General features: G+C 43.5%; 2 protein-coding genes across 2 annotated transcripts; both read left to right on the top strand.

Moving 5' to 3' along the window:
• Positions 1 to 40,152: 40,152 nt before the first annotated feature.
• Positions 40,153 to 58,266, top strand: LOC143923405 (serine protease 27-like). The gene is made up of 5 exons (XM_077447063.1): positions 40,153 to 40,307; positions 44,290 to 44,485; positions 47,784 to 48,055; positions 54,092 to 54,249; positions 57,277 to 58,266. The coding sequence occupies exons 1-5, from the start codon at positions 40,271 to 40,273 to the stop codon at positions 57,850 to 57,852; spliced, it is 1,239 nt and encodes a 412-aa protein (XP_077303189.1). The 5' UTR covers positions 40,153 to 40,270; the 3' UTR covers positions 57,853 to 58,266.
• Positions 58,267 to 63,804: 5,538 nt separating this feature from the next.
• Positions 63,805 to 129,051, top strand: LOC143925627 (transmembrane protease serine 9-like). The gene is made up of 10 exons (XM_077450094.1): positions 63,805 to 63,911; positions 69,337 to 69,532; positions 71,586 to 71,857; positions 75,796 to 75,953; positions 83,400 to 83,755; positions 96,889 to 96,944; positions 102,948 to 103,158; positions 105,409 to 105,680; positions 119,558 to 119,727; positions 126,788 to 129,051. The coding sequence occupies exons 1-10, from the start codon at positions 63,875 to 63,877 to the stop codon at positions 127,013 to 127,015; spliced, it is 1,956 nt and encodes a 651-aa protein (XP_077306220.1). The 5' UTR covers positions 63,805 to 63,874; the 3' UTR covers positions 127,016 to 129,051.
• The last annotated feature ends 15,128 nt before the right edge of the window (positions 129,052 to 144,179 follow it).

The following is a 144,179-nucleotide window of genomic DNA, read 5'->3' as shown; positions in this document are numbered from 1 at the left end:
GAAGACTGAGAACATCTTGGGATGGAAAATAATTACTGTAGGTGACAGCACCAGACTGGAGGTATTGCAGCATGAGATCTTTTTTTATTCGAAACTTGTTAAAAAAGAGGTACTAAATTATAAATTCAAACTAATTTTTTTCAGCCCACAATGCTGTCAGTGTTTCAGTGTGCGGTTCCCCCAGAGCGTCCAGTCGGATAGTTGGTGGTACAGATGCGACCGAAGCATGGCCCTGGCAGGTTAGTCTGCAATATTCAGAATCGCATAGATGTGGGGGCTCCCTGATCTCATCAGAGTGGGTTCTGACCGCAGCATATTGCTTCACACGGTGAGTTTAAAGCGTGAGTCCGCCGTTTTTTTTTTTAAGAGCCAGCAGCTACAAATACTGCAGCTGCTGACTTTTAAAGTAATGACACTTACCCGCCCAGTGCGCCCGCGATGTCGGCACCCGAAGCCGATCTCTCGATCGTCTCTCGGGTGCTGCCACTGCCATCTTGGGTATGGGAATCAGGAAGTAGAGCCTTGCGGCTTCATTTCCCGGTTCCCTACTGCGCATGCGCGAGTCGCGCTGCGCAATAAGGACGGTCTCCGCTGCCTCTGGGATCTGTGTGTTTCCCAGCAGGCAGCGGGGGACCTTCGGAAAGGGGTGTAGATTCTGCGGAAAGGGGCGTACCCTCTGCAGATATCTATGCCGGAAGTGGGTGCAGATACCTGTACTGTACAGGTACCTGCACCCCCCTCCCCCCTGAAAGGTGCCAATTGTGGCGCCGGAGGGGGGGAGGGTTCCAATGAGCGGAAGCTCCACTTTAGGGTTGAGCTCCGCTTTAATATATCACTTTCATTGACCAATTCATCCAGCAAGCTCCAGTAATTCTTCTTCTGAATACACCAATACAATATTTATCTTTTATAAAGTGTCCAATTGGTAAGTTTGTATCATTGATGTATTGATATATATATATATATATATATATATATATATATATATATATATATATATATGTTGGGGGGATATATATATATATATATATATATATATATATATATATATATATATATATATATATGTTGGGGGGCATACAGTGTAATGGGGGTGCTTCATGCAATACTGCTGGACTGCAAAGTGTATTAGTGTAGAAGTACAGATCTCCTTCCTATATATGAGTGTGGGGGGGGACACTTTATCAGTTTATATATACATACAGTTAGTATAGAAACAACACACACACACACACTTTAAAATAAACACATTTTGTTTATTTGCATCTTGAAATGAAGACAGACACCATTTTTGTTTTATCCAGCTGTATTTACATCCAAGTAAAAAGATATAACCAACATGCCATAAAAAAAAAAGAAAAAAAAAATGTCAATAAATGGAATAGAAGTGCCCCATGCCCAGTATTCCTTTGTCTGTCATCAATGTAGTTTATTGTTACTCAAGGTGTTTTAGGGGCAATAGAAAGGTGTGGAAATAACACAATAATGTAAAAATACAGCAGATTTTTTTTTTTTTACTGTCAATTTAAATGTCTTCACATATAACCGTAAAATACAGAAAAATAACTAAAAAAGCAAAAAAAAAAAAAAAAATTTTTAAATTGCTACTTATACTCCCGTTGTGTAAAATTGCTAGTAAAAGGGGGTTTCTTTTTTTAATACCGGATGTATGCATTTGATACTGTCTCTTAGCATTTTCAAAGTTGCTATTAAAGTACAAAATATACTAAAAACATGCAATACATACAGACGCAAAAAATAAAGTAAATGCATAAATAATTGGAAATTAAACATTTATTAAACAGAACTCTAATAAAAAAAAAAAACGAATCTCCCAGCAGACAACATCAATAGACCCCCCTCAGCAACAACAGACCTCCCCCCCCCAGCAACATTGGCCCCCCCAGCAACAACAGACCCCCCCAGCAACAATAGACCCCCCCCCAGCAACAATAGACCCCCCCAGCAAAAACAGATCTCCCAGAAGCCAACATCAATAGACCATCCAGCAGCCAGCAACAATAGACCTCTCCCTCAACAGTAGATCTCTCCCAGCAACATAAGACCCCCAAAGCAACATAAGACCCCCAGCCAACAACAATAGACCTACCCAGCAACAGTAGATCCTGAGGCAGCTGGTGATCCATTGGGGGAGGGGCAAACAAACCACCCACCACCGCTCCGGTCGATTGGCTCCCTCATCAAGCCCTCCCCGTTGCTAGCTTGTCCGTCTGCCTCACCATCCTCACACTTACCCCTGCGGGAAGCGGGACTATATGGAGTGCAAGGGAGCCGAGCCGAAGAGTCAGGCGTGCCTGGATGATGTGCAGAACAAAAATATTACAGCGCACACATGCAAAACTAACATTTATCTCCAGCAAGGCTTTTTAAAAAACGCCATTAGACATTTTCAAAAAAAGATTATCAAAAAATATGGGGATTTGGTCACATCATATTGCTATATGGTGCTTAAGCCCACTTACTGTGACAAAATAACCCATGATTGGTGGGTCCTACACTATCCATAGACTAGGAGATCCTGCTTCTCTGAACCATGGGAGCTACACTCCTCTATATGGGAGAACATGAGGTCTCCACCATGACACAGGTGGTCACTAATGAGAGGTACTTACTGAGGGAGTGGGGTGCTTCACCCAAAGAGGATGATGAAGATGGATGATGTGCAGCACACCAAGCCAGGTGGGTGGAAGGAGAACGGAAGCCCGTGCTTCTCCCTTCGACCAATTGGGTCTCAGGACCTGCCTCCTGATTGGCTGGATAAGAAGTAGGAAGACAATATTAATTTGCTATTGTCACACAAGTGGGTGGGCTCGGGGTGCAATGCTCTTTGCCCCATCCCTGCATGTAGATTAGGGGCCACACACATGGATTTGGGAGGCGGCGCCCCTGCGTCCCATATGAGTAGATCCCCACCAGCGACAATAGATCCCCTAACAGCCAGCATCAATAGACCCTCCAGTACACCTTGCCATTAAATACATTGAGTGTTGGAGGTGCCGGAACTGCATTCCCCGTCATTGCCGCTGAAAAAAAAGCCCCAACACTACATACATTTATAACACTGGGCTTGTGTACATGCAGACCATTCATAAAAAACAAATTCTGAATTGATTGCTACTCATTTGTTAGGAACTGAAGTCCATTGAAAGTGCAAATACTTCATTGCAGTGCAGCAGATGGTTCCTCAGTGATACATTTCCTTTACTGTTCTGTTCTTTCTGCAGTCCTGTCATCCTATGGAATTATAAAGTGTATTTGGGCATGGGCAAGCTGGGTGTGATCGGCCCTCAAACAGTTGTTGCCGACGTAAGAAATATCATCACCAATTCTAATTATAAAGGCACTGGAGACATCGGGGACATCGCCCTGGTACAGCTGGCCTCCCCTGTCACCTATACCGGGTACATCAGATCAATCTGTCTGCTATCTAACACCACCACCTTCCCCTGTGGCACAGAGTGCTGGGTGACCGGCTGGGGCACAACATTAGGGATGAGCTTCGAGTTCGAGTCGGACTCATGTTCTACTCGAACATTGCCTGTTTGCAGAGGCGGCTCTAGACTTTCTGAGGCCTTAGGCAAAACTTAGACATGAGGCCCCACTCACGCCCATAATGGGAAAAATATTATAAAAATGATAAAAATTAACTGTATGAATGCATATATTAACTTAATTCCTATGAACTATGAATTCACCGTTTCTATAAATTTCTCTAGCCAATTATTCTTTAATCAAATATCATTAAACATAGGGTGGGTGGGTATATATGTTACACGCACACAGATATAGATCAAATTGTGCAGCTGCCTACTCATTATCCTTTGTGCTGTCTCATAAATGTGAAATTAATTTGTCAACAAAGTATAAAACAAAAAAAAAAGTAATTTTACAACATATTCTAAAACATAACCTGTTTAATGCAACAAGTCCAATCCAGCTAAGGAGCAGTCCCAGCTGAGGGATATAGTCATAGTCCAACCCAGCTGATAGACATAGTCCGACCCATCCAATCCAGCTAAGGGACAGTCCCAGATAAGAGACAGCCCAGCTAAGAGACAGTCCAATCCAGCTAAAGGACAGTCACCGACCTCACATCCATGATACAAGAGATGGTCAGAGACTGTGTACGGGCAATAATACAGGAGATGGTCAGAGACTGTGTGTGGACAATGATACAGGAGATGGTCAGAGACTGTGTGTGGACAATGATACAGGAGATGGTCAGAGTCTATGCAGACAATTATACAGGAGACGGTCAGAGACTGTGCAGACAATGATACAGGCAAGGGTCAGAGACTGTGGACAATGATACAGGAGATGGTTTTATTATGGTAATGACAAGCAAACTCTTACCTGGCTAACATGGTATCAAACGTTGGAGCCACTGACAGGGTGCTGACAGACAATCATGCAGGAGATGGTCATAGACTGCGGAAAATTATACAGGAGATGGTCAGAGACTGTGTGTGGACAATGAATCAGGAGATGGTCAGAGACTGTGTGTGGACAATGAATAAGGAGATGGCCAGAGACTGTGTGTGGACAATGATACAGGAGACGGTCAGAGACTGTGTGTGGACAATGATACAGGAGACGGTCAGAGACTGTGTGTGGACAATGATACAGGAGACGGTCAGAGACTGTGTGTGGACAATGATACAGGAGACGGTCAGAGACTGTGTGTGGACAATGATACAGGAGACGGTCAGAGACTGTGTGTGGACAAGGATACAGGAGACGGTCAGAGACTGTGTGTGGACAAGGATACAGGAGACGGTCAGAGACTTGCAGAGACAATGATACAGGAGACGGTTTTATTATGGTAATAACAAGCAAACTCTTACCTGGCTAACACGGTATGAAAAGTTGGAGCCACTGACAGGGTGCTGACAGACAATCATGCCACAAAGATGCAGGAGATGGTCAGATACTGTGCGCAGATAATGATACAGGAAATGGTCAGAGACTGTGGGCGGACAATGATACAGGAGCCACTGTGCCATCAAAAGCAGCCACCGTGCCAGTAATCGCAGCCACTGTGTCATCAAACACAGCCACTGTGTCATCAAACGCAGCCACTGTGCCCTCAAACGCAGCCACTGTGCCAAAACGCAGCCACTGTGCCCATCAATTGCAGCCACTGTGCCCATCAAACTCAGCCACTGTGCCCATCAAATGCAGCCACTGCGCCATCAAACGCAGCCACTGTGCCATCAAACGCAACCACTGTGCCATCAAACGCAGCCACTGTGCCCTCAAACGCAGCCACTGTGCCCTCAAACGCAGCGACTGTGCCCTCAAACGCAGCCACTGTGCTCATCAATTGCAGCCACTGTGCCCATCAAATGCAGCCACTGCGCCATCAAACACAGCCACTGTGCCATCAAACGCATCCACTGTGCCATCAAACGCAGCCACTGTGCCCATCAAACGCAGCCACTGCGACATCAAACGCAGCCACCGTGCCAACAAAAGCAGCCACCGTGCCATCAAACACAGCCACTGTGCCCATCAATTGCAGCCACTGTGCCATCAAACTCAGCCACTGTGCCCATCAAATGCAGCCACCGTGCCCATCAAATGCAGCCACTGCGCCATCAATTGCAGCCACCGTGCCATCAAACTCAGCCACTGTGCCCATCAAATGCAGTCACTGCGCCATCAAACGTAGCCACTGTGCCCATCAAACGCAGCCACTGTGCCATCAAATGCAGCCACTGTGCCATCAAACGCAGCCACTGTGCCATCAAACACAGCCACCGTGCCCATCAAATGCAGCCACTGTGCCCATCAATTGCAGCCACCGTGCCCATCAATTGCAGCCACCGTGCCATCAAACTCAGCCACTGTGCCCATCAATTGCAGCCACCGTGCCATCAAACTCAGCCACTGTGCCCATCAATTGCAGCCACCGTGCCATCAAACTCAGCCACTGTACCCATCAAATGCAGTCATTGCGCCATCAAACGCAGCCACTGTGCCATCAAACGCCGCCACTGTGCCATCAAACGCAGCCACTGTGCCCATCAATTGCAGCCACTGTGCCATCAAACACAGCCACCGTGCCCATCAAATGCAGCCACCGTGTCATCAAACTCAGCCACTGTGCCCATCAAATGCAGCCACTGTGCCATCAATTGCAGCCACCGTGCCATCAAACTCAGCCACTGTGCCCATCAAATGCAGTCACTGCGCCATCAAATGCAGCCACTGTGCCAGCAAACGCAGCCACTGTGCCCATCAAACGCAGCCACTGTGCCATCAAACGCAGCCACTGTGCCCATCAAACTCAGCCACTGTGCCATCAAACGCAGCCACTGTGCCATCAAACACAGCCACCGTGCCCATCAAATGCAGCCACTGTGCCATCAAACGCAGCCACTGTGCTCAATAATTGCAGCCACTGTGCCATTAAACCCAGCCACTGTGCCATCAATTGCAGCCACCATGCCATCAAACACAGCCACTGTAAAGCATCCTCAGTAAAGCAGATGAAAAGTTATTTTTAGAATGTGTGAAAATAAAACTGTCTTGTCAATGCAGAGTTAATATGGCCTTTGGACTCTTAGATTTGGTGGGGGTGCATTGTTGTTAGGTTTTTCATATATATATATATATATATATATATATATATATATATATATATATATATATATATATATATATATATATATATATATATATATATATGAAAAACCTATATATAAACTGTACCTGATGATCCTGCTCCTCGCCTTGGTGACAAATTGGTAAAGGCAGCAGGACTCAGTTGGAGAAGCAACACATGATGTTCTAGCTCTGCCCTGCAGTGCAATCTGGGAGTTGTAGTCTCTGCAGAGCACAGGCACCAGACGGCCATGTTAAAGTCTATGTGCCTGTGCTCTGTGGGAGAACTACAATTCCCGGCATGCAATGGGGCCGCCGTTAGGGGAAGGAAGGGCTAGGACTCGGAGGACAGCGCTGCTGCTATTGGACACACAGGCAGCCTAAGCCATGCATATTAGACAGTCGGACATACTCTTATCACCCCCCTCATCCACCGCCGCGGAGCTCACTCTGTCTGCAGCTGTGTGCAGCGCGCCCGCCGCTCGCTCACCCCGCCGTTTGAGAGACACTCCACACAGCAGCAGACAGTGCAGCACAACACCTCAGAGACAAATTAGGCAATCGCTCGATGGCGAGGCCCTTCCTGTGGGCGAGGCCTAAGGCAATCGCCTAATTTGCCTAATTAAAGAGCCGCCTCTGCCTGTTTGCCTGTTCAGCGAACAGTGAACAATTTGGGCTGTTCGCAGCAAATTCAAAAAGCCGGAACACCCTATACAAGTCTATGGGAGAAATCTAAAGTGCTCATTTTAAAGGGTAATATGCAGGTTACTGTCCTAAAAAGTGTTTGGGGACCCGGGTCCTGCCCCAGGGGACATGTATCAATGCAAAAAAAAGTTTTAAAAACGGCTGTTTTTTCAGGAGCAGTGATTTTAATAATGATTAAAGTGAAACAATAAAAGTATAATATTCCTTTAAATTTCGTAGCTGGGGGGTATCTATAGTATATAGGGGGTATAGGGGGGGGTATCTATAGTATGCCTGTGAAGGGGCGCATGTTTCTGCTGCTTAGAACTGTCCCTGCACAAAGTGTCATTTGTGCAGGAAAAAAAGTCTTTTAAAATCACTTGCGGCTATTGTCGGGTCCCGTAATACAGAGAACACTCAATGAGTGTTCTCTGCATTAGCCGACAATTCATTCATTCATTGATAAAAAAAAAAAAAAAAAGCGTGGGGGTTCCCCTAAATTCAATTACCAGGCCCTTCAGGTCTGACATGGATATTAAGGGGAACCCCGTGTCAAATTAAAAAAATAAATTGACGTGGGGGTCCCCCTAAATATCCATAACCAGACCCTTCAGGTCTGATATGGATTTTAAGGGGAGCCCCGCATCAAATTAAAAAAAAAATGACGTGGGGGTCCCCCTAAAAATCCATATCAGACCCTTTATCCGAGCACGCAACCTGACAGGCCGCAGGAAAAGAGGGGGGGCGAGAGAGCGGCCCACCCTCCCTCCTGAACCGTACCAGGCCACATACCCTCAACATTGGGAGGATGCTTTGGGGGTCTGTGACCCCTCAAAGCACCTTGTCCCCATGTTGATGAAGACAAGGGCCTCATCCTCACAACCCTGGCCGTTGGTTGTGAGGGTCTGCGGGCGGGGGCTTATCAGAATCTGGAATCCCCCTTTAACAAGGGGACCCCCAGATCCCGACCCCCCCCCTGTTTGAAATGGTAAGGGGGTACAAAAGTACCCCTACCATTTCACAAAGAAAGTGTCAAAATGGTTAAATAAGACAAACACACTTTTGAAAAATTCCTTTATTAAAAATAAAAAAGATAAAAAAAAGATTCCAGCGGTGCTAATCCACTCTTGCTATCCAGCGACGGGTCTCCGGGGTCCAGCGATGGATGATCATATCCAGCGACGGGGGATCTCTCAGTCCAGCGCTGTCCATACGTCCTTCTTCTGTCTCCACTCCGGAGACACTGCAGAGATCCCAGCGCTGACGTTTCTTATATTAGAAGGGCGGGGCCACCCGTCACCTGACCCCACCCCTCTGACACTGGAGAGGGAAGCCAGGGGTTCCCCAGTGACGTGTGGGTGACCCCGCCCCCCTCTGATGTAACGATTACATCAGAGGGGGGCGGGGTCACCCACACGTCACTGGGGAACCCCTGGCTTCCCTCTCCAGTGTCAGAGGGGTGGGGTCAGGTGACGGGTGGCCCCGCCCTTCTAATATAAGAAACGTCAGCGCTGGGATCTCTGCAGTGTCTCCGGAGTGGAGACAGAAGAAGGACGTATGGACAGCGCTGGACTGAGAGATCCCCCGTCGCTGGATATGATCATCCATCGCTGGACCCCGGAGACCCGTCGCTGGATAGCAAGAGTGGATTAGCACCGCTGGAATCTTTTTTTTCTTTTTTTTATTTTTAATAAAGAAATTTTTCAAAAGTGTGTTTGTCTTATTTAACCATTTTGACACTTTCTTTGTGAAATGGTAGGGGTACTTTTGTACCCCCTTACCATTTCAAACGGGAGGGGCCGGGATCTGGGGGTCCCCTTGTTAAAGGGGGCTTCCAGATTCTGATAAGCCCCCCGCCCGCAGACCCTCACAACCAACGGCCAGGGTTGTGAGGATGAGGCCCTTGTCCTCATCAACATGGGGACAAGGTGCTTTGAGGGGTCACAGACCCCCAAAGCATCCTCCCAACGTTGAGGGTATGTGGCCTGGTACGGTTCAGGAGGGAGGGGGGCCGCTCTCTCGTCCCCCCTCTTTTCCTGCGGCCTGCCAGGTTGCGTGCTCGGATAAAGGGTCTGATATGGATTTTTAGGGGGACCCCCACGTCAATTTTTTTTAAATTTGATGCGGGGTTCCCCTTAATATCCATATCAGACCTGAAGGGTCTGGTTATGGATATTTAGGGGGACCCCCACGTCAATTTTTTTTTTTAAATTTGACACGGGGTTCCCCTTAATATCCATGTCAGACCTGAAGGGCCTGGTAATTGAATTTAGGGGAACCCCCACGCTTTTTTTTTTTTTTTTTTATCAATGAATGAATGAATTGTCGGCTAATGCAGAGAACACTCATTGAATGTTGTCTGTATTACGGAGCCGACAATAGCCGCAAGTGATTTTAAAAGACTTTTTTTCCTGCACAAATGACACTTTGTGCAGGGACAGTTCTAAGCGCCAGAAACATGCGCCCCTTCACAGGCATACTATAGACACCCCCCAGCTACGAAATTTAAAGGAATATTACACTTTTATTGTTTCACTTTAATCATTATTAAAATCACTGCTCCTGAAAAAACGGCCGTTTTTAAAACTTTTTTTTGCATTGATCCATGTCCCCTGGGGCAGGACCCGGGTCCCCAAACACTTTTTAGGACAGTAACTTGCATATTACCCTTTAAAATGAGCACTTTAGATTGTGAACGTTCGAGTCCCATAGACTTTAATAGGGCTCTAAAGTTCACACGAAGTTTAGGTCTGTTCGCAGGTTCTGGTGCGAACCGAACAGGGGGGTGTTCGGCTCATCCCTACACAACATCTTCTGGAGGTGAGTCTATGAAATGATAAACAAAGTGATTCAACTCATTATCCATGCTAAGAATCTAAACCGGTAACTTACACCCAATATATCAGGGATATGCAATTAGCCGACCTCCAGCTGTTGCAGAACTACAAGTCCCATGAGGCATAGCAAGACTCTGACAGCCACAAGCATGGCACCCAGAGGCAGAGGCATGCTGGGAGTTGTAGTTTTGCAACAGCTGGAGGTCCACTAATTGCATATCCCTGGAATATATCATACCATTAGTGATGGGCAGATCTGCCCCAGGTTGAATGGCAGGGAGTTTGTCGAATACTGCATGAAATTCACAAAACCTTATACTTAGAGCCTAATCCCATTGAGGTCCACGAGGGGAAGGCAGGGGACAAATCTTATTAATACATTTTCGGACTTATGCCTCGTAAACACGATCGGATTGTTGGTCAACAAAACTGTGGACTTTTGTCCGAAGGGTGTTGGCTCAAACTCGTCTTGCATACACACGGCCACACAAATGTTGGCCAACAATTACGAACATAGTGACGTACAAGACATACTCCATGGTTTTTCAGCTCTTCAGCGCCACCCTTTGGGCTCCTTCTGCTAATTTTGTGTTAGTAGACGTTTGGTGAGTGTTGAGGAGTGCGAGGAGAAAAAAAAAGAGCTGATCACCGGCGGCCGTGTTTGGGACATCAGTCCCGATCATGGCCAGGCCTGCTAGTGCCCACCTTCCTCCTGCCAGTGCCCACCTGCCCCACCTGCCCACCAACTTTAATAAAATGTTAGTGCCACCCAGCAGTGCCCATAGTGCCACCCAGCAGTGCCCACAGTGCCACCCAGCAGTGCCCACAGTGCCACCCAGCAGTGCCCACAATCTGCCTCAACAAAGGTGCTGCACCCCAGTGCCACATATCCGTGCCCAGTGTCATCTACCAGTGCCCATCAGTGCCCAGCAGTGCCACCTATCAGAGCCAGCTATCATTGCCCATCAGTCCCATCTATCCGTGCCACCCATCCGTGCCACCCATCCGTGCCACCCATCCGTGCCATCTTATCTGTGCCCATCTTTGCCCATCAGTGCCACCTTATCTGTGCCTATTAGTGCTGCCTTAACTATGCCTATCAGTGCCCACCAGTGCAGCCTATCAGTGCCCACCAATTCAGCCTATCAGTGCCCACCAGTGCAGCCTATCAGTGCCCACCAGTGCAGCCTATCAGTGCCGCCTCATCAGCGCACTTCAATGAAGGAGAAAAATGACCTGTTTGCAAAATTTTATAACAAACTATTAAAACATGATTTTTTTTTTTTTTTGCATCTTTTTTTGTTTGTTTAGCAAAAAATAAAACTCTGAGCTGTAATTAAATACCACCAAAATAAAGCTCTATTTGTGGGAAAAAAATGATAAAAATTTCATTTGGGTACAGTGTTGTATGCCCGCGCAATTGTCATTCAAAGTGCGACAGCGCTGAAAGCTGAAACTTGGTCTGGGACTGAGGGGGGTTTAAGTGCCCAGTAAGCAAGTGGTTAAAGAAGAAGAGAATTGTGCGCTGCATTTGGAGATTCCATAATTTGCTGCGTCACGAATATTAATTCTCCATTACAAACGCTAGTTTACAAGACCGACTGCTTCCGGCTCGTCCTTGCTTCCCAGCATGCGTGTTTGTACTTTGGACTTTTGTCCGACGGACTTGTGTACACACGCTCGGAAAATCCGACAACACACACATTTGCTGGCGGTAAATTTTAAAACCCGCTAGCCGAAACAACACTTGTCCGATGGAGCGTACACACAGTCGGACTTACCGCCAACAACCTCACTTCCAACATTTCCCGTCGGAAAGTTCAATCGTGTGTACGGGGCTGAACAGGAAGATTATTGTCATAAAAGGGGGCATGGAGAGCAGAGTACATACATAAAGCAAAGCAAAAAAATAAATAAACATATTTATAAAATAAAAAAATAAAAATACCATACAGTAGGGAGAGGATCCTGTTTTTTTTTTTGTTTGTTTGTTTTTTTTAGAATCATTTTTATTGTCATTTTGTATTTTTTTTTACAAAACAAACAATAAAAAAGGAAGAGAAAAAAAAAACACAACCGCATAAAAACATTCACATGTAGTCACAATATAAAAATAGGTTTCAAACAAACTACGTGACATAAGCCATCGATAAGCAGTGTATACTCTAATCCAGAGAAACAGTATAGACCAGGGGGGCTCAAACTGGCGACCCTCCAGCTGTTACAAAACTACAAGTCCCATGAGGCATTGTAAGGTTGACAGTTACAAGCATGACTCCTACAGACAGAGGCATGATGGGACTTGTAGTTTCGCAACAGCAGGAGGGCCACCAGTTTGAGATCCCTGGTATAGAAGGTCTTACACTATCATATAATAACCCTCATATAATAACCCTTCATATTTATACATAGTCACATAGTTAGTCAGGTTGAAAAAAGACACAAGTCCATCTAGTTCAACCATAAAAAGAAAAACAAAAAACAACCAAACAATCCCTTATACACAATCCTTCACCTACAGTTGATCCAGAGGAAGGCAAAAAAAAACAGCAGAGCATGCTCCAATGTGCTCCAGCAAGGGAATAAATTCCTTCCTGATCCCCTGTAAGGCAATCGGATTTTCCCCCGGATCAACTTTATCTATACATGTCAGTACCCAGTTATATTATGTACATTTAGGAAATAATCCAGGCCTTTTTGAAAGCAATCTACCGAGCTGGCCATAACCACCTCTGGAGGGAGTCTATTCCACATTTTCACAGCTCTTACTGTGAGGCTGCGTACACACGCGGGGACTGTTCGCCCAACTTTGTCCGTCAAACAGTTTCAGCGAACAGTCCGCTCAAAATTAGCATGGACGGACTTGCCTACACACGACGAACGAACAGTCCGCTGAAACTTGGGCGATGACGTGAACGGCACGTACGATGGGACGAAAAATTCGACGTCCTATACACTGCAATGCAACCTTCGCCGTGAAAATCCTTTCTGAGCATGCGCGCAACTTAGAAACACTGTTCAGCGGACAAAGTTGGGCGAACAGTCCGCCCGTGTGTACGCGGCCTAAGTTTGACGAACAAGCCCACACACGAGGGGACTGTCCGCCGAAACACTGTTCAGCGGACAAGGTTGGGCGAACAGTCCCCGCGTGTGTACGCGGCCTGAAGAAACCTTTCCGTATTTTTCCAATTTTTGTTCCTCCAGATGTAAAGAGTGCCCCCTTTGTCCTCTGTGATGGCCTTAAAGTGAAAAACGCAACACCAAGTTCACTATATGGATCCCTTATGTATTTATACATGGTGATCCTATCCCCCCGTTAATCTCCTCTACTCAAGAGGGAATAAATTTAGTTCCTCTAATCTGGACGAAACAACATTATGTAACGTCGCTTCGCTCTGTGGCCACTAGGGGTGCGGGCGTGCGCCTGCTGTTCGCCCTCCGGAGCCAATGCGAGTTTCCCCTGCGGGCGAGATGACTGCCGGGCTCCCGCGATCGCTTGTGACACACTGAGAACCAGGATATGTGTGAGTAAACACAAAAATCCCGGTTCTCCGAGGGGAGAAGAGAAGAAGAGAAGAGACTGATCGTGTATTCATATAAAGTATGAACAGCGATCTATCATCTCCCCTAGACAGTCCCATCCCCCTTTCAGTTAGAACATAGAGAGGCAACACAGTTAACCCCTTGATCCCCCCCCTAGTGTTAACCCCTTCCCTGCCAGTGACATTTTTACAGTAATCAGTGCATTTTTATAGCTCTGATCGCTGTATAAATGCCAATCCTCTTCTCAAGAAGTAATACAGTTCCTCTTATCTTTCCCCATAGCTGAGTTCCTCCATGCCTCTTATCAGTTTGGTTGCCCTTCTCTACACTTTCTCCAGTTCCCTGATATCCTTATCTACCACTGGGGATTGTATGTAGTTTACACAGTGGCTTTACAAGTACTTTAAATGATCCCTGTAACTGCCAATTACAATCACAATTACACAGTACAATTCAGTGTTACTTTTTAAGCATTTTATGTTAAACAGTGGAAACAACTTTACTCCCAATTATCACAGGTTTTCCTAGGCTTGAACTTTAAAGGTGACCCATCGATGCATAGCCTTCAACATCAACATCAAGTATGATCAGATTTGTGCCGGATACAAGGATGGGCAAAAGGACTCCTGTGAGGTGGGTGACAACAAGAGTGCTCTAGCATGGCTCACTTTTAGGTCTGGACCTCTTCACAGAAGGGGAAGCAACGCATGGCATCAGGCTTAGTGGTTAGAGCAATGGGGATGATGGGGTTGGAGTTGAGAGGGTTGGGGTGCGTTTTGTGAGAGGGGGTATTATTTTTTTTTATTATACGCGATTTATATAGAGCCAACAGTTTACGCAGCACTTTACAATGTATAGGAGGGGGAGACAACACAATTACAGTGCAGTTCAGTACAAAAAGTACAGAGGGCCCAGCTCGTAAAGCTTACATTCTAAAGGGAGGGGGTGGTGGTACAATAGGTAATAGCTGCAGAGAATGACTTGATGGGGGGGGGCTCGGGGACAGTTAGGTGGGTGTGGGATAGGCTTCCCTGAATAAATGAGTTTTCAGGGAACTCCTAAAGGTGAACAGGGTAGGGGCTGATCAGACAGACTGGGACAGGGAGTTCCAGAGGATGGGAGAGGCTCTAGAGAAGTCTTGAAGTAGAGCATGAGAGGAGGTAACAAGGGAGCTAGAAAGCAGGAGGTCCTGGGAGGAGCGGAGGGGACGATTTGGGTGATATCTGCAGATGAGGTTGGTGATGTAGATGGAGGCGATGATGTGAATGGCCTTGTATGTTATGGTTAGCATTTTGAATTTTACACGGTGGGGGAGGGGAAGCCAGTGAAGGGATTGGCAGAGAGGGGTGGCAGTCACGGATCGATTAGTGAGGTGTATTAGTCTAGCAGCAGCATTTATAATAGACTGAAGGGGGGAGGAGCCTGTGTAAGGGTTGGCCATTAAGGAGAGATTTGCAGTAGTCAAGGTGGGAAATAATCAAGGAGTGAAGAAGTTGCTTTGTGGTGTCATTAGTCAGGAAGGGTGGAATTCTGGAGATGTTGCGGAGGTGAAGGCGGCAGGATTTAGCCAGTGATTGGGCTGAAGGAGAGGTCAGAGTCAAGGATTACACCCAGCACTCTGGCATGAGTGGAGGGATCAATGATTGTGTTGTTATTAATGGTGAAGTCACAAAGGGGGGGGGGGGGGACCGTGAAGGAGGAAATATAACAAGCTCAGTTTTAGAAAGATTGACTTTGAAGAAGTGGTGTGACATCCATACTGATATGTCATTCAGTAAGTTTGAGATCTGTGAGGAGATTGAGGGGGTGAGTTGAGAAGTGGAGGGATAGATCTGGGTGTCGTCGGAATAGAGGTGTTATTGGAAACCATAGGAGGTTATCAACTGGCCCAGGGAAGAGGTATAGAGCGAGAATAGGAGAGGCCCAAGGACATGGACATGCAGTGATAAGGGGGCTGGGGGCCATACTTCCTGCAGGTAGGAACTAAGAGAAATACAAAGTATGTAGCAGTGCAGTAAAGTATCCAAGAGTATCCAATGCATTACAAAATGATGTGTGTGTAGGTGAGGCGTGGTGCTGAAAATAGAAAACACTCAGAGTTTAGGTGCATAAACAAGAATACATTGTAACAGAAATTGAGCAATGCACAACAAGCCCAGTGGGAAGGCAACCTGACCGGGAACACTTACAGGATGTAACATCAAAGTATCCGTAGATGTACATTAAAGTATCCATAGATGTACATCAAAGTATCAGTAGATGTACATCAAAGTATCCATAGATGTACATCAAAGTATCCATAGATGTACATCAAAGTATCAGTAGATGTACATCAAAGTATCCATAGATGTACATCAAAGTATCAGTAGATGTACATCAAAGTATCCATAGATGTACATCAAAGTATCAGTAGATGTACATCAAAGTATCCGTAGATGTACATCAAAGTATCCATAGATGTACATCAAAGTATCAGTAGATGTACATCAAAGTATCAGTAAGTCTCAGGGAAGCCTACAGCGTCTGTTTCGAGGAGCGGAATGCAGCCTGGCTGGTATGGGAAGGTTTCTAGGAAAAATGAAGTGTCCCTGCACTTTCGCTACTCTTTTGCCACCTTTCCCTGATGTTAGACACTTGTGTTGGAGACTGTGCTGGACTGACTTGATTGTCACTGGTACTGAGTGGGTATTCGTGTGGACAAAAGAGGAAGGAATGTCTTTCGGTGGATAGTGCCCACTGATGGATGGTGGCAATGGATCCTTTCATGGATTGGACTGCTGCCTTTTCTGTGCAACCTTAAGGTAATTTCAGCTTGTAGACTTTAAAAAAAAAAAAAAAAAGGAATGAGCTCTTAGTGTCCAGAGAAATGTGACTTCTAAAATATGGTTCTTAGAGCTTTATTAAAAATTTGGAACATTAACATTATTCCAACTTGAGTTCTAGCAAACAAAGCAAAGGATGGATAACAAATACATATACACTCTATTACCAAAAGTATTGGGGCACCTGCCTTTACACACACAAGAACTTTAATGGCATCCCAGTCTTCACTTTGCAGCTATAACAGCTTTAACTCCTCTGGGAAGGCTGTCCACAAGGTTTAGGAGTGTGTCTGTTTGACCATTCTTCCAGAAGGGCATGTGTGAAGTCAGGCACTGATGATGGGCAAGAAGGCCTAGCTCACAGTCTCCAATCTAATTCACCCCAAAGGTGAAGGTCAGTACTCTGTTCAGGCCAGTCAAGTTCCTCCACCCCAAACTTGCCTTGTCTTTATGGACCTTGCTTTGTGCACTGGTCAAAATCATTTAGTGGAGGGAGGATTATGGTGTGGGGGGTTGTTTTTCAGGGAATGGGCTTGGCTCCTTAATTTCAGTGAAGGGAACTCTTAAGGTGTCAGCATAACAAGACATTTTGGACAATTTTATGCTCCCAATTTTATGGGAACATTTTGGGGGATGGCCCCTTCCTGTTCCAACATGACTGCGCACCAGTGCACAAAGCAAGGTCCATAAAGACATGGGTGAGCGAGTTTGGGGTGGAGGAACTTGACTGGTCTGTACAGAGTCCTGACCTCAACCCGATAGAACACTTTTGGGATGAATTAGAGCAGAGAATGTGAGCCAGGCCTTCTCATTCACATCAGTGCCTGACCTCACAAATGTACTTCTTGAAGAATGGTCAAACATTCCCATAGACGCACTTCTAAACCTTGTGGACAGTCTTCCTAGAAGAGTTGAAGCTGTTATAGCTGCAAAGAGTTGGTCAACTCAATATTGAACCCTACGGACTAAGACTGGGATTCCATTAAAGTGCATGTGTATGTAAAAGCAGATGTCCCAATACATTTGGTAATATAGTGTAGAAATATATAGAGCTCGTTACTGCATTTGGTGAATGAGAAATTGGATACAGATCAAAAAATAAAAAAACAAAAAACATGTATACAGAATTGAAATATGAGCAAGGGATAATAATGAGTGTGTACTGTATATACGTTAGTAATTGTTTGTGCTAAAAACCTTCTAAATGGCATTAACCTATATGGAGATGATTGGAACATTATAATTAATGTTATTGTATATATGAATAAGTGAGGCGGTACTGATTAGAAACTAACCAATGGCTGTGTACTATTCGGAGGTGATGATTCCCATGAGTGGTTATGTTGAATTGACATTTCTGTGGGGAGACAAAAATTCAGGGGAAGAAAGAGCTAAAGAAAAGGGATAACACACCACTTGGGTGTCTTGAATTATGAATTTATTATTTTAGTTGTGAACAGGACTGTGCAGGGAGTAGTGGGGGAAGGTTGTGTACTTAAAATGGAGGAATTGGGAAAACGGGAAGTGCGGGGTGCAGGGGCTGGAGTTGTGAGGGGCTGAGTGTTGGAGGAACGGGGCTCTAAAGTTGTGTGTTAGTGGTGGCAGAAAAGTGGGAATTAGGCACTGTCCCTGACAGACAGGTATCCTGTCCCTATACTGGCCACTCGCAAAATACACGCCAAATCTGAGAGACAGAGTCTTAAATAGACTCTGCCTGATCAAACATGGCTGCCAAAGTCACATGGGTGCCCAGCATCCAATTGGATAGTAGCCTCCCTGAGACCGAGGAAACCATAGAGGAGATAGGTTCTTCTCTACTTCCTCCTTCACCTTCATTGCCTCTGCTGATGAACACCACTTGCAGTAGAGAGAATAGAGAATAGAGTGCACCTGCTCATATGTATGTATGCATATGACTTACAAAAAGAGTCGGAAACTCTCACATTTTAATTCCCCATTCACAGGCCACTATCCCACTCTCCAGGGCCAGACTTACCATTGGGCTTGACTGGGCTCAAGCCCATGCGTCCCTGCCCAATAGGAGGCCCTGCCCCGCAGAGTGTACTCAGCTCGGCTCCGCTCACAGTCACGCCCAGTCCTGCCCTATGATGGACATAACATAGGGACTGGGCGTGACTGTGAGCCGAGCCGAGTACACTCGGCTCCGCTCGGGACTGTGAGAGGACCCGAGAGCCACCGAGATACACAGGACTCTGTATCTCGGCGGCACCATTTTTAAACTTCAAGACTGCAATGACAAGGCTGCAAATGACACTGGGGCAAGGCTGCAGATGGATGAACAAGGCTGCAGATGGATGGACAAGGCTGCAGATGGACATTGATAAGGCTGCATTGATGGGCATTTAAATGTAAGTTTTTCCCTTAAACTTCCCTCCTAAAAGTTTTTTTCCTTAAAATTCCCTCCTAAACTTGGGGCGCGTTATACGCTGATAAATCCTGTAGTGTATAGAAGGTAGGACCCGAAAGTGACTCAAGCCCAGGGGTCCCCACCACCCTAAGTCCTACCCTGCCACTCTCCATTCCCACCCTGCCCCACCTCATCCCTTTGCATATTCTTTGCTCAGCTCAGGAGCTACAGCCACCAGAGGAACCTTCACATTTACCATCTATGTCCCCCCATCGAGCACTTTGTTTGAAACTGAAAAGATGACACCTGACACTGTGAGACTTAGACCATTCATTCAACATGAACGATGGAGATTTGACAAAGCAACGAAAAACACACACGTTTATAATAATATTCGACAGAGCATCGAAACTGTACGACGCTGCAATCGTACATTTCCGGACTCAAATGCTCCGCCTATAGGCTATATAGAGTTTAGCAGCGACGTTGAAGGCTTTGAAAGCCTTCAAAAACAGATTTGACCGTAATTCATGTGGATTTTCAGACAAATGCAATTTTTAAACAAAAAACTAAATAAATAAAAACGAATTTCGGGAGTAACTAAATAAATTTATTTTTCGGACGGAAATGAAATTCCGAAACGAAATATTTCACTCTGCACATGTCTACTGTCTTCTATTGCCGACATAAAGAAAATAGTTTCATGAAAATATGAGGTGTTTGTTTAAACTGAGGAGCTCCTTAAATTCAATCTGCCAGTAACACACTTTCCATCCAAGCATGACAACGCAACACAGGAATAGCTTAGTCACCCTAGGCCAGTGATGGCAAATCTTGGCACTACAGAGGTTTTGGAACTACATTCCCTCCCATGATGTTCTGGCACTCTGCAGTGTAGTTGAGCATCATGGTAAATGTAGTTCCAAAACATCTGGGGTGCCAAGGTTCGCCATCACCGCTCTAGGACCAGGTGTATTAGAACTACGGTAGACCCTCTTACTCTACTCATCTTCATAACGTGGCAGATTCTGTATTCCAAAGAGTGCACAGGATTTTAGGAGCTCCCTGAATTTCTAGCAGATTAAAGGGTATTGCTGATCAATAAATATTTCTGATTATTATCCTATCAGCTATCCTAACTACAAATCATTAGGCCCTATAGCAAAATTTGGTGGGCCTGGTAGATAATTATTTGTGTAACAGCTGGTAGTATCAACTCTGACAGTACATTTGAAAGTGTTGGATGCAGTTTAGTTCCTCAAAAATGTGGTATCAACATCCCAATTTTTTGAAAAAACATGAAAGGGACATGGAGATATGGGACTTTAAAGATACCAAGATAGAAAAAGCACATAATACAAAAAATAAATAAAATAACAATGAGATATTTATTGACACAAATTTAAAAAAGAGCATATATAGTGCCTGAAATCATATCTGTTATCATAGGCCTATACACAGGCATGTACTGGCCATTAGGACTACAGGGAGTTTCCTGGTGGGCCAATGGCTCAGTGGGCCGGTTTCAGTGACAAAGTAATGGCTGTGCGGCTCGTCCTCAACTTCACGCAGTGATGTGAGAAAGATGAGAAAAATACAGAGGAGAATAAGTGAAATAATAAAAGGGGTTAGTGAGGACTCCTTATGTTGTGCTACTTATGTTTTTTTTTTTTTTTTGCACAATTGCATATAGTTTTATATACTGTTTTTATGCTTGTTTGAAAAATTAAAGTGGGCTGGTCTGGGTTAAGTCCAGGGCCAAATTTTTGTCCCAGTCCAGCCCTGCCTGTACATATAACCCATTACAGAAATGACAGGGATTACAGTACTCAAATAACTAGATCATTCTGTTCCCATTTTTCGACATGTTTCACCCATAGGGCTTCCTCAGGAAAAGGACACAAAATGCTTTATCTGGGTATATAAAAGAGTAAATCCTCAAGATGTATATAACTAGAAAAGAACACAAAAATTAGTGCATCCAGATATTTAAACATATATTAACACAAACACAATTTTTGCAGATGCCCCATATTCCCAACAAAATTACTGAAAGTATATGTTCCAATGCAAAACATGATATCACATGTTCCCCCTACCTCCAAAATAGGGGGGCATAGGGATCAGGTCCAGCGCAGAAATGGTTCCCAAAAATCCTGTTATGCACGTACACCAGAGAAATGGTCCATGGAGTGCCAGGTGACCCGTAAAGAGGGGTAAATTTGCTACAACCTTGCTTCTATATCATACAAATACATTGCCTGTAAAAACATCAAATCATAAAAGAAAACAAAAATGATATGATATAGAAGCAAGGTTGTAGAAAATTTACTATATACGCTCTTTTTTAAATTTGTGTCAATAAATAAATATCTCATTGTTATTTTATTTATTTTTTTGTATTATGTGCTTTTTCTATCTTGGTATCTTTAAAGTCCCGTCTCCAAGTCTCTTTCATGTTCTGACAGTACATGTCATTGATCTTAACCTTTACTGATCTCATAACTCATAAATGCATTTGCAAGAAAGGAAGGCTTAGATGCCCAGCTGCCAAACATAGGCATCCATGGCGGAAACAAAGTTGTGTGCTGAGAGCTTTCTCGCTTCTATAGGAAATCTGTGGGGTATTGTCAAGAGGAAGACGAGGGACACCAGATCCAACAATGCAGACGAGCTGAAGGCCGCTATCAAAGCAACCTGGACTTCCATACAGGGGCGGACTGACCATTGGCGGTACTCGGGCACTGCCCGAGGGCCCCATGCCACTAGGGGGCCCCATCAGGGTTGCCAGCCTTAATAAAAACCAGGGACAGTAAAATCTGTGTTTTTAAAAAAATCACAAGATTATAGCTGCCCCACCTCTCCCATACCTTTTCAGTGTGTGTATGTGTATTCTGTGTGTATACTGTATGTGTGTGTATACTGTGTGGCCCCATAATCTCCTATTGCCCGGGGGCCCCATAATCTTCTATTGCCCGGGGGCCCCATGAGTTGTCAGTCCGCCCCTGCTTCCATAACACCTAAGCGGTGCCACAGGCTGATCACCTCCATGCCACGCCGCATTGATGCAGTCATTCCTGCAAAAGAAGTCCCGACCAAGTATTGAGAGCATACTATACTGTACATGGACAGATCTTTCACTAACTAAACTAAAATCCTTTTTGCTATTTGTCTAATGTAATATTCTTTTTTTCTGAGATATAACATTTTGTGTTTTCACTAGATGTAAGCCATAATCATCAACATTAAAAGAAAGACATGCTTGAAATATGTCACCCTGTGTGTAAGGCGTTTATATAAAATATATGAGTTTCAATTTTTAAATATTGAAAAAAATTAACTTGACAATTTTCCAAAACATTTTTTTTTTTCACACAACTTTAATGCTATCAGATAGGAGATTGCATTGTTCTCCATGTGATACCATATAGGTTATGACAGGTTCACTTCATTTAGACATAAGGGGCCTATTAGACCACTGATTTCCTCCATGCATTCCACTGAAGCTGATGGAGCTCAGATATACCCCGGATCTACCTGCTAGCTACATTGCAGTAAGCAATACACCCCCCCCAATCCAAGATGTGCTACTGCCTATAAATGGGCACCTAGGTACATCGCTACAGATGCAACTTGAATGTTAAAATACATCAACTCATCAAATGATTTATGTCAAATGATATTTCTTTGTATGAAATTGTTCTAATAAACATCGTAAAATCTGCCATCTTTACATCTCTGTTGTCTTTGCCCACCCCATCCATCAAATTGTTTTACAATATAGAGCAATGAAAATTAGAGATGAGCAAACTCCAAAAAACTTGTTTGTCATGTCTCGGCTGAACTTTTTGAAAATCAGTACTTGTATGCAATGTCGGTACAAGGTCATCCAGCGCCCAGGGCAAAGATGCCAAACTGCGCCCCCCCCCCTTCCCTTAGGGTTAGGGTCAGGGTGCCCCCTACCCCTGCAATAAACCATTGCGCCAGGGGCAGCCACCCCTCCTGCCTACCCCTTGTCCCGGCCCTGCTTGTATGACCTGAGCAGGAACGGGACAAGGGGTGGGCAGGAGGGGAGGACAATGTGGGAATGACGTTCCCACTGACTAAAGTCATTCTGTGAGTTATGTATTTAGATGCAAAAAATATGTTTAAAGAATGGAGTAAAGAAGAAGAAAGAGAAGAGAAGAAACAAACAAATAAAAGGGGGGGGAAGGGGGGAGAAGGTACGGGGGGGAGGGGGAGATAAGAGAGGAACCATGGAGGCTGCTACAAAAATCCATAAGGAGATGTCAATATGGAGACACCAACCTTTATTAGCAGAGCAGAAGGTATGGGGTAGGTATGTCGAGAAAGAGGGGAGTAATCAAGCCATGGTTTCCAAATTGAAATTAATTTGTCATGGGTATCCTCCAGGATAGCAATCCGTTTTTTCATTGACAAATGTCTAGCAAATACTTGATTTAACCTCTTCAAAGTTAAGCCCTTGGCGCGACGTGACACAAATATGTGGCCCTACTGGACTGGGCTTTTTTCTGCGGGGTTCCCTTTGTGTTGGGAGCATGTCCACATGTCATGCATTCAGTAAGATACATTGTATATTTCTCTATCCTTGCAGAGAGAGAAGAAAAAAGTGTATGCAAAAAAAATAAATAAATAATAATAATAATAATAATAAAAATATATATAAAAAAAAAAAACTAGATCAAGGTTTGATCAAAGTCAATTCCAGGGTTAATGTATGGGTTAAGGTCAGGGGCAAAAGTCAGGGTCAGTATGTTTTTTATTTTTTTTTAAAGGATTTTTTTTTATTATTAGTATTAGTTTATTAAATGAAATGTCAGCTTATGTCGGTGTGTTTTAGGTAGGATTAAAAAAAGCAAAATGCGCACTATTGTTTCTGGGCTTTACTACAGGTACAAGCAACAAATAACATACACATATGTGGCATCACTGTAATCGGCAGGAGCAGGAGCGTTTGGTTTGTTCTTTGGTGGTAGGTTATGGTAATAGCAAGAAATATACAGGTACATTTAAAAAAAAATATATATATTTTTTTACTGTTTTTGGCCAGTTTTCATTTGATAATAAAAAAAAAATCAGAAGATACTTAGGCACAAAAGGGGTTAAGGCATGGAGATTTCCATGCATGAGTGATAGTTTATTTGGTAGCTACAAAGATATGTGTGATTAGAATTTGGGCACAGTTTTGTACCAGTTTATGGAGAAGAGCTTCCCATGAATCTTTACAAAAGTTAACCTGCAAGACCGTGCTGATCATGGTCCGCCGGGCACCCGCGATCGCTCCTGACAGAGATGGAACGTGGTAAATAGGAAGTATTTCTGGACAGCCGCACATTCCGAAAAAATTGCCTTTTATTCAAAAAAACACAGGATCAAAAATACATGCCACAGCAAAGCGGACAGAAAATCTGACGCGTTTCTCACTACATACAGTGCTTACTCAAAATAAAAATGCCATAAATCAATAACCTATTTTGTAGGTGCTATAACTTTTGCACAAACCAATCAAGATACGCTTATTGCAAATGTTTTTACCAATAATATGTAGAAGAATACATATTGGCCTAAACTGAGGAAAAAATTTGTTTAAAAAAAAAAAATTGGCTTATATATTATAGCAAAAAGTAAGAAATATTGTGTTTTTTTTCAAAATTGATGGTTTTTTTCTGTTTATAGCGCAAAAAATAAAAACTGTAGAGGTGATCAAATACCGCCAAAAGAAAGCTCTAAAAAATCTGTCAAAATTTAATTTGGGTACAGTATTGCATGACCGCACAATTGTCATTCAAAATGTTACAGCTCTGAAAATTGGCCTGGGCAGGAAGGGGATAAAAGTGCCCGGTATTGAAGTGATTTAAAAAAATCCTCTAATGTCTGCATGTTGCACAAAAACATAACTTGCTAAACTTTAGATCAATTTGCAGTGAGAAGAGAAATCTTAAAGAGGAGCTTCAGTCAAATCTTGAAAAAATGAAAAGTTAGCATCTGTAGAAACTGTAGCTGCTGACCTTTCTCTTTCAGTAAATTGTTATTGAAAAGTTTTTCGAGGATATAGTTTGTGATTGCAATCAGATATACAGATAAGAGCGTAGCTGCTGATTTTTAATAAACAGGCACTCCCCTGAGCAAGGATTCAGAGCCATCCTCACCTGAGCCAGTTCTTCACTGGTTCTTCACTGGTTCTTCACTGGTTGCTCACTGTTCTTCGGGTACCAAGTACCAGCATGCTAACTGTGGGCAACCAGCTGTGGCACAGCACTTTTTGAATGGGAGGATGGTGAATAGTGATGGACGAACTTCCGACGGGACGTTTCGCGAACGCGGCCAATAGTTCGCGAAACGGAAAGTTCGCGGCGGGCCCCATTGACTTCAATGGGAGGCGAACTTCGCAAACCTTTAGGTCAAATTTGCAGCCACAAAATAATTATTAGCTGGGCAAACATAGTCCCACCACATGGCCAATGACATAACACATGTATGAGGTGAATTTGGGATCGATAACTACAAGCATTCTTTTTTTATATGGGAAATTGTTCTGACAATTCAGGACTGTGGAGCGCATGAAGGCAATGGAGGAGACGGAAGGTCAGGGACCAGGGTAGGCAAAGAAGAGGGTGCAGGAGATGATCACCAGCAGCGTGACATACAGCAATGACACCTGCACCGTGATAGAGTCATCTGACAGCAGCACCGTTATACAGAGCACTGACATCAGCAGCGTGACATACAGCAATGACACCTGCACCGTGATAGAGTCATGTGACAACAGCACCGTGATAGAGAGCACTGACATCAGCAGCGTGACATAAAGCACTGACATCAGCACCGTGATATACAGCACTGACAGCAGCACCGTGATATACAGCACTGACAGCAGCAGCATGACATTAAGCACTCACACCAGCACCGTGATATACAGCACTGACAGCAGCACCGTGATAGAGAGCACTGACATCAGAAGCGTGACATTAAGCACTGACATCAGCACCATGATATACAGCACTGACAGCAGCACCGTGATAGAGAGCACTGACATCAGAAGCGTGACATTAAGCACTGACATCAGCACCATGATATACAGCACTGACAGCAGCCCCGTGATAGAGAGCACTGACATCAGAAGCGTGACATTAAGCACTGACATCAGCAGCGTGATATACAGCACTGACAGAGCAGCACCGTGATAGAGAGCACTGACATCAGAAGCGTGACATTAAGCACTGACATCAGCACCATGATATACAGCACTGACAGCAGCACCGTGATAGAGAGCACTGACATCAGAAGCGTGACATTAAGCACTGACATCAGCAGCGTGATATACAGCACTGACAGCAGCACCGTGATAGAGAGCACTGACATCAGAAGCGTGACATTAAGCACTGACATCAGCACCGTGATATACAGCACTGACAGCAGCACCGTGATAGAGAGCACTGACATCAGAAGCGTGACATTAAGCACTGACATCAGCACCGTGATATACAGCACTGACAGCAGCAGCATGACATTAAGCACTCACACCAGCACCGTGATATACAGCACTGACAGCAGCACCGTAAGCAGCCCCAGGAGGAAGTCAGCACAGCACAGGGATGGCGTGATCCCCTCATAATAAGCAGGCCCAGGAGAAAATCAGCACAGCACAGGGATGGTGTGATCCCCTCATAATAAGAACCCCCAGGAGGAAGTCAGCACAGCACAGGGATGGTGTGATCCCCTCATAATAAGAACCCCCAGGAGGAAGTCAGCACAGCACAGGGATGGTGTGATCCCCTCATAATAAGAACCCCCAGGAGTAAGTCAGTACAGGACAGGGATGGTGTGATCCCCCTCATAATAAGCAGGCCCAGGAGTAAATCAGCACAGGACAGGGATGGTGTGATCCCCTCATAATAAGAACCCCCAGGAGGAAGTCAGTACAGCACAGGGTTGGTGTGATCCCCTCATAATAAAAACCCTCAGGAGAAAGTCAGCACAGCACAGGGATGGTGTGATCCCCTCATAAGCAGCCCCAGTAGAAATATGACACCGCTCAACCTCTTCAAAGAGGAGGGTAGGGGCATACAGTACGGTGTGCTTTTTTGGGACAAGGAAGTGAGCCAAATGAAGAAAGGTCTGTGTGCTTGATTAAAAAAATAGTTTATAGACATATACATGGTCTACTGATCACATGTGTTGAATTCCTCCGAGATCCATGCCTCATTCATTTTTAGAAATGGGAGGTAGTTAACACTGTCGTGAGCTAGGCGAGTACGCTTATCGGTCACGATCCCCCCTGCTGCACTGAACGTCCTTTTCGGACAGGGCACTGGATGAGGGGCAAGCCAACAGTTCGATTGCAAATTGGGCAAGCTCTGGCCAGAGGTCAAGCCTGCCCACCCAGTAGTCCAGGGGTTCATCACTCCTCAGAGTGTCCACATTGGCTGTTAACCCGATGTAGTCGGACACCTGACAGTCTAGGCGTTCCCTGATGCTGGATCCGGATGACACCTGTCGATGGGTCGGCTGAAAGAATGACCTCATATCCGAAGTCACCAACACATCTTCAAACCGGCCTTTTCTTGCAGGCGCTGTTGGATTGGTACCCGCAACTCCTTCTCTGGGAGTGGGAATTGCTCCTCTGCCAGCGCTCGCAAAAGCAGAATGCAGCATTTCTCGAAGCAAGGCCTGGAAGTGCTGCATTCTGACAGCCCTCTGCGACGGCGGTAACATTTCCACCATTTTGTGTTTGTACCGGGGGTCTAAGTACGTTGCCACCCAGTACTGGTCCTTGACCCTTATGCTTTTTATACGGGGGTCCCTATTAAAACACTGGAGCATGAAGGCCCCCATTTGCACTAAAGTGGAAGCGGTGTGGTGGCCTGGCTCCTGCTCATTATCCAGGATAATATCGTCCTCTTCATTCTCCTCTCCCCATCCACGCACAACAGGGATCCCAGAAAGGTTTAAAGCACGCTCTTCTTGCTCCTTCTCATCCGCCCCGCCACCATCCTCCTCTGACTCCTCTTCAGACTCCTGTTGTTGACTTGTCTCAGATAGAGTAGCCCCCCCTGGGAATTCATCCAGCATTGCGACTTCCTCATCTCCCCGCTCCTGCTCCTCCACAGCTTGATCAATGACACGACGCAATGCACGCTCCATAAAGAAGGCATAAGGTACCATGTCACTGATGGCGCCATGGCTGCGACTGACCAGTTTGGTGATCTCCTCAAATGGCCGCAGAAGTCTGCATGCTTCGTGCATGAGCAGCCACTGGCGCGGTGAAAAAAAACCCAGCTCCCCAGAACCGTTTCTTTCGCAGAGTTCATACAGGTAGACGTTACCTGCACGTTTCTGCTGGAGCAGCCTATCAAGCATATAGAAGGTTGAGTTCCATCGCGTCGGGCAATCGCAAATAAGACGTCTGACCGGCAGATGGTGTCGCCGCTGAATGTCAGCAAGGCGAGCCATGGCCGTGTAAGATCTTCTGAAATGGGCCGAGATTTTCCTTGCCTGCCGCAAGATGTCCTGGACCCCAGGGTATTTGACAAGGAATCGCTGCACGACCAAGTTTAAGACATGTGCCATGCATGGCACGTGCGTGATTTTGCCCTGTTTCAATGCGCTAAGCAGATTGGCACCGTTGTCACACACCACTTTACCAACTGTCAAATTGAGCGGTGTTAGCCACTGATCTGCCTGTGAACGCAAAGCTGAAAGGAGTGCCGGGCCAGTGTGGCTCTTGGCTTCCAGGCACAACAGACGCAGCACGACATGGCAACGTCTCACCTGGCATGTGGAATAGGTTCTGGGGAGCTTGGGCGGTGCAGCGGAAGAGACGCCAGCAGCGGAAAAGGAGGAGTAAGCCGAGGAGGAGAGGGAGGAGGATGGAGTAGGAGGAGGAGGAGAAGAAGAGTCAGGCCTGCATGCAATCCGTGGCGGTAAAACCAAATCTACGCGGGTGCCACGGGTTACATGCTTGACGGCCGTCAGAAGGTTCACCCAGTGGGCAGTAAAAGTGATATACCTTCCCTGTCCGTGTTTGCTAGACCACGTGTCTGTGGTCAGATGTATCTTGGCACCGACACTGTGTGCCAGAGATACATTCACTTGCCGCTGAACATGGCCATATAGCTCTGGGATGCCCTTCTCTGAGAAATACTTCCTTCCTGGGACCTTCCATTGTGGAGTTCCAATGGCCACAAATTTGTGAAAGGCCTCCGAGTCCACCAGTTTATATGGCAGTAGTTGGCGGGCTATGAGTTCTGACAAGCCAGCCGTCAATCGTTGGGCAAGAGGGTTATCCGGCGTCATCATTTTTTTACGCTCGAACATTAGGCCCACGGAAGCCTGCCCTTTTGCAGAAAAATGTGAGCTTGGCGTGATGGAAGGTGGAGTGGAGGACAATTGTGAGGAGAGAGGAGAAGGAGAAGTAGAAGACAAGGCTGGACGGTGAGAGCCTGCAGTGTGGCTTTGTGTGTTCCGTTGCTCCCACTCGGCTCGGTGATGGCTGCCCATGTGCCTTCTTAAGGGAGTCGTCCCTAGGTGAGTGTTGGGCTTACCGCGACTAATGCGTTGACTGCAAAGATTGCAGATGGCAACGCTATTGTCAGCAGTGGACACGTTAAAAAAAGCCCACACTGCGGAGCCATGTGCCGGTGTCCTGGGAGCGCCAGATGTGACCGTACATGGTCGATGACTCGCTCCTGATACATTTGCAGTCTGATTTGTCCCTCCTGTGCAATGTAAGTTAGTCCTGCTTCTCCTCCCTATCTGCTGGTCCATATCTCCCTCTGAACTCCCCTCCTCTTCCTCTCTTGTGGGCACCCACGTGACATCACTAGACACGTCATCATCAACGTCACCTTCCCCACCGCTATAAGTAGAGATCTCGGAGTAGGCAGCAACCCTGGGGACCAACCTCCTCCTTGGGCTGATCTGGGTACTGTCGTCAGACTGCTGCTTGTTGCTACCTCCTCTTCCTGATCCAATACCAAGAGTGGCTGCGCATCAGAAATGTCCTCTTGATATGGATCGGAAAATAATTCCTGTGACTCAAGCGGAAGGTATGTGGTGGTGGTGGTGGTGTTGTTGGTGGTAGTGTCTTTGGGGGTGCACATAGCAGAGAGTGAAGAAGAGGGTGCAGATCGAGAGGATGAGGAGGGTGCAGAAGAGTAAGGCTGAGTGAGCCACTCAACCAAGTCTGGTGCGTCCTTTAAAGTAATTGAACGCACCTTCTGCAACTTCCCACTTTGGCTCAAGGCTGTTGCTCCTGCCCTACCCCTACCACCCCTGCGGAAGGGCCTGCCTCTTCCTCTGCCTGTCATTTTTTAAATGACCCTGTGACAAAACTCTTAGTCCCTATACCGATGAAGGACTGCTGCAGTATAGGGCAGCGGTCAGCAGTGGTGCACGTCAACCCTATCTATTGTGGACCGATACCGGTCCTTACAGAACGGCAGACTGTACCTCACTCAACCTTATGTACTGTAGCACCCTTCACCAAGTTACCAGTCCTTATAAGGACCTTTGTGGACCAAGTAGGTTGTGTGTGACTGATTAGCAGACTGTACGTCAGTCCCTATACCAATGAAGGACTGCTGCAGTATAGGGCAGCGGTCAACAGTGGTGCACGTCAACCCTATCTATTGTGGACCGATACCAGTCCTTACAGAACGGCAGACTGTACCTCACTCAACCCTATATACTGTAGCACCCTTCACCAAGTTACCAGTCCCTATAAGGACCTTTGTGGACCAAGTAGGTTGTGTGTGACTGATTAGCAGACTGTACGTCAGTCCCTATAGCAATGAAGGACTGCTGCAGTATAGGGCAGCAGTCAGCAGTGGTGCACCTCAACCCTATCTATTGTGGACCGATAGCGGTCCTTACAGAACAGCAGACTGTACCTCACTCAACCCTATGTACTGTAGCATCCTTCACCAAGTTACCAGTCCTTATAAGGACCTTTGTGGACCAAGTAGGTTGTGTGTGACTGATTAGCAGACTGTACGTCAGTCCCTATACCAATGAAGGACTGCTGCAGTATAGGGCAGCGGTCAGCAGTGGTGCACCTCAACCCTATCTATTGTGGACCGATAGCGGTCCTTACAGAACAGCAGACTGTACCTCACTCAACCCTATGTACTGTAGCACCCTTCACCAAGTTACCAGTCCTTATAAGGACCTTTGTGGACCAAGTAGGTTGTGTGCGACTGATTAGCAGACTGTACGTCAGTCCCTATACCAATGAAGGACTGCTGCATTATAGGGCAGCGGTCAGCAGTGGTGCACCTCAACCCTATCTATTGTGGACCGATAGCGGTCCTTACAGAACAGCAGACTGTACCTCACTCAACCCTATGTACTGTAGCACCCTTCACCAAGTTACCAGTCCTTATAAGGACCTTTGTGGACCAAGTAGGTTGTGTGTGACTGATTAGCAGACTGTACGTCAGTCCCTATACCAATGAAGGACTGCTGCAGTATAGGGCAGCCGTCAGCAGTGGTGCACCTCAACCCTATTTATTGTGGACCGATACCAGTCCTTACAGAACGGCAGACTGTACCTCACTCAACACTATGTACTGTAGCACCCTACACAGACCAAGTTACCAGTCCTGATAAAGAGCTTTGTGGAACAAGTGAGTTGTGAATGATTAGCAGACTGCAGCAGAAGGGCAGCAGTCAAGTATAATATTCTTTCTACATTTGGAAGAAAGAATATTATACGTGTACAAGCATATTACCGTACCACTGATACCAGTCCTGAAAAGAACCTTTGTGGAAATAATAGTAACAGCAACTGTTTAAACTGACCCTCACTGCCTGACACACTGCTTCCTTCCTGTCCCTATACAAACTGGCAAAACAGAGGAGACTGGAACAATTACTGGTCACTCGAATAGCACTTTTGTGGACCTGATAGTAACAGCTAATGATGATGATGATGATGATGATGACTAATCTGGCTGTCCCTAAAATAGCAGCAGACACAGCGCTCTGTCCCTTTCTCTAAACTGACAAAAGACACTCAGGCTGCTGCAACAATCAGTTGCACAGCAAACCTATATACACCTAACACCTATACCAGTCCTGAAAAGAACTTTTGTGTACCAAATAGCTAGTAGTTTATCTGTCCCTGCTCCAAACAGCAACCTTTCCCTATAGTGACAGAAGAAAGAATGTAAAATGGCCGCCGGATCAGGTGTATTTATAAGTTAGGGGGAATGTCCAAGTGTCCATGTGCTGTCATGTCTCAATTGGCTGTCCTGTACCCCATGATGGATGTGTCATCAGGTCAAAGTTCCTTTACACAGTAAAAACACGGAAGTCCGCCGGGTGAACATCGCCAATAGTCCGCCGAATTGGCGGACTGTGAACAGCCGAAATTCGCCGCGAAACGACCGCCGGGCGAACTGTTCGGCCATCACTAATGGTGAACAACTTCTGGTGGATGTGCCGCAGTGATCTATCTGGAAGTGGGAGAGGGTACCTGTCAAAACCACGTTCCTGTTCCTCCCCCCTCCAAATATATCAGGGAGAAGGAGGAGGAGGAGTGAAACTTTTCCCTTTGAGTAAAGTTCAAGTTTTATAACTTGTTCCTATCAAACACAGAAAAATGGGGCAATATTGAAGACATTACCTGAGGTAGGTGAGTAAATGAGTGACAATACCTCCTTGATTGTTGGGTTATTTTTACAAAGTGATTCAACGGCTATAACAGTTTTGGGTGAGTCATGATTCTTCAATAAAGACTCCACTAAATGTTTCCTGGCATTCACTCTTTCCTCCTTCGATAAAGGGAAAGGTTTGTTATAGTAGATTAGGCCAATTGAGGAACTCACACATTTTTACAAGGAAACATATGATATAATATAAAATCTGGGTTGGCTGGTCCTTCTTCAAACAAATAGAGGTATATCTTTCTCACTTTCCAAACGGCTGAACCCTTCACTATTCCACAATGATTCCTAGAACAGACAGATGCCCCACAACACAGGGTTTTTTGCCCATTTCATAGATAAATGCAACGTATTCACCAACACACCAAGGATCTTCAATTGTAGTCCAAAGCCTTGTATTGCAGAAAGATTACATCACAAGAATAAGTGCAACGTTTCGGGAGCCTTGCAGGACCCCTTAATCTGGCATTTGATGATCTTTCTGTAATAAAAGCCTTTGGACTACATTTGAAGGTCTTTGGCGTGCTGCTGAATATATACATTTATCTATGGCTTTTCCAGTAACCACCTGGTAGTCACTACAATACCCACCACCAACGAACCCTGTTTTCAGGAACATGTGCAATGGAAATATAGACAGGACATTTCATACAGGTGTCACCTGCTTAAGGACACCTTAAAGAGGAGTTTATTTAATGCCTTTCCAGACTCTGGTAGGTTACAGTCATGGAAAAGCACGTTTTGAGGTTTCTGTTGGTCAAAGTAGAAGTGGTGGAGAGTGATGCATTTCAAAATGTTTTTAGTCCTCTGTGCCCAGGCTTGTCAGTTTACACATACTATCAGCAGCGTCTGCATCATATGGGGGGAGATTATCTAGGGGCGAATAGAGACACAAAGAGCTTTCCAGCCGATGATCCACTGGGTTACTGGGTCATAAGAATAGACCACTGACCAGAACTTGCCCAGTATGCAATTGAGCTGTTGGGTTGCTGTTGTTTTGCCCTGCATCCAGCATGCTTTCCAAGCTGTCATTCAGTGCTGCTGGAGGTTTTGTGACAGATAAAACAGCGTGACTGTCCACAGAGCCCCTTGACCGGCTGACATTCATCAAAATTAATCATTCCTGGATTAGTAGCAACTATCGAGCCCCTGATGCCGATGTCACTGATTAAGTGTTTTCGAAAAAGTGGAATCTCTACATGACTGTCTAGGCTGCCTAGCTTTGTGGGTGTTTATTTTATCTGGAAGAAATTTTTTGGTATAGGTTTCATAGGTACAATTAACACCCAAGACAATTTTTTCCGCACCTGTTTGACAGGTGCATATAATTTCAGTTTTTTTTACAGCAAGCCCAATTACTTCCACCAACACCCAAAGTCAATTTTTTCTGAAACTGTTACTTCTATTCAAAGTCTGCCAAACAGACCCCAGAATTTAACCAAAAAAACCTCTAATCTTCTTCCGAGTGCACTCAATTCTGACCTCATCAAACAGACTGGGTCCCCAAGCCATTGTTTACAAAATAAAAGAAGATTGCAGGGAAATTACAATTTTTTTATTTTATAAATGTTATTTTTGCTGCAGCAGGTTCTATACAGATGCACCATTTTACGTGAAGACTAAGGGGATCCCCCAGGCACTATATTTAAAGGAGTTTTTTAAAAGAATTTTTCATTTTTATTATTTCACTTTAAGCATCATTAAATCACTGCTCTTTTAAAAATTGACTTTTTTGCATTGGTACATGTCCCCCAGGGCAGTAGCCAATCCCCCATACCCTTTGCATGCCCAATAACTTGCTTATAAGTCTTCTAAATGGGCACTTTTGGTTTTTCCAGTTCGAGTCCCATAGACTTTAATGGGGTTAGTGGTTCAACTCCAACCTTTTGCAATATTCCAAAGTTCTGCCGTGAACCGAACCGGGGGGGTGTTCGGCCCATCTATATTCAAGAGAGATGATCATTAAATTGACTTCTCTCTAGCGGGAACAGCTAGAGATGGATTAAAATTAAGCTGGTCTCTGCTGAACCAGCTACATTTCAATCCATCTATAGGCAGCTTAAATCTTGAGCTAATAACATGGTAAAAAGGAACCCCAACCTGTGACTCCTGTGGAATCTGGCTGTGACTCTTATTGCTGTGCCACCAGTGATGCTGGACAGCTCCTTGCCTGATTCCTTGGAAACCTTGGCTTATTTCTGGTAAACTTTAACTTTAACCTCTTGTGAACTTCCTGATTTAGGCCAGGTCTCTGCACTTTCTGTTTTCCATATTATAGTGCTCTTTCTAGCCAAAATCTTGCTCCTTGCATACATGCTTCTCTCCTTATCTTCAACACCATTCATTATTGATCCTTGGCATGTTTGTCAGCTAAGCTTCCATTCCAGCTGCCACTCGTTACTAACCTTTTGGCTTGTTCATTGACTACTCTTCTGCTTTTTCCTTATCTGCTTCCCCGTTACCAGACCCCTGTTTGCTTTCTTCCCAATGGAACAGACCAAAGGGCCACAACCTGACATTAGCATGCAGCAAATCCCATCTCTAGCTCTGGTGAAGACTGGCTAGTGCTTAGCGCTGTACCTCAGAGGAGCCTGTGTGATCAACTAAGGGGATCTGCTTGCACATTTCCAAATGACTTCTTGTAAACTTCTCTATTGTTACAGCCACTGGCATCCAAGCCTGATCCCAGATCATGACACCCAGCTCACCAGAGCCTGTCCTTGTACCACACTCACGCATGTTCTCATTAATGGCCCACTGCTGCAAGTATAGCCTCTGCAGTATGGCCAACATTGATTTAAAGTGCTTAGGGGCGTCTAGCTAAAAGACAGCTTAAAAAACAAGCTGCTGACAATGCTTGTGCTTGTAATCACACTGGAAGAAATACATCACATCTGATGAAGGGGGCATTTTGTACCCCAAAATGCACTGGGTACTCTTCAGATTGTCCCCTGACTTTTATTGGAATAAAGTTGTATCTGGACCACTGAGCAGTGGTGTGGCACTTCAGTTTCTATGTTTGTTACATTACAAGCCAAGGAGAACATGGTGATGCTCTGTAACTCCCAAACCAGAATGGGCTGGGTTCTCCTTCAACCCATGTTAGTCCCAAATCCAAATTTCAACCCTATTTATTACTGTATACATCCTCATAACCTCTACATTGCACACCTGTGCTTTATAAAGCTCTCTTGAGCCTAGACTCACTTAGCCCTCTTGAGCCAAAGATTACCCAGCTTTTTTGGAAAAATGGGAATTTTTCTCTGACTAGCAAGAAAGTCAACATCATATTACTGTAACAGAGCTCTTTTTCAAACTCCACAGAAAAAGAAAAAAGTTTAAACTTTAAAGAAAGGTCAGACCTCCAGCTTATAGGATGTCAATTTGGCAGAGATGAATCAAGGATCAGCAAAAACAGCTGATCCTTGATTCATCTGTGCTGTTGCTGATCCTTGATTTATCTGTGCCAGATCGACCTCCTATAGGTCTGACCTTTCTGGTAAGGAGCTTTGTAGATAGACGGTGGCAGAGCACTTCACAAGATTTTCCTTGGTTGGATCTTTGCACGACACCAATCTTGGGACAATTTATGAGCTTTGAACTTTGTATATGTATGTATTTGTCTACTTGCTTTTTTCTATTGCACTTTGCATTTTATTTATTGCACATATGGTGTAATGAATTGCACTTTAGGAGGTTTCATTGATGGAATTAGATCATATAATTCATTAATACATGAATTTTATTTCTTTGTTTTTATTATATGTATTGATTACATTTTTTTTTCAGGTATAGCATGATAGATATGATGTTTGGACTAAACACATTAAGGATTTAATGAGAAAGTGCATCCATTTTAAATCCTCCTAGTTGGTTGTCCAAAAAATACATACGGAAAATTAGTAGACTCCATTTGCCATTTGACCCACAAATATACCGTATATACTCGAGTATATATGGTAGCTCCTACATAATTAAATCGAATCTCCTTGTTCATAAAAAATAATCATACTATATAAATTCCAACCGAAGCATTGGTGTTCGCCCTTTCCACCATTGATGAAGAATATGTTTGCCGTAGTAGATCAGGCTAATGCAGGAACTCTCTAATTTCTATAAAGATCCATACAATGAATATTATAAAACCTGTGATTTCTCTACCTTTCTCACCTTTGAAAAGAGTGAACCCCACACTATTCCATGATGGTTCCTGGAACAGACAGATGCACCATAACAAGACATTGTTTGCCCACCTTATACAGGTTTCATGTCCTTAACACTGGAAACCCATAAAGAGAACTGTATTAGTGGCTTTTTATTTCAAGTTGTAATTTGTATCTTTCCCTTTCTCCCTCCCTTAAAGCCTCGTACACACTATTGGATTGTTTGCCAACAAACCATGGAATTTTGTTTATAGGACATTGGCCCAAACTTGTCTTACATACACACGGCCACACAATTGTTGCCCAAAAATTACGAACGTAATGATGTACTACGTTGTTTTTCAGCTCTTTAGCGTCGCCCTTGGGTCTCCTTCTGCTAATTTTGTGTTAGTAGACATTTGGTGAGTGTTGATTTGCGCTTTACATTTTGCGCTTTTCAATTCACACTTTTTATTTCGCACTTTTTATTTTGCGCTTTTCATTTCATTTCTGACCGGCCGTTCATCAACCAGCCATGTTACGGAATCGGAGGAGATAACGTGTTAGCCCTTGTACACGCGGTCGGACATTCCGACAACCAAATCCAACGGATTTTGTCCGACGGATTTTGTCCGAAACTGTTGCATACACACAGTCGGACAAAGTTGTCTGAAAATCCGATCGTTCAGAACGTGGTGACGTTATTTCGTTACGACGGGACTACGTTCAGGCTAGTAGCCAATATCAGCTTTGGTGTAGGAATTTGATCTGAGCATGTGTGTCACTTTGTCCGATCAGAATTCTCTACATATGATCGGACAAGGTCCGATCGGATCATGTTGTCGGAAAATTTTATAGCCAAGCTGGAAAACTTGGTCCGTCGGATATTCCGACGGAAACAGTCCGATGGACCCCACACACTGTCCGATTATCCGACAACACTGTCTGATCGGACATTTTCCGTCGGAATGTCCGACCGTGTGTACAAGGGCTTACAGGCATACCCCACTTTTAAGTACACAATGGGGTTTATTTACTAAAGCTGGAAAGTGCAAAATCAGGCTCACTTCTGCATAGAAACCAATGAGCTTCTAATCCCAGCTTGTTCAATTAAGCTTTGGTAATAAAACCTGGAAGCTGATTGGTTTCTATGCAGAAGTGAGTCTGATTTTGCACTTTCCAGCTTTATGTACTTTGTGTACTTAAAAGTGGGGTATGCCTGTATTTATTATTGGTCTTGCCGTTATTACTTTGACATTATTTTTTTGGTTGAATAATGATTTGATTTGTTATATTTTCTATATTTTTGGATGCGTAGAATGCGTTTTTTGGTTAAGTTCTATTGGCAGATAGCATGTTTAATTTTATTTGTTTTCTTTTTTTAATGCACGATAAAAAAAATTGTGTAGAATAATACTTGGCTGTGTGTTTTACTTCAAATGACAGTTTGGGAGTAGGCAGTTACATTTTATAAACTACAATGTAAAATTAACAAGGGACACCAACATAGTTGTATCTTTGATATAAAAAAAACTATGAGATAATGGCGTTGTGGTAACTTGACCAAAAAAAATAAAAAAAATAATAATATTATTCTTGATATCACTAGAAAAAAAAAAGCCTTTTTAAATACGTTTGGCAGAACTCCATCAGTATCACCAGCAAAGCAGCTTCATTATTATCCCATTAAAGAAGAAGAGAACGTGCGCTGCATTTCGAGATTTCATAATTTGTCACGTCACTAATGTTAATTCTCCATTACGAACGCTCGTTTACAAGACCGACCGCTTCTGGCTCATCCTTGCTTCCTAGAATGCATGATTTTACTTTGGACTTTTGTCCGACGGACTTGTGTACACATGATCGGAAAATCCGACAACAGACATTTGTCCACGGAAAATTGAAAAATCTGCTAGGCAACATTTGTCCGACAATAATTGTCCGATGGAGCGTACACATGGTCAGATTTACCGACAACAGCCTGCCATCACACAATTCCCGTCACAGAAAGTCAGATCGTGTGTACGAGGCTTAACGCTACATGTGTATTTTCTTGTCTATCAACTCAAAACTTTTGTAGAAACTGTATGTTAATGTAGCACTAACCCCCGAAGGAGCTGCTGGCCTGAATTGGGCTCACCGTTACCCTCTCCTCCTCGATCTGTGTCTAGGGGTTTCCCGTGGTAGATGGCCCAGTAACTTGAAAGACTGACGACAGAGTCCGCATAAAGGGATTTTTATTTGCAAAACGTAGACAACGAACAGTCTCTTAAACTGGGATCAGAGGGTCAGGAAGAAAGTTCAGGTACTCTTATTGTCAAAGTAAAAAAAAAAAATGAAGAACTTGCTTACTTTGACTGCATCCAGAGAATAGACATTCACGACTGGATGTTCGCTCAGGTTGGACAGTCCCTCTCTCACAAGGTCTAGCAGCCAACAAGGTGTTTTACTCAGGAACAAGTCTCTGCCACAGACCTTGTTGTAGAACACATAGGAAACTAATCTTGTAGAACACTCGTGTGATACTTGGATCTTTCAGCCAGCTTGGCGATATCCACAAGACCGGAATCAATTTGGTACTTCAGCCCTTCCAGGCCCGTGCTAAGAAACCAACACGTACGTGGTCTTCTTCTGAAAAGTCCTCCCCTGGAATGCAATGAAGCTACTGGGTCTCTCCCAAACCGGAGACAGCACCCAACCACCTCAGAATACTCCTTTAGTTTCCTTGCCTCGGGCTAGCCAGCCCCGAGACAACAAGTCAGGTGGATCCACACCCCAGGCCATAGCCTTCCTGGGGGCTGGTCAGGAGGACCAGGACCATGAAGTCAGCACATCCTTCTGGACGGGAACCCCGAATCACGTGACATGCGCATCTTAAGTACAGCAAGAGCGCCACTCCTACTGGGCGGGCTCCAAGAGAGAGTAAAACTTAAAGCACCCAACTAGACTGTAGTTCCATGCCTGCCAGAAGGGACAGTGCCCCCTGTGGCCAGGCTGAACATCCCATAGTCCAGTCAGACTGATGCCGAGGTCCAAATTTAAACAATTTTACCCAAACCAAACTGCAGTTCAGGTGTAACCTTTACTTGAGAAAAAAAAATAGCGCATGCTCTTCAAGAGCCAGCGCTACATTAAAAATAAAAAAAAAAGGAATAGAATAATGTATATATGGCACATTCTTCTGTTCTTGTAAAACTATTAAAAAACTTTAATAAGCAAAAAAAAAAAAGATTAAGGAACCTATAAAAACATAAAGAGAACTGCTGCTAGTGGCTTTTCTTCGAAGTTGTACTTTGCACCATCGGCTTCATCCTCTCCTAACCCTACCCATGTCTAATTTTGACTATCCACTCATAACCGGCGCAGAAACTATAAATTATCAAATAAAAAAAAAAAAGAGAGGGGAGAGGGATTGGAATGTCATATATGGCATGTGTTCTGCCTTTGTTAAACAATTCAAAACAAAAAAGAATGATTACATTTGTGAAGATATAATTGTGTTCTTCTCAGAACAGAGAGAGAGAGAAAGAGACTGCTCAATATCTTCCACTGTTCCAAAATGGGAGTGCTTGCTGTACTCATCCTTATCACCACAGGTAAGTAGCTCACTGAAAAATATCTACAGATCTAAAGTCTCACGTGAGGCTGACAAACAAAAAAAAAAAATCTCATTTTGCACTCAGTAAAATGTAGTTGTGGCTAAATTTTGCCCATTGAGCTGCGTAGACAAAATTGGCTAAAAACCTAGTAAGTAAATCTACTCTCTTATTTATCACTGCATCTTTTGGTGCCCATTTAAAGTAGTTTCAATTATTTTATTGTTCTTTTTTTGTTTTGTTTTTTCCCTTTTTTTTTTCATGTGTCTACATACTGTTTTTGGCACAAGTACGACCACAATTTTTTGGGGCAACAAACTCTCTTAATTTTGCTTGTTCCTAATTATAACACCCTCAAGGCCTTCATGGGGAAATGCAATAATACAAAAAGAGGAAAGCTTTATTAGTAAGGAGTTTGTATAGAGCATTTAAATATTTTTTTTCTGGATTTCTTGGACTAAACCTTTCTAAGAAGAGAAATACATATTTACATCCTATCCCAGCGTGCGGGGTATAGTTTTAGACATTCCAGTGTAAAATGTCTACAAGAGGTAAAGGGATTGGCAACTAAATTAAAGGGATATAAAATCTTAGCAGAGCAAAGATAGGATAAGCTTTCATTTTTTTTTTTCCAAGACAATTATTAAAATAATTTCAGCATAATTAATAAAGGAGAGGAGAGTAATATCTTTATTGATGAAACGGAATGGACTGTCCTTGGGAGTTAAGTTTCTTTCTTTCTGTCTGGCAAGGTTACAACAAGGCAGAAAGATGGTGTTGGCTTCTTGTGGACTAAAACTAGTGAGATTAGAGGTTAAAAATGATTTGCATCTGTCTTTTGCAAGCCTTAGTAAATATGTAACTATATAGCCTCAGAGTCCGTAGAATTGGTTATAATGCCCCGTACGCAGGATGGGACTTTCCGACAACAAAACCGTGGAATTTTGTTCGAAGGCTGTTGGCTCCAACCTCTCTTGCATACACACGGTCACACAAAAGTTGACCAACAATTACATTCGTAGTGATGTACTAGACGTACTACGTGTTTTTTCAGCTATTTAGCGCCACCCTTTGGGCTCCTTCTGCTAATTTCGTGTTAGTAGAAGTTTGGTGAGTGTTGATTTGTGCTTTTCTTTTTGCATTTTTCATTTAGCGCTATTATTATTATTATTATTATTATTATTATTCTTGATATCACTTGAAAATGAAAGCTTAATTAGTTTGGGATAATTCCATCAGTATCACCAGCAAAGCAGCTTCATTATTATCCCATTATCTGCTTAAGGACCACATACTGCACATATACATCGGCAGAATGGCACGGCTGGGCACAAGCACGTACCAGTACGTTGCTCTTTAAGTGCCCAGCCAGCGGCACGCTCCCGACCCGGTCCTGAGCTCCGTGACCGTGGCCACGGGACCAGAGGACGCGATTGCCGCTGGTGTCCCGCGATCGGGTCACAGAGCTGAAGAACGAGGAGAGGTCTGTGTAAACAAACCTCTCCCCGTGCTTCCTACTGTGGCTGTCACCGATCGTCTGTTCCCTGTTTTAGGGAAAGGCGATCAGCGATGTCACATGCCAGGCCACGCCCCCCTACAATAAAAAAAAAACACATAACGTCACACATAACCCCTCCTCGCTCCCTAGTGGTTAACTCTTTCACTGCCAGTGTCATTTACACAGGAATTAGTGCATTTAAATAGCACTGATTGCTGTATAAATGACAATGGTCCCAAAAATTTGTCAAAAATGTCCAATGTGTCCGCCATAATGTCGCAGTCACAATAAAAATCGCTGATCGCCACCATTACTAGTAAAAAAAAAAAAAAAATTAATAAAAATGCTATAAAACTATCCCCTATTTTGTAAACGCTATAACTTTTGCGCAAATCAATCAATAATCGCTAAATGCAATTTTTTTTTACCAAAAATATGTAGAAGAATACGTATCGGCCTAAACTGAGGAAAAAAAAAAATTTATATATATTTTTTGGGGATATTTATTATAGCAAAAAGTAAAACATATTACATTTTTTTCAAAATTGTCGCTCTATTTTTGTTTATAGCGCAAAAAATAAAAACCGCTAAGGTGATCAAATACCACCAAAAGAAAGCTCTAATTGTGGGAAAAAAAGGACGTCAATTTTGTTTGGGAGCCACGTCGCACGACCGCGCAATTGTCAGTTAAAATGACGCAGTGCCGTATCACAAAAAGTGGTCTGGTCTTAAGCCAGCAAAATGGTCCGGGGCTGAAAGTGGTTAAGCATTCTTATCTACTGTACACAAAACACAAAACTCCAGAAGAGTTGAAGCTGTTATAGCTGCAAAGGGTGGGGCCAACTCAATATTGAACCCTTATGCCGCATACACACAAGCGAATTGTCCGGCGTACTTAGTCCGGCAAACAATCCGGCGGATAGTCCGGCGGACTTTTCTACCGAATGGACTTGGCCACACACGGACACACGGAAAGTCCGGCGTTTGCTAGCGTGATGACGTACAGCACGTACGACGGGACTAGAAAAAGGAAGTTCTATAGCCAGTAGCCAATAGCTTCCTTTTTCGTACTTGCTTCTGAGCATGCTTCATTCTTAGTCCGCCGGACTAGCATACTGACGAACGTATTGTCAGCTTAAACCCTAGTCCGCCAGACTTTACGCTGGAAAAGTCCGCTGAAGCCCACACACAATCGAATTGTCCGCTGAAATGCGTTTCATCGGACTAAGTAGGCCGGACAATTTGATCATGTGTACGCAGCATAACAGACTAAAGCCCCATACACACTATCAGTTTTTCTGATGAGTTTTTCCTTCAGATTTACCAAAACCATGTAGTAGAAGGACCTGTCTGATTGCATACAGATTGAAACTCCTAAGGTTTGACCTCATATTATATGGTTTTGGTAAATCTGAAGGAAAAACTCAGCAGAAAAACTAATAGTGTGTATGGGGCATAAGACTGGGATGCCATTAAAGTTCATGTGCGTGTAAGGCTGGTTTTACAACTATGTGAATTGGATGAGGGTTTTTCCCGCATCCAATTTGCATGACAGGAGAATGTGACCGGCTCTCTATGGAGCCGGTTCACATATCTCGGGAGGGGGCTGCGGAGTGCACTGCACAGAAACGCTGCGTCCGTTTCAGGGCCAAAATCAGGCAAAGATTTGTCCCTGAAACCAGGACTGGTGCAAGGATTTTTGACACCCTAGGCGAAACCTCATTTTGTCGCCCCCATTGGCTCCACCCCTGACTCCACCCCCTTTGCCCTGCCCATATGACAGGAGGTGGCGCTTTACAGGAAGCATTGGCTTGGCTTCCTCTAGCGCTGGCTCCAGTGCTGCACTGCGCCTCTAATTACACTACCAGTTGGATAGAGCAGCTGCCTGAGAGTTAGTTACATGCTGCAGCCTGCAGAGCAAGCAGACGCGGAGGGAAACCAGTGGCCGGGTGCCCCTAGGCAGCAGTGTGCCCTAGGCGGTTGCCTAGTTTGCCTAGTGGTAGCACCGTCCCTGCCTGAAACGGAGAACAGAGACGCACAGCGTTCCTGTGCAATCTGCAGCTGGTTTAAGTGTGAACCGAGCCTCAAGGCATCCCAATACTTTTGGAAATATAGTGTTTATATCTGTATAATCTGTATATATAATTCAGAAATTATTGTATAAACATACAGACACATTAAAACATTACAAGTGGTGAAAGCTGTTAGTGTTGGAGATATAGTATGTGGTAGAGGGGTGCCATCAAAATCTCTTGTGCCAGAAACAAAAATGGCAGTTTTTAGCTTCTGTAGGCTAACATACTAATAAATATGGTTTGCTTTCTTTTTGTATATTATGTATCATGTATATATATATATATATATATATATATATATATATATATATATATATATACTGTATATATATATATATATATATATATATATATATATTGTTGTTAAAGCTAAATAAATTCAAATACATTTTTTTTCCTTGCTTATCAGTCCACAAGGCTTTTGGCTTTCCAGATTTTTCAGTGTGCGGTTCTCCCGTGGTGCCCAGTCGGATAGTTGGTGGTATGGATGCGTTGGTCGGGGTGTGGCCCTGGCAGGTCAGCCTTCAATATTTAGGATCCCATAGATGTGGGGGCTCCCTGATCTCACCAGAGTGGGTTCTGACCGCAAAACATTGCTTTATATAGTGAGTATGACATATTACATTTATATACCAAATCTTCCAACAAGCTCCAATAATTTCATTTTTTGAATAAAAGTTTACTTATAGTGTTTATCTTTGTAAAGTATTCAGTTTATCATTGTCTATAGAAACGGACATTCCCCTGGGAACAGGACTTTAAAGCCACGATATACATTTGTAGTAGATAAAAATACTTTTATTGAACATATATAATTAAAAACATAGCCATGGAATGTATCTGACAAAATTGACTGTGAATACACAAACGAGTGAATGACGAGATGCCACCAATAAGATGATCCATTTCTATGTTTTTAATTATGTATGTTCAATAAAAGTTCAAAAGTTCAATAAAAGTATTTTTATCTACTCTACTACAATTGTATATCATGCCTTAAAAGTCCTGTTCCCAAGGAAATGTTGGTTTCTATATACCTTTAAGGACGTGGCACAATATGGAGGTCAATATTGATCATTGATTGGTTTACGCCACCCCCAAAAATCCCAGTATTAATGGTATTATCGAGCTCCTCGTTCAGCTGTTGGATTCATATGTTAGATAGATGAAGATGAAGATGAAGAGTAGCCTATACAATACCGTAAACCAGGGGTAGGGAACCTTTTTGGCTGAGAGAACGCCACATATTTTAAAATGTAATTCCGCGAGAGCCATACAATATGTTTAAAACAAATATTTTTTTTTTTAATCGACTAATTTCAATTATAAGTAATATCCAAGTCGTCTCCCCCACCGTAATATCCCCATCTCCCTTACGATTGTCTGCTTGCTTACCACTACACAGGCAGGCAGATCCACGAGCAGTTGAGGTGGGTGATGATGACGTCAGCGCGCCACTCACCTAGGCCGCTGCCGAGTGTACCAAGATGGCCGCAGCTCCGGAGCTAGGCCGAAGCTGCGGCCTTTCCTATGGGCTCAAACCACGGATTGGCACACCACGCAATCCGCGGATTGAGAGGTGAGAGCCAGATGCAGCCATCAAAAGAGCCACATCTGGCTTGAGAGCCATACGTTCCCTACGCCTGCCCTAAACCCACAGTTCACCACTTGGATATTACAAACCAGGAGCACACTTGGAACATCATGAAGGGTACTTTGAACTTTTTTCCCTGCCTGGAACTAAGCAGGGTTCAGGTCTACAGGACGGCAGGAAGGGGTCCTAGCACCATTATAAATGGACCAAGGTCACATTATGTAGACTGGAAGTCTCTGCGATGTTGAACCTTTAGCCTGAGCCACGGCTCATTTATGTCAGCGTAGTTCTGCATGCATTAAAGTGATAGTAAAGTCTTGTTTTGTTGTTTGTTTGTTTTTTGTAAATAACAAACATGTTACACTTACCTGCTCTGTGTAATGGTGTTGCACAGAGCAGCCTGGCTCCTCTCTCCTGCCAGAGCTTGCTGTGGTTGCACCCAAGCAGGCGTGCTCCCGACTTGCGGCTCTGTGTGTCTATTGTGAATGTGCTCTATTCACACGTGGAGCCTCAGCCAGGCCAGCCCCCTCTGTCTCCTGATTGGCTCACTGGCCGTGATTGTCTCCCGCTGCTGCCAAAAGCCAATCAGGAGCGTGCATCCCCGGAGAGACAAGGCTCTCGTGGACATCACAGGATCCGGAGAGGGGGCTCACATAAGTATTAGGGAGGGCTGGGGCTGCTGCACACAGAAGATTTATTACCTTCATGCATAGAAAGCTTGAAGGGGAAAAACCTTGTGCCTTTACAACCACTTTAAGTACTGATGCGGTAATCATGCGTTTTATCAATTCTTACACCTGGCCTTCATCCAGCATTATGCTGCCTCCCCACCACCTGTTTTAACCCCCTGAAAGCTCACACCACCATGCCACAATCATTTGATTGCAGGTTGGTTGTGACGTGGCCCCCGTCCAGTTCTGTACATGGTGGAGCCTGAGTTGATGAGAGGAGTCTCCCTTACACTTCCTGCCCTGTCCCCAGGGTATGACAGGGTAGGACAGGAGTGGCATGGGCACTTTTGGAAAGTCTTGGCCAGAAGTAGATCTGGATCATGCAGCATGCCCGATGTCGTTACAGGAACTTGTGAATACAGAAGTCAGAATCGTGGTCAGGCCAGTAGAATTTGGCAACAATTAAGCGTGAAGATGTAGATTCCGGAGACAAGAGCATCAACGGAACCTAAATGATAAGTGAGATGCAAAGTTAGATAGCAGGTCAGAGGTCAGGTAATCGAGGGATGAAGGTCAAGTGAAGTCAGAAGGAAAGGTGGGTCAAGTACAGAAGCAAGCAGGTTGTGGTCACAGGTCGCAGGGTCTGACAACCACTTTAAAGTGCTTTAGATAGGCCACTGGGCACCAATGTCAATGCTAATGTGCTCACTAATGGACACTCACATGTGCCTCAGTGCACAAACATGAATGCACACACGTCCCTGATCCTGTGCACCAATCTACGGGCTGTTTTATGTGAAGATCCTTGAGCACGGTCATGTACCTGGCTTTCCTGACATGTTCACTTGAAATTGTCCTGTTTGGAGGGAGGCACTCTCAACCCAATATAACCACACCAAAATATAGTCTGCAGTATAAAAACACAACAGGACTACCAAAAAATAAATAAAAATGAGAGTCCAAAACTCTTTAAGCCCTTGTACACACGGTCGGACATTCAGACGGAAATGTCCAATCGGACCGTGTTGTCGGATAATCCGACCGTGTGTGGGCTCCATCGAACTGTTTCCGTCGGAATATCTGACCGACAAAGTTTTAGGGCTGGGCTATAAAATTTTCCAACAACATGATCCAATGGGACTTTGTCCGATTGTGTGTAGAGAATTCCGATCGGACAAAGTGCCACGCATGCTCAGATCAAATTCCTAGACCAAAGCTATTGGCTGAACGTAGTCCCGTCGTAACTAAATAACGTCACCACGTTCTGAACGATCGGATTTTCCCACAACTTTGTCCAACCGTGTGTATGCAACACCAGTTTCGGACAAAATCCGACGGATTTGGTTGTCGGAATGTCCGACCGTGGGTACAAGGGCTAATAGTTCATAATCATTACATACAATTGCATTCCAAGGTATCAAAAGAGATTACTATGAGTTATAATGACTGACGTCCCTATGTACAGTATACTCATAACAGTGGCCTTGTGTACATACAGGCCATTTATAAAAACAAATTATGAATAGGTTGTCTCATTCAATAGAATCTTTCATTGATCGTGATGATATCGCACTGCACTGCAGCAAATGGTTCCTTGGTTATACTTTTTTTTTTTTATTGTTTTTTGTTTTTCTACAGTCCTATCCGCTCATCGAATTATAAAGTGTATTTGGGTCTGCACCAGCTGGGTGTGATTGGCCCTCATGCAATTATTGCCAATGTAAGGACGATTATCATGAATGCTAATTATTTAAACAATGGAGACATCGGAGACATCGCCCTGGCACAGCTGGCCTCACCTGTCAACTACACTAAGTACATCATGCCAATCTGTCTGCCATCTTCCAACACCACCTTCCCATGTAGTATGGAGTGCTGGGTGACCGGCTGGGGCACAACATCTTATCAAGGTGAGTCCATGAAATGATAAATACAAGTGATTTCACTCATTGTCCACACCAAGGATCCAGACCTGTCACTTGCATTCAATACGTCACAGCAGTTAGGGATGGGTGAATCTGCCCAAAATAAGTGAAATTCATAAAAAATGGAACCTAACAGCAAATCCCATTGGATCCAATTGCCTATTAGCCATTTTCAAGGCTACTAGGCAAGCTATTGTCAAAAAAAGGCATGGGGGGGTAGGTGCAGGGCCGTCTTTAATATTGATTGGACCCTGGGCAAAACTTTTTTTGGGGGGCCCCCTCCCCATGCAGTCTCGCTCTCCACCTGCTCTGAGACATACAATAAATAGCAGCTAGACTCAAAATCAGTTTACTGAATCAGATCAGGCAGCTATTGCGATTTGTTGCCAGAGGTTTCAGTGTATCATTACCGCTCACTGACTGGTTGCTAGAGGTTACAGAACACATTACAGCTCACTGGTTAGTTGCTAGAAGTTACAGCACATGATTTCTGCTTGTTGATTGGTTGCTAGAGATTACTGTGGATATGACCTTAGGGGGGCATGAAATACATATCAATGCCACCAGCCCCCTCTATTTACATATGAATTCCGGTAATTTACATGTAAACACAGGGTCTCCAGGTGAGTCACCTGGGACACAGCACAGGACTAAAACCTCAAGGGACGAGGGAATTTAAACCGGGATAGTTGGCAAGTATGAAGCAGCTGCTTTGGGCCCCACAACAATGACAGGGCCCAGGGCAGCTGGCCCTTTTGCCCTGCCTTAAAAACGGCCCTGGGTAGGTGGACACTGCCATGGGGGACATATAACAAGGCAAAAGAAGCCTGAAAAATACCCTACAGCAGGGTACAGAGGGCTCTTTTAATGAAACTTCAAGGGCAATCCTTTAACCACTTAAAGCGGTTGTATACCCGCTGAATTTTTTATTTTTTTTTACTCACCTGCAAAGGAAAAGGCATAATGAGCTAGTTTGCACTGCATACTAGCTCATTATGAAATACTTACCTTAGAACGAGGCCCCGATATCTGTCCCGATCCACACCGAGGGAGCTGACATGTTCCCTCAGCGTGTCTTCCGGGTATCGCGGCTCCGGCGCTGGGAGTGGCCGGAGCCGCGATATTGTCATATTATTATTTTCTTCCCGGCAGGGTCCGGTGTCTGCCAGACTTTCAGCCGAGAATCCCCTGTGCACATGCGGGGAATATCTCCTAAACCATACAGGTTTAGGAGATATATTTTTTTTTACCTACAGGTAAGCCTTATTATAGGCCTTATTATAGGCTTTCCTGTAGGTAAAAGTCTCAAAATTGACTATACAGCCACTTTAAGGACCGGACCAGCCCATTTTTTGCGATTCGGCACTGCGTCGCTTTAACTGGCAATTGCGTGGTCGTGCGACATTGTACCCAAACAAAATTGACGTCCTTTTCTTTCCGACAAATAGAGATTTCTTTTGGTGGTATTTGATCACCTCTGCGGTTTTTATTTTTTGCGCTATAAACAAAAAAAAGCGAACATTTTTAAAATAAACATTTTTTTTTCTTGGAATAAACACCCCCCCCCAAAAAAAAAGTAAAAAAAACGACAGTTTAGGACAACATGTATTCTTCTACATATTTTTGGTAAGGCCCCTTTCACACTGTCGGACCATTCAGGTCCACCTGTCAATTTTGACGACGGACCTGAACGCGCGCTCCATGCTAGTCTATGGATCGACGGATGTCAGGGGTGCTATGTCCGCTGACATCCGACCCGGTCCGATCCGCTAAAATCAGACGAATGCCCCTATGTTCGCATCCGGATTGGATCAGGTGAGATCTGATAAAAACAGACATGCTATCCGTTTTGATCCGATCTCTCCATAGTAACTAGCAACGCTCGACAAGCCCCTCCCTGCTCACTGAGCAGAGAGAGGGACCTGTCATCCGCCGGCTCAGCGGAGATCAACGGAGATCTCCCACTGAGCTGGCAGACAGAGGCGGACTACCGAGGCAGCGGATCCGCTTCATGAGAATGAAGCCTTAACCGCTTGCCAACCATCTCACGCCGCTATACGTCGGCAGAAGGGCTCGTACAGGCAAACGAACGTAACTGTAAGTTGCCCTTTAAGAGGCGCCTGCGGAAGCTCCGGTAGTTGGGTCGCGGGTCCTGTGGACTCGATGTCCGTGGGGATACCCACGATCGTCTCACGGGGAGGAAGAACGGGGAGATGCTAATGTAAACAAGCATCTCTCCGTTCTGCTTAGTGACGCTGTCACTAATCTCTGCTCCCTATGATCGGGAGCAGAGATCAGTGACATGCCACATGTATCCACGCCCCCCCCACAGTTAGAAACACTCCCCAGGGCACACTTAACCTCATGCACTGCCCCCTAGTGGTTAACCCCTTCACTGCCAGTGTCATTTACACAGGAATCAGTGCATTTGTATAGCAGTGATTGCTGTATAAATGACAATGGTCCCAAAAATGTGTCAAAAAATGTCCGCTCTGTCCGCCATAATGTCACACTAATAATAACAATTGCTGCCATTACTAGTAAAAAAAAATATATATATATTAATAAAAATGCCATAAAACTATCCCCTATTTTGTAAACGCTATAACTTTTGCGCAAACCAATCAATAAACGCTTACTGTGATCAGTCTAAAATAGTTTATTTATATATTTTTGGAGGGTATTTATTATAGCAAAATGTAAAAAATAATGCATTTTTTTTTCAAAATGGTCGCTCATTTTTTTGTTTATAGCACAAAAAATAAAAACTGCAGAGGTGATCAAATACCACCAAAAGAAAGCTCTATTTGTGGGGAAAAAAATATATCAATTTTGTTTGGGTACAGCTTCAAACATTTGCGCAATTGTCAGTTAAAGCGACGCAGTGCCGCATCACAAAAAGTGCTCTGGTTAGGAAGGGGGTAAATTCTTCCGGGGCTGAAGTGGTTAAAATAAATCACAATTAGTGTATATTGATTGGTTTACGCAAAAGTTATAGCGTCTACAAAATAGGTGATAGATTTATGCCTTTTTTGTACTAGTAATAGCAATTTTTAGCGGTAGCGTGACATTGCGGCGGACAGATCAGAAACTTTTGACACTTTTTTGGGATCAGTGACATTGATACAGTGATCAGTGCTATAAAAATGCACAGATTACAGTGTAAATGTCACTGGCAGGGAAGGGGTGGACACTAGGGGGCGATCAAGGAGTTAACTGTGTTCCCTCACTGTGTTCTAACTGTGGGGGATGGTACTGACTGGAGGAGGAGACCGATCACTATTCCTAACTTACAAGGAACAGCAAATCTGTCTCTCCACCACTGTCAGAACGGCATCTGTGTGTTTACATACACACATCCTCATTCTGGCTCTCGTGCCCGTGATTGCGGGTGGCCGGCAGACATCGACTGGTCGGCAAGTGGTTAAATTAAATGCTTTGAAGATTATTTTAACTCCTTCATGCTGACTTAACACATACTGTATGTGTGGCCCCACTGCACTGGGCTCTTTTTCCATGGGGGCACATATACAGTATATATATATATATATATATATATATATATATATATATATATATATATATATATATATATATATATATATATATATATATATATATATATATATATATATATATATATATATATATATATATATATATACTTATCTCCACTTGTGCTAGGAGCACGCCGCACAGCACACTCCCAGTACAGAGACCGGGGGCTCATCGAGAACCCCGGGTCCTGTACTAAATATCAGGACCTGGATCTCCCGATTGCAGGTCACCTGATCGCTGTGAAAGCCTCTCATTGGTCACTGTGAAGCCCACCCTTGTGTTTTTTTTTATTTTTCTTTCATTATGTGAATGGAGAGGAAAAATACATTGTATCTTTCTCTTTCCTTGCAGAAAAAAAAAAAAAAGTGTTTGTAAAAAAAAAGTATAAATAAATAATAAAAAATAAAAGAAAGAATAAAGAAAAAAATACCTACATCAATGTTTGATCTAGGTCAGTGCCAAGGTTAGTGTTTGGGTCAAGAAAGGGCCAAAGGTCAGGGTCAGTATATTTTGGGCAGGATTTTTTTTTTTTAATTAGCCTCAATGTCAATCAGTGTCAGGGAGTTTTAGGTAGGACAGGAAAAAAAAGCAAAAAGAAAAAACGTGCACTAATTGCTGCTGGGCTGTACTGCGGGAACAAACATCAAATAACATACACATACAGTATGTGGTATTATTGCGATCATCAGAAACAGGACAATTTCTTTTGGGTTGTTCTTTGGTGGTAGGTTATGGTAGTAACAAGAAATACTCAGCTACATAAAAAAAAAAAAAAAGAAGACAATATTAGCCTCACCCCACACAGATATTTTCCAGCTCGCAGGACTACAATCTAAGTGCCAGCAGACAAAAAATAATACTAGAGTCAGCCAACTATGCTGTTAACACAATACACACCAAAACAGCTGTCACCACATGTTTTATTGGAGGCACAAACCATCCAAAATAACCACTTTACTAAGACTTACCTTTAAAGTGTCACCTATCAGTGCCCATAAGTGATGCTAATCAGTGCCCAATGGTGCCACCTAGCAGTGCCTATCAGTGCCAACTATTAATGCCCATCAGCACAGCCTATCAGAGCCACCTATCAGTGCCCATCAGTACTGCTAATCAGTGACCACCAGTGCTACCTATCAGTGCCTATCAGTGCTGACAATCAATGCCCATCAGTGCATCATCACCAGTGTCACTTATCAGTGCCACTTATCAGTGCCACCTACCAGTGCCTATCAGTGCCAACTATTAATGCCCATCAGCGCCGCCTATCAGAGCCACCTCTCAATGCCCTTCAGTGCTGCCTATCAGTGCCCATCAGGGCCGCCTATCAGTGCCACCTCTCAGTTCCCTTCAGTGCCACTTATCAGTGTCCATCAGTGAGTCAGAGGCAGAGCCAGAGCGGGGTGGGAGGCAGCGGAAAAATGTGGTTTAGCCTAGGGTGTCAAATATCCTTGCACCAGCCCTGCCGGCAATGGCACTGTCCCAATCGATGCGACATCGACTTTGCGGTGCCGTATCAAGTTACTGTTGTATACGGTTTACCAATTTGAAAGCCTATTAGAGCCGACAGCTCTGATCAGGCACTTCCAAAAACACCCCCGCCGCTGTAATTCAGATGCCCGGTGCCCGACAAGGGGCCTGACACCTGAATAGGGGGAGGCAACGGCAACAATATATATGCATGAATCTATCTATTGAAGATTGAGGGGTGCAGGAGAGAGGGGGCGGCGCTCCTGCGCCCTCTATGGACGCACCGCCACTGCTACAGTCCCTCTCAGACGGCCCACTGGCTGCATAGCAAGCCAAAAGCATTAGTGTATACTGTGCAAACTTGGACAGCCAAAAGTCCATGGGTTTCTCTCTTCTGAGAATTAACCCAGGTCCCTGACCCGGTCCTTGTAGCAAATTTGCACAAGTCCTCATTGAAGGAACACTGCTGTTAATACGGACAATTTTGAGACCCAGTGCAAGCGGGTGTCACAGGTGAGGTGGTTGGCAGACCACTCACGTTGGTGAATCATTTCTGCCAGGTAAGCTGTGGCCAGGTATGGCTGTCTAAAGTGTCTACAAGTCCTGGACTGAAGAAGGACCTCTTGGAAGCCATGGTACTTCATGATGAACCACTGTACAACCAGACTGAGGACACGTGCAAGGCACCTTTTTGCCAGGGGAAGGGTGGCCAGCAGGTTGGTGCCTTTGTGACACATGCCCTTGCCTGGCTGTAGATGATGTGAGGTCAGCTGCGTCTCCCACCCACACAACTTGACATCTAAAGTATGGGTTGTCAAGTGATCATGTTCAAACGATCCCTATAACTACCAATTCCAATTACAACAAACCAGCCTTGCTGGTTCTTACGACAAATTTTCCTAGATTTCAGCATTAAAGGTGATCTAGCTATGTATTGCCTTGCTAAGAATGATTTTCTTATTATCTTCTTCTTTTTCTATGTTTCATCACCAGGGAGTCCACCTATAAATGGGACCCTCCAGGAGGTCATGACTCCTCTAATAGACCACATTACATGTCAAGAAATGTATTGCAATGGGGGAATTAATCAAAACATCCAGGATGAAAAGATTTGTGCCGGCTACATGGATGGGCAAAAAGATTCCTGCCAGGTGGGTGACACCAAGAGCATTCCAGCATGACTCACTTAAAACTGACCGAAATTGTATTTTTTTAATTCGTGTAACACTACCCCCACAGGAGCCACTGGTAATTTGGGTCCTCTTCTCTTGTCCTGCCCCTTTGTGAGGCCGCACACTCCCTGACACCCACCTTCTTGTAAACCTCAGCAGGCACACAAGAATTTGGCTGTATTGGCAGGTTAAGCTCATAAAAACAGAATGCATTGGCCAATTAACCGCTTCAGCCTCGGAAGATTTTACCCCCTTCCTGACCAGAGCACTTTTTACAATTTTGCACTGCGTCGCTTTAACTGACAATTTGCGTGGTGGTGAGACACTGTACCCAAACAAAATTGATGTCCTTTTTTTCCCACAAATAGAGCTTTCTTTTGGTGGTACTTGATCTCCTCTGCGTTTTTATTTTTTTTTGCGCTATAAACAAAAAAGGAGCGACAATTTTGAAAAAAAAAAAAAAGCAATATTTTTTACTTTTTGCTATAATAAATATCCCCAAAAAATATATATATATATAAAAAAAAAATTATTTCTCAGTTTAGGCCCATATGTATTCTTCTACATAATTTTGATCGAAAAAAAAAAATCGCAATAAGCGTATATTGATTGTTTTTTATTTTTTGCGCTATAAACAAGAAAAGAGTGAAATATTTAAAAAAAATATATATATATTTTTTACTTTTTGCTATCATAAAGATCCACAATAAAAAAAAATAAAAAAAGATTGTTCTTCAGTTTAGGCCGATATGCATTCTTCTACATATTTTTGGTAAAAAAACCCAAAAAAACGTAATAAGCGTATATTGATTGGTTTGCGCAAAAGTTATAGCATCTACAAAATAGAGGATAGATATATAGACTTTTTATTATTATTTTTGCGGCGGACAGATTGGACACTTTTGACACATTTTTTTGGGACCATTGACATTTATACAGTGTTTAGAGCTATAAAAATGCACTGATTACGTATAAATGTCACTGGCGGGGAAAGGGGTTAACACTAGGGGGAGATCAAGGGGTAAAATGTGGTGTTCCCTCGTGTGTGTTTCTAAATATATGGGGATAGGACTGACTGGGGGGGAGGAGACATATCGTTGTTTCTACTTAGTAGGAACAAACAATATGTCTCCTCTCCCCTCACAGAACAGGGATTTGTGTGTTTACACACACAAATCCCAGTTCTGGTGCTCGTGCACATGATCGCGGGTAGGTGGCGCTGATCGCGCCCGCCGGCCAAGCGCATTGGGACCCCCGCCATGCAGCAGGTGCAAAACAAATGCCAGTGTCATTTATACAGTAATCAGTAGCTCTGATCGCTGTATAAATGACAATGGTCCCAAAATAGTGTCAAAAGTGTCCGATGTGTCCTCCATAATGTCGCAGTCACAAAAAAAAAATCGCAGATCACCGCCATTACTAGTAAAAAAATAATAATAATAATAATAAAAATGCCATAAGTCTATCCCCTATTTTGTAGACGCTACGACTTTTGCGCAAAGCAATCAATATACTCTTATTGCGATTTTTTTTTTACCAAAAATGTGTAGAAGAATACATATCGGCTTAAACTGTGGAAGATATTAGATTTTTCATATATTTTTTGGGAGACATTTTTCCACTGGTACCAATCAGCGGAGACACAGTGTTATTAACACTTAAAGGGAGAACCATGTTAATAGGACTAATAGGACTCCCTTTAAGTGTTAATAACACTGTGTCTCCGCTGTTTATCCGAAACAAAATGGAGCTGATCAGAGCGGATTTGAACTGCAGGAAAGTGGCCGCCGGACCATTATAAATTCTAGCACTACTAGCCGTCCAATAGTATCCCCCTGATGAAGACATGTGATAAGCCCTGTGTTGAATATGCGTAGGGGAGGGGCTAGGAACGGAGGAGGAGTCAGTTAAGACGCTGATCTCTGAACACGGCTGCTAGAGACATGGGACCTTTGCCTCCTGGATTGGGAGATTCGTTTTTGTTCAAGCTATTCTTAATTCATACATTCGTACATTCGTAAATTTGTACATTCGTAAATTTGGAAATTCGAAATCTGAAAATCAGAAGACGCGAAAATTTGAAAGTATGAAATAATAACTAGCTATTAAATTATAGGTATTGAATATTCCTTTCAAATGTGGCTGTTAGTAAATGTAACAAATACGAACTTATCCGAAGTGGCGAAATATCTGAAAAAACGAATGCCGCATCTAAACAAATGGAATGGAACAAATTAATAATAATAATAATAATAATAAATAATAATAATAAACATTTTTATTATTATTATTATTGTTAATTATTATTATTAATTAATTACATTCGATTTGTTTAGATACGGCATTCGTTATTTCGGGATAATTCGTAACTTCGGATAAATTCGTATTCGTTGCGTTCACTAACAGCCATATATGAAAGGAAATTCCAATACCTATAATTTAATAGTTAGTAATAGTTAAGTTATTATTAGTTAAATATTATTTCAGATTTCCACATTTTTGAATTTAGGAATTTTCGAATTTACAAATATTGGGAAAAATGTTTTAAACTGGTTTTCCTTAATTCAAATTTGTCAAAATTCGTTAAAAAAAAAAAACGAATTTGGAACAAAACGAATTGCACATGTCTACTTTTTACCTTCTGATGGAATTCTCGAATGTTTTTGATGTAATACTCTATTGGTTTATTCGTTGCCATACTCGTTACATTTTTACATTGTTATGTACTCATTCTGTTCATAAATCAAAAATTTTCGCTGCTTGAATATTGTGCCACCGTCCTTGTATGTACTCAATTTGTCAATCTTTGATATATTTAAAAAAATAATAAACACATTTGACGAGAAAATAAATGATAGAAGCTGATTGGTTGCCATGCACAACTCTTGCAAATTCTGCCCCGGTTCTAATAGATTCCCTTTCTACATGCTTAGCTTTTAAACATTTTGTTGAATTATTCTAAACAGATAGACTTTGGTGCAGCTGATGATTATCAATATCTTACAGGGTGACTCAGGAGGACCTCTGGTGTGTAAGGTCCAGGGCGTATGGTACCAGGTTGGAATTGTGAGCTGGGGATTAGGCTGTGCATACCCCAACTTCCCCGGGGTGTACACACTGGTGACAGCCTACCAAACCTGGATCAGCACCTACCTGGACGTAACATTCAAGGATGTAGCAAATATTTCTACACCAACAATGCCATGTGGAGGAAACTTCATCAAAACAGAGCACACCAGCTTCACAACACAAGGAAGAATTACTGCCTGCACGACCACCAATGTTCCTGGTCCAACAAATGAAGGAAGCACTGCCTCTACCAACACCAATGTTCCTGGACCAACAAGTGAGGAAAGCACAGCCTCTACAAACACCAATGTTCCTGGACCAACAAGTGAGGAAAGCACAGCCTCTACAAACACCAATGTTCCTGGACCAACAAGTGAGGAAAGCACAGCCTCTACAAACACCAATGTTCCCGAACAAAAAACTACATCTGAAGGAAGCTCCATCACATCCAGCCTTTCACACCATCGCTGGATGGTCCTGGTCACAACTATTCTTCTGCTCACATTAATCTAACCAAATACTGCCATCTCATCTGAACTAGACTGTTGTGATATGGCTGAACCAGAGTGACTCCATCTTTGTAAGTTCATATAAGATTAACTTGGGTAACTTTGCTAGTTAGCTTAAACTCTGTATCTGCAGACATAGGCAGTTTCTCTGTGGACATGCACATAAGAATATATAGCTTGCATAGGCAGTTTTGTTGTGTGCTGTCTAAATAAAAGAAATTGTGTCACAATATGTCTGAGCCACATATCCCATGACTGTGATTCAGAAGCAGATGACATGAGTAATGATATGTAATGATGATGTGTAATGTACGCCTCTGTATTAACCACACCCATATTCTATGCAATGATTGGCTGATAAGGGTGCATATAAAATGCAGCCCCTCCCACAATACACCAGACAACTGCTGAACTGTAATCTTGACTCATCTCTCTTCTTGTTGTCTCCTTAATACTGCAGTTTTAAGTAAAGGGTTTTGTGAGTATTGTAATTGCGTTAGTTATACCTCTAGCTGGTCTTTGTCAGGTATATAGAAATACCATTTTAATCACAACACTAGACAATTGATTTACTCGTAGAGATGAGCTCTCACTTGGATCCAGACACGTTCGGACTGAAATTTGTTTGATTGTACATTTTTCCTAAAGCCAAACTTTTAGCTCGCTTGACAGGAACCCAAATGTCAAAAAATGATACTGATTATTTTTTTCTTTCTACCAATACTATATATGACAGCTTCCTCTGTTAATGCTTGTTAAGGAAGCAGTGGGAGGTGGTACCCGCTGGGTCCTTAGCAACCAGTGACAACACCCAGTCCCATTCATTTGTTGGCCAGAAATCTCTGTCCATGTAAGCAATGGGGCACGGATAGCACTGACATACTGTAACTGAACACAAAAAATGGGCACGAGGCAATATTTGGACAATAACATCATTGGATATACCCCCCCCCCCCCATTATTTGTTCACATTTAACAGCAGAGACCTGGATATGCCATAAGCGATGAATGTAGTGACAGAATCCACCAATTCGTAGGCATCACTCTTGATTGATGAGGATCTGCATCACAGGATGACATGATGGATGGTGAGCCGCCAGTCACGGCATGATCCCTATTAGAAATGGCACGATGTGCCCATTCTAAAGTGCGTATGCTACAATGTTATCGGCGCTCAGCTTTTTTTTCTGTAAATATCTCCCAAACCGTGGAGGTTTAGGAGATATTTTCAGCACCTACAGGTAATGCCGTGTATATATGCGCGGAATTTCAGACAGAAAAAGTCAGACGGGAGCTTTTTCAACGTATATTCCGAACATGTGTATGCCCCATTGGAGTTTTTACATGAAAAAGTCTGATGGACCTAGATTAGGTGTCTCAAACTGGTGGCCCTCCAGCTGTTGTAAAACTACACGTTCCATAAGGCATTGCAAGGCTGACAGTTACAAGCATGACTCCCACAGGCAGAGACATGATGGAACTTGTAGTTTCACAACAGCTGTGGGGCCACCAGTTTGAGACCACCTGACCTAGATAGAGAACATGTTCTAAATTTTTCAGACGGAACCAATTTCTATTGTGAAAACCGCTTGTCTTTATGCTGTTCCAATGTACTAAAGACTATGCATGCTCTGAAGCAAGTACGAGACGGAAGCTATTGGCTACTGGCTATTGAACTTCCTTTTTCTAGTCCCGTCGTACGTGTTGTACGTCACCGCGTTCTTGGCGATCGGACTTTGGTGTGACCGTGTGTAGGCAAGACAGCTTGAGCGGAACTCCGTCAGAATTCCATCGGAGAGACCTTCAGAGTTTATTCTGAGGGGGAAAAAAAACGCTTGTGTGTACACGGCATAAGCCTTAATATAGGCTTACCTGTAGGCAAAAGTGGTTGTACAGGGTGTACAACCACTTTAAATAACAAAAATATAAGTGTATTATATGTACATGTGGCTGTAAAAATATACAAAAAAAAGTATCTCTCTGGTTCTTGGTCTGGATAAAATAACAATAACAATAACAATAACAATAAAAAATAACAAATGAAAAAATTGGTCCAAAATAATTGTGGTCTCCAATGAAATTTAGGCAGCCTGCACAGGGGTCTGGGAACCCACACTGAAACAGAAGGGACGGGGAGAGAGGCGCAAGGCAACCAATGGTGTAGCTCAGTTTAGAACAAGTAATATCATTGACAGGTTCAACTCACAGGATGACAGAGGTGACAGTCTATGCCCTGATTTTCATAACAGTTATATTTTCTTTGATACCAAATGATTCGTAATTCTGTTCCTTTAATTCCTTTGATTCTAAATTCATAATTTTGTTAGATAATAATTTTCATTTATTCGGTACACTACTCATAATTTAGTAATTGTTACTTTTGTGAGATTGCCTTTTCCATGGATTCCTACTTTCGTAGGAAATAAAGAATAATAATCCTACGCTTGCTTTTCTAATAAGTCCCGTACTTACTCCAGTCCACTCCCTCAGTCACCAGACCGGACTCCGTCTCCTCCTCAACTGAATCTAAAAAGATTCAGGAATGTCATGTGACTCTGACACAAAAGGGATAAGCTGATTGGCTAAAGATATTAAGTAAGATACATCACTCATTAATACACTGCCCATTCCAAAGAACGATTCGAGTACATGAAATTACGAAAATACGAAATTACGAACATGCATGTTAAGATACACTTATATTGTCCATTCAAAAGAACGATTCAAGAACGAAATTACAAACAGACGAAGAAACAAAATTACAAGCACACAAATGAAAACAAGCACATACAAAATTATGAACAAAGGTTTGAAATAACGAAATGTAAATCATTTGTTATAGATGTCATTTTCGTTCTTTCTACTGTTTCAGAGTTTCGTATTTTCGTAAGATTGTCCATTCGTAAGTTCGTATTTTCGCGTGTTCGTTATTTTGCTTAATCGGAATTTCATAATTTTCGTACTTTGGTTCTTTCAGCTATTTGGATGTTCAAATTGATCCGAATGTACGAATACTAACAAATTCATACAAAAATCTATTTGTTACGAACCGAATCACACATGTCTAATGTCAGGGCTTGCATACATCTTAAGTGGGAGAAGAAGTATGCAAAGCAAGCACTGGAGGGAGATGTCATCATGAGATCAATTACCCGGAGTACCCCCTCTTCTGAATATTATTTAGAGCAGCCATTTTTTATGGTCTCGGAATTACCTGATTTAGCCTGATGGATACACTTAAGTCTTTAAGATGGAGAACTGGTCTGAGCCCTCTTAGCTTTCTTTGCCAAGACAGGATTTTTGAGTCTGCTATGTAGAAATGAAGTATTAGTGTGGGCAATAGGGTTGAGCTCGGTGTTCGACTCGAACGCATGTTCGACTCGAACATTGGCTGTTCGTCTGTTCGGCAAATTCAGAACTTTGTGGACCGTTCGCACCAAATTCGTGTGGCACGAACGGCCCACAATGCACTACGCCATCGCAGTGCATTGCTGGCTCATGATTGGCCAAGCATGCACTGTGACCCCGCATGCTTGGCCAATCACAGCGCCGGCAGCAAGGAGAGCCATAATTGGCCACAGGATGCCTGTGGCCAATTAAAGCTCAGGGGGTTTAGTACACGCCCCACACTATATAAGGCTGCCAGCGTGGCGGCCTTGTGTAGTGTGTTCCGACGTGCAGGGAAAGAGCTAGATAGGCAGGGGCAGTGTGTTCTTTTCTCAGGCATCTTCAAGTTAAAATGGCGTTGTGTGCCTCCAGCACAGTATATACCTGTATCTACCCTTTATTGCTGTTTTTCTCTAATTAAGGCATCTGCAGGAGTTAGTGGGAGTTGTGTGCCTCCAGCACAGTATACACCTGTATCTACCCATTATTGCTGGTGTTCTATAATAAAGGCATCTGCAGGAGTTAGTGGGTGTTGTGTGCCTCCAGCACAGTATACACCTGTATCTACCCTTTATTGCTGGTGTTCTCTAATACAGGCATCTATAGGAGTTAAAGTGGGTGTTGTGTGCCTCCAGCACAGCCAAGTATACACCTGTATCTATCCTTTATTGCTGGTGTTCTATAATAAAGGCATCTGCAGGAGTTAGTGGGTGTTGTGTGCCTCCAGCACAGTATACACCTGTATATACCATTTATTGCTGGTGTTCTGTAATACAGGCATCTGCAGGAGTTAAAGTGGGTGTTGTGTGCCTCCAGCACAGTATACACCTGAAGATACCCCTTATTGCTGGTGTTGTCTGTTGCATATCTTGCATATTAGCCTTTAAAATTAGCACTTTTGATTTCGAACGTTCGAGTCCCATAGACTTTAATAGGGTTCTAAAGTTTGTACGAATTTTAGGTCCGTTCGAAGGTTCTGGCGCAAACAGAACCGGAGGTGTTCAGCTCATCCCTAGTGGGCAATGATTAGGCTGGCATTGGTGAAAAGCATTAAGGAAAAGTGTTTCATACGCTCCAGTTGGTCTTTATGGCAGAGTGGCCAGAAGAAATCCATTACTTTCAGCAAAAAACAAAATGGCACGTTTTGAGTTTGCAAAAAGGCAGGTGGGAGACTCCCAAAATGTATGAAGGAAGGTGCTCTGCTCTGATGAAACTAAAACTGAACTTTTTGGCAATCAAAGAAAACACCATGTCTGGCACAAACCCATCACATCACCAAAATAACTTCCCCACAGTGAAACATGCTGGTGGCAGCATCATGCTGTAGGGATTTTTTTCAGCAGCCAGGACTGGGAAACTGGTCAGAGTTGAGGGAAAGGTGGACGGTGCTAAATACAGTAATATATTCTTGAAAAAAACCTGTAGCACTCTGTGTGTGATTTGAGGCTAGGACGGAGGTTCACCTTCCAGCAGGACAATGACCCCAAACACACTACTAAAGCAACACTTGAGTGGTTTAAGGGGAAACATGTAAATGTGTTGGAATGGCCTAGTCCAAGCCCAGACCTCAATCTAATTGAAAATCTGTGGTCAGTTTTAAAGAGTGCTGTTCAAAAGCGCAAACCATCCAACTTGAAGCAGCTGGAGCAGTTTTGCAAGGAGGGATGGGCAAAAATCCCAGTGGTAAGATGTGGCAAGTTCATAGAGACTTATCTAAAAAGACCTGGTGCTGTGATAGCCGCAAAAGGTGGTTCTACAAAGTATTGACTTTAGGGGGAGGAATAGTTATTCACATTGACTTTTTCTGTTATTTTGTCCTATCTTTTATTTGCTTCACAATACAAAAAAAAAAAACATCTTCAAAGTTGTGGGCATGTTCTGTAAATTAAATGATGCAAATCCTCAAACAATCCATGTTAATTCCAGGTGGAAAAATGCCAAAGGGGGTGAATACTTTTGCAAGGCACTGTATATGGCACCTTTTTCTGCTCTTGTAAAACTATTTAAAAACTTTAATAAGCAAAGAAAGAATAAGGAAGTTATAAAACCATAAAGAGAACTGCTGTCAGCGGCCTTTTTTGCAAGTCGTACTTTGTACCTTTCTTGTTCTCCAAACCCTACTTAAGTTATATTTTGTCTATCCACTCATAAATGGCACAGAAACTAGAAGTTATCAAATAATAAAAAAAAGGGGGTGAGAGAGGTGAGACCCGTTTATGGTTCTGCTGTTGTAAAATAAATACAAAACTTTATCAAACACAACAAAAAGATCGAGGAAGCTGAAAGGATTCACATGAACAGAAAATTGTGGTCTTCACAAGTCAGCGAGAGAGAGAGAGAGAGAGAGAGAGAGAGAGAGAGAGAGAGAGGACAGAGAGAGAGAGAGAGGAAGAGAGAGAGAGAGAGAGAGAGAGAGAACAGAGAGAGAGAGAGGAAGAGAGAGAGAGAGAGAGAGAGAGAGAACAGAGAGAGAGAGAGGAAGAGAGAGAGAGAGAGAGAGGGAGAGAGAGAGAGAGGAAGAGAGAGAGAGAGAGAGAGGGAGAGAGAGAGAGAGAACAGAGAGAGAGAGAGGACAGAGAGAGAGAGATAGAGAGAGAGAGAGAGAGAGATCTCTGCTGAGTATCCTCCACTGTGCCGGAATGGGAACACTCACTGTACTCATCCTAATCACCACAGGTAAGTAACTTTCCAAAATGTCTGCTCTGAACTAAGGTTTCCTGGAAAGCTGACAAACAAAAAGTTGAACAAAGAAAACTGAAGCCATATTGAGCTTCCCCGTCATCATATCTGAGAACTCTTTGCCTAAACTTTACAGACTGACCTGAATATTCCTGAGATCATTGTAACTAGGGGTAAGCAGAGTGACTTTAGCTTTTTTTTATTTGTATTATTTAATTTAGCTGTCAAATGTCTGATTCCACCCTCAGAAAACTTTAGCGGCACAGTGGTGTAGTGGTTAGCACTCTCACCTAGCACCTCTCACCTGCTGCTGTTCAAATCCCAACCACGACACTACCTGCCTGGAGTTTGCATGTTCTCCCTGTGCCTGCGTGGGTTTCCTCCGGGTACTCCGGTTTCCTCCCACAAACCAAAGACATGCAGGTAGGTTAATCGGCTTCTGTCCAAAAATTGGCCCTAGTATATGAATGGGGATCTTGGATTGTGGGCTCCTTGAGAGTAGGGACCAATGTGAGTGTGCAATGTACAGGGATAGGGACAATTGTAGACACTCACTCAGGATGGACTGGTGTCTTTATTCAACCTTACTAACTATAAGACTATAAGCTCAATTTGCGCATTGAGCTACTTATACAAAATAAGTCAATCCGCATGCTTTTTTTTTTTTTAAGGTAATTTTGATGATTTCATTGTTCTTTTTTGTTTTTCCCTTTTTCATGGGTGTGTTTTATATCATTATATGTACTGTTTCTGGCACAAGCACAAGTGTGGGATAGTTGAAACTTAGCCCTTGTACACACGTTCGGAGAATCCGTCGGAATGTGTCCTATCGGACCGTGTCGTCGGATAATCCGTCTGTGTGTGGTATGCATTGGACTGATTCCGTCCGAATATCCATCGGACCCAATTTTCCAACATGTTGGAAATATTTCCCGACCAACTGGTTCGATCGGACATACTCCGATCATGTGTAGCGAATTTTGATCGGACCAAGTGCCACGCATGCTCAGATCAAATTCCTACATCAAAGCTATTGGCTACTAGCCTGAATGTAGTCCCATCGTAACGAAATTACGTCATCACGTTCTGAAAGATCGGATTTTTCGACAACTTAGTCCGACCGTGTGTATGCAACAGTTTCGGACACAATCCGTCGGACAAAATCCAACGGGCAAAATCCGACGGATTTGGTTGGCAGAATCTCCGACCGTGTGTACAGGGGCTTAGTCTTTCCCATTAACTCCAATGTATTTCACTAGAATGGAAATTTTGGTAAAAAACAAACACTCTTAGGGCCGGTTCACACAGCGAGCCGCGGCGAGGCGTCTCCGACTTACCTCGCCGCGACTTGCGGGGAGCTCAGCGGCGACTTGCAGAGGACTTCTGCATAGAAGTCAATGCAAGTCGCCCCCGAAGTCGCCCCGAAGTAGTACAGGAACCTTTTTTCTGAGTCGGAGCGACTCGAGTCGCTCCTCTCAGAACGGTTCCATAGTACTGAATGGGGGCGACTTGCGGGAGCGAGGCGAGGCGAGCCGTGTCGCCTCGCCTCGCGTCGCAGTGTGAACCGGCCCTTAAGCCTCGTACACACGATCGGATTTTCCGCAGACAAAATCGTAGACTTTTGTCCGAAGGGCGTTGGCCCCAAACTTGCCTTGCATACAAACGGCGAGGAATTGTCGGCCAACAAATACAAACATAGTGACATACTATGTGGTTTTTCAGGTCTTTAGCGGCACCCTCTGGTCTCCTTCTGCTAATTACGTGTTAGTAGAAGTTTGGTGAGTGTTGATTCGCGCTTTTCATTTTGTGCTTTTCAGTTTGTTTCTGAGCGGCCGTTCATCAACCAGACATGTTGCAGAATCAGAGGAGATAACATGTTATTTATTATTGAACTTGGAGTTATCGCTTTGCCCCTTAGTTCCAATGAAGGGAACTGAGATCTGTGCGTCTGCATACCAATTCATTTTGCACAATTGCATGCTCCCAACTTTGTGAGATATATATATAAAGAGAGAGAGATATCTATAGATAGATATAGACCTATATATATATATATATATATATATATATTGTGACAGTACAGTTCCCTGTCCTAGTAATTGTCGCCCAGGGTTCTTAAATAGGCAGGTTGAGGGGCTTCAGGGGTATTTAATGTGGAGGAATCTGTTTTATCAGTTTCCTCCAAAGTTTGTAAAATCCAGTTGGGGACCTGGAGCCCGGAGATTCCATAGCGTTATGGGTGGGACGGAATCTCCAATCCTGGGACCGGGTTTTTGGAACAGCCGAGACTCTGGCTGGTTGATTGAGCAGGTGGGTCCTGGGCTCATAGTAGAGTCAAGATTAGGGTTCGGGGCCCCACCCAGAGAGACAGGAGGTCTCCAGGAGTCCAGAGAGTGCAGGTGTGCATTAGAGAAAGCCAGAGAACCAAGTCTGAGGATCAGAGCAGTGAGGGGCTGCTTTGTATATAGGCGCTGTGTGCGTTGAAGCTGTGTGGATCTAAGGAGGCAGATGAGAGCCTGAAACAATATAAACCAACACGAAACAATGTTAAACCTCAGTGCAAGCTTGATGATGCAAGTAGCCCCGAGAGCTATACAATACACTGCTAACCTAACTATTGAAGTGCAGCTACATTCCAGCATGGGCAGGGCCATCTTTAATATTGATTGGACCCTGGGCAAAAATTTTCTTGCCCCCCCCCCCCATGCAATTTTGCTCTCCACCCACTCTGAGACATACGATAAATAGCAGCTAGACTTAAAATCAGTTTACTGTATCAGATTAGGCAGCAATTGCAATTGGTTGCCAGAGGTTACAGTATATCATTACTGCTTAATGACTGGTTGCTAGAGGTTACAGCACACATTACGGCTCACTGATTAGTTGCTAGAGGTTACAGCAAATAATTTCTGCTTGTTAATTGGTTGCTAGAGATTACTGTTAAGTAATGCTGCTCACTGATTGGTTTCTAGAGGTTACAGCACATTATCTCCTCAATGCAGGGGAGCATGATATACATATGAATGCCACCTTTATTTACATATGAATGCTGCCAGCCGCATCTATTTACTTAGTAATGCTGCCAATATTTACATATGAATGCCGGTTATTTACATGTAAACACAGGGTCTGCAGGTGAGTCATCTGTACACAACAATAAGGCAGAGCTGGGAAGCATTAGTACCATCACTTCACACTGAGATATCAGGACACAGTACAGGACTAAAACTTCAAGGGAATTTAAACTGGGATAGTTGGCAGGTATGAGGCAGCTGCTTTGGGCCCCACAACAATGACAGGGCCCAGGGCAGCTGCCCCTTTTGCCCTGCCTTAAAGATGGCCCTGAGCATGGGTGGCTTTAAAAACACAATAGGGGAGGGAAAGAGAAGTGCAACATCTATGGTGTAGCATATAAAAGCAATATTTATTAAATAGTGATAATTGGACCAATCATTGAAATGTAGCTCAGAACCATCAAAGAGCAGCCTCCGGGGAAGACGCGGACAGGAAGGCCACCAGGAAGCCTTGCCTTGGCCACTGGCAAGAGAGAGAGATGGAGCTGTGGGGACTGGGAGCCGCGGTCAGTCACTGTGGAGCCAATGCCGAAGATGGAACCAAAAGCCCAGGTGTAGAAGCTGCCTGGTGCCACTGGTTGAACTTGCTTCTTCTTCAGCCTACTCTTTGGTTCCATCTTCGCCACTGGCTCCACAGTAAATAAATCATATACACTGATTTGGGTTGTTTTCACCAAAGAAATTAACAGAACAATTATTTATTTGCATTTTTTTTGTTTAACCATTTGCTTACTGGGCACTTAAACCCCCCTCCTGCCCAGACCAATTTTCAGCTTTCAGCGCTGATGCACTTTGAATGACAATTGCGCGGTCATACAACACTGTACCCAAATGAAATTTTTATCATTTTTTCCCACAAATAGAGCTTCCTTTTGGTGGTATTTAATTACAGCTCGGAGTTTTATTTTTTGCTAAACAAACAAAAAAGATGCAAAATAAAAAATAAAAAAAAATCATGTTTAATAGTTTGTTATAAAATGTTGCAAACAAGTCATTTTTCTCCTTCATTAAAATGCGCTGATGAGGCAGCACTGGTGGGCACTGATAGGTGGCACTGGTGGGCAAAGATGGGCACAGATAAGATGGCACTGATGGGTGGCATGGATGGGTGGCACGGATGGGTGGCACTAAGGGGCACTGATAGGTACCACTGATAGATGGGACTGATGGGCACTGATAGGTGGCACTGATAGGTGGCACTGCTGGTCACTGATGGGCGGCACTGATGGGCACTGATAGGCACTGGTAGATGACACTGATGGGCATGGATATGTGGCACTGAGGTGCAGCACTGTTGTGGAGGCAGATTGTGGGCACTGATAGGTGGCACTGTGGGCACTGATAGGTGGCACTGTGGGCACTAATGTATGGCACTATGGGCACTGATGGGTGGCACTGCTGGGTGGCACTTTTATTAATAACTGGCAGGGGGCAGGTGGGCACTGATAAGTTGGCCATGATCAGGACTAATGTCCCGATCACGGGCGCAGGTAATCGGCTTTTTTTTTCTGACAGCGCGAGGAGGAAAAATAGCCGATTACCAGCTCTGTTTTGTCACATGATCAGCTGTCATTGGCTGACAGCTGATCACGTGGTAAGGAGTCGGGATCGACCCCTTGCTCCGATCCGTAAACAGGCGAGTCTCATAGACTCGCTGATCACAGAGCGCGCCGTGTGCGCCCCTCAGGGGGCGCACAGGCCACTCGTGCACAGGACGACGTCAATAGACGTAGTCCCGGCAAAGCAGGTCCCCGCTGTAGCCGTCATGCGGCTATAGCGTGGATCTCTAGTGGTTAACAGAAGCTAAGAAAGACATGTTTTTTTTTATTTTTCAAAATTTTCTCATTTATTTAGCAAAAAATAAAAACCCAGTGTTAAATAAATACCACCAAATGAAAGCTGTATGTGTGTGCAAAAAAATTATATAACTTTCCTTTGGGTACAGTGTCGCATGACTGCGCAGTTGTAATTCGCAATGGGGGTTAATTATGAAAGGCAAATCCACTTTGCACTGAAAGTGCACTTGGAAGTGCAGTCGCTCTAAATCTAAGGGGTAGATCTGAAATGAGGGGAAGCTCTGCTGATTTTATCATCCAATCATGTGCAAGCTAAAATGCTGTTTTTTATTTTCCTTGCATGTCCCCCTCGGATCTACAGCGACTTTACTTCCAAGGGCACTTGCTGTGCAAAGTGAATTTTCCTTTAGTAAATAACCCCCCAATGTGACAGCACTGAAAGCTGAAAATTGGCCTGGGCAGGGAGGGTATCAAAGTGCCCGGTATATGTAGTGGTTAAGGTGAAAGATAAAAAAAAATTAAAAATTAATTATTTTTCTTTGCTTATGTCAGCCCAAAAGGCTTTTGGTGCTGCAGATTTTGCAGTGTGCGGTTCCCCCATGGTGTCGAGTCGGATAGTTGGCGGTACGGATGCGTTGGTCGGGGCGTGGCCCTGGCAGGTCAGTCTGCACTATTCAGGATCACATAGATGTGGAGGCTCCCTGATCTCACCAGAGTGGGTTCTGACCGCAGCACATTGCATTATAAAGTAAGTATGACATATTACCTTTAAAAATGAATTATTCCAGCTCCAATAATTTGGTTTTTGGGTAAACATTTTCTAAAAAATAAAAAAATAATCATGGGTATGTTCTCTGATACCTATAAAGTGTTTAAATCTAAAACTATCAGTTATGTATCGTTGATCATCACTGATTGGTCGGGCAAAGAGCCAGGTGTATTTCCAAAAATAAAATACATAAATATAGGACAACAACATCAATATCTGTTATACATATATCAAATAATCACTATATTTATGTATTTCATTTTTGTGAAAAAACGAATAAAGACCATTATAAAGATAGTGTATTCCCTACCTTGGTAGCAGGTGTTAGTTATCTCCTGCTGCAACCTTCTCTCCTGTAGAGGTCGGCGCGGCTGCTAGTCCCTACCGATGCTTGAGAAACACATTCCTCTGATACAAGTGTGTTACGGCCCTAGATCCTCCTGAAGAAGCAGGCCCTCCTGTGAAATGCGTTGAAGGGGGTATTGCCTTCACTCCTGGATATGAATATCATCCTATGGGATTTTATCTAACTCTGGATTTACAATGGCTCTGTTTGTATTCCTGGGGTGTGTCTATGGGCAACAATGATAGCTATGATATGTGGGTTCATCTTGTACAATATTTTGAGAGTATCGTCTAGCTTGCTTTGTTTCCTAAAAAATTTGATCTCAATGAGAATTTTTCATTTTTATTTTTTATTATTTTTTGGGTTTAATATACAAAACAACAATACCAAAGAAAAAGAAAGAAAAGAAAAGCAGGGAAAAAAATAAAACAGCATGTTCGATATATATATATATATATATGTGTGTGTGTGTGTATATATATATATATATATATATATATATATTAGATATAGATAGATAGATAGATTGATAGTATTTTATTTTTTCTTTTTCTTTTTTATTAATAAAAGAAAAAGAAAGAAAAGAAAAGCAGGGAAAAAATAAAACACAGCATGTTCGATATATATATATATATGTGTGTGTGTGTGTGTGTATATATATATATATATATATATATATATATATATATATATATATATATTAGATATAGATAGATAGATAGATTGATAGTATTTTATTTTTTATTTTTATTTTTTATTAATAAAAGAAAAAGAAAGAAAAGAAAAGCAGGGAAAAAATAAAACACAGCATGTTCTATATATATATATATATATATATTAGTGATATATATCTCACTAATACATGTAATTTTAAAATTGTTGTCGTGGGCATAATAACATTTTTTTTAAGCACAATTTTTGTTTCTTCTTTGATTGTTGTGCTAAGAATTTACTATTTGGAGCACCTGAAAAGTTACTGTTGTTTGCTCCTTTATTGTTCCTTTATTACTAGATGTACTCCGTCTTCTAGGTTAAATGACAACCGGCATCATTCAACCTAGCTCCTCTGAGCCTGGGTTGTCATGGACCTGCCTCCAGCCTGTGACTGAGCAGTGAAGGAGAATCAGCACAGTGATAGGCTTCTCTTTTTTGCCACTATGTGCTCTTCTCCTATCAGCATGCTCAATGACAGCACATTTGAAGTTGCACTTGTGTACATGCAATTGACACAAAGAGATGACTGTGAGTTAGCATTACAATGCACTCTAATGACCCTACATACATACATGTACACAGGCCCAGGGGCGTTGCTAGGTTGACAAAAGATCTGGGGCTAGAGCCATAGCAGCATAGTAAAGAAAGTCATGCAGCCCCCCCCTTATATTAGGGTCCCAAGAGAGCCTCCCCCTTAAAATCAGGGTCCCCAGAGAGCCTCCCCCTTGCATCAGGGTCCCCAGAGATCCCCTCAACTTACATCAGGGTCCTCAGAGAGCCTCCCCTCCCCTTGGGGACCCCTGCAGAGATTCAGGGCTATGGGCCCCAAAAGCCACCCCCTAGCGACGCCACTGCACTGGCCATTCATAAAAAAAATTAAAATAATTATGAATAGGTTGTTTCTCATTCATTAGAATGTGAAGTTCATTGGAAGTTATGTTATACATTTTCTATATTGTTTTCTTTCTACAGTACTATCCAGAAATCAAATTATAAAGTGTATTTGGGCCTGTACAGGCTGGGTGTGATTGACTCTCAAACAGTTGTTGCCAATGTAAGGGATATCATCGTCAATTCTAATTATAAAGACACTGGAGACATCGGGGACATCGCCCTGCTACGGCTGGCCTCACCTGTCACCTATACTCAGTACATCATGCCGATCTGTCTGCCATCTTCCAACACCACCTTCCCCTGTGGCATGGAGTGCTGGGTAACTGGATGGGGTACAACATCTTTTGGAGGTGAGTTTATATAATTATATTTAAAAGTGGTTTCACTCATTTTTTCCCACTAATGTCCCCTGTACACACAGTCGGAAATTCAGACGGAAAAGGTCCAATTGGATTATATTGTCGGAAAATCCGATTGTGTGTGGGCTCTATCAGACTTTTTCCGTCGGAGATTCCAACGGAAAAAATTTGAGAGCAGGATCTCAAATTTTCCAACAAAAATTCCCATCTGACTTTTTCCGATCGTTTGTAGAGAATTCCGATCGGACAAAGTGCCACACATGCTCAGTTCAAATTACGAGACCAAAGCTATTGGCTACTAGCCTCAACGTAGGCCCGTCGTAACGAACGAAAGTCATCACGTTCCGAACGATCGGATTTTCCGAAACTTTGTCTGACCGTGTGTATACAACACTAGTTTAGGACAAAAACTGTCTGAAAAAATCAGACGGATTTTGTGGTCGGAATGTCCAGCCGTGTGTGCAAGGCATAGGGATCCAAACATGTCTCTTACAACCAATGCATTGTGCCCATTAGGGATTGGTGAATCTGCCCAGATTAAACACATTGGGGGTTCAACTAATTCTCTTTGAAATTCACAAACATGTAAGAAGGGGACCTCCAGATCCTGGGCCCTCCTCTACTCATTCACCAAATTCACCAAAAAAAGTGTCAATAAGAAAAAAACAAAACATTTTTTTTGACAATTCCTTTATTGAAAATAAATAAATAAAAAACAATGTCCCCCAATGTTGATCCACCCACAATCACCATGCCTACCGCACCACTGGACCCGAAAAAATGTAAAAAACCTCAGTCACAGGGAAGGGTAACTGCCAAATGCCTGCACCGCGGGATGACGGTTCCTAAATAGGTAAGGGGCAGGGCCACCAGGTGATGTCATTTAAGAACTGTCAGATGGAGGGAGAAGGCATTTGGCGGTCAGCCTTCCTCGTGGGCGGAGCTTTTTTTTTTTTTTCTGGTCTGGCAGGTGTTGGGATTGACAATGGATCTACATGGGGGGACATTGCTTTTTTTTATTCTTATTTTTTTTTTAATAAAGGAATTGTCAAAAACTGTGTTTTTTTTTTCTTATCGACACTTTTTTTGGGTGAATGAGTAGGCAAGGGGTTGTGATCTGGGGACCACCTTATTAAAGGGGGCTTACAGATAGTTCCTAAATAGGTAAGGGGCAGGGCCACCAGGTGATGTCACTTAAGACCTGTCAGATGGAGGAAGAAGGCATTTGGCAGTCAGCCTTCCTCGCTGGCGGAGATTTTTTTTCCTGGTCTGGCGGTGCGGCGGGCATTGTGATTGAAGATGGATCTACATCGGGGTACATTGCTTTTTTTTTTTTCTTTAATAAAGGAATTGTTATTTTTTTTTTTTTCTTATTGACACTTTTTTTTTGGTGAATGAGTAGGGAAGGGGATGTGATCTGGAGACCAGGGGGCTTCCAGATTACGACAAGTCCCCTACCCGGCCAGGGTTGTGGGGAAGATGCCCTTTTCCCCATCAGCATGGGGACAAGGTGCTTTGGGGTGGGAGCATGTTGAGCGCATGTGGCCTGGTATGGTTCAGGAGGGGTGGGGGTGCTCACTCGCCCCCCCCCCATTCCTGGCCTGCCAGGCTGCATGCTCAGATAAGGGTCTGGGCTGGGTCTGGGCTGGTACCCCCACACCATTTTTTCCTCTTTTTTTCTATTGCCAGCAATGTTTTTTTTTTTCATTCAGCTGTCAGGGGGGAAGCCTCTGACTGCTGATGACTCATCTGTTGTCAGGGATGCGGAAGCCGGCCTCTCTCCTTAAAAAAACAACTATTCACTGTGCCCTGATTGGTCAATGCATTGCTCAATCAGGGCTTAGAATGCACTGTACATCAGCAGTGCATTGTGGGGTGCTCAGCGGGTGAACATCCCATTGAGCGCCCTTCAAATTTGGGTGTTCCCCCGAATGGGCGAACAGACGATGTTCAAGCCAAACTTTTCCTTGGCCCGAACCATTTGCCAACACTATTCTGCACTGAAGAAGGATCTCCAGGAAGCCAAAGTGCTTCACCATGAACCATTGCACCACCAGGTTGAAGAAAAGTGCAAGGCAAGGTGTCTATCTGTTTTTGTTTTTTTGTTAGGAAAAGAGCAACCAGCAGGTTGGCGCCTTCGTCACACATGTCCTTGCCTGGCTGGAGATAGTGTGAGGTCCTCCACCTAAGGCTCTGGCCCAGTGTGGCTCTTGTCAATCACGAAAAATATTCTTAACCCCTTTAGAAACTGCTACAGTGCATTCTTCAAATGTCCTGGAGGACTTCAATAAAGACTCCAGGATGTCGATGAATAAATCCTACTACATAAGTCCCACCCACACAGCCTGACGGATAAAGTACGACTATTCAAGTGTGAAGCTATAAGATGGTTGCTTGATTGATTTTTGGGATTTGGTCTTGCATGACATTGGATTTTCTTTCACATGGAAGAAATGTAAACGTAGGAGTACATCTCTTGGAATGTGATCAGACAGGTGAGATGGTTTGGCCAGGCGATGGATCCTGTCAATCGTAACATCTAAGTCAGTGAGACTCGGTATGAGATTTTTAAACAAGGTCGCTGCATAGGGACCTAGGTCGGTTTGCTGCACCGATTCTCGTATCCCTCTTATTTTTAGGTTGTTTCTTCTCGACCTGTCTTCCATATCTGCTAATTTTGCCTTGATCCACTCATTCTCCCCTTTCTTTTCTTCATAGGCATCAGATCATTTATGGTGTCAGCGTGTTGTCCCATCTTAACCTCAGTGTGGTCCACTCTATCCCCCATTGCTTGGATATCTCTATTGAATCTATTCATACATGAGGCCACGTCTGCCTGGGTTTTTTGCGCTTTAAAGACATTAGCATGTCATTTCAATACTGTATCAAGTGCAAGTTGGTCCAAACACACCTCCAAGACCACCACTGCCTTGCTAAAAAAGCTGAGGGTAAAGGAGATGGACTGGCCAAGCATTTCTCCAGACCTAAACCCTATTGAGCATCTGTGGGGCATTCTCAAATGAAAGGTGGAGGAGCGCAAGGTCTCCAACATCCACCAGCTCTGTGATGCCATCATGGAGGAGTGGAAGAGGACTCTAGTGGTGACCTGTGAAGCTCTAGTGACCTCCATGCCCAAGAGGGTTAAGGCAGTGCTGGAAAATAATGGTGGCCACACAAAATATTGACACTTTGGGCCCAATTTGGATATTTTCACTTAGGGGTGTACTCACTTTTGTTGCCAGCGGTTTAGACATTATTGGCTGTGTGTTGAGTTATTTTGAGGGGACTGTTATACAAGCTGTACACTCACCACTTTACATTGTAGACAAGTGTCATTTCTTCAGTGTTGTCACATGAAAAGATAGAAGAAAAGATTTACAAAAAAAATGTGAGGGGGTGTACTTACTTTTGTGAGATACTGTACGTGATTCTGCGTTTCTGCCTGCGGGGGGCGCACACAGGGATTAGTCACAGCAGAAGCCGATCTGAGGGAATAAAATCCCTTACTTCCCCTTAGTAAAACCAGCACACACACATAGTACACAGAAAAACACTGGTCAATCACACGTTTAACCCTTTGATCGCCCTAGATGTTTCAACCCTTCCCAGCCAGTGTCATTAGTACAGTGACAGTAGCACTGGTCACTGTATTAGTGTCACCGGTTCCCACAAAGTATCAAAGTGTCAGTTAGTGTCCAATTGACCGCCTCAATATTGCAGTCCCACTATAAGTTGCAGATTGCCGCCATTAGTGGTAAAAATAAATAAATAAATAAAAATCCCATAGTTTGTGGACACTATAACTATGGCATGGTCAGGAAGTGGGGTAAATCTTCCAGAGGTTAAGTGGTTAAAGGCGATCTACCTATGTATAGTCTTGCAAAGAACGTCTCGGTAATTAACTTTTTTTTTTTATGTTTCACCACTAGGAAGTAAGCCTCTGGATGGGACCCTCCAGGAGGTTATGACTCCCCTGATAGATCACAGTACATGTCAAGAAATGTATTGCAATGGGGGAAGCAGTAAAAACATCCAGGATGAAAAGATTTGTGCCGGCTACATGGATGGGCAAAAGGATTCCTGCCAGGTGGGTGACACCATCTGCCAGGGGGCTGCATATATGTGTGCAGCTGGTGGGAAGTGGTTAAAAAAAAAAAATGGCCCACAATAAACATCCACCATCAATCACATTGTCCAGTGATGTATATCCATATCAGCACACGAAAAAATGCTCTAAGAGAGAGCTGGGATTTTTTTAGGTGCCAATAACATAAATGACAACATCTGATAAAAAAAAAAAAAAAAGTAGTTTATTTGTCTGAATTCCTCTTAAAAACCATTAGAAAAAGAAAAAGAAAATAGGATTTGTTGAAAACATTGTATTGTTTGCACGCTAAATATCTACAATGTGAATTGTTTACAGCTGCTTGTCATGCTGTAGCAATGCCGACATGTTTCGCCAATTTATAGGCTTCTTCGGGACAAATACATCAAATACATAAATCAATACATAGACAGTTGAAAAAATTCATAGATAAAAAAAATATATTTACAGAAGTTGCAACGTTATCGGATGTTGTAATTTATGTGTTTGGCGCCTAAAAAAAAAAAAAATCCCAGCTCTCTCTTGAAGCATGTTTTCGTGCAAATAAGGGGAGATCAATGCGCAAACCAATAGGAGAAAAAAAAATCAACAGGCAACTGCCAACATCAGGGTGTTCCCACACCAACAAGCTACTATTTATGGGTATGAATGTGGCGCTTATCAATCTCTAATCTAACATTACATATAAATATAACTATATAAATGGTCCTCTGAAGGTACTATGAGAAAAGTAGCTTCACAGAAATAAAAAAGCGTCTGGGGCTTCATATCTTATAGATAATGGAGACAGCAATCAAATAGTAACAGCCTCCACTAATCAATGAACAATACTCTTCTTCCCCTTCAATCACACAGTTGTGAGGAAGCAAGGAGAAAAACCGACAATACACACTCTAAGCCCCTGTACACACGGTCGGACATTCTGCCAACCAAATCTGTTGGATTTTGTCCGACGGATTGTGTCCGAAACTGTTGCATACACACGGTTGGACCAAGTTGTCGGAAAATCCGATCTTTCAGAACGTGATGACGTTATTTCATTACGACGGGACTACGTTCAGGCTAGTAGCCAATAGCTTTGATGTAGGAATTTGATCTGAGCATGCGTGGCACTTTCTTCGATCGGAATTCTCTACACATGATCGGACAAGGTCCGATCGGACCAGTTTGTCGGAAAATATTTCCAACAAGTTGGAAAATTGGGTCCGACGGATATTCCGACAGAAACAGTCCGATGGAGACCACACACAGTCGGATTATCCGACAAAACGGTCCGATAGGACATATTCCGTCGGAATCTCCGACCGTGTGTACAAGGGCTTACAGACCTCCAACTCACTGTCAATAGACGCTCTAACCACTTCGCGCCCAGGCCAATTCTGACATTTCTCTCCTACATGTAAAGTTCATCATTTTTTTGTTAGAAAATTACATAGAACCCCCAAACATTATTTCTGTTTTTTTTTTTTAGCAAAGACCCTGGAGAATACAATGGCGGTTGTTGCAACTTTTTATCTCGCATGGTATTTGCACAGCAATTTTTTGAACACTTTTTTTCAGAAAAAAATAAAAGTTTCATGCTTAAAAAACAAAAAAACAGTTGCATAATGTGAAAGATGAAGATACGCCGTGTAAATAGATACCCAACATGTCACGGGTTCAAAATTGCACGCGCTCGTGGAATGGCGGCGAACTTTGGTATTTAAAAATACCCGTAGGCGACGCTTTAAAAATGTTTACTGGTTACATGTTTTTGCGTTACAGAGGAGGTCTAGGATTAGAATTATTGCTCTCGCTCTAACGTTCGCGGCGATACCTCACATGTGTGGTTTGCACACCGTTTTCATATGTGGGCGGGACTTACGTATGCGTTCGCTTCTGTGTACAAGCTCACGGGGACAGGGTCACTTTAATTTTTATTTTATTTTTTATTGTTAATTTTACTTTTATTTTTTTTTAGTTTGACACTTTAAAAAATAAAATAAAAAATGTGATGACTTTTATTCCCATTACAAGGAATGTAAACATCCCTTGTAATAGGAATATAGCATGATCGGACCTATTTACAGTGAGATATGGGGGGTCAATAAGACCCCACATCTCACCTCTAGGCTGGGAAGCCTGAAATAAAAAAATAAATAACGATCATGGATTCCCAGCCGAGGCAGCGCCGTTATTTGAATGCAGAGGCCGGGCGTGACGTCATAACATCGCGCCCCGCCTCCGAACGATCATAGAGACTCTCTATGATCAATATCCGGGGGGGCGGCGGATCCTGTGTGCGACTCACCGATGGAAGCTGGATGAGTCGGTAGAAGCACCAGAGGGAGGTGGAGGGGAGGTTCCCCTCCCGAAGCCCGTAAGAACGATCAAGCGGCGAAACAGCCGCTATGACCATTCTTATGGTGCAGGGAATCACCGGCTGAAAATGCCGATATCTGTATGATGTCTGTAACCTCAGGCATCATTCAGATATAACCCCCGAAAAAGTCGAGGCCGTCCCTGGACGTCCACCCGGTGCGAAGTGGCTAAATTGACTCAATAATGCTCAATAAAAAAATAATAATAAAAATAATCAACTTCAATAATCAATAGAACCTCAGTGATCAGTACAAATAGACTCTCATAATAAAGGAAGTGTTCCCATAAAAATATATTAATCCTCAATAGTATTCATGCAACTAAAAATGAATAAACCATAAAAGATAAATAACAAATAAATGCGAAAACAAAACATCATTGATGAAAAAAAAAAAAAAATATATATATATATATATATATATATATATATATATATATATATATATATATATACCTAAAATTAATAGTCATGCAATATAAATGTGCAAAAAAATGCCCACATGTGCATAAAAAAGGCACAATCAGCAAATAGCTGACTCAATGATAACGTTCTTAGAAATGTAAACAAATATGAATTAGTGCAAATGATAATTAAATAACGTGCAAATCAGCAAAAATGTGCGAATAAGCAAAAAAGATGTGCACCATGCATTTTATTTTAGCTGTTTGCACGATGGAATGATTTATATTCATATTTATTGTTATTTTATTTTTTTTTTATTTTTTTTTGCATAATTGCACTTTATGTGCAATTATGCAAAAAACAAACAAAAAAAAAAACAATAAATATGAATATAAATCATTCCATCGTGCAAACAGCTAAAATAAATTGTTCCAATATTCCACAAATAGCAATAATGTTTTCGTGTGCTGTCCTAGATTATTGGGATGCGGTGCCATTGAGATTTCCTCTGATTAATTATCTCTTGTGTGATATATCCATGTCAATCACAATTTCCCACACCCTACGCGGGAAAGAGAGCCAGAACGGGGATCTCTCAATGTAAACAGAGTCCCGTTCTGACAGGGGAGTAGAGAGAGATCTGCTGTTGCTAGTGATCAGAGACAGCGATCTCTCTCCCCCTCCAGTCAGTCCCCTCCCCCCCCCCCCCACAGTTAGAAACACCTCTCAGGGAACACATTTAATCACTTGATATCCCCCTAGTTTTAACCCCGTCACTTCCAGTGACATTTACACAGTAATCAATGCATTTTTATAGCACTGATCGCTGTATTATTATTATTATTATTATTATTATTATTATTATTCAGGATTTGTATAGCGCCAGCATTTTACGCAGCACTTTACAATATAAAAAGGAGACAATACAGTTAAAATACAAGAGGATTAAGAAGGCCCTGCTCAGAAGAGCTTACAATCTAATATGTATAAATGTCAATGGTCCCAAAAAAGTGTCCGATCTGTACATCGCAATGTCGCAGTCCCGCTAAAAACCACAGATAGCCACCATTACTAGTAAAAAAAATAATAATAAAAATGGCATAAATCTATCCCCTATTTTGTAGACGCGATAACTTTTGCGCAAACCAATCAATATACACTTATTGAGATTTTTTTCAACCAAAAATAGGTAATAGAATACATATTGGCCTAAACTGATGAAGAAATGTATTTATTTATTTATTTTGGATAGTTATTATTGCAAAAAGTGAAAAATATTGTTTTTTTTTTTTTTTCTTTTAAATTGTCGCTCTTTTTTTTTTTTTGCTTATATATAAATAAAAAGCAGAGAGGTGCTCAAATACCACCAAAAGAAATCTCTAATGTCCCGTACACACGGTCGGAAATTCAGACGGAAAAAGTCCGATCAGATTATGTTGTCGGAAAATCCGATCGTGTGCAGGCTCTATCGGACTTTTTCCGTCGGAATTTCCGCCGGAAAAAGTTTGATAGCCTGATCTAAAATTTTCCGACAACAAAATCCGATCTGACTTTTTCCGATCGCGTGTAGAGAATTCCGACGCACAAAGTGCCACGCATGCTCAGATTAAATTTGGAGACGAAAGCTAATGGCTACTGGCCTCTACGTAGTCCCGTCGTACGATTTGTACGTCACCTCGTTCCGAACTATGGGATTTTTTCGACAGCTTTGTGTGACCGTGTGTATGCAAGACAAGTTTCGGCCAAAATCCATCAGAAAAAATCAGATGGATTTTGTGGTCGGAATGTCCGACCGCGTGTGTGGGAAAAAAAATTGTCAGTTGGCCTGGTCATTTAGGGGGAAAATCTTCCAGTCTGTAAGTGGTTAAGGTAAGGCTGGATTTCAGCTTTAGGCAAACTCACCAAATACAATTGGTATGGTTGCTAACTCTTGTTCCTGTGCCACTTCCATACCCGTTCAACTTGAAGACTGGGCCTTTTCTGGCACTTTTTGTTTACATGTAACAAACAGTATTTTGGGCTATAAAACGTTAAATTTCTAAATGTTTTATTTTTATTTATTTTTTATTTTTTATTTTTTTAAAGCAGAGGTCCTAAAGAATAAATTTTTTTAATTTTTTATTTTTTTTTGCAATTTTGTTATGTCACACAGTATTTGCACAGCAGTTTTTTGGGGAAAAATAGATTTTATATATATATATATATATATATATATATATATATATAGATTAATAATAAAATTTTAATGCAAAAAAAAAAAAACCCTGAATAGATAACCCAATTTCTTAGTAAAATATAAAAGATGATGTTACACTGAGTGAATAGATACCAAATATGTCAGGCTTTAACCTTGCCCAGGCCCATGCAACCGCAACAAACAACGTAAATTTTACTATCCATAGGTGATGCGTTAAGAACCTTTACAAGTTACCACTTTAGACTTTCACGGTAGGCCTGGTGCTAGAATTACTCTCAATGATTGGATGTTCACGGTGATTACGCACATGTGTGGGATGATTGTTGTTGACATGTGTGCGGGACCCACACGTGCGTCCGCCTTTGCACGTGAGCGCGGGGGAGGGACGGGGCACTTTCATATTTTTTTTTAGCACTTTTATTGCTGTCACAAGGAATGTTGGCTCTTGTGATAGCATTAGGCACGTGACAGGTACTCTTTATGGAGAGATATGGGGTATATAAGACCCCAAATGCCCCTAAAAGCATTCAGAACACCAAGATCGGTGAGATCAGATGTTCATGTTATTGAAAATGGTGCCATTGCCATCCAGGTAAACCGAGAGCAATGTCAGGCCATTGCTTTTGGGTTACCATGGCTGAGTGCCGAACAAAGCCCAGATCGGCTTTGTTTGGATCACTGATCAACCGGCGGAAGCGCCAGCTGGTCGATCAGGACTCCCGGTGGGACAGGAGATCCCCTTAAGGCTAGGTTCACACCATAGCGATGCAGGAACGTCGCGAATCCGCGGCGTTTTCCCGCATGGCATGCCTCCCGCCGGCAGTTCACACTGCCCTATGCGGACTGCTGGGAGTGTCAATGAAATGTTAATGACACCCCCAGATCCGTCCGCATATCGCAGTGCGATCTGCACACTCGCACAGGAATCGGATCGCATGGTGTGAACACCCATGCGATCTGATTCTGCTGCGGACCAAAAAAAGGGTCCCGTGCGAGTTTGCGGCGGGTGCGATGCGAATTCAGCCATACTATCTGTATGGCTGAACTCGCATCGCTACGGAGATCGGATGTGATTTGCACTGCAGTGCGGTGCGAATCACATCCGGATCTCCCACCCGCAGCAGTGTGAACCCAGCCTAAAGCCGTTAGGATTGCTTTCACAAGAGAGCCGTCTTTAGTATAGATTGGACCCTGGGCAAAAAATTTCTTAGCCCTTGTACACACGGTTGGAGATTCCGACAACCAAATCCGTCTGAGTAATTCAGACGGATTAATTCCGGAAGAGGTCTGGAAGTGATATTGCATACACACGGTCGGACTAAGTTGTCGGAAAATCCGATTGTACATAACGTGATGACGTTATTTCGTTATGACGGGACTACGTTCAGGCTAGTAGCCAATAGCTTTGGTCTAGGAATTTGATCTGAGCATGCGTGGCACTTTGTCCATCGGAGTAGGCTACACATGATCGGAGTATGTCCGATGGGAGCATTTTGTCGGAAAATTTTACCGGTAAGCTGGAAAAATTGGTCCGTCGGATACTCAGACGGAATCAGTCCGATGCAGACCACACACAGTCAGAATTTCCGACAAAACGGTCCGATAGGAAACATTCCGACGGAATCTCCGACCGTGTGTACAAGGGCTTAGGGCCCCCCCATGCAATTTCCCTCTCCATCTGCTCTGAGACATACAATAAATAGCAGCTAGACTTAAAATCAGTTTTCTGTATCAGATCAGGCAGCAATTGAGATTGGTTGCCAGAGGTTACAGCATATCATTACTGCTTACTGACTAGTTGCTAGAGGTTACAGCACACATCACGGCTCAATGATTAGTTGCTAGAGGTTACAGCACATCACCTCCTCACAGCAGGGGAGCATGATATACATAGAAATGCTGCCTTTATTTGCATACCAATGCCACCAGCTGCAGCTATTTACTTAGTATTGTCGCCGCTATTTACATATGAATGCCGGTTATTTACATGTAAACACAGGGTCCGCAGGTGAGTCATCTACACACAACAATAGGGCAGAGCTGGGCAGCATTAGTAGCAGCACTTCACACTGAGATATCGGGACACAGCAATGACTAAAACTTCAAGGGACGAGGGAATTTAAACTGGGATATTTGGCAAGTATGAGGCAGCTGTTTTGGGCCCCACAACAATGACAGGGCCCAGGGCAGCTGCCCCTTTTGCCCTGCCTTAAAGACAGCCCTGGAGCCGTCCATCGGCTCTAAAGAACCGTACTGGGATGATGCCTGCAGCTGCAGGCATCATCCCAGTATAACCATTTGAAATCCAGTGAAGTATGGGTATATTGCTGGTCAGCAAGTACTGTAGGTAGACACATTTTTGGAAAATTGCACATGCTTGGTTTTTAAACATTTTCCGTAATTATTTTCTGGAATTATTCCAAACAGATGAATGTTGGTACAGCTGATGATTATTAATGTCTTACAGGGTGACTCAGGAGGACCTCTTGTGTGTAAGGTCCAGGGCGTATGGTACCAGGTTGGAATTGTGAGCTGGGGATTAGGCTGCGCATCCTCTAGCTTCCCCGGGGTGTACACACTGGTGACGGCCTACAAAGCCTGGATCAGCACCTACCTGCAAGTTACATTCAATGAAGTGCCAGAAATTCCTAAACCAACAAGGACATGTGGAGGAAACCTCATTGACGTGGGGTACACCGGTTCCACAACACGTGCAGGAAGTGTCGCCTGTATGAGGAACAAAGCAACAACATCTGAAGGAAGCTCCATGACATCCACCCTTTCACAACATTGCTGGATAATCCTGCTCCCAACTACTTTTCTGCTCACATTAATATAACTAAAAGCTGCCTATCTTATCTGACCTAGACATTGGGGTTGATTTACTAATACAGTGGAACCTTGGGTTTACGAGTAACGCGGTCAACGAGCGTTTTGAAAGACGAACAGCTTTCTTTTAAAAATTCTGACTCAGTTTGCGAGTGTTGTCTCGCAAAATGAGCAGAATTCAAGCTAATGGGGTGTGCAGTACCACATTTGGCCAGAGGTTCGGGGGAGGGGGGGTTGACACTCAGAATGTTTCGGACCCGTTTGGAAATACATGGAACCACTCGGAAAAACTCGGAAACACTTGAAAATACTCCGTTCCTGAGCTTTTGAAAGTCTTTCCGAGTTCAGCCGAGCTGTCCCCGAGTATTTCCGAGGTTCTCCAGCACCTCCCCTCCCCTCTGGCCACATGCGGTATTGCACGTAAAAGAAGTTAATGTGGAACAAATTATCTTCGCTTCCATTGACTTCTATGGGGAAACTCGCTTTGATTTGCAATTGCTTTGGATTACAAGCATTCTCCTGCAACGGATTATGCTCGTAATCCATGGTTCCCCTGTAGATATGAGCTCTCAGTTTGGTGCAAACACTGGACAGAACTTTGTGTTCATCCAAACATTGAATTTTTAGCTTATGGTAGGACTTGAACATCAAAAAAAATATAATTTTTTCTACTGATACAATCTACAGTATAAATAAAATGTATCCTGCATTAAAAAAAAATGAACAATTCTACTTCTTCCACCTACAGCTGCTAGAAAAAAGTATTTATGAATCAACAAAATGATATATGTACCAGTGTTATATCAAACATAATTAAACATTGTGGATAGGAACAGGGAAACATTTGACTGGCACCATCATTCCTTATTGATCAAAGTACTGGTAGGAAAATTTAAGGATGGGATACTGTAGGTGCAAAACTATTAATACATATACTGCTTTTAAAATAAAAAAAATTTATTTACAAAATTAATTTAAAAAAAGTGATGCATTGATTTAGAAATGTATTACATGTACAGCAAGTAAAAATCAGACCCCCTTTACACTTATTATTCTACATGTTTCGCCCTCCTGGCTTCTTCAGGAAATGCATGTAAGGGATGCTAAAAAAAAAAAAAAAACACGAAAGTAAAGGAAAAAAATAGAATATACAATAAACATTCAACCAAACATTATTATGCACAATCAAACCCAACAGGTGAGCACCGGTCCCATGGAATCTTGACCCCCCAACTGTGTGTCAGCAGAAAAGCCCAGAAAGAAAAAGGAGGAAGCATTTGCTCACTAACACCTCAACGGGTCCCCAACAGGAAAATCAAGACCAGCGACCATAGAGGAGGGTATACAGACCATGGAGTACTGATCATATAAACATAAACCATGAAATTACTCTCAATAGAGAATTACTCATCATCAAATTGTATGTATATATATATATATATATATATATATATATATATATATATTAAAGAGTGTCACAATTTATACCTTTACTATCTAAAACAAAAAGAGTATACTACTACCAGGAAGGGCCCACTAATCACTGGGAGATGTTGTAATAAAATGTATTTGAGTCTACAAAAAGACAAGAAAATAAAACAGAGAGAAGGATATAAATTACGTTTCACATTTTTTACACCGTGACAGGCATGTTGTTTCACTGGAACCATGTAAGTGCATCTTAAACAATCTATTTTATTGTGTCCAAATAAAATGAGGTTTTACACTAGGGGAGTGCTTCTCTTGTTTTTTTTTTTTTTTTCCCTTTTCTCAGGGCTGGGCTCTTCTCTAAGCTAACAGCTCAGCTATGGGCTAATTGCCAGCTCCTATCTCTCCACAGTGACTCACCTGTTGATGATATCCTGCTCGTCAGTCCTGCCTACTTAAGCCGCCCAGCCCAGATGATCTCCGCCTTCACTTTGGTCACATCACTAGAGACGCTCTCCTGTGTTCCTGTTAAAGACTTGCTTGACTAACATTCTTTCTGGCTCCAGATCCTGCTTGCTGTTCTACTACGCTCATCTCCGGCTCCCTGATGTTTTGGCTTGTCTGACTATCCGTTCTTGTTCCTGAATTCTAACTATGTTTTGGCTATGCCTGCCTTTTTTTATTATTATTAAACAAGTAAGATTTAACTGTACTTCTGTCTCAGTCGGATTCATGGTTTCTGACACCTTCTTATCTTCCATTACAGATTGCAGCCCAGACCTTGTTGGTAATCTCTTTGGGAGAGCAGCCATACCTAGTAAACCTCACCCACTTAATGGATAATTAGGTTGACGAACGCAGAATTAGAGTCCTTTCCTTCTGCAGTGACGTTTGATTCTGTAAGAAAAGGATCTGACATTACATGAAAGTCTAACATGTCCATGTGGTGGCACAGTGGTTCTCAACCCTGACCTCAAGTACCCCCAACAGGCCATATTTGGGGAATTTCTCTTTGAGCCATTGACTCTGATTTAAAGCACCTGTGCAAGGGTTGAGAACCACATGGGTGGCACACAACATCACCTCTTTCACAATGTATTGGGTAAAGAAATGTCAAGCTTACCTTAAAGCGGGGTTCCACCCTAAAGTGGAACTTCCGCTCATCAGAAACCCTCCCCCCCTTCGGTGTCACATTTGGCACCTTTCAGGGGGGAGGGAGGTGCAGATACCTCCCTCATATATATTTATTTATTTATTTAATTACAAATGTAAATAAATGAGAATAGAATGTAAAATGAGACTTTGTTAGATGTTTTTTTAAATTTTTTTTATCAAAGTTGCAGTGTGTATCCTCCCCGTGGCACCCCGTGGTGCTTATGACCTTGCTCTTTTACCCCCCTTTACATGAGGAGAAAGAGGGTAATATACTGCAATATATTATATATAAATAAGTCAATAATGGTCTTTTTTATCTGCCTGGGTCATGGCTTTTCAGTTTGTTTCTATGGCTGTTTTTATATAACGAAAAATGCACATTGTTATGAGCAATATTGTACATGTGAGTCATAATTAGCTGTGTTTTTTAAATGCGGTATTAATAGCAGCTTATTAAATGATCATCTCTGGCTCTGATGCATTGTCTATAAAATCAAGATGTTCTAATAAATAACGTTGTGCATTTAATTGATTGCACAATGTTATAGACAGGCTCCTAAATCTCAAATGTCAAGAGAAATTAATTGTCTATTAGTTGTCAGTAAAGAGCAATAACAGGAAGGAATGCCGGGGGGGGGGGGGGGGGGAGGGGCATGTAGCCATGGCCTCTGCATGTTCGGTCTAAACGGTCTTTTAAAGGCTGACTATGGAACATCCCACTACAAATAATTAATGTCACAAGCAGGGGCAGACTGACCATTCGGGCACTCGGGCACTGCCCGAGGGCCCCATGCCACTAGGGGGCCCCATCAGGGTTGCCAGCCTCAGTAAAACCAGGGACAGTATGTAAAAATGTGTGTTTTTTTTTTTACATTTGTCTCTGTAATGTCTCTTACCGGCATCCTTTTGGTCTAAAAATCCTGAGATTATAGCTGCCCCACCTCTCCAGTACCTTCTCAGCCAATAGAAACATGTCTGTGTATACTGTGTGTACATGTATGTGTATACTGTGTGATTGTATACTGTTTGTGTATACTGTGTGTGTGTGTATACTGTGTGATTGTATACTGTGTGCGTGTATACTGTGTGATTGTATACTGTGTGTGTATATACTGTGTGGCCCCATAATCTCTGATTGCCTGGGGGCCCCATAATCTCCTATTGCCCGGAGGACCCCATGAGTTGTCAGTCCGCCCCTGGTCACAAGGAACATCAAGCAATTTTAGAAACCATATTTATCTTTTAATCACTTGACATCTGGAAGATTTACCCCTCCCCTTTCCAATGTCCTTCCCAACTCAGTAACCAGGTACTTCTCAGGATGCCACTTGCTGGCCCTCCTCCGACGACTCCTCCCCCTGTCACTTGCATGAGCTGTGGTGCCCCTCCAAGCCGAGAGCACACCCGGACACTCTGAATCCTCCCTCAATTACAGCGCCTCGGACCAGCAGGTTCCGAGACTCGGGAACAGACGGAACCCTACCCCCGACCAGTCAGGTCTATTAGGGGCCACTGACAGGAACATGCTGCGGGATGTCAAACACCCCATGACCGGGACCCCTCACGGGGCTAACCCAGTCCTGGAACCAGAACAGACAACAAGGGTCTCTCGAACAACTGCGGAACCCCGAACACGTGACCCACACCTGCTTAAGTACCCCCTCCCAGACTCCTCAGCGGGCCCAGAACTCCCGCTGATTGGCTCCGAGAGGGCCATACCCAAACATCCAACCAGGCCTGGTTCTCGCCTGTCATGTGCACCTCACCGCTCACATGACCAGGCAGAACATCAATCATGGCCTGGCCAGACTGGTGTTAAGGCTTACCTACACAATTAACCCTCAGTACTGTAGGGCCCTGAGGCAAAAACTAAATTTACAATGCGTGTGACATTTGATCCCAAATGTCATCCGCTACACATGTATGGCTGGTACATGGGGTCTTGATAGGTACAGACCTAGGGGTATGTCAGGCTTCCAGAAAAGAGGGGTAAACATGGTTGGAAAATGATAAGCGGAAAAAAAAAACCCAGCTAATGCACCCAAACTAGAATCCCAAGAAATGCTGCTGTATGATGGTATTGACCAGTACCCTCCCGCCGCTGCCACGACCTTTATCGGGCTCTCCTTATCAGGGAGCCCAGCAAGGATGCAGCCGGTGGCATCTGGTTCATGAGACACACTGAGAGGAATGAATGTCGTTCTTCCCATTGTGTGACATCAGAAACCAGAAGCAACGAGGATTTCATCACTTCTGGTTTCGGTCTCATGCAGTGGCAGCTGGTGGGTTCTTCTTTAGAGGGGTGGCAAACAAACAACACCCCCTGGTGGCATGGCACAGCACCCCCCCGCATAGGCAGTCCGGCCCGGCTCTTACCCGCTTGTGCGGCAGGGCTGTGGTGTTCTCTCCTGGAGTGTGGGCAGCAGCCGTGGCGGCTCCGGTTTCCACTTCTCCAGCTTCCTCCACCGTGTGTCTTCCGCCAAAGCCCTAGGCATCCATTAGGATCACCTGACGCTTTGGTCAGTTGGGAAACAGACCTACCTCCTGATGGGTGGGGAGGAACTTTAGTATGATATTACCGAAAATTCATTTGCTATGGTCACACACCGAGCTCACCCTTTTTTGAGGCCTATTAGAACCTCCGGCTCTAATCAGGTGCTTAAAAAAACATCCCGCCTCATTGGAATCCATGGTCCGATGTCACGGGTTCTGTGGCTGATGAAGGTGGTAACTAAGCTCACTTGGTGCCTTATCTGCATTAAATTAGCCTCAGAACCCGTATAATTCATATGTGTTTGGGTTTAAAGGGATGAGGTGGCAACCCTAACAGATTCCTATCCACACCAGTAAGGTGCATAGAGGAATCCTCCACACTGTACCATTGTATTCTGACAGTGGGGACTCCTTAGCTGCCAGAATACACTGATCAGCGCCACAGCCAACTGGTTGCAGCTCGGATCAAACAAAAATTTCCCATCAAGCCTATTCCTGAGAAGTCAATCATTAGATCAACTTCTTGTGAATAGAAACAGGCTTAAATGGATGAACATTTGACTGGTCACTGCTGAACTGTCCAAATTCATCCACCCATCCATCTATGTGTAGGCTGGTGTAGTTTAGCCTCCCTGCATAGGTGATGCTGCCCCGGAAGTGGCATACAGAGAGCAGAAGGCAGGGGGAACCTATGTTCCTCTGAGGCCTCCATAGGTGTCATCACGAGAGCAGCTGTCTGATTGGATGCTCTTACCCTGGTTGGCCATCTTTGGTGTGGGCAGTGCTAATGAATTGTATTGTCCCCCTTGGGTTGGCACACGTTTTGCAGAGTGGCTAGGTTAGGGACAAAGAACATAGCATAGGGCAGTGATGGGGAACCTTGGCACCCCAGATGTTTTGTAACTTCATTTCCCATGATGCTCCACTACACTGCAGAGTGCATGAGCATCATGGGAAATGTAGTTCCAGAACATCTGGGGTGCCAAGGTTCACCATCACTGGCATAGGGAGGAGGGACAGAACAGGATCTGTCATTTGTGTCATTTGTGTCATTTGTGTCATTTGTGGCTCTTGCTCATCCAGGTGCCTCAGATGAAAAACAAGCTCTGGACTGCCGCACTCTTCAGAAGACCACTTTCTCTTATTGGAAAATCACATCACAGCTCTACAAACACAGCGAACGAGGAAAAATTGCTGATGTTTTGCACTAGCTGTAGTGCTTATTAATAGGCTACGTCAGCAATTTTTCCTTGTTCACTGTGTTTGTTGAGCTGTGATGTGATTTTCCAATAAAAGAAAGTGGTCTTCTGAAGAGTGCGGCAGTCCAGAGCTTGTTTTTCGTCTGTTGCTAGTGGTAATAGCCAGCACCTGTGGCTTCCCAGCCGAAGAGACAGTTTACAGCCTGCATGTGTGCTCCTGGAGCGGTGAGATCCCTTCTCCTTCATCCAGGTGCCTCGTTGCAGTCTACCTTCCACCCACCTCCTGTGTCAGATGCTATCGGGTGTCAGCAGCGTGTACCAGTATCCTCTGCATAGCAATCTGTAAGTGTCGCCAGGTCAGTGCTGCCAAGTATTCAGTCTTTGTACTGTCTTCTTGGAACTCTAGTATTAATATACATATCTACATTGCCTGGCCTCCATGTATGTTCTCTCCTCTCCAGGTACCTAGCACCTTGCCCCCAGCTCCCTGGCTGACATATGGCCAGCTTGAGGTTACAAACTACTGGTTCAGAAACAACCAAATGGGACGAGGGACATGTTTTGACATAGTTAAACCATTGTGAACTAATATTATTCAGCATTTAAAAACGACTCAGTCTTCTAATTGGGTATTTTCAATGTTGCTTTGCTCTCTGTGTGGAAGCAATGGTCTCAAGGCAGAAGCTTCACACAACTCCAGCAAATTAAGAGCTAAAGCTCCTTGATGAGTTAAGCCTCGTACACACGATCGGATTTTCCTACGGGGATTGTGTGATGGCAGGCTGTTGGCAGAAAATCTGAGCGTTTGTTTGCTCCATCGGACAATTGTTGTCGGATTTTTCCGTGGACAAATGTTGGATGGCATTCTTTAAAAAAAAATTCGGACAACAGTCTGTTGTTGGATTTTCCGAGCGTGTGTACACATCTAAAGTACAAACACGCATGCTCAGAAGCAAGGATGAGCAGGAATCGGTCGATCTTGTAAACTATCGTTTGTAACGGGGAATTAACATTCGTGACGCGGCAAATTATGAAATCTGGAAATGCAGCGCACAATTCTCTTCTTCTTTAATGGGATAATAATGAAGCTGCTTAGCTGGTCATACTGATGGAGTTATGGGAAACAAATTGTCAAAGGATTTTTTTATTTCCAGTGATATCAAGATTAATAATATTATTATGCTTGTTATTTATTTATTTTGGTGCAAGTTACCACAACACCACTAGCCCGTTGTTTTTAAAATCAAAGCTACAACTATGTTGGTTTCCCTTGTCAATTTTACATTGTATTTTATTTTTTATTTTTATATAACTGCCTACTCCCAAACTGTCATTTGAAGTAAAACACACAGCCATGTGTTTTTTTATTGTGCATTAAACAAAGAAAACAAATAAAATTAGACATGCTATCTGCCAATAGAACTTGAAAAAAGTGCATTCTATGCATCCAAAAATATAGAAAATATAGCAAATTAAATCATTATTATTCAACCAAAAAGTTAAATAAAAGCCTCATGAATGTGCCCTGCTTCTTAATATAGGGATTCAGCAATGCCAAGAGTTGGTGAAAGCCGGGGTCTGTCATCCGGAGGTAATTCCGAAAATCATCCACATTATTCTCCTGGAGCTCCCGCAGCAAAGGCATATGACAAAATTGGTCACCATTAACCACTTTCAGACCGGACCAATTTGCTGGTCAAAGACCAGACCACTTTTTGCGATTCGGCACTGCGTCGCTTTAACTGACAATTGCGCGGTCGTGCGACATGGCTCCCAAACAAAATTGACGTCCTTTTTTTCCCACAAATAGAGCTTTCTTTTAGTGGTATTTGATCACCCCTGCGGTTTTTATTTTTTGCGCTATAAACAAAAATAGAGCGACAATTTTGAAAAAAACTCATTATTTTTATTTTTTGTTAGAACAAATATCCCCCAAAAATATATAAAAAAAAAAAAAATTTCCCTCAGTTTAGGCCGATACGTATTCTTCTACATATTTTTGGTAAAAAAAATCGCAATAAGCGATTATTGATTGGTTTGCGCAAAAGTTATAGCGTTTACAAAATAGGGATAGTTTTATAGCATTTTTATTAATAATTTTTTTTTTTTTTTTTTTACTAGTAATGGCGGCGGTCAGCGATTTTTATTGTGACTGCGACATTGTGGGGGACACATCGGACATTTTTGACACATTTTTGGGACCATTGTCATTTATACATTAATCACTGCTATATAAATGCAGTGATTCCTGTGTAAATGACACTGGCAGTGAAGGGGTTAACCAGTGGGTGGCAGTGTAGGGGTTAAGTGTTCCTAGGGGTGTGTTACTAACTGTGGGGGGTTGGGCTTTCATTTAGTGAACACTGATCTCTGCTCCAATCACATGGAGCAGAGATCAGCGTCACTAGTTGCTAGGCAGAATGGAGAAATGCTGTTTACAACGGTATTTCTTCATTAGTTCCGTGAGACGATCGCGGGTATGCCCGCGGCGATCGAGTTCGTGGGTCCCGCGACCGGACTCACGGGGGTCCCGACCAGTGCGGGAGCGCGCCGCCGGTGGTGCGCTCCCGATGGCAGGGCGGCAAATTTAAAGGGACGTACATGTACGCCAATTAGCCTGCCCGTGCCATTCTGTCGACGTACATCGGCGTGCGCTGGTCGGCAAGTGGTTAATAAAGCAACCAATTTTTGGTCAAAGAGATCCTCCTCCTCCTGTTCCTGGACTGGACTTGAGTCAAAGCACTAACTCCAAGGCCAATAATAAATAACATGTTATCTCCTCCGATTCCGCAACATAGCTGGTTGACGAACGGCGCAAATCAACACTCACCAAACTTCTATTAACACAAAATTAGCAGAAGGAGCCCAAAGGGTGGTGCCAAACAGCTGAAAACCACTTGGTATGTCACTACGTTCGTGCTTGTTGGCCGACAATTCCTTGCTGTTTGCATGCAAGACAAGTTTTGGGCCAACCCCCGTCGGACAAAATCCCAAGGTTTTGTCTACGGAAAATCTGATTGTGTGTACGAGGCTTAAGGCTCACAATTTCCTCTAATCGAAGAGACTCATAAGGCGTGATGGACCTCTGAGGAGAGATCACTTCTACAATACAGAATGTTAGGGTCCTTCTCTTTAGCATGCTGACATGGTACAGTAAAATGCAAGGTGTCAAAACCTATCATGGGTATGTATAAAATGCACCACTCACAACTTCTAGGCAAGAGATGCACCTGGCTAGATCCTGGGCAATACAGAACAGCCAAAATATCACAAAAAGTTGTTTTTTTCAATGGACTGGACCTCGTTCCCCAGGCATCTTACTGGAAGGACTGTGACACCATGCCCAGCAATGTAGAAGACTTCATGACTCATGTAACAATGTTCACAATAAAGAATCCCATTGTTCTCCATGGGTCCAATCATACCTGAGTGTTGCGCGAGATTTTTTGGATACTTAACATGTTGATAAGTTAGCGATATTTCTGGAAGTTCGTAAATTATTCTGCCGTGAGATCCTATCCACGTCCCATTGTTTGCGGCTGTACGACAGGTATTTCCACATGATGGGTGAAGTGGCGATGTGACGTGTGTGCCATTTTATCTTTTCACAAAGAGAAAGAAACTCGGATCTCATCCCGATCTTGTGACAATGCGGTTCTGGCATTACTCACGGTATCTTCAGCTGATGTCCCCATGTTGTTCCTATTGTTTAATGTTTAATTATTCCTTGATCTGCCAATTTAAAAAGCCTAAAACAATGGGACAATTAAACCCGGCTCTTAAATCTTTTCATTAGGAGCGCTCACTTAAAATTTTCGGAACATTGCATAAGATAATTGCATAGGAGATGAGGAGACCAGACCCATGTGCTCCATTGTTATAGAGGAATGGGTGGTGCGCGCACGTGGGGCGATGGGGCTGTTTGATGTACAGTGTATTGATGTATTGTGTATGTTTACTCAGAACTCTACGGGTTATTACCTGCCGGACGTCTGCGGGGCACATTTGTAAAAGATCAGAATGGAAGTTTTATATGCGCTCCTCTCCTCCTGTGTCATGGTTGGAACTTGTTTTTTGTTGGGAGATTGTTATAACAGATACAAGATACAGATGTTGCCATTTTTTCTATGGGAAATACAGCCTCTGATTTTACATTATTTCTTAATATAAAAACTTACAAAAATAGTGCAGAGTATTTCAGAAGGGGAGAGTTAGACAGAGGAAGGAGCAGAGTCCTCCAGCAGAGCAGAGTATTTCAGGAGAGGAGAGTTGGATAGAGGAAGAAGTAGATTCTTCCAGCAATGCAGAGAATTTCAGGAGAGGAGAGTTAGAGAAAGAAGCAAAGTCTTCCAGTAATACGGAGTATTGTACGAGAGCTAAACAGAGGAAGGAGCAGATTCCTCCAGCAGTGCAGAGTTTCAGGAGAGGAGAGTTCGATAGCTGAAGGAGCAGAGTCCTCCAGCAGAGTATTTTGGGAGAGGAGAGTTGGATAGAGGAAGAAGTAGATTCTTCCAGCAATGCAGAGAATTTCAGGAGAGGAGAGTTAGATAGAGGAAGGAGCAGAGTCACCCAGCAGTGCAGAGCATTTCAGGACAAGAGAGTTAACTATTGCAAGGAGCAGAATCTTCTAGCAGAGTATTTCAGGAGAGGAGAGTTGGATAGAGGAAGGAGCAGAGTTCTCCAACAGTGCAGAGTATTTCAGGAGAGGAAAGTTAGGAAGCAGAGCCTTCCAGCAGTGCAGAGAGTTCCAGAAGAGAAAAGTTAGAGGAAGGTGAAGAGTTCTCCAACAGGGAAGAGCATTTTAGGAAAGGAGAGTTAGCAGAAGAAGCAGAGTCCCCCAAGCAGTGCAGTGTATTTTAAGAGTTGAGAGTTTGATAGAGGAAGAAGCAGAGTCATCCAGCAGTGTAGAGTATTTTAGAAGATGAGAGTTGGATAGAGGAAGCAGCAGAGTCCTCCAGCAGTGCAGAATGTTTCGGAAGAGCAGGAGAAAAGAGTTAGAGGAAGGTGAAGAGTTCTCCAACAGGGAAGAGCATTTTAAGAAGGGAGAGTTAGCAGAAGAAGCAGAGTCCCCAAGCAGTGCAGTGTATTTTAGGAGGTGAGAGTTTGATAGAGGAAGAAGCAGAGTCACCCAGCAGTGTAGAGTATTTTAGAAGATGAGAGTTGGATAGAGGAAGCAGCAGAGTCCTCCAGCCAGCAGTGCAGAATATTTCAGAAGAGCAGGAGAGAAGAGTTAGAGGAAGGTGAAGAGTTCTCCAACAGGGAAGAGCATTTTAGGAAAGGAGAGTTGGCAGAAGAAGCAGAGACCCCAAGCAGTGCAAAGTATTTCAGGAGAATGGTATAAGGTAAGACTTATATAGGAACACATGATCTAGCTGTGGACAAGAAAATGTTCTGCAGATCTGGGTAACCTTATTGCAGGAGATATTTAGGGTATGAGTTGGACAATCTGTCCTGTCATCGCTGTCATTTTCGCACACTATAATCACGGTAGAGACACGGGAGTACAATGACTGCTTGTCACACATTTTATGAGAGTTGCTACGAGTACATTGAGATCTCTGACTTTTCATTTTCTTGGCAGAGACCTCAATTCCTAATTTAGTCACACACATACTACCGATACATACGTTAAAATATACAGTATTTTACCTCTCTACTACCTCACACTAACATACTACCCACTGTAACTTGCATTAGTACAGGTCTCCCATGGGAGTCCCAGTTACCGACATCCATTTTCACTGAAAAGTTTGCAAGTTGGCCTTGGGAAAGGCCAGAAAATCATTTCAAGATTTGTCTCCCATAGAGTTCCACCGTGTTGGTGGATTTCTGGTTGGAGTCATTAATCCTCTCGCAGTCCAGTTTGCTCATCATTAATTAGTACATGGCCAGTTGGCCACATTGCTGTGAGCAGAAAATTCATGCATGTCCTCGGGCCCATTGTATTCCATCCTTTACTGAGGATGTAAGAGGATTCTCATTGGTTTCTGTAGACCTCATTCTGTTCCTGCTACTGTTTGTTGGCTGAGCCCAGATATCTGGCAGCCCTGCTCATAGGATGCAGATGTTCAGGGGTGCCTATTTATTTTTGGGGTCCTAAAGAAACCAACAGTGTAATTGCACTGTTTGGACAATGTTAACAATTTAACGCTTTCATTATGAGAGGTCAGGGGAGTAACTTTAGGGGTCGTACTTACGACCTGCTGCTGGCTCCAGTGGGTCAGTGTAGCCCCCCTATAGATAGGAGGGAAAGCAGGGGCGGCTTATAGAGGAACTAGTGCCCTCCATTTTTCATCCGACAGCCACTGAAAGCCTGCTTCTCCTCCTCTTCCTCCCACAGACTTTCAGCAGCGTTAGGAGAAAAATGGAGGGCGTTGGTTCCTCTATATGCCGCCCCTGCTATCCAGGTTACTTGTCTCCTGCTGCCTCTTGACCCATGTGTGCTTCCCTGGTCCCCCTCTCCCCCAAAAGTGCCCCCCCCCCCCCCCACTGGCTGCTGTGGTGGATGTGTCAGGGTGCAGAGTGGGGAAGGGGCCGGTAAATATGTAATTTACCGGCCCCTTCCTTTTCTGAATAGACACAGTAAATGATCGGTATTGATCACTTAATTTCCTTGAAACAATAGACAGTTTTAAGGACCAGAAAAGGTCAAGCAGATAAGACAAAGGAGCAAATTGAAACCTCATGAAATAAATAATACTGTATGTATCTGAATTGACACAAAGTATGCAGTAATTTATATATAGAAATTGTAACTGTTTCTTTTCATTTTGTAAAGTTTGACCAAACTGTTTGCTCTATATAAATCCTAAATAATAGTATTATTAATAATAACATATTTTTGTTTTCTAGGTTTCCACCACTGACCAAACAGAAGATTCATTCTTTTATAACTAGTCATGTTCCTTGTAATTGACTAATTACTCCAAAGGAAAATGAGACAATAGTGGGTGTCTCCATATTAATCACGGGCTGAAATTGTCTTCTCTTCCCATGTGCCACGTGCCAACCCATTGTTTGTAAATATCTACTTGTAGTAGATGTAAGTTGGAGTAGAGGATGCACCTATCCTTTGGGGCTTTGGAACCTGTCCATCCAGATTCCCAGAATAAGAGGCCGGTCCCACATCTTTGCTAGGTCAGTGTGTCAGCAGATCCTCCAGCAAAAGTACTGAGACAGAGAAGCCTAGCAGACAGAGCTCCATCTCCTCTATAGACAGCTGGCACCATCCTCATCTGACTCTTCACCAAAGAGATCTAGCTCCATCCTCATCCAACTCTCCACCATAGAGATCTGGCTCCATCCTCATCCAACTCTCCACCATAGAGATCTGGCTCCATCCTCATCCAACTCTCCGCCATAGAGATCTGGCTCCATCCTCATCCAACTCTCCGCCATAGAGATCTGGCTCCATCCTCACCCAAGTCTCCACCATAGAGATCTGGCTCCATCCTCATACAACTCTCCACCATAGAGATCTGGCTCCATCCTCATTCAACTCTCCACCATAGAGATCTGGCTCCATCCTCACCCAAGTCTCCACCATAGAGATCTGGCTCCATCCTCACCCATCTCTCCACCATAGAGATCTGGCTCCATCCTCATACAACTCTTCACCATAGAGATCTGGCTACATCCTCACCCAACTCTTTCCATTCTCATCCAACTCCTCACCATAGAGAGAAAGCTCTATTCTCCTCTGACATTTCACCATAGAGAGAAAGCTCCATCCTCCTCTGACATTTCACCATAGAGAGAAAGCTCCATCCTCCTCTGACATTTCACCATAGAGATCTAACTCTATTCTTATCCACTCCTCACCATAGAGAGCAGACTCCATCCAAACCCATTCTATTACTATACAGAGAACTTTATCCATCATCACCCAGCGTCTCACCATACAGTGGGCACACTCTGTCCTTATCCATTTCTTCACCTTATAGAGCTTCCTATATACTTCTCCAAATCCTCACCACATAGACATCCTTCCCACCATATAGTGAGTTTATTTCCTCCTCTACCATATGCATAACCCTATTTATCCTATTCAGGGTCCTCGTCATTTAAAGAGCTCACTTCAACCTCTTCTGACTCCTCATTAAAAAAAAAAATCTCACAACCTCACCCAATTCTTCATTATATATATATATATATAGTGTTCTGGCTTCATCCTCAAGTTTATAGAGCTACTGAATTTAAAGCTTAAATGAAGACCACCACCTACCTCCTACTTATGTCCGGTAAGTCTGCAACCAGCTTCCATAATCATTATTTCGTCTAAATTGTAAAACGTTAAATCCTAGTTCTTTTTGGACTATTTTGGGCTTTATCCTTTTTATCTATATTATACTCAGCCACTTCAGTACCCGGGCACTTTCACCCCCTTCCTGCCCAGGCCAAGTTTCAGCTTTCAGCGCTGTCAAACTTTGAATATATGAAATTTTTAGCATTTTATTTTTTTCACACAAATTAAGTTTTCTTTTGGTGGTATTTAATCACCACAGTTTTTTTTTTTTTTTTTTTTTGTTAAATTAACAAAAAAGTCCAAAAACTTTGGGGAAAAAGTGTTTTAAAATAAAATTTTGCAAATGAATAATCTTTCTTCATAAATTTAGGCCAAACCATATTCTGTTACATTTCTTTGGTGCAAATAACCTAAACCAGTGTTTATTATTTAGTCTTAGTAGAAAAGTTCTAAAGTCCACAAACTGTGTGTATAATAGATATAAAAAAACTTACTTGAAAATGCCATGACAGTACAATTATTCCCCAAATAACCACTTTTTGGGTCCAGTCCAAGGTATTTATTAAAAAAATAAAAATAAATGTTTTCTCCACAATTGTTTTTTTTTTTTTTTACATTCTATCACCAGTGCAGTACACCATCACTATATAACTTGTGTAGCGATGATCAGGGACACTGACTGGTGATGGTATATATAAAAAAATAATGATTTTTTTTTTTTTTTTACTTTTTATTTATTTATTTATTTTTATTCCCTTTTTTGCTTTTTTATTTGCTTTATTACACGGTACTACTCTGAGGAAGTGATCAGGATTTTTTTTTTTTACACACCAGTGAATTTCACTGTTATAAGCAATATTTTTTACTGAATGATCCTGATTCACTCAGTGTGTATTAATGTGATTAGCTGTGATTGGCCACAGCTAATCACATGGTAAATATGGGCTGTGATTGTCCCTGTCTGTACCATGTGATCACTGTGACCAATCACAGCTAGCAACACAATTGTACAAAATGAATGGTACAAAATGAAGCCAAGTTTGTCATTGGTCAATTGATTGGCCACAGCGATCACATTGGACCAGCAGTGGGCCTGGTACTGTGATTTTTCATCATCTGTCTCCGATGGACACAGCCAGCGGCAGATCAAGCCACAGCACAGCCTATGGGGCACCCGCGAGGCACGTTCCGGAAAGACATCATATGATCCACCCAAAACAATGAATGTCCCATCCAGCCGTCATCTCAGAATAGGCTGGGCGGGAAGTGGTTAATGTAGGGGGAGCCCTTTCATTTCCGTGAAAGGCCGTAAATACACTGACACAATACTTAGCATGCATTAATTTAATATAAAACATGTATCTGATTTTAGAGTCACTCTAAATGACAATATAAAAATTATTTTAGATCACTTTCCAAGTTAGCCAACGCCTATTGCAGATAAATGTCGCTTTGTATCTGTCTATTTCCTGTCTGGTCAATGTTTATAAACAATGTTACTTTGTATCTCTCTATCTCTTACCTGGTCAATGTGTATAAAAAAATTTACTTTGTATTTCTCTATCTCTTACCTGATCAATGTTTATGAACAATATTACTTTGTATCTCTCTATCTCCTGTCTGATCAATGTTTAGAAACAATGTTACTTTGTATCTCTCTATCTCCTGTCTGATCAATGTTTATAAACAATATTACTTTGTATCTCTCTATCTCTTACCTGATCATAGTTTATAAACAATATTACTTTGTATCTCTCTATCTCCTGTCTGGTCAATGTTTATAAACAATATTACTTTGTATCTCTCTATCTCTTACCTGATCATAGTTTATAAACAATATTACTTTGTATCTCTCTATCTCCTGTCTGGTCAATGTTTATAAACAATGTTACTTTGTATCTCTCTATCTCTTACCTGATCATAGTTTATAAACAATATTACTTTGTATCTCTCTATCTCTTACCTGATCATAGTTTATAAACAATATTACTTTGTATCTCTCTATCTCTTACCTGATCATAGTTTATAAACAATATTACTTTGTATCTCTCTATCTCTTACCTGATCAATGTTTATAAACAATATTACTTTGTATCTCTCTATCTCTTACCTGATCATAGTTTATAAACAATATTACTTTGTATCTCTCTATCTCTTACCTGATCAATGTTTATGAACAATATTACTTTGTATCTCTCTATCTCCTGTCTGATCAATGTTTAGAAACAATGTTACTTTGTATCTCTCTATCTCCTGTCTGATCAATGTTTATAAACAATATTACTTTGTATCTCTCTATCTCCTGTCTGATCAATGTTTAGAAACAATGTTACTTTGTATCTCTCTATCTCCTGTCTGATCAATGTTTATAAACAATATTACTTTGTATCTCTCTATCTCTTACCTGATCATAGTTTATAAACAATATTACTTTGTATCTCTCTATCTCCTGTCTGGTCAATGTTTATAAACAATGTTACTTTGTATCTCTCTATCTCTTACCTGATCATAGTTTATAAACAATATTACTTTGTATCTCTCTATCTCTTACCTGATCATAGTTTATAAACAATATTACTTTGTATCTCTCTATCTCTTACCTGATCATAGTTTATAAACAATATTACTTTGTATCTCTCTATCTCTTACCTGATCAATGTTTATAAACAATATTACTTTGTATCTCTCTATCTCTTACCTGATCATAGTTTATAAACAATATTACTTTGTATCTCTCTATCTCTTACCTGATCAATGTTTATGAACAATATTACTTTGTATCTCTCTATCTCCTGTCTGGTCAATGTTTATAAACAATGTTACTTTGTATCTCTCTATCTCTTGCCTGGGCCCATTAGGATGCCAGAAATTAATACGCACCCATTAACATCTGCATCCTATGAGCGGGGCCACCTGATATCAAACACTTTCTGTGTGTAGGAGCTTGCAATCCAGGTTGCGGTTAGGATTTCACAGCAATACGTTCGAATGCAGCATCCGTGAGCTGAGCGGGGATGTATAGACGCCGTACATGAACCGACACGCTGGAAGTTTACATATATGTCAGACACACATTACTCACAAGGAGGGAGGAACACACTGCTCTACAAATTATATTTTATTACCTTGTTAATCAAATAGAAAGTAACCCTTGTCAAAAAAAATCACACAATCTGATTTGACATCAATATTTGTAGCTGGAGATTGATAGATATATACTGGTCCCGGTCATAGACACATTCACCTACACTGCAATTTACAAAACGTATTTACTATTTTACAAAAGGAAAGACACTTTATAACTGTTTATTTCTTGTTTTTTGTAATGTTTTCATAATGCTTTATTATAAAGAATATATTATCTTATATATGAATGAAGTGTATATATATATATATATATATATATATATATATATATATATATATATATATATATATATATATATATATATATATATATATATATTTCATTCATATATAAGATAATATATATATAAATAAATAAATAAATACTGGTCCAGTCATAGAGACATTCACCTACACTGCAATTTACAAAACGTATTTACTATTTTACAAAAAGAAAGACATTTTATAACTGTTTATTTCTTGTTTTTTGTAATGTTTTCATAATGCTTTATTATAAAGAATATATTATCTTATATATGAATGAAGTGTGTGTATATATATATATATATATAATAAAAATATACACACAGTATCTCACAAAAGTGAGTACACCTCTCACATTTTTGTAAATATTTATTTTATTTTTTAACTTTTTATATGTATGTATATATATATATATATATTTTTTTTTTTTTTTTTTTTTTTTACTCCATATTTTCATGTGACAACACTGAAGAAATTACGATTTGCTACAATGTAAAGTTGTGAGTGTACAGCTTGTATAACAGTGTAAATTTGCCGTCCCCTCAAAATAACTCAACACACAGCCATTAATGTCTAAACCTCTGGCAACAAAAATGAGTACACCCCTAAGTGAAAAATGTCTAAATTGGGCACAATTAGCCATTTTCCCTCCCCCCGGTGTCATGTGACTCGTTAGTGTTACAAGGTCTCAGGTGTGAATAGGGAGCAGGTGTGTTAAATGTGGTGTTATCGCTCTCACTCTCTCATACTGGAAGTTCAACATGGCACCTCATGGCAAATAACTCTCTGAGGATCTGAAAAAAATAATTTTTGCTCTACATAAAGATGGCCTAGGCCAGTGATTGGCACCCCAGATGTTTTGGAACTGCATTTCCCATGATGCTCCTCTACACTGCAGAGGGCATGAGCATCATGGGAAATGTAGTTCCAAAACATCTGGGGTACCAAGGTTCACCATCACTGGCCTAGGCTGTAAGAAGATTGGCAAGACCCTGAAACTGAGCTGCAGCACGGTGGCCAAGACCATACAGTGGTATAACAGGACAGGTCCCACTCAGAACAGGCCTCGCCATGGTCCACCAAAGAAGTTGAGGTCACGTGCTCAGCGTCATATCCAGAGGTTGTCTTTGGGAAATAGACGTATGAGTGCTGCCAGCATTGCTGCAGAGGTTGAAGGGATGTCAGAGCTACATAAATGTATAAATAATATGGAAAGTGTGTGACTGTGGTGTGTGCATACATTTATTATTATTGTTTTGTTTTTTGTCCACTACAGTTTTGCCATTTTCGGTCCTCCCGATTGACACGGTACCAAGCTCTCCAGTTTGTGGGTCTCCAGCGGTGGCCAATCGTATAGTAGGTGGTACAGATGCTGCGGAGGGGATGTGGCCTTGGCAGGTCAGCCTGCGGCATAATGGACGTGCTATATGTGGAGGGTCCCTCATCTCCAATCAGTGGGTGATGTCTGCTGCTCACTGCGTCCAATTGTGAGTCTCTTCTTCTCAACTGCAGCTTGTTAATTTGACAAACGGCGTTGTGGGGGGTATTGAAATTATTTGGGCTTAATTATAATTTTGGTTATTTATAGTTAAAACTTCCTTTAAAAAAACTTTATTGTATGAACAGTATATTGACATTTAGACATTATAGACCAAAGTCTGATTCCATGTTGGTCTGTGGCCCTGACATGGTAATGCCTCTAAACCTCCAATTTGCTGAGATCTGAGCTTTCTGGCTCCCCTCTCTGGAATGCATCCTCCATATATCCTTGTGCAGCATATTTTAGGGGGCTGAACATTCCTTTACCATGTTTGTGTTCCACCTCCCATTGGAAATCATCATCTGTATATTTAGCACTGAGCATGCTCTTCTGAGAGAGGAAAGTTATATTTTTCAATACCAGACTGGGGATGGAAGAAATTTTATCTTTTTCTTTTCTTTCTCTCTCCCCTCCCTCCCTCTCCCCCCCCCCCTCTCTCTCTCTCCCCGTCCTCCCTTTCTCTCGCCCCCTCTATCCCTCGCTCTTCTCTCACTCTTTCTTTCTGTCTCCCCCTTTCTCTCTCTCCCCCCTCCCTCTCTATCCCCCCTCTCTCTCTCCCTCTCTCTCTCTCCCTTCCCCGCTATCTCACCCCTCTCTCTCTCTCCCCTTCCCTTTCTCTCTGTCTCCCCCCTCTCTCCCCCCTTTCTCTCTCTCCCCCCCCTTCTCTCTCTCCCCCCTCTTACCTCTCCCTCTCTCTCTCCCCTTCCCTTTCTCTCCCCCTCCCTCACCCCCTTTCTCTTTCTCTCTCCACCCCCTCTCTCTCCCCCCTCTCCCTCTCTCCCCCTTTCTCTCTTCCTCTCTCTCCCTCCCTCGCTCTCTCTCCCCTATTTCTCTCTCTCCCTCTCTCCCTCTCTCCCTCCCCCGCTCTCTCCCCCCTCTCCCCTCCCTCTCTCTTTCTCCCCTTCCCTTTCTGTCTCCTCCCCTCCCCCTTGCTCTTCTCTCTCTCTCTTTCTGTCTCCACCCTCTCTCTCTCTCCCCCTCCCTCTCCTCCTCTCTCTCCCCCTTTCTCTCTCTCCCCTCTCTCCACCCTCTCTCTACCCTCTCTCTCCCTCTCCCTCTCTCTCTCTCCCCCTCCTCCTCTCTCTCCCCCTATCTCTCTCTCCCCCTATCTCTCTCTCTCCCTCTCTCCCCCTCTTTCTCCCTCTCCCCCTCTCTCTCCCACCCTCGCTCTCTCTCCCTAACCCTCTCTCTCCCCTCTCTCTCCCCTATCTCTCTCTTCCTCCCCCTGCTCTCTCCCCCCGCTCTCTCCCCTCCCTCTCTCCCCCTCTCTCTCCCCTTCCCTTTCTCTCTCCCCCCTCCCCCTCGCTCTTCTCTCTCTCTCCTTCTCTCTGTCTCCCCCTCTCTCTCTCTCCTCCTCTTTCTCTACCTTTCTCCCCCCTCTCTTCCCCTCTCTCTCTCCCACCCTCGCTCTCTCTCCCTAACCCTCTCCCGCCCCTCTCTCTCCCCTCTCTCTCTCCCTCTCTCCCTCCCCCTGCTCTCTCCCCCCGCTCTCTCCCCTCACCCCCCTCTCTCTTTCTCTCCCCCTCTCTGTCCCCTTCCCTTTCTCTCTCCCCCTCCTCCCCGCTCTTCTCTCTCTCTCTCTTTCTCTCTGTCTCCCCCTCTCTCTCCCCTTCCCTTTCTCTCTCCCCCCTCCCCCTCGCTCTTCTCTCTCTCTCCTTCTCTCTGTCTCCCCCTCTCTCTCTCTGCTCCTCTTTCTCTACCTTTCTCCCCCCTCTCTTCCCCTCTCTCTCTCCCACCCTCGCTCTCTCTCCCTAACCCTCTCCCGCCCCTCTCTCTCCCCTCTCTCTCTCTCCCCCTGCTCTCTCCCCCCACTCTCTCCCCTCTCCCCCCTCTCTCTTTCTCTCCCCCTCTCTGTCCCCTTCCCTTTCTCTCTCCCCCTCCTCCCCGCTCTTCTCTCTCTCTCTCTTTCTCTCTGTCTCCCCCTCTCTCTCTCCTCCTCTTTCTCCCCCCCTCTCTCTTCCCCTCTCTCTCCCTCCCTCGCTTTCTCTCCGTACCCCTCTCTCTCTCTCCTCTCTCTCTCCTCTCTCCCCCTCTCTCTCCATAACAGGTTGCATTTATACTTAATTGTGAAGGGTGTAGCTGGAACCACATTTGCTTATTCTTATTAGACTGAGTATACAGCTTGATGCAGCAAGCACGTCTCCTTTTGTCCAGATGATTTATTTTAACATTTGAACAATTATTATCTGAATTTCAGTTCATCATCACCCTCTCGTTACACTGTATACCTGGGAGCCTACAGACTGGACACCCCCGCCGCCACTGAAGTGGGGGTCAGAGTGATCAAACTCATAGTTAATTCCCAGTTTAGTGGAATGGGAAGCAGTGGAGATATCGCTTTGCTGGGACTGGCAAATCCAATCACCTTCACCCAGTCCATTCAACCCATCTGTATCCCATCAGCATCCATGGTCTTCTCTCCCGGCACAAATTGTTGGGTCACTGGCTGGGGAGATACAAAGTATGGAGGTAAAAATAATTCTGTATTCTTGTGCCAATGGATCTAGTCAAATCTGAGACCAGAAATAACCCAAAACGATGTTGTATTGGGCATGTCTTAAGCTGGTCATAGATGGATAGAATTTTGAACACAAATTCTTAAGAAAAGTCTTTAGAAAATTTGTTGGAAAATTCTCAGAACATTCGAATGTCATTCTAAAGCTTTCATTTGCTTTTAACATTTGATTTTGGAATGAATGGACTTTACTGAACAAAAACTAAAATTTTACATGTAACCTTTTCCATCCTGCTCCTTCAATTTTTTTTTTCATCACTGCTGTTGAAAATGAACGTCAATTTGTCCCCCACTAATAAAAATAAACACATTTTCTTATAACATAATTTTTCTACCATTTATTTTTAATTTTTTTAATTCTACTCATCTTTGACCAGCCTTGGACCATATTGTATGCTAAATTAGATGTTTAGTGTTTTTAAAAGTATACAAAGAAATTGTATTTTTTTTTCTCATCTTGACCATATTAAAAGAAAATAATAATAATAATAATAATAATAATAATAATAATAATAATAATAATAATAATAATAATATTATTATTATTATTATTATTATTATTATTATTATTATTATTATTATTTTCTTTTAATATGGTCAAGATGTGAAAAAAAAATACAATTTCTTTGCGTGATTTTTTATTTTCAATATTTTTATTGATTTTATGCAAAACAAAACAGTAGAATAACAAGACAAGTCAGGCATACAACATCAAGCTGTGATACATTAGACTAGTGATAGTAAAGTAAGACTGTCTAACAAAAGGCATATGGTGTCGGAAAATATCAACCCTTTATAATTTGAATCTTATATGAAAAACAGATGGGTAAACAAGACCGTACAAGTATTGAACAGTGGTCAGGAACTGGGTTGGTATATCAGTAGATCAATTTGGGGTAACAACAGAAAAAGGGTAACAACTTCAAGGATAACGACCATGTATGGATTCCAGCCATCCAGATAGGTTGGACCGTTAGAGATCACTTGGATAGTCAATTGTCATTGCTCAGTATTGTTATTGGGGGTGCATCTCACACCTGCACCCTATTGCAAACGGACCTGGGCAAAGTGTCCGAAGGCCCCCTACCACCCCGAAAAGGGCTCTTGCTGTGGCAGGGAGCCCCCCCACCCAACCCAGACCTGGATAGTCCGTTAGAGTTTAGACAAAATACATAAAATTTTGAGGGTCCAACCTATTAGCCAAAAATAGCAACGGAGACTGAGTCCCCTAGATGAACCCAGGAAACCCAGGCTGCGTCGTGCTTGTTATGAACTTAGTAACTAAAACCAATCTAGAGTATAGTTACCGTTACCCCTTGTTCCGACCATAGAACTCAAAAGGCCGAGAAAACCATACGGTGGGTATGAAAAATCAAAAGATGTTCATAAAACATGAAGAATACAGGAATAGTCAACTCAAGTCAGAACCAAAAACGGTCTAAAAAAGAGGTGTTAAAGAGGGGGAAGGGGAGGAAGGTGAAGGGAAAGCAGGGAGGGGTGGGGGGGGGGGTCTACCAGGGTATCAGAGAAAAAAAAAAAAAAACAAAAAAAAAAAAAAAAAAAGAAAACCAATTCACGTTTATAGTCCCGGAAGAAGTGGGATTTTGTGGAATGCGGCCCAGGGTTCCCAGACTTTCTCAAAGAAAGAGGCTTTGTCTAGTATACGACTAACCAGCTTCTCCTGAGCCATAATCCATGAGATCTTTTGTTTGACAGCCCTGAATGGGACTGTACGCTGTTTCCAGTGAGCGGCTATGGTGATTTTGGTGCCCAAAAGGATAAAGAATATGAGTGCCTGGGATGATTTGTTAGCTTTTTCCACTTTGAGGTTAAGGAGAGCTACTTCAGGATTTTGGGGAATCGGGACTGATACCAGTTTGCGAAGGAGTGCAAATACCCTATTCCAAAGGCCCCTAATATATGGGCAACTCCACCATGTGTGGAGTAGTGAACCTACGTGACCGCAACCACGGAAACACAGAGGGGACGCCTCCGGAAAGATCTGGGCAAGTCGAGCGGGAACCCTGTACCATCTAGTAATAATTTTGATGCTAGCTTCAATCAGGGACACATTGAGGATCCCAGTAAAGGATCTCCGGAAACAGGTGAACCAGAGGTCACTATCCCATGACATATTGAGGTCATTTTCCCAGGCTAACGCATAGGAAGGTTTGGACTTTGCAGAGGCTAGAGACGTATATATCGTAGATATCCCTCCTCTTTGACTCGTAATGTCTGAACACCAAGACTCATATGCCGTGACAGAAGGGGGTTCTGGTCTATTGGGCCATCTGGAGTGAAGGAAATGTGCTAGTTGGGAATATCTAAAATGCTCGGTGCGGGGCATCTCAAGTTTCTTCAAACAGTATGAAAGAGAAAATGGGCCAGAAGCGTTGAAAAAGTTGCCAATCCTCAGAAGACCTTTGTTGAGCCACCAACTAAATGCCAATATATTCATGCCTGGCGGAAAGTCAGGGTTATGGAAAACATGTGTTAACGGGCGTAGTTCCGAGATTAATGCAGTATTTTTGTGCAGCCGATCACATAGGGCAAGCGAATGAGAGAGGGTGGGAGACATGATAGGGGGTCTGTTTCTGGGAGGAGCCCAGATGAGGTAGTCGATGGTGTGATGTGGAACAGCCTGTCTTTCAATAGTGACCCAATCAGGTTTGGGACCCCTGGAATAAACCACAGAAATCTGCGTCAATTGTGCCGCTTGGTAATACCACCAAATGTTGGGTAGTGCTAAACCACCCTGTCTTTTGAGTCTATATAATAGTTGTCTTGATCCTCTACAACCCTTGGATCCCCAGATGAATTGGAGGATTTTTGATTGAAGTGGCTGAATTTGGGCTTTCTTAACGGGTATTGGAAGAGATCTGAACAGGTACAAGATGCGGGGCAGTAGCGTCATCTTGATCGCAAAAATGCGACCTAGCCATGAGAGACCAAGATGGGACCAGTTTAGTAAATCTGCATACAATTTTGTAAAGGCTGAGGGATAATTAGCCGAATAGAGAGTATTAACAGTAGGCGTCAGGTAAATGCCCAGATAAGGTAACGAAGTGGGGCACCATGTAAAAGGAAAGTGAGTTTGAAGTGTATTAACCATAGTCAGGGGTACCGAGACATTTAAAGCTAAGGACTTCGAAGCATTCATTTTTAAGCCCGAGGCCAATCCGAACGCGTTTAGAAGTGCAAATATATTAGGGGTGGAGATCAGAGGGGAGGTAATAAAGAGGAGGAGATCATCCGCGAATAGGGCACATCTATGTTCCTGTTGACCACAACGCACTCCTCTAATGTCAGGGTGAGCTCTAATGGCAATGGCAAGGGTCTCTATTGCTATAGCGAACAGCAGGGGTGAGAGCTGACACCCCTGTCTGGTGCCCTTTTCGATATTAAAAGTCTCCGAATAACAACCTTGTAAACGAACTTGAGCGCTCGGTGTAGAATACAAAGCTCGGAGGGTCCCCAGAAAGAGTGGACCAAAGCCCCATCTTTCCAGGACTTGAAATAGAAAAGGCCATGTCAGCGTATCAAAAGCCTTTTGTAGGTCAATAGACAACAAAAAGCCTTCCTGAGAGGGACCGCCATTCCCAATGAGAGTTAAGGATAGAAATGATGTCCACTGCTCGCCTAATTTGGTCCGGTCCTTGTCTCCCCGGGATAAAGCCCACCTGGTCCTTGTGAATGTATCGGGAAATAAATGTTGAGATTCTATTAGAAAGCACCTTAGTTAAGATTTTGAGATCGTTATTGATAAGTGAAATCGGGCGATAATTTTGTACCAGGGATGCGTCTTTGCCAGGTTTAGGGATGACAGAAACATAGGCTAAATTCAGGGCTTTATCCAGGGGAGAGCCAGACCGGGTGGAGTTGAAGAAAGCAACCATAGAGGGGGCAAGGATCGGGGCGAATTTTTTATAGTATCCCACCGAGAACCCATCAGGCCCCGGGGCAGAATTGCTTTTGAGTCGTTTGATCACCTCTAGGACTTCAGGCACCGAAATTGGTTCTTCTAATAGGGTAGAATGCTCTGGGGACAGCTTTGGAAGGGAGACAGAGTCCAAAAATTGAGCCACTGGAGTCCGCTGAATATCTTTATCGTCCTTATATAAGGAGGTGTAAAATTTGTGGAAGGAGGACATAATGCGGAGGGGGTTCTGTGTTAGGGTCCCATCTTGGTCTCTGATTTTCGGGAACGCAAAAGAACGTAGCCTCGGGGATAATTTGGCTGCGAGTTTAGCCCCTATCTTGTCCTTCTGATAGTAAAACCGTGCCCCCGACCATCGCAAGTGCTTCTCCGCTTCAGTAGTCAGAGCCAGATTGAGGGCAGTCCTAGCTGTGTGCATGGCTTCCATGGAATCTCTAGTGGGATTACGCTTATGCGCTTTACTTAGCAAGCGGAATTCCTTGGTCAGAGAGTCTATATGAGCCTTCCGCCCTTTCTTTAATTGAGAGGCGAGTTGAATGATTTTCCCCCTGATGACAGCTTTATGAGCAGCCCAGACAATGTCCGGTGCAGTATGGGGTTCCTTGTTAAGGGAGAAGTATTCTTTGATGGCGTTTGAGATTTCTGCACTATGTGCAGGATCACTAAGGAGACCCTCATTAAGTCGCCAAGTGAATCTAGTGCAGGAGTTGTGCGAGGACTGAAGTCGAAGGAGCACAAGCGAGTGGTCAGATAGTGCAGTGTCCCTTATTTCTGCTGTTATGGCTAATGGAATAGTGTGTGATTGTACAAAAATGTGATCAATTCTGGCATGTACCTGATGGGGGGCTGAGTAATGCGTATAGTCTTTACCAGTGGGGTTTTTTTCCCTCCAGATGTCCACTAAACCTCTCGCGTTTAGAGTAGTCGCAATCTTAGTGCTCTGTTTAGGAGGTTTTCGGTTGTGTGCTGATCTATTACTTGCTTTATCCAGGGTGCGGTCAAACGGGAGGTTGGTATCTCCCCCCATTATTATCTTACCCTCTAATAGGGGGTCTAAGGTGGACATCATGGAGTGAAAGAAAGCCGATTGTCCCTTGTTGGGGGCATAATATGACACAAAAGAGTAGAGAGTTCCTTCCAGGGATCCCTTAACCATAATAAACCTACCGTCTTTGTCTCTGAATATTTCCGAAGAGGTAAATCTAAGGTTCTTAGAAATACAAATTGCTACTCCCTTTGTTTTGTTTTTGGCATTAGACAGAAAGAATTGAGGAAAACGACTATGTAGAAAGGAGGGATTTTAGGTGGATTTAAAGTGAGTTTCCTGCATGAAAATCACATCTATCTTTTGGGCTTGGTAAAATTGAAATAATTTCCTCCGTTTGATGGGAGAGTTCATCCCCTGTACGTTATGTGTAGCTATACAAAAAGAGGGGGGATGTCTGTGGTCAGGCATTACGAGTCAAAGAGATTAACCAAAACGTTATAGAGGGTTTTCTTACCATGCCCCTATGGCGATAGGGATCATCCCATGCTGGGAAAGCTACCGGCCTAGGCAGTGAGGTTGTCAGCGTAGTGATGCCCTGGTAGACCCGGAAAAGGAGGGGAGGGGAAGAAGGGATAGGGAGGAGATGACTAATCCTGCGGAGATAAAACAAAAGCGATATAAAAAACCACCTGTGAACGTTGGTGAACTGTGAGTGAACATAAACTATGATAACACGTATAATACAAAGAACTAAATGCAGGGGAGGTGGACACATGTCAGTCCCCTGCATGTAGGGCCCGAGACTCTAAGTCTCGGGAGAAATTCCCAGCGAAGGGGAAAGTGTGGGAGTCTCCGGGTGAGAGGAATGAACAGTCCGTCACTCGGAGACTGGAGGGGGCGCAGTGCAAACCACCCCGACCGGATCCCACCCGAGGCCCAATACCCAATCAAAATAAATGGGGAGCTTCTACAGCCCCCTAAATGAGAAAAGAAAAAAGAATCAAAAAACCAGCACAAAACATGAAACAATAATATTAAACCAAATAAAAATTGGGAGAGCCTTAAGCATGCGATAGTTGACAATTGCCATGTGGAGAAGAGCTGCCGCTCATAGTGGCATAGCCCAGCTAGGGCTGTAGTATAGAAAGGGAAAAAAAACCCGAAAATAAAAATGTATAAAATAAAAAGAGTCAAAAGTCATGTAGGAAGTTCGTGGGAGTGCGGATCGCACCCGTCTGAGGAGATATCCTCTCGCATCCCGAAAAAAAAAAAATGGGGGGAAACAATTGAAAATGCGCAACTTAAGCGCCTTTACCAAAGTGTGAAAAAGCAAAAGGTAGTGTCAATGGAGTTTCACAAAGAAGACTCATCCAGGCTTGATCCCGCTCAGGTAGGACGACCATCTTTAGACCGCTTAGCCTTCTGCTTCTGCCAGAGGGGCTTGTCTGGGCTCGCTGGGGGTGGTCTCTTCGCGGAACTTGAGGACTTGGGGTCTGCAGGGTCAGTAGGAGAATGAGAGATAATGCCCAGTTGAAGGAGTATGCGTTCGCCATCAGAGAAGTTAGAAAAACCATACGACTTGTTTGCATGTGTAAAATGTAGCCTAAATGGGAATGCCCAACGATAAGTTATAGAATTCTGCGTTAGGACTTGCAGAAGTGGTTTTAAGGATCTCCGCAATTGGATCGTGTACGGGGACAGATCCGAAAAGATTTGGACTGGATGACCTTGAAAGGAAAGATTTTCAGTCTCTCTGGCCTTTCGCATGACTTCTTCCTTAGTTTTAAAGAAGTGGGGTTTGACCACGATGTCCCTAGGTAACCCATCTTGGCGAGGAGGCTGAAGAGCTCGGTGTGCGCGGTCTAGCTCTAGACGATGATCCGGCAGATCTGGTAAGAGAGACGAAATGAAGGCGCGTACCACCGTATCTGTATCTTTAAAAGATTCAGGTAGGCCTCTGAGCCTAAAGTTGTAACGTCGATTCCTGTTTTCAAGGTCATCTAATTTAGAATAAGCAGTGTCCAGCTGCTCCTGTAGTTCAGAGATCCTGTCAGTATTCTGTATGGTCCTGGCTACAGTCTGATCAGTTTTCATTTCAATTGCTTCAATCCTGGACCCAAGGAGCTGTAGGTCAGCTTGAATAATTGAGGTAATATGGGAAGCATTCTGAGCAAGGCCTCTCGATAGCATTTGGGAGAATGTTTCAAGCAGAGCAGGCATATCAGTGGGATTAGTGTGGGCAGATGGGGAAGCCCCATGTGCTGCAGGAGAGGAGAGATAATCTTCCATAGGAGTGAGAGGAGATCCCCCATGGAATCTCCCCAGCAATGATTCTGTAGATGCTGGGGAAGATAAAGACATCTGCGGGTAACTCACATTATGTGGAAGAGGATCCTTGGGTTGTGGATCAGACGAGATCCGATCTGCGATGGATGGCATCGGATTAAGATTCCGGCCTTGTGCTTGTGAGGCAATGTCCGCCATCATGGCGGCGGATGCGGCCTGGATCTCCGGATCTAACTGCCGGGTTAGACTGCGTCTCGCCGTGGTAACCGGTCACCGGGTAAGTGACACCGATCCGCTGGAGTGTGAGGGCGATGTGGCGGTGAGGAGCTCTTCTCCGTATGGCTCAGCGGCGGGAATTAACGATCGGAGTGAACGGAGCTCTCAGGACCTGCGACCGTCCATCGAGCTGCCGCGCATGCGCCTTCTTTGCGTGATTTTTATTTATTTTTTCTTCACTATGGTCAAAATGAAAGTACAACATTTTTTTTTTAATGCATTATTGTTTATTAAAGCAGTACTCAACTCCCCCCACTCCCTGTTTTTTTTTTTTTTTTCTCCTCCTACCTGTATCCCTGGGTTCTCCTCAAAAAAAAAAAAAAACCTCACCCACACAACAAATATTGTCCCACTGAGATCCGTTCTTCGAGTGCTATACACCAAGTCCCAGACCACCACCTTGGCCCTCTTCAGCTGGTTGCCTGAGATAATTCAGCTGGAGGTACCCCTGGGGGTTACAGGACCTGTGACCCATCGCTCTAAAAATGAAAAATAAATAAATAAATAACATTCTGGTTTGGGAGGGCAGTGTTAAAATGGGACTAACTCCCTTTAATATGTCTCCTTTGAGCCAATTGGTGGATCTCTAGTAGCCACAGGTGAATATGATTGGCTCTGATCTGTGAGCAGATTCTGCAAACATTACCAGTCATATGGTTCACACAACAACCATTGACAGTGCAGCTAATGGCGTCCTAGTCACCAATGTTGTCATTGGTTGCTAGGATGCAGTCGGCTGAATAGCATCCTCGGTTGTCAGGACGCAGGCAGCACAGCTAAAAGTTGTCATTTAGTGGCGGTACTAATACTACCACTAAATTAACTTCCTGCTGTAGTAGCAGCCAGGGGTTCATGTGGGCGAACAAGCCAAATCTGGTTGTTTAATTCACCCAGTTATGAATCCTCAATGCAATCCCTGCATTGATAGCCAATCTCTAGTTTCCATTTCAGCTAGTTATCCTTCTCAGCTACCCTCTGTATACAGTCCTCAATAGCTCAGTTTAGAAGAATCGCTCACCTTGCTAATTTTCAGGTTTCAATCAGACAAGATGAGGCTGAAAGCAGGCAGCGCTATAGTGTTCCTACACGTTGTCATGTAATGTTTTAGTTGGAAAGAAAAGTTTATATAGAAAAAGGGTAAAAACATATATATTCTGTATATATATATATATATATATATATATATATATATATATATATATATATATATCTCACAATGTTTAAAGCCCAACTTCTGGCTCTCTCCAAAGTTTGATTTTTAAGTATTCAAAGTCTTCAGGACACTCACGTTACCAGAAAACAGCACAGACATGATGACATCAGCACTGCTTTCTGCGCCAATACATTTTGAATTAGGCGCACAGTGTGATGGCCTCTTATGCCGCGTACACGCGATTGGAATTTTGGCCAACAAAAGATCGATGAGAGCTTTTCATTGGAAAATGCGAACGTGTGTATGCGCCATCGGAATTTAGCTGGCCCAATTCCTGCCAGCAAAAATTTGATAGCATGTTCTCAATTTTCCCGATGGAAAAACTTTCTATCGGAAATTCCGATCGTTTGTATGCAATACCGACGCGCAAAAACTCACGCATGCTCAGATACAACTACGAGACGGAAGCTATTGGCTACTGGCTATTGAACTTCCTTTTTCTAGTCCTGTTGTACGTGTTGTACATCACTGTGTTCTTGGCGGTCGGAATTTGGTGTGAACGCGTGCAGGCAAGACAGTTTGAGCGGAATTCCGTTGGAATTCCGATGGGAAAACCATCAGAGCTTTTTGCGACGAGAATTCCGATCGTGTGTACGCTGCATTAGGGGTGGGTCCATGATATTCCTCACAGTAGAGTCACAGTAGAGTCACAGTAGAGTCACAGTAGAGTCAGCCTTAACCCAGAAGACTGGGGCCATCTGGTGGAGTAGAAGAGGCACCACAGGGAGCAGCTCCAGATTGCAAGTTAGCTTTTCGTTAAAGCGGGAGTCCGCTGGGACTCCGCGTTTTTTTTTTTTTTTAAAAGCCAGCAGCTACAAATACTGCAGCTGCTGACTTTTAAAATAGTGACACTTACCTGTCCAGCGCGCCCGCGATGTCGGCACCCGAAGCCGATCCCTAGATCGTCTCTCGGGTGCTGCCGCCGCCATCTTGGGTATGGGAATCAGGAAATGGAGCCTTTCGGCTTCATTTCCCGGTTCCCTACTGCGCATGCGCGAGTTGCGCTGCGCAATAAGGACGGTCCCCGCTGCCTCTGGGATCTGTGTGTTTCCCAGCAGGCAGCGGGGCACTTGCGGAAAGGGGCGGGCACTTGCGAAAGGGGCGTAATCTACGCCCCTTTCCGCAGAGAGCTATCCTGGAAGTGGGTGCAGATACCTGTACTGTACAGGTATCTGCACCCCCCTCCCCCCTGAAAGGTGCCAATTGTGGTGCCGGAGGGGGGGAGGGTTCCGATGAGCGGAAGGTCCACTTTAGAGTGGACCTCCGCTTTAACTTCCGTTGTGTTCTAGCTGACTTTCTGCAGCTTCCAATGCATGCTGTGAGAAGCTCACAGTGTGCAGTGAAATCAAATTAAGCCATTTGAGTCTAGGAGATGAGGATCCGGTACTACTGTGCAAGACTGAAGGGAAGGCTGGAGGTCAGATTTAAGCCTACATTTTATGGACCGTCCCTAAATCTCGGGAAGGTTAGTAGCCCTAACAATGTTGTTATTCCTGGGAAAGTGCAGCCTGTTCTAGCTTGTGTATATGCTGATGCACAGAGAACTATAATCACACCTCCCAGTGGGACAATTAGCCACAAAGATAATCTAAATAGTTCTGATGACTCCATGCACTGCAATGTGACTGGTTGTTTGCCTAGGCTCACTTTCCAGTCCGGTGACTATTGTCATTGCTACTATTCCAATTAGCTGCAAATGCATGTCATACAGAACAAAACATTCTGTACATCTCTGCACCTCGTGCACACCTCGTGCACACTTCCACATTTACATCTGTAAAAACACGGCAAGTACTGAAAACTGCCGGAAATCCAGTGAGCTCCTTACTTCCTGTCTGAGCTGACAACATGGTGCCTCTGCTGCACCGAATTCCCAACTTGTGTTTTCAGCTGAACACCAAACCTCCCTCTCTGGCCCGTCCTCCTCCATACCACCCCTCACATACATTCATTCACCTTATTCTTCGTTCATAGTGTAAATCCGGAAACTACCACTAGATGGAACTGATAATCATATTTCCTATGAGCGGGGTCCTCTTATCTCTCTTGTATTTTATTGTATTGTTGCTGTTCTGTCTCCTTTTATATTGTAAACAGCTGTGCAAACTGTTGGGCGCTATATAAATGCTGTATACTAATTATCAATAATATAAATAATAATAGTAGCACATTTTTATTTTCTATCATCGTTATCGCCATCTAGTGGCCATAATAATGTATTTTCCCTATTTAAACTATTCTTATGAATGAATAGTTTCAATTTAAACATTTAAATTTAAACATCTGACCTAGAGAAAAAAACTGACTAATAACGTTTGATTTTTATTTTTTTCTCTGCATTGTGACCAGTAGATGGAGTTGACCATCATAATGCACAAGTGATTATTTCCTACCATCGTCAATCCAGTAATATTCCATTTGGCAGCATATGCAGTTTCACGGGCCAGATAGATATGTGACATTTTTCTTTTGCTTTTTTTTTTTTTTTAATTATACCCCCTACTTGTGACGTGATTGTTTCAATATCTTTTGACGATATGACAAGGACCCTATAGGGTGCTAGGGGGTGCATATGTCCTCCATATATATCACTGCAGGACACAGGGGCTGGCAGGGTGCAGGAAAGGACCGGTCACATGGCGCATTCATAAATGTTTTTTTACAGCAATATTATTCTTCAAATCGGTGGGGTTTGCCTGCTAGAGAAGGGGGACAGGTTGTTGCATTAAATGTTCTTTGATATTAGTATACTTTGGTTTACCTTTGTATCTGAACTATAGAGAATGAGGATTTTTTTTTTTTTTTGTAGTTTCAGTTGTTGAATCCAAACATCTGTCAACGCCCCTGACTACAAATAAATACATACTTAGTGCCTGATATTCTGTATTGAATTAAGATACTTTTTAAATATTTAGCCGATCCATTTACTTTAATCAGGTTAATCCATTTTCACTCTATTCTAATCCCCTGATAAACCTTGTAGGCAAATCTCCTAATCTTTTTTTAATAAAACATTCCCTGACTTTGTGGTAATGGGTATTGTTAATCATGTGGTTGGCATCCGTCCAGGGGAAGTGTTCCAGGCATGGTGCCATCTACAACCTCAGCCAGTTCTCACAAACCTCTTGTATGTACTCTTGTACATCGGTGTGTTCTGGCAGGGGTAGAGCGTTTGATCTCGGGATGGATTGCTCTGGACATGTTGGTTCCAAGATTCCGACAAGTCTCCATGATATATTTTATTGCCGATGATTTGGGTGATGGGTTTTGATTGATGACTTTAAAGGTTGGCTCCAATCAAAGCAGAACTCCAGGCAAAATATTCAATACACAGATAATATATATATAAAGATGCAGTTTCAGTCCTCGTGTCCAGAAAGTCCCAGACATAGTTATTCCCATCAACAGTCAGTCTAAGGTCCACCCAATAACTGGGCAGTTCTGCTCACATTTCTTCTTCTTCTTCTTTATTCTTCTCTCTTTTTTTTTCTTCTGCCTTCTTCTTTTTCCTTTTGTCTTCTTCTTCGTCTTCTTCCTTCTGTCTTCTTCATCTTCTTCCTTCTGTCTTCTTCTTCTTTCTTCTGTCTTCTTCTTCATCTTCTGTCTTCTTCCTTCTGTCTACTTCTTCCTTCTTCCATCTGTCTTCTTCTTCCTTTTTCCTTCTGTCTTCTTTTTCCTTTTTCCTTCTGTCTTCTTTTTCCTTCTTCCATCTTCCTTCTTCCTTCTGTCTTCTTCTTCCTTCTGTCTTTTTCTTCATCTTCTTCTTCCTTCTGTCTTCTTCTTCATCTTCTTTTCCCTTCTGTCTTCTTCTTCTTCTTCTTCTTCTTCCTTCTGTCTTCTTCTTCCTTCTGTCTTCTTCTTCATCTTCTTCCTTCTGTCTTCTTCCTTTTGTCTTCTTCTGTCTTCCTGTCTTCTTCCTTCTATCTTCTTCCTTTTTTTCTTCCTATTTTCAAGTCCAATGCCTTAACCACTCGGCCATCACAGCCTGTTCTTTCTTCTTTTTTCTTCTGTCTTCTTCTTACATCTGTCTTCTTTTTCCTTCTTACATCCTCCTTCTTCCTTCTGTGTTCTTCTTCCTTCTGTCTTCTTCTTCATCTTCTTCTTCCTTCTGTCTTCTTTTTCATCTTCTTCTTCCTTCTGTCTTCTTCTTCATCTTCTTCTTCTCCTTCTTCCTTCTGTCTTCTTCTTCATCTTCTTCCTTCTGTCTTCTTCTTTTTGTCTTCTTCTGTCTTCTTCCTACTGTCTTCTTCATTGTCTTCTTCCTTCTGTCTTCTTCCTTCAATCTTCTTCTTCATCTTCTTGCCTCTGTCTTCTTCTTCATCTTCTTCTTCCTTCTTCCATCTGTCTTCTTCTTCCTTCTGTTTTCTTCTTCCTTCTTCCTTCTGTGTTCTTCTTCCTTCTTCCTTCTGTCTTTTTCTTCTTCTTCCGTCTGTCTTCTTCTTCTTCTTCTTCCTTCTGTCTTCTTTTTTTTTCCTTCTGTCTTATTCCTTTTTTGACTTCATGTTTCAAGTCCAATGCCTTAACCACTCGCCACCACAGCCTGTTGTTTCTTCTGTCTTCGGTCTTTCTTCTTCTTTCTTCCTTCTGTCTTCTGTCCTCTTTTTCCTTCTTTGTTCTGTCTTCTTCCTTCTATCCTCTTTTTCCTTCTTTGTTCTGTCTTCTTCCTTCTGTCTTCTTTTTTTTTTTTTTTAACAATAAGAACATTTGTATTGCTTTTGATAATAACACAAATAGTCTTTCTTCTTCTTTTTTCTTTCTTCGTTCTTGTTCTTTCTTCCTTCCTTCTTCGTCCTTCCTTCCTTCTTCTGTCTTACTTTTTCTTGTTTTTCTCTCTTCTCCTTCTGTCTTCTTCTTCTCTCTTCTGCTTCTTTTGTCTTCTTCTTCTGTCTTCTTCTTCTCTCTTCTCCTTCTTTTGTCTTCTTCTTCTGTCTTCTTCTGTCTTCTCTTTCCTTATACTTTCTTCTGTCTTCTCCTTCCGTCCACTTATTTCTGTCTTCTTCCATCTACTTTCTTTAGCAATTTGAAGGAGTTGAAAGGAAGAAATCAGGGAAGGAAGAATATAAACAGATTGAATTTCAGCTGTAAAGGCTCCATCTTATTTGGATTATAAATCTATCTCTACTCTCTTCAGTAAACCTGGCTTATCCGAGGACCCTCCAGCAAGTCATGGTGCCACTGATCAGCCGGGAGTCATGTGACAAGATGTACCATATCGATTCTGCATACAATCCATCCCAGACTGTCATCAAGTATGATCAGATCTGTGCCGGGTACCAGGCCGGACAGCAGGACGCCTGTCTGGTGAGTGCAAAAACCTACCCACCAAAAAACGATCACATGAATGGCGTTTTACATCTAAATACCCTGGTATCGTCATTTATAAAACTTGGAGAAAAACATTTGAATGGTTTGATGTTGATGAAGCTTTGTTATATACTTTATAGAGGGACGAGTGGCTAACCAGTCTTTGTGTCCCATTTGGGAAAATTTTTATTCGTTTGAGATGCAACAGAAAGTAGAAAGTTTCTTATCTACTGCTGTTCTGGTGACAACTGTACAATTTTGGATGTCCCATTAGGACACCCAAGACAAATAGAAGGGTGAATCACACCAGCTTGACATAGGTAGCATTGTAAGGCTTGCCAGGGGTTCTTACCCTTTTCACATTGCATCCAAAATGTAAAGTGTAACTAAAGGCAAAACATTTTGGCTAGAGTAAGGAAGGGTTAAAATCCCTGTGAGGTTTTTTTTCACCATCTATGTCACATTGAAGTAATTTCCCTTCACTTCCTGTCCCATAGCCACAATGGGAAGTGGGAGGAATCCCGGGATGTCACCAGAACTAGTGTCTCCACTGGAAGATTTCCCCTCTATTAGGGCTAGTTTACACTTGCTTCAAAACAGCTTCGGACACGCTTTGTTAAAGCTCCCCGAATGCCAGTCAAAGTCCCTGTCACTAAATTAAATGGTTAGATTACAGTCCTGTTTACACCTTGCTTTTGCTTGGTGCTTCGATAAGGTTTTGATGAGGCTTTGGTGGGGCTTTGATGATGCTTTGGTGGAACTTCAATGGGGCTTTCGATGAGGCTTTGGTTGGGCTTCAATGAGGCTTTGGTGGGGCTTCAGTGGGGGCTTCAAGCGAGCTTTGCCATAGACTTCTATGGAGGCTTTGAAGACACTTTGAAGTGCCACTAAACTCATTTTTGAAGCAAAGCCAAAGCAAAGCAAAAGCAAGGTGTAAACAGGACTAAGATAACAATTTTATTTAGTGACATGAGCTTTGACTAGCGTTCAGAGAGCTTTTTTTTTTTTTCTTTTTTTTTCAAATTAATTTTTTTTGAGTTTCACAATGTACAATAGTAGAAAGTACAATTCCATCAGTTACAATCTTAGTATAGCATAACATAGATTGCCAATAATAACAATAACAACGGCACATAAGTATATGGACAATAGAAAACAGGCATCAGAGGTATGCGATCTATGAGTGTGCCACTTAACAAGTTCAGTAAGGGTTATTGGGGCAGAAAATAGGGTACGAAGGGGGGGTAAGGGGGGAGGGAGTGGGAGGGGGTAGGGATCTTGAGAACAAAGTTATATGGTGAGTAAACCATCAATTACAGGTATATCAGCAAGAAAAGGAAGTCATCAGGAATAAGATCAGTCTATCTTAGATTTGTACCATCTGTGCCATGGAAGCCATTTGGCCTGGGTTTTAGTATATGAGGCGAGGCCTCTTGATCCTAAGGTGTAGTGTGAATGGACCAAAGTGGTGACGTCAAGGGTAGTAGGTAGGTTTGGGGATTTCCAGTTTCTAGTTAGAAGCAGTCTAGTTGCTAGAAGGATATGAGTAAGGACCGTGTGGAATGTGTGAGGGATATCGTCCGGAATTATGTTGAGTATAGCGAGTTGCGGTGTCAAGGATATAGTGACATGGCTTACTTCATAAATGAGTTGTGTGACATCCGACCAGAGGGGCCGTATGCTCGGACATTGCCATAGGATGTGGAGTAGAGTACCCATATGATTACAGTTGCGCCAGCATAATGGGGTGGCGTTGGGTTGGAACTTAGCTAGCCTATGGGGAGTCAGGTACCAGCGAAGTGTGATTTTGGTCATCAGTTCCCATAAGCGTTCAGAGAGCTTTAACAAAGCCTGTCCGAAGCCTTGTTTTCAGGCAAGTGTAAACTAGCCGTTAATGTGTGTTGAAACCGAAGAAACTCTTCTGATGTTAACCCAAAATTTAGGATTTCCTTTTACTTTCACTTTCAATGATAATGGTAAACAGAACGAATATAAAGGGTGAATCTTCTAATGGGGGCACAGACAGCAATTCCATCATGACAGGTGTTCTAATCTCTCTCCGCTATATCACAAACTAAAGAAGACAACAAAAAAAAACGTATGTATAGACCTATTTTTATATCCCTTCGCAATTACCTGTTGATCCTATCCAATTCCAGTTGATGGAGACCCAACAACGCTTCCTAGCTGCCATTGAAATTATTAACCGCCATTGAAATTACTTTTACGTTGTCAGCCCTGTTCTATGCTGCTGTCCATTATGAATACTTGTCGTGTTTCCTTCAATGCATACGTTTTGATAGTGCCGAGTAATGACCAGCCCCTACAGCTCCTTATTTGCATTCATTTCGGGAGTGGATAACTAAGTGGACTATAGATCCACAAGAAAATCGTCAGAGAAAGATTAACCAGTATTGCAAAAAAATATAGAAAACTTTAATTGAGAAATCCAAAATTGTAAAAAAAAATACACCTTCACCATTGCAAGAGTATAAAATTATGACTACATTGTCAACACAACACAGGTATCCACCACAGACCCGCACCCAACCACATACGCACCTAAATATAGGTATGAGAATTTGCAGCAGGCAATCTTCCATATACAGTTTCTCACAAAAGTAAGTAAACTCCTCACATTTTTGTGAATATTTTTTTTATTTGTACTGAAGCAGAGCATGATCCCCTCTTCAGAGACTGGGCCGCAGGGCAGTATTCCAACAAGATAATGACCCCAAACACACCTCCAAGATGACCACTACCTTGCTAAAGAAGCTGAGGGTAAAGGTGATGGATTGACCAAGCATGTCTCCAGACCTAAACCCTATGGAGCATCTGTGGGGCATCCTCAAACAGAAGGTGGAGAAGCGCAAAGCCTCTAACATCCACCAGCTCTGTGATGTCATCATGGAGGAGTGAAAGAGGACTCCAGTTACAACCTGTGAAGCTCTGGGGAACTCCATGCCCAAGTGGCTTAAGGCAGTGCTGGAAAATAATGGTCGCCACACAAAATATTGGCACTTTGGGTGCAATTTGGACATTTTCACTTAAGCCCCACACACACTATCAGATTTTCTGCTGATTTTTTCCATCAGATTTACCAAAACCATATAATATGAGGTCAAACCTTAGGGGTTTCAATGTGTATGCAATCAGGCAGGCCCTTCAACTACATGGTTTTGGTAAACCTGAAGGAAAAAATCAGCAGACAATCTGATAGTGTGTATGGGGCTTAAGGGGCGTACTCACTTTTGTTGCCAGTGGTTTAAACATTAATGGCTGTGTGCTGAGTTATTTTGAGGGGGCAGCAAAGTTACACTGTTATACAAGCTGTACACTCACTACTTTACATTGCAGACAAGCGTCATTTCTTCAGTGTTGTCACATGATAAAGATATAATAAAATATTTACAAAAATGTGAGGGGTGTACTCACTTTTGTGAGATACTGTAGCTAGGGAGTATTCCCAGATAGTCAGTAACATACCTGCTCTTAGAACAGGTCAGTCTGGTATCCTAATAATAGGTAAATTGAGCTATCCACAGTCTATGAACATGTAGGTGTGCAGTATAGGATGTAAAATAGAATGTTCCATTCTCAAGGTACTTGTTAGAGGTAAGTTAGTTTGTGAATCCCTTTGCCACAGAGTTCTGTACTATGTGCGGTAGGTCAATCTACTCTGTTATCCGGCAGATGAGTGAAACTACACAGGGCCGATGTGGGTGGAATGAGTTTGCCATGATGGAATTGCGAGTGGTGCCATGTGGGGGTAAGTTCAAGTGTAGGCACAAGTTGCAGACAGTCCAAGTGATCTCAACACCCCACTACAGAACAGAACAGAATTGCCCACCAAATGGACACTTCCGCAAAGGACATTTCCAGGGCACGTTTCCAAGGCACTACAATTGTCGCTTCAACCTCAACTCAAATTATTCAGGGCTGGTTCCTGGGCCGGAGAGGCATGTCCAGGGTGTCCCGTCTGTGTCCAAGCATCACGTGACTATCTGGGAATTTTCCTTAGCTATATGGATGATTGCCTGCTGCAAATTCTCTTACCTATGTTTAGGTGTGTGTATGGGGTTGGATGTGAGTCCACGGTATCTACCTGTGTTGTGTTGACAACATTGTCATAATTTTATGCTCTTGCAATGGTGGAGGTGTATGTTTTATCAATTTTGGATTTCTCAATTAAAGTTTTTTCTATATTTTTGCAATACTGATTAATCCTTCTCTGACTATTTTCTTGTGGATCTATAGTCCACTTAATTATATGCTGCTGGTAATCCAGAGGATCACACTTCCTTTTCTCCCTCGTGGGGTGTGTTGTGGAGTGATGGTATATATTGGTTAAGACCCCTTTCACACTGGGGCGTTTTTCAGGCGCTTTAGCATTAAAAAAAAGCGCCTGAAAGAAGCCGCAACTGCAATCCCAATGTAAAAGCCCGAGTGCTTTCTTTCACTGAGGCGCTGCGCTGGCAGGGCGTCAAAAAAAATCCTGCAAACAGCTTCTTTGCAGCGCTTTTGGAGTGGTGAATACACCGCTCCTAAAGCTCACCTTCCCAATTTGAAATCAATGAGAAGCGCTTGAAAAGCGCCTGAAAAGCGCTTTTGGCAGCAGCCTTTTGTGGGCGCTTTTAACCCTTTATTTGGCCACTAGCAGGGGTTAAAAGCGCCTCGAAAAATGCTGGTAAAGCGCTGCTAGTTTAAGCGGCGCTTTACGAGCATTTTTCGGGCGCTGACATTGTAAAAGGGCTCTTGAAGCACTAGGGCTTTCACATTGGGATTGCAGATGAGGCTTCTTTCATGTGCTTCACAGGCGCCTTTTTTAACGCTGAAAAACGCATGAAAAACACCACAGCGTGAAAGGGGTCTTAGGGATACTGGAATATGTTTTTTCTTTTTTCCTAGACCCTTCCACAATGGAGATGAAGCCAATGTAGCAATTTTATTTTTCTAATTTATTTGCAGATTTTGGGAGTGGGCTTGAAGTCTAATGGACTGATGGACTTGCATAAGGTCATTTCCTGCCATGACCTCATTCCTCTAAAGTCCACACCCACCACCTGAGATGAAGGGATATTGACATGAGCTAGTGGTCCTGTAATTACCAAGACTTTAAATTTTTTTTCACATAGTGACTTTGATTTAAGAGATTTTTTATTTATTTTTTATGTGCAGCACACTCCTAGATAGGTTGCTAGGAAAACTAGGTAAATTTAGTTCCTTTTGGCTCAACTGTAAACAGTTGTCAGAAACCATGAAGCAGACTAAGACAGAAGTACAGTTAGGCTCGGTTCACACAGTGGGCGGCACGACTTGCAGCGCCGCGACCTGCCGCGACCTGCACACGATCAGCGGCGACTTGCAAAACGACTTCTGTATAGAAGTCAATGCAAGTCGCCCAAAGTCGCCGCAAAAGTAGTACAGGAACCTTTTTTCTAAGTCGGAGCGACTTGAGTCGCTCCTATTAGAACGGTTCCGTAGTACAGAACGGAGCGCGACTTGTCAGGCGGCGAAGTCGCCTGGACAAGTCGCCCCTGTGTAAACCAAGCCTTAAATCACACTTGTTTAATAATAATAAAAAGGGTAAACAAGAGTAAACATAGTCAAAACATAGCCAGAGTTCAGGAACCGGAATGGATAGTCAGATAAGCCAAAATGTCAGGGAGCCAGAGATGAGCGTAGTAGAACAGCAAGCAGGATCTGGAGCCAAAAGGAATGTCAGCTAAGCAAGTCTTTAACACAGGAGAGCGTCTCTAGAGATGTGACCAAGGCAAAGGCAGAGATCATCTGGACTGGATGGCTTAAGTAGGTAGGACTGACGAGTCACTGTGGAGAGATGGGAGCTGGCTGAGCGGCCAGCTTTGAGAAGGAAGGGCTGAGCCCAGTCTTGACATCAGTAGAGCAGTTTGTGATTATTTTGGGCTGTTCTAGGCTTCATGACCACAGGCTCAACTGCTTCCCCCGCCTTCTGGAGGACTCTAGAATGTAGTGGGCTGGAAGAGGCAGATTCACAGCCTGAATATTTGTGTTCTCAGCCATTTCCTGGGGGAGGATGCCCAGTAGCTGACATGGAAGTGCATAAATAGAGATAGGGCAGCCAGGGTTCTTGTCTAGGAGGAAAAGTTCCCAGTCTGAAGGGCTGCGGCCCTTTCAGGCAGCCTAGCTGGAATTCTATCTGTGCTCATTGAGGTCCCAGCTGTGCTAAAGCTTGGGGCCTGTTTGGTGAGAATCTCCGAAGCTAAGCAAGGATTTCACTAAAAATTAAGATTCAAGAGTTCACTAGAGAAATGTCTGTATTGGAAGGAGGAACCCAAGTATCCAGGGACATTGTAAATAGAGACCTGAGTGCAGGATCCTGGTGACCATTGCTGCTGCCATCCCTTGTGTGTCAGTACTAGTATTTGCCTGGCCAGGGACATCTCTGACAGTATCTCAGTGCAGTCCAGCGCCATTACTAAAGGGGACAGTCCTAAGGAATAGAAGTGAAGATTGCCCAATCATTGATGTTCAGAGTTAATGGAGTATCCCACAGCTCCCTGTGCCCTATCCAAGTTTATTCAGAAATACATTTCAGAAAAATCAAAAGCAGGTCCTACCCTGTGAAGAGTGAATGTTGTTGTGTGCCTAGTGCTACAATTATTTTGGAGAGGAACCAGTGGCAAATCAATGGAACTTATGGGGGCGGGGGGGGGGGGGGGGGGTGGTGAGTGCAACATGTGTAGCCTTTCAATATACTGTAAGGTAAATAGCAACACAGAACAACATGAGAATGCTTTTCTTTATAGAGTAGGTGAGGACTAAGACCCCCGCTGAATTTGTATTTCTGTCTGTGGACCTGTTGCAGGTTTTCCCTCACTTCCTGTCTGGTGAAACCATTGTCAGTAGAACAGGAAGTGAGGGAAAATCTATTTTACGGAGTCCCAGAAAGCAATTTAACCTAAGTTAATGTTTCTCCACGCCGTCTGAAACTAGGCAAAACAAAACTTTTTTTTTCTGGCTTGACATACACTTTAAAGATTTGGTGTGGCTAAATAACAAACTCTCTTTTTTCCAGGGAGACTCAGGAGGACCCCTCGTTTGTCAAGCTAATGGGATGTGGTATCAGGTTGGCATTGTGAGTTGGGGAGATGACTGCGCCCTTCCAAACAGGCCTGGCGTGTACACTTCAGTTTCAGCCTATGAGTCATGGATCAACTATTACAAGAGCACACCTCCCAGTTCTTCCTCTGGCCTCTCGGCCTCAGTGCTTCTCCTAGTGGTCTGTCTAATTATTCATGGCTGACTTTGGCCACTTCCTTGTCCTTTGCCAAGATGTCATGTTTTAGAAAGGTTTTTTTTTTGGTTGCTAATGGCTCCATGGTCTGAGCCCGTAGTTATTAAAGCTAATGATGTCTATGGATGAAGACCCCCAAGGTCTGGAACTACCTTAAACTTGGATGGATTAGATCTTCTGTAAACAAGACCATAATCTGTACTCTGTGACTGGTGAATCATAATTATATTGTGAGGTTAAGAATCGGGCATCAAAAGAAAAACATGAAACTTGGCTCAAAAGTCGACAACCAACTCCAAATTCTATGGTCCTTGGACTGAAGAATCATAATTATATTGCCGGGTTCAGAATTGGGCATTTAAAAGAGAGCCATGAAACTTGGCCTCAAACTTGGCCTCAAATGTTGACAACCAATGCCATATATAAAAAGCATAAAAATAAAATAAAAATAAGGATTGATTAGATTGGATTGAAAAGACTCAAGGAGGATTATGACCCCTGCACCCTATGTTTTTCATTGGAAAGATTCCCCTTAATTTAAGAAGTGAGAGAAAATCACTGCAAATTAAGGGAATCTCTTGGGTCCCCCCAGATTACCAGAACCTAGTGTCCGCACTGGAAGATTTCCCCTCTTTTATTGTTCTGTGGACAAAATTTGGGATTTTCTTTTATTTATACTTTCAATGATAGTGTTAAACAGGACAAATAGAGGGGACAAATCCCCCTAATAGGAGCAGAGGTAGCAATAAAAACCTGTTCTAATCCATCTCCACTCTGCCCAAAACTAAAAAAAAATGTTGCCTTTGGCTATTCTTGAAGAATAATATGTAAGTATGCAGCATGTATGCTTTTAAAAGATGGCTGCTAATGACTTAATAGTCTTTACTATCTCTCTGAGCATGTAACTGGAGCATTGGTAATTATTAAATCCAATGATGTCTGTGGATGAAGACCTCCAAGGTTTGAGACCACCTTGAACTTCATGACCCTTTTGAAAACCAGAACCTAGTCTGTAGACTGAAAAATCTAAATGATATTGTCGACTTCAAAACGGAGCGTTCAAAGAAAGCCATGAAACGGAGCCAAATATTCAGAACCAATGCCAAATGTAAGCGTATTATAAAAATTAAGAAAAATAAGCAGTATGAAGACTTTTAGATGATGTCTGCTAATGACTCTATGGTCTTAAACATCCCTCTGACCTTGTAAATGAGGTTTTAATAATTTCTGAAAGCATATGATGTCTGGAGATGAAGACGTTAGACTTGATGACCCTTCTGTAAACGACAACCTAATCATAGCCCTTGTACACACGGTCAGAGAATCCGTCGGAATGTGTCCTATCGGACCGTGTCGTCGGATAATCCGACTGTGTGTGGTATGCATCGGACTGATTCCGTCGGAATATCCATCGGACATAATTTTCCAACATGTTGGAAATATTTTCCGACCAACTGGTTCGATCGGACATACTCCGATCATGTGTAGAGAATTTTGATCGGACCAAGTGCCACGCATGCTCAGATCAAATTCCTACATCAAAGCTATTGGCTACTAGCCTGAATGTAGTCCCATCGTAACGAAATTACGTCATCACGTTCTGAAAGATCGGATTTTTCGACAACTTGGTCCGACCGTGTGTATGCAACAGTTTCGGACACAATCCGTCGGACAAAATCCATCGGACAAAATCCGACGGATTTGGTTGTCGAAATCTCCAACTGTGTGTACAGGGGCTAAGAATGCTATGGTTCTAGGACTGAAGAATCATAATACCATTGCTAACATCAGAATGGAGCATTCAAAAGAGCCATAAAATTAAGCCAACATCAACACTAATACCAAATGTAATGAGTACCGTATTTGCCGGTGTATAAGGCGACCCGGCATATAAGACGACCCTCTAATCTTACAGGACAAAAACGCTTTTAAAACTGTACTTACCGTATAAGACGACCCGGCTTTCGAGGCTTCCGAGGCTTCATATTTCTTCCTTCTTACTGCATTTGCTGGAGCCAATCACGGTGAGCAATGTGTTCTATTAATGAATACAAAGCCTGCTTGGATTGGCAGAGGCTGTAACATCATCAGCCCGCCTTCTCTCTGACTCTCCAAGCCAATCCGAGCAGGCTACTGAGTAGCCTGCTCGGATTGGCAGAGGTCGTTACTCCAATCCGAGCAGGCTCTGTATTCATTTGAATACATCGCTCACCAGGACTGGCTCAACGGTAAATACTATATGTAGCCGAAGCTACATACAGTATTACCGAACACCAAGCAGGCATCCGAGGGGCTGACCCGGCGTATAAGACGACCCCTGCTTTTTGGCCAATTTTTTTTACATGTAAAAGGTCGTCTTATACGCCGGAAAATACGGTATTTAAAAAACAATTAAGAAATATATGCAATATGTAAACTTTTAGGTGATGACTGCTAATGGTCTTTAAATGCCTTTTTGAGCTGGTAACCGAGGCATTAATAATTTATGAAAGCTTTTGACATCTTTTAAAGAAAACCTCCAATGTCTGGGACTAGCTTGAACTTCAAGTAAAACACCTGTAAATGTCTTTTAACAAGAACCTAGTTCGTATAATGCTACTGTTCTGGGACTGAAGAATGATAATTACATTGTCAGCTTCGGAACTGGGCATTCAACTAATGCTCTAGAACTGAGCCAAATGTTCACAACCGATGCCAAGTGTAAATAGTATTTAACAAATAAGAAAGAATATGCAGTATGTAAACTTTTAAAGAATGGCTGCTAATGATTCAGTGGTCTTTCAAAATCCCTCTGAGCTTTTAACTACGACATTTGTAATTTTTTTAAAACCATCGGTCTCCATGGATGAAGACCTACAAGATCTGGGTGAGACTACTTTGAACGTGATGATCCTTCTGTAAACCAGAACTTAATCTCTAGAATGCTACAGTTTTGGAACTGAAGAATCAGAATGGGACATTTAAATAAAACCATGAAACTAAGCCAAAATTGACAAGCAATGCCAAATGTAAAAGTATTTAAAACTTAGGCCGCGTACACACGAGAGGATTGTCCGTCCAACTTAGTCCGCCGAAACACATTTCAGCGGACAGTCCGCTCGTGTGTGGGCTTCAGCGGACTTTTTCAGCGTGCAGTCTGGCGGACTAAGTATTTCGGAATTTCCGTAATATTGTCCGTCCAACTTTGGTTTCAGCGGACAGTCCGCTCGTGAGTAGGCAAGTTGGATGGACTAAGAATGGCGCATGCTCAGAAAGGATTTACACGGCGGAAGGGTGCATTGCTGTGTATTGGACTTCCGATTTCTAGTCCCGTCGTACGTGCTGTACACGTCATCACGCAAGCTTTCAATGGACTGTTTGTTCATCGTGTGTGGTCAAGTCCGTTCATTCGAAAGTAGGACGGACTGTCTGTCGGATTGTCTGACGGACTAAGTTGGCCATACAGTCCGCCTGTGTGTACGCGGCCTTAGGAAAACCATGCAGTATGTCAACTGTTAGCTGATGTAGAATCGTGAAGGTCTTCTACGTTCTACAAGGTTTTTTTAATATGGAACCTCCAGAAACTCCATTTAGACTGAACAAATTATATATATATATATATATATATATATATATATAATTTATTTTTTTCTGTTTGAATTTTTTTGTGTGCATTTTGTAAATATAGAGTATGTTATGTGTGCAAATGTGGAGCTGAGCTCTGAGAGCAGAAGAGAGAAGTAAATAGTTTAATAACTGCACTTTGATTAATCTTGTTTTGATTGTCCTTTACAACATCCTGTTAATAAACACAACTTTTTGATTTAATTTTGTCAATTTTTTTTTATTAAAGTTGAGTATTCAAAATCATGACGTGGATCTGATATTTTTTTTTTTTTTTAAGAATGTTAAAAAAGTGACACTTTATGATAGTTACATATCCTTTTTATATGTATATAGTGCTAGCCTGGCAGAAGCTGCTTGGTAATTTGGGTTCTCCGTTCTGCAGTTCGACTTCATGAACGTCCTTGGTCCCTCTGATACACCTGGTTGAATGAAACTTACTGCAACCCTTCTAAGCCCTTGTACACACGGTCGGAGAATCCGTCGGAATGTGTCCTATCGGACCGTGTTGTCGGATAATCCGACTGTGTGTGGTATGCGTCGGACTGATTCCGTCGGAATATCCGTCGGACCCAATTTTCCAACATGTTGGAAATATTTCCCGACCAACTGGTTCGATCGGACATACTCCGATCATGTGTAGAGAATTTTGATCGGACCAAGTGCCACGCATGTTAAAATCAAATTCCTACATCAAAGCTATTGGCTGCTAGTCCCATCGTCATCACGTTCTGAATGATCGGATTTTTTGACAACTTAGTCCGACCGTGTGTATGCAACAGTTTCGGACAAGATCCAACAGGCAAAATCCGACGGACAAAATCCGACGGATTTGGTTGGCAGAATGTCCGACCGTGTGTACAGGGGCTAAGAACACGAATATAGATACCTTTAACTTAGCTGTGAATTTGTTCCAGGAAATAGAGTCAAGACTGTTTAATGGCAAATGAACTCAACGTATTGGTATGGGATAAGGTAAATGGTGGGTTGAGCATACTATGTGAATGAGCATACAGAAGGTAGGTCCAGACATAGTCTGATAGACAATATTTTCACTATAAGTGCCTTTGAATAGAGTTCTGTGTAGTTCTGTGTAGGCAAATTTGCCAGGTTGGCTATTTGGGCGCTGCTCGTTCAGGACATGGCAATTGTTGAGGGGTGATGCTCTTTGTTCTCCTGGTCACCACTTTTTGTTTACCAGGGGCGTGTATGTTTTGCTAGTCAATAATTCTTCGACACGTTCCCCCCTCTTTGTCTGTTTGTCAGTGCTTACTTTTCCCTCTTGTAAGCTCCTTATTTGCCTTATTCTCTGTTGCTTGTTCCATTATTGACGCTTAAAAAGAAGGTCCGCCCACCCCTGCAAAAAATTTAAAGCCAGCAGCTACACTGCATTAAGGCTTCATACCGGGTCCCTACAGCGCATGCACGAGGCGCCACTGTGCTCTCCTACTGGTTCAGCGGCGGGGGAAGGAGGACGGAGGAGGAGGAAGCCGAGCTGTAACGTAATTCGGCGCAGTCCAATCTCCCGAAAGTGGGGGCAGGATATCTGTCAAAGACAGGTATCCATCCCCCCCGAAAGGTGCCGAATGTGGCACGGAGTGGGGGCAGGGTGGGGGGAGGGAGACAAATGAGCAGAAGTTCCACCACTCCAAGCCCCGGAAGATTTGGCTGCTGAATGACTGGGCCATTTTTTTATGATTCGGCACTGCATCGCTTTAACTGACAATTGCGCGGTCGTGCGACATTGCACTCAAACAAAATTGACGTCTATTTTTTCCCACAAATAGAGCTTTCTTTTGGTGGTATTTGATCACCTCTGCGGTTTTTATTTTTTGCGCTATAAACAAAAAAAAAGTGTAAATTTTGAAAAAAAATACAATATTTTATCATTTTTGCTATAATAAATATCCCCAATTTAACAAAAAAAAAAAACGTTTTTTTTTTTTCTCAGTTTAGGCCAATATGTATTCTTCTATATATTTTTGGTAAAAAAAAATTGCAATAAGCGTATATTGATTGGTTTGCGCAAAAGTTACAGCGTCTCTAAAATAGGGGATAGATTTATAGCATTTTTTTTTTTTTTTTTTACTAGTAATGGCAGTGATCTGTGATTTTTATCAGGACTGTAACATTATGGCGGACACATCGGACACTTTTGACACATTTTTGGGACCATTGGCATTTACACAGTGATCAGTTCTATAAAAATGCATTGATTACTGTAAAAATGTCACTGGCAGGGAAAGGGTTAACACTAGGGAGTGATCAATGGGCTAACTGTGTTCCCTGTGTGTGTTCTAACTGTAGGGGGAGCGGACTGACCTAGAGTAAATTACAAATTGTGGTTCCTAGCTAAAATTAACTCATGATCTGTCACTCCTCAAAGAACAGAACAGGGATTTGTGTGTTTACACACACACACACATGTCCCTGTTCTGCCTCTCGTGCCTGTGATCACTAGTGGCCAGCAGTCATCGTGACCATCGGCCACGAGTATCAGCACCCCCGCAGTGCAGCGGGATCGTGCCTGCTAACCCGTTCCCACGAGCCAATGTATAGCTATGACGGCTCGTGGGATCGTGCCAAGCTGCCGCAGTTTAATGATGGCGGCTGGTTGGAAAACGGTTAATGTACTGTAACATGCATTTATTCTAATAAAAATTTTTGGGAAATTGAAAAAAGAACAGAGTTCTGTACCACTAATCTGGAATCAACACATACAGTAAATCAGCAAAGTCAGCAATAAAAAGTGCATACAAGTATTATTGTCAATGTAAATAATAATACTATAACTAGGCTTGAGTTCACTCTAGGAGAATGACTAGGATATGATGCCTTCTCCCCTGAGAGGTACTTCTTAGCATAAGCAATAGGTAAAGGTCTCTGTGTAGCAGCTGTAAAGGGACAGTGTTTAGTCGTAACTCTTTAGCCGGCTAGCATCAGGTCCAGTTGTATTGTTGGTGCACATGACAATAATCCCAGTTTAGCCTGCAGGCAGCAATAAGGCTAATAGATAGCTGTATGGTCAGTTCCTAAAGGGCTCAGTCTCTTTCTTGAGCAGCAGACAGTAAATCTCCACAGCATCAGCTGACCAGTCCTGAAGATATTTCAGCTCACCATCAGGTCACACACACAACGATTAGTCCACTCTCTACTCTGCACGCAGACAAATCTGTCTATTAATACCCCCCAAACTCAGCACTCCAGATCCCACTCAGGCCACTTATATTCAGCAGTGATGATCCACACTTGATGGTGATGTGCACTCTCCGGAGTCCCCCATGACAAGAAAAAGCGCGTCCTGTAGAGGCTGAGAAAATGCAGCTCATTCCCCTCCTCCTGGCACTCCCCTTTCTGGAGAATATAGTTCAAAATCTCTTGATTACCCAGCAGTCCCTCCTCAGGACTACAGTTCCCACAGTGCAGTGCTGCCTGACTCAGTCTATTGAACTCTTTCTGCTCAGCAGCTCCCTCTTCCTGCTGAAATAGCTATTAACCCATTCACCATCGCAGGTCAGCAGCTACAGAGAGCAGTTTCCGCCATTGTTTCTCTCACTCTCCCTTCTTAGGCAAGCACATGGCTACATGTATGACTGAAAATCTATGAACGTGATCAATTGGAGGTGAGTCCACATACCTTTTGGCCATATAATGTGGAAATGAGATGCTGGAAGTAAACTGGCTGTAAATAGCAGATTTATTTACACTTATGCCCCATACACACAAGTGGAATTTCCGGCGGAAAAATTTTGGATGGTTTTTCTGATGGAATTTCGCTCAAGCTTGGCTTGCATACACACGGTCACACAAAAGTTCTCTTAACTCTTTCGACCGTCAAAAACGCCATGACGTACAACACTACGACGAGCCGAGAACATGAAGTTCAATGCTTCCGAGCATGCATCAAATTGTTTCTGAGCATACGTAGGAATTTTGCGCGTCGGAATTTCCGAAAAATAGAGAACATGCTCTGAATCTTTTGCTGGGGGGAATTCCCCCAGCAAAAGTCCAATGGAGCATACACACGGTCGCATTTTCCGACCAAAAGCTCTCATCGGTCTTTTGCTAGCGGAATTTCCGATCGTGTGTACGCGGCATTACTGTACCTATACATTAGACCTGTGGTCTCCAAACTCTGGCCCGGGGGCCGGATGTGGCCCTTTGCTTGCCTTTATCTGGCCCTTGGAGCATTATTTCTCCTGCTGATGCCAATGATAGGGCACTATTCCACCCATTACACCAACAATGGGGCACTATTTCCGCCACTGACACCAACAAAGGGACACTATTCCTCCATCTGATTCCAATGATGGGGCACAATTCTTTCCACTCGTACCATTAATGGGGTACTATTCCCCCAATTAAAACACATGATGGGATATTGCTTACTCCCATTGAGAACATGGCACAGTTCTACTCTGCACGACATGGCACAGTCCGGCCCCCCTAAAGCCTGAAGGCTGTTTAGGAAGTTTGGAGCCCTCTGCATTGGATCTTTTAAGAAAAAGTATTACCATAGCATGAAAATTGTTCATACAATATATTCTCAGCACTTAGAGACACAAACTTCCTACAAATTGTCTGTGCCAATAATAATAATAGTATATAGTTGGGTTCATGTCGCTCCATAATACCATGCAGCATGTTATCATTTTCTTTTGTTATACCTGTGTGGAAATGTTCAAAATATGTTATGTTTCTTATTGTTCAATTTTTCTTCGTTCTATGGAGCTCTCTATCAAATAATCGGTCACGTCCTATTCCCCTGAGGAAGCCAATGCTTTGGCGAAACATGTAGGGAAGACCTGATCCGAAACCGTATTAAAGCCTTTTCCCAATCCGGCCTTTTATTGTTTGTGACTTGCTCCCTAATTTTCTATTGCTACTATCTGTTTTAAAATGTGTATTTTTTTTTTATGGTGTAATAAAATAAATATTTTTCTTAAATTTGCTTTCTATTTCAGTCGTTTGGCACCGTAATAATCCCTCTGTTTTCTACCTCCCATTTTCTGGACTAATTTAATGGGATGAGGTGCCTTACCTAAAACGGACCTTACTGCCACTCTTTCCAATTGTATATAATACTACACTGGAAACTATAACGGGCAAGTTGGTTTCTGAGGGAAGAGTGTGACACCTAGTGGCTGTTTTCATTATTGCACAAGCGTAACAAGACCCATTGGTATATACGGGTCTACATTTCTGGTGGGTGATTAGTAAAACTCTTTATGTAGCACCATACGAAAGACAATTTGAAACTTTTTTGCTCATTGACATGGACAATTTGTAGTTGTTTAGTAAGCGAGTCTCTAAGTGCTGGGAATATATTGCACGCATTTAGAGACCTAGTTGGGATAATAGCTGCTGGAGTGTTTGGTCTTTTGAGGAATCTTCCCAAGCGCAGATTTTAAAATCATTTAGTCTTGAAAACTGTTATTAAATCATCAGCGGATAAAGTCAGTGGTGGGTGTACCATGGGCAGCGTGACAGGAGGTCCGAACACGCCTGAGCTGATTTCTACCCAGGAGGATGTCTCAGGCAGGGCCAGATTAAGAACATCATGGGCCTGGTTCTGAGGATTTTGGTGGGGCCTTTTATAAACAATAAATAAATAAAAATGCTAACTATTTTTTGTGATAACAAATAAAATTAAAGAGAGAGAGGGAGGATGAGAGAGAGAGAGAGAGAGAGAGAGAGAGAGAAAGGGGATGAAATAGGGTGTGAGGGGTAAGGGAGGGAGGATGAGAGAGAAAGGGGGGGATGGGAGAGAGAGGATGCACATGAGCATGTGTGGGAATGACATCAACGCAGCCTGGCCAAGGCAAGTGACGGAAGGCACAGAACCCAGAAGGAAGACTGGGTGAAGATGGAAGTGCCCGGGCCCCGCCGGACTGATCACAGCACAGCACTGGAGGGCTCAGTCTGACAATTTAAGTGTACCCTAATGTGCTAATATGCTGGGCATACTTGTACATTATGGCATAACCTACCCCAGGGCCTCTAAAAAGTAGTAATGTTAGAAAAGTTTACTACCGCTTTAATATCACAGGAGCCTCTCATGGGGCCCCCTACTGACCCTGTGGCCCTTGGGCAGTGCCTCAGTGCATAGTTGTCAACATTTCAAAAATATTTTCAGGGACGCTTTTTTTTTTTACAATTGCTATATTTATAGTAGCTGACATCCCCCGTGTTCCTCTATACATCACAATAGTAATTACAAAATAAAATAAGTACTAATAATGGGGCATAACAAATATGAGGACTGTGAGATTTCCTTTAGTTGAACTGACAAAAGTGCCCATTCTAGAGCTGGTAACATTGAGGATATTCAGTATAATTTTAAAGAACAGTTTTTGTGGGTAAGAGGCATAGGGGAGGAGTATGGATGGTATAAAAGTGGGAAGTATGTGCAGGTGAGGGAGAGGAATGTGGAGGGTCTAACAGTGGGCACTATGTACAGGAGAGGAGTATGAAGGGTATGACAGTGGGCAGTATGCACAGCAGAGGAGTGTAGATGGTATGACATTGGGCACTATGTATAAGAGAAGAGTGTGGAGGGTATGACAGTGAACAATATGTACAGGAGTGTGGAGGGCATGACAGTAGGCACTATGTATAGGAGAGAAGTGTGGAGAGTAGGACAGTAAGCAGTAATTACAGGAGAAGAGTGTGGAGGGAGGGTATGACGTGGGCACTATGTATAGGAGAGGAGTATGGAGGGTATGACAGTGAGTAGTATGTACAGGAGAGGAGTGTGGAGGGTATGACAGTGGGCACATTGTATAGGAGAGGAGTATGGAGGGTATGACAGTGAGTAGTATGTACAGGAGAGGAGTGTGGAGAGTATGACAGTCAGCGCTATGTATAGGAGAGAAGTGTTGGAGGTATGACAGTGGGCACTATGTATAGGAGAGGAGTGTGGAGGGTATGACAGTGAGTAGTATGTACAGGAGAGGAGTGTGGAGAGTATGACAGTGGGCACTATGTATAGGAGAGGAGTATGGAGGGTATGACATTGAGTAGTATGTACAGGAGAGGAGTGTGGAGATTATGCCAGTCAGCGCTATGTATAGGAGAGAAGTGTTGGAGGTATGACAGTGGGCACTATGTATAGGAGAGGAGTATGGAGGGTATGACAGTGAGTAGTATGTACAGAAGAGGAGTGTGGAGGGTATGACGGTGGGCACTATGCATAGGAGAGGAGTGTTGGCGGTATGACAGTGGGCACTATGTATAGGAGAGAAATGTATGACAGCGGGCACTATGTACAAGAGAGGAGGAGTGTGTAGGATATGACAGTGGGCGTTATGTATAGGAGAGAAGTGTGGCGGGTATGACAGTGAGCAGTATGTACAGGAGAGAAGTGTGGAGAGTATGACAGCGGGCACTATGTATAGGAGAGAAGTGTAGAGAGTATGACAGTGGGCACTATGTATAGGAGAGAAGTGTGGAGAGTATGACAGTGGGCACTATGTATAGGAGAGAAGTGTGGAGCGTATGCCAGTGGGTACTATGTATAGGAGAGAAGTGTGGAGAGTATGACAGTGGGCACTATGTATAGGAGAGGAGGATGAAGTAATCTGGGAAGGAAAAAATGTAAAGGTTTGTGGAAGGATGTTTAGGGACAGCGTAGTGGTTAAGTGGGCCAGACATATTAAGCAGAGACCAGCCATTGTCGATCTATGTATGGGCTAGCTGGTTTTACACAAGTCAACCTATTAACCGACTTGAGTACAACCAGCCTGTCAGGTTTTCCCCAAAACAATCAGTGCTGCCAGCTATAGTTAGCAACACTAATCATTGTATTCACTGGCAGAACACAATAACACTGCGGGAGTGCTCGCCCCATTCACAGGTCAGCAGGTGAGACGGTGTAGGTGGCACTGGGTAGGCACTGGTTAGTATCAGAGCCAGATACACACAGGTTACATACGCCACGATTGTTAGAGTGAGAGCAATAATTCTAGCACTAGACCTCCTCTGTAACTCTAAACAAGTAACCTTTAAAAAAATGTAAAGCAAAATCGTGCTAAGGCCTCTTTCACACGGGGCAGATCAGTAATGATCCGCCCCGTGATGATCCGCTCGCTCAACGAGGATCGCTCCGTTGTCCCCGCTGAGCCGGCGGCGGACAGGGTGGTCTCCGCACACTGTGCAGGGACCGCCCTGTCAGCTGTCCGCTCTCCTCTATGGGGGATGGGATGAGCATGGACCGTCTGTTCGTGTTCATCTGATCCGTTCTGCAGACGGATAGAAAAATAGGATTTTCCTCCGTCTGCAGAATCGGACAGTTGCAGAGGTGGACGAAATCGGGTGTCTGCGGATGTTCATCCGCAGACACCCGCTATCCCATAGGAATGCATGTATGCCCATATTTCATCCGCAAACGGATGGATGAAATACGGACATATCATCCGCATGTGTGAAAGGGGCCTGAGGCCGCGTACACACGGGCGGACTGTTGGCTCAACTTTGTCCGCTGAACAGTGTTTCAGCGGACAGTCCGCTCGTGTGTGGGGCTTCAGCGGACAGTTTCAGCGGACAGTTTGACGAACAAAGTTTTTCGGAAATTCCGAAAAACTGTCCGCTGAAACTTGGTTTGAGCGAACAGTCCGCCCGTGTGTAGGCTACTTTCGAAATGAGCAAACTGTTCCCGCTCGGAGGGAAGTCTGCTCATTTCGAGCGCGTGTGCAGGTAGGCGGGGCCCGCGACGGAGACGTCGCGGGCTCCGCCGCCTGGAATGGACTTAAAGGGGAACCCCAACGCCGAAAAAAATCGGCGTGGGGGTCCCCCCAAAGTCCACAACAGACCCTTGTCCGAGCACGCTACCCGGCCGGCCAGGAAAGGGGGGCGAGCGAGCGCGCCCCCCCTCCTGAGCCGTACCAGGCCACGTGCCCTCAACATGGGGGGGTGCCTTGGGGAAGGGGGGGCCGCGCGGCCCCCCCACCCCAAAGCACCTTGTCCCCATGTTGATGAGGACAAGGGCCTCTTCCCGACAACCCTGGCCGTTGGTTGTCGGGGTCTGCGGGCAGGGGGCTTATCGGAATCCGGGAGCCCCCTTTAATAAGGGGGCCCCCGGATACCGGCCCCCCACCCTATGTGAATGAGTATGGGGTACAATGTACCCCTACCCATTCACCTGTAAAATAAAAGTACCCAAAAAAAAACACAACACACGAGATAAAATATTTTATTGCACAGCTCCGGGGGTCTTCCGTCTTCGGGGGTCTTCTCGCCGGACTCCTCCGCTATCTTCTTGTAGCTCTTTTGCTAGCGGAGGAGTCCGGCTTTCTGCCTCCCCGCCGCCGGCCTCTTCTCCCGACTTCGGGGGTCTTGTCCCCCTCTTCGGTTCTTCTGCCGGGCCACCGCGCCTTCTTATAGCTCTTTTGCAGGCGGTGGCCCGGTCTTCTGTCGCCGCTGTCGCCGCCGCCTTCCGTTCTTGTTCTTCTACTTGTTCTTCTTGTTCTTCTCCAGGAGATGTTGACACGTCGCTCTCTCCGGCCGGAATGCCAGAGCCGCGCTGTGCGGCCACTTATATAGTGACAATGGGGCGGTGTCACATGGTATATGTCACATGGGTTGGTCACATGGGTTGATGTCACATGGGGACTATGACATCGTAAGGGGGCGGGGTCACCATGTGACCAACCCATGTGACATATACCATGTGACACCGCCCCATTGTCACTATATAAGTGGCCGCTCAGCGCGGCTCTGGCATTCCGGCCGGAGAGAGCGACGTGTCAACATCTCCTGGAGAAGAACAAGAAGAACAAGAAGAAGAACAAGAACGGAAGGCGGCGGCGACAGCGGCGACAGTGGCGACAGAAGACCGGGCCACCGCCTGCAAAAGAGCTATAAGAAGGCGCGGTGGCCCGGCAGAAGAACCGAAGAGGGGGACAAGACCCCCGAAGTCGGGAGAAGAGGCCGGCGGCGGGGAGGAAGAAAGCCGGACTCCTCCGCTGGCAAAAGAGCTACAAGAAGATAGCGGAGGAGTCCGGCGAGAAGACCCCCGAAGACGGAAGACCCCCGGAGCTGTGCAATAAAATATTTTATCTCGTGTGTTGTGTTTTTTTTGGGTACTTTTATTTTACAGGTGAATGGGTAGGGGTACATTGTACCCCATACTCATTCACATAGGGTGGGGGGCCGGTATCCGGGGGCCCCCTTATTAAAGGGGGCTCCCGGATTCCGATAAGCCCCCCGCCCGCAGACCCCGACAACCAACGGCCAGGGTTGTCGGGAAGAGGCCCTTGTCCTCATCAACATGGGGACAAGGTGCTTTGGGGTGGGGGGGCCGCGCGGCCCCCCCTTCCCCAAGGCACCCCCTATGTTGAGGGCACGCGGCCTGGTACGGCTCAGGAGGGGGGGCGCGCTCGCTCGCCCCCCTTTCCTGGCCGGCCGGGTAGCGTGCTCGGACAACGGTCTGTTGTGGACTTTGGGGGGACCCCCACGCCGATTTTTTTCGGTGTTGGGGTTCCCCTTTAAGTCCATTCCAGGCAACGGAGCCCGCGACGTCTCCGTCGCGGGCCCCGCCTACCTTGACACGCGCTCGAAATGAGCGGACTGTTGCCTCGTGTGTGGGCGAGTCCACTCATTTCAAAAGTTGCGCGGACTTAGTACGACGAACAAAGTTTGCCGTATTTGTCCGCTCAAAAAGTGCCATGTGTGGGCGTGTTCGTTCATTCCAAAGTTTGAGCGGACTGTTTGACGAACTTAGTTTCGGCAGACAGTCCCCGCGTGTGTACGCCGCCTTACTTTAGTGTTTTTTTTTTTTTATGAATGAAACAGTTTCTTTCCAAAAAAAAATTAAAAATTGCTGCGCAAATATCGTGTAATATAAAAAGTTGCAAAGACCACCATTTTATTCCATAGGGTGTCTGCTAAAACAATATATAATGTTTGAGGGTTCTGAGTAATTTTCTAGCATAAAAAAAAGATGATTTTTTACATGTAGGAGAGAAGTCTCAGAATGGGCCTGGGTGGCAAGGGGTTAATTATCATAAGTAATCTACAAATAATTATTATAAGCACTGTGACGTCATCCTCTCAGTCTGCTGCAGAGTGTTCCAGCTTGTATTTATACTGCCGCTCTGTATGGAGCTTCTGACAGGCTGTGCAAGGAGCCCCGTATCTCCAGAACCATAGATGATAGCAGCCCCATATTTTAACCAGTGCTGGGATGTGCCTTTAGCTACCTACCCCCCAAATATGGGGTCTCTGTGACTCCTGATCGCCGAGCTACAATCCTCAAAGTCGCTTTTTTTTTTTTTGGGCAAATGGGCCTATTTTGAGAAAGGGGCCTGGAGCTGCAGCTCCAATAGCCCCTATGTTAATCCGGCCCTGGTCTCAGGTGCTGGCAACCCACCCTATGCCACCGTACTAGGAGGCCATCCCAGGCTCATGGACAATTTATGGGTGTTCCCTTGAGGATGTTACAGCACAGCACTAGTCCCCTCATCCTTCCTATGGAGCCATGCAGCTGGCCTGAGGCTCACCACACATGTTGCAATCTGATTGTACGATCGCTTTTAGATCTACCAACAAGTATGTAGTGAAAGGTCTTCTTGAGAATGTCTCCTATGATGAAGCGCGGCAGCAGAGTCTGTGCTTGACTGGGCAGCAGCTGCGTTTGTTTGCTGTCCCTTGCATAGGAAATGCGTTGGACACTCCGCTGGTTGGAACTCCGTTGGGCTTCCCTTTCAGCTGGTTTTACATCTGCCCCCAAAATGTTTGTTTTGATCATTTTGAATGTTTTGTCATTTATGTCATATGTCTTATACAAATCAATAAATTCGTAATTATTTATGATTACTGTTTGTGGTCCGTTTTAAAACCCCAACTTGAGGAACCTTTTTTTCCACTATATTTACCCGGGATGTGGTCCACAAACAGCATAGTCAGCTAGCTGTGGCAAACTCTATCTCTACTGACGGGCACTGATAAGGCAGCACCGATGAGGTGGCACTGATGATGGCCACTGACAATGGGCACTGATAGGTGGCACTGATATGCAGCACTGAAGGGCATTGATAGGCAGCACTGATGGGCACTCATAGGTGGCACTGGTAGGCACTGATTGGTGACACTGATGGGCACTGAAAGGCTGCACTGATGGGTACTTATGAGTGGCACTGATAGGCAACACTGTTGGTCACTAATAGGTGGCACTGATCGGTACTGATGGGTCGAACTGATAGATTGCACTGATGGGCATCACTGATGGCACTGGCAGGCATTGCTGATGGGCACTGCTTGGCATCTGCCTGGCCACTGATTGGTGTCTGCCTGGGCACTGGCATATCTCTGGTGGTCCAGGGTAGCATACCTGGTGGGCATCTTTTATGGGTATCCCTGATGGTCCTGTCAGCATCCCTGGTCGTCCTGTGTGGGCATCCTCGGGGGTACTGCACTGATAAACAATTAGCGCAGACCCCCCTGTCAGGGGAGATGCCGATCGGCTCTCCTCTATTCGTTTCTGTCAGAAGCGAGTGAGGAAAATTGGATAAACGTCTCTTCCTGTTTACACTGTGATCAGCTGTGATTGGACACGGCTGATCATCAATGCCCTGATTACAATATTGAAATATATTGTCACAAACCAGTGACCACCATTGCCCACCAATGCTAGTTATTAGTGCCCACCGGTGGCAGCAATCCGTGCCCATCACTGCTGTCAATCAATGCCCATCAGTGTTGCCCATCAGTGCCACCCATCAATGCCCATCAGTGGCCATCAGTACCACCTATCAGTGCTCACCAGTGCCGCCTATCAGTGCCAACCAGTGTCGTCTATTAGTGCCCATCAGTGCCGCCGCTCAGTGCTCATCAGTGTCACATATCAGTGCCACCTATCAGTGCCCACTGCCCATCATGCCGCGTACACACGATCAAATTGTCCGGCGTACTTAGTCCGTCGAAGCGCATTTCACCGGACAATTCGATCGTGTGTGGGCTTCAGCGGACTTTTCCAGCATAAAGTCCGGCGGACTTAGAAAGTAAGTGGGTTTCAGCGGACAATACGTTCGTCAGTATGCTAGTCGGGCGGACTAAGAATGAGGCATGCTCAGAAGCAAGTACGAAAAAGGAAGCTATTGGCTACTGGCCATTGAACTTCCTTTTTCTAGTCCCGTCGTACGTGCTGTACGTCATCGCGCTAGCAAACGCCGGACTTTCCGTGTGTCCGTGTGTGGCCAAGTCCGTTCGGTAGAAAGTCCGCCGGACTATCCACCGGATTGTTTGCTGGACTAAGTACGCCGGACAATTCGCTCGTGTGTACGCGGCATAAGTGTGGCAAATTACTGCCCAGTCCTCATCAGTGCCACCTATCAGTGTCCATAAGTGCCACCTGATCAAAGCCCACCAGTTCAGCCTATCAGTGCCGCCTCATCAGCGCACATCAGTGAAGGCAAAAAATTACTTAGTTACAAAGTTTGCTGACAGAAAAAAAGTAAAACAATTTTTTTTTTCAAAATTGTTGTTTTTTTTTTTTTTTTGTAAAAAATAAAAAAAAAACAGCGGTGATTACATACCACCAAAAGAAAGCTATATTTGTGTGTAGAAAATGATA

Source organism: Lithobates pipiens, unplaced genomic scaffold, assembly GCF_037356315.1.
Source record: "Lithobates pipiens isolate NorthernLeopardFrog02 unplaced genomic scaffold, aLitPip1_a1.2 Scaffold_22, whole genome shotgun sequence".
Lineage (NCBI taxonomy): Eukaryota > Metazoa > Chordata > Amphibia > Anura > Ranidae > Lithobates > Lithobates pipiens.
Note: the sequence above shows the minus strand (reverse complement) of the source record. Positions and strands in the feature narration are given on the sequence as shown.

What these genes read in the sequence shown, in the direction of transcription:
- LOC143923405 (XM_077447063.1), top strand. Translation starts at nt 40,271, where the DNA reads ATGGGAGTGCTTGCTGTACTCATCCTTATCACCACAG. An exon ending in ACTCATCCTTATCACCACAG is followed by an intron (nt 40,308 to 44,289) that starts GTAAGTAGCTCA and finishes CTTGCTTATCAG; the next exon opens with TCCACAAGGCTTTTGGCTTT. An exon ending in GGCAAAAAGATTCCTGCCAG is followed by an intron (nt 54,250 to 57,276) that starts GTGGGTGACACC and finishes AATATCTTACAG; the next exon opens with GGTGACTCAGGAGGACCTCT.
- LOC143925627 (XM_077450094.1), top strand. Translation starts at nt 63,875, where the DNA reads ATGGGAACACTCACTGTACTCATCCTAATCACCACAG. An exon ending in GGCAAAAGGATTCCTGCCAG is followed by an intron (nt 75,954 to 83,399) that starts GTGGGTGACACC and finishes AATGTCTTACAG; the next exon opens with GGTGACTCAGGAGGACCTCT. An exon ending in CTGCTCCCAACTACTTTTCT is followed by an intron (nt 83,756 to 96,888) that starts GCTCACATTAAT and finishes TTTGTTTTCTAG; the next exon opens with GTTTCCACCACTGACCAAAC.